The sequence below is a fragment of the Eulemur rufifrons genome, chromosome 10, assembly GCF_041146395.1.
Source record: "Eulemur rufifrons isolate Redbay chromosome 10, OSU_ERuf_1, whole genome shotgun sequence".
In the NCBI taxonomy this organism is placed as follows: domain Eukaryota; kingdom Metazoa; phylum Chordata; class Mammalia; order Primates; family Lemuridae; genus Eulemur; species Eulemur rufifrons.
In genome coordinates this window covers 13,289,722-13,432,989 of record NC_090992.1, presented here as the reverse complement: position 1 = coordinate 13,432,989, position 143,268 = coordinate 13,289,722, and the positions used below count along the sequence as shown (strand labels likewise).

Genomic DNA, 143,268 nt, shown 5'->3' with positions numbered 1-143,268 from the left:
TTTAAAATACTCCATGAATCAGTTTAAAAAGTGGGGTGGGAGTGGAAAATGAAAGAAGATGGGGAAATGTTGATACCTTTTTAAGCTTTGTGACGGATGGCGATGGTCAGGTATCGTACTATGCTCTCTGCCTCTTCTGTGTACTTGAAACCTTTACGTATGTTTATTTCTCCCTCATACGAAGTCCAGTGCTTGTGTTCCCAGCCTGTGGCTCTCCCGGGTGGCTTTCCTCCAATGGTGGCCCTGAGACACAGGCCCTTTCCTTCCCAAACTCTGCATGACGTACGCGTGAAATGGTCTTGGCTCATGGAGAGCGGGAAGGCCATGGGAGGAGGGACCCCGTCGCCAGAGCTCTCTGGGCATCTGGCCTTCAACACACTGGCGCCCCCACCATGATATCCATCCTCCGAATCAAAATGGTAAAGGAATCAGTTTGCAAAACGTTACCATTGGGGAGAAATGAGCACACCATACAAGGGATCTCTCTGAATCATTTCTTATAATTTCATGTGAATCTACAATTATCTCAATAAAATTTTAATTAAAAAGGGGGGAATGGCAAAGAAGAGACCCTGGAGGACCCCAAAGCACTGGAGGATGCCCCAGGATGAACCCAGGGTCTCTGTCTCCTGTCCCTGCCCTGCCTTCCACGGCCTGCAGAGGGTTGTGACAAAGTCCAGGTCTGCCTGACTGTTCCACTGCCCCACAGGGTGGTGACCAGTCTCTGTCACCATGCATGGTGGTCTGGCCTCTTCCCAAACCATCTCTCCATCCCTGTCCTCCTCCCTCCCACCTACACCCCAGACACAGCTCAATCATGCTGAGCCCTGAGCTGATATCCAAACCCACTCACTTTCCTCCCCTTTGGTTCTCACCGTGTGCTGTCCCTTTCAGCCACATATACATGGAAGATTCCTATACATAACCCAAGATACGCCCAGCCTGCAACGTCACCTCCTCTGGGATCTGGGCTCTGACGACTCTATGTTCACCCTCCATCTCAGTATTCAATTGCCTATATCAGTTTGTGGGGCTTTTCTCTTGCCGGGCTGTGAACTAATTGAATGCAGACACCATGACCCATTCATTTGGATGTCCCTAGTTCCCAGCATAAGGCCTGGGAAGGACTAGTTCTCACTAAAATGTTAATGATTGGCTAAATGGAGACACGAGTGAATGAATGAAAAAGCGAGGGGATGCAGGAATACAACACTACATCTTCTACATGCCTAGTAGGGTTGTTGGCAAGTTTGAAAGGGGTCACTCACATGCTGCCACTGCTTCTACTCTCCCATCCCACCACCTACTCCCTGTGTCACTTAGTTAACCCAACAGATCCTTCCAAACCCCGGCCAGGCGTCATACTGTAGGGGGAAGACAAGGGGCTTTGCAACTGGGGAGACGGGGTCAGAGGCTGCCTCTGCCAATTTCCAGCTGTGTGTTCTTGCACAGATTAGCTCAACGCTGGGAGCCTCAGTCTCCTCCTATGCGAAATGGACACAATCACCATTCCTCCCAGGGTTGATAAGAGGATTGCAGGAGGGGTCTGTGTAAGAAGGCCTGAGACAGCTCAACAAAAGTTTGTTCCCATCCCCTGAAGCCCCCTGCCCTTACCCGGCAGCCACCCTTTGCTCCCTTTGAATCCTTAGGGAACAAACGGTGAGCACGACCCTGTCCGTGGATGCGGTGGATTACTAAATCCTTGACAGCAGGGGCCAACGGAGATACGTCCTCTGTCACCCAAAGGGCCCAGGTCAGCAGGAAGCGCATAGTGGGCGCTCATGTGGGCAGCGGAGGTAGTATTACCATCATCTCTCCCTTTCCAGGGACTCCTTGAAGGTTCACAATGACAAGATGCCCAGCTGCCATTTTTGAGTACCTACTGTGTGCTTAGCATTTTATGTCTATTTTCTACAACTTTTTGTAGAAGACACTCTCATCATCTGCCTTTAAAAACATTAATATTTATTTTTTACTAGGTAGTTCATTCACACGCTTCAAACGTAAGAGGCACACAGTGAGAATTCTCCTCCCATCCCTTTCCTACTCTCCTCCTTCAAGCAGTCACGTTCCCTGGTTTCTGGCGGGCCCTCCAGAGTCTATGTGAACAGCAGCATGTGTTCTTAAAGCCCCCTTTCCTATACAGAAGGGATGTGCACCACACTGTCCCACACTTTGCTCTTTTCACTCTACATTCTACCTTAAAGCTTTCTACGTCAACACACAGGGAATCTTCTGACTTTGTCCCACTGTCTGAGGGAATGGTGACGTATCTAAACCACTCCGCTATTGACAGGATTTTAGGTGGTAAGAACCAAAGCCCAGAGAGGGGAAGACACTTGCTAAAGATCACACAGCCAGGAAGTGGAAGGAAGGGCTTGGTCCCAGGTCCTCTCTTCTCTTTTCTTTTCATGCCCAGAGAAGCTTCCCCAGGTCTCTCTGGAAAACACAGTGTAAAGAAGAGTTGTCAAGTGTCCTGGCTCTTTGGGAAGGGTCTGCTCCACCGATCAGCTCCCCTGGCTAAGGATGCTGGCTCCAGGCCCCTGGAAATACCTGAAGGAGGTGATAAGGCCTGGGTCCCAGCATTGGCTGCGTGGTCAGGGATGCTGGTCTTGGGGAGGTGGCCCTGTCACTGAGTGGTGTATGACCCTGGCCATGAGACTTAACTTCTCTGAGCCTCAGCTTCCCCATCTGTAAAATGGGGATGAAAGTTGTATTAGTCAAGGTTATCCAGAGAAACAGAACCAACAGGAGGCAATAGATGGGGATATATGTTTGTTACGACAAATCAGCTCACGTGATTGTGGGGGCTGGTAATCCAAAATCTGTAGGGTGGCCCAGCAGGCACAAAGCCGCAGGGGTGTGAGCGAGGCAGGGAGCCTGTGTGAGGTGGGGGCCACCAAGGGAGGGGACAGAAGAGGGAGCTCTGTCACACAGGCATGGTGGGCCACGCTGAGGAGTTGGCCTTCCTCTCCACAGCAGCGATGGCCGACACAAGCATGCACGATTGCCAGGCATGTTGCAGGCATTACGGATTTGTCCCCTCACCGCTGTCACAGGAGGTGGGTGCTAGCAGCATCCCTGGTTGGGTAATCGCAAAGTCACACAAAGCTGGAAGTGGTGGGTAGAGATTCAAGTCCAGACCACTGGCTCCAGAGCCTATGGGGGTGACAGGGAGTTGGGGGTGAATACAGGGGTGCCAGGATGGCTGGGCGGAGTGCGGGTTGGTGTGTTGAACTTGAAGCCATGGGACAACCGAGTGGGGGCAGGAGCCATGGGAGATGGGCATGCTACAGACAGAGATCTAGACCCACCCTCGGGGGCAGACAGAGTTCTCAGCAGTATTCACCTAGCACATGAGGGCTCACTCCTCCCCAAGCCCTGCAAAGAGGCTGGGCTCATTTTCCTTTCAGCCAGGCCACCCCTTGCTGTGAGGAAGGCCTGAACTGACCTTGTCACCATCTGAGCAGAATCAGGCTTCTGTTAGCAAGGATGACTTGGGAAATAGACATCAGGTTGAAAATTGACAGTGTCTGCCACATAGATGCTCAGAGAGGTCAAGATATTAGCTCAAAGTGACACAGCCAATAAATGATAACTGGGATTTGAGCGCTATGCAATGTTGCATGCACACCCCTACCCCGGACTCACTGGCCCCCCAGGAATCAATCTCGCTCCTTGGCACTGCGCTCAAACCCCCCGTTCACTCGTGCCTCCCAGCGCATTCACTCCTCCAGCCCCCAGCATCTGCCCTCAGCAGCGGTCCGGGTCTGCCTTGGGTTCCGAGGAGCACTTCCTGCCGTGGGCTGTCCTGCGGTCAAAGCTCCCTTGGCCCCCGTCCATGCATGCCCCAGACTCCGACTTCTGTTTTATCTGTCATCCTTTCCAGATTTCTACTTTCTAGCCCTTCCTCCCCAACTCCTCTCTCCCCAGAGGCTCCCTAAGCCCCAAAGGCCACAGCAAATGAATGACATCATCTGAACTCCAGACCTTGCTGGGCCCAGTCACCAGGCTGTAAGCAGAAACGCCCTACATTTTCCCACAGGAAAGTGCCCCCCCCCCCGCCCCCTGACCTCTTTGCTTCTGGAGATCTTGGCAGAGTCCACAGGCTCCTGCCTAAAGAAAACTGAGTCCTCTCCCCACGGACACACCATGCGGCTCTTTTCTGTCCTCTGGGCCTTCAAAACATTCTCTGCTTCCAACCCAGGCACGAGGCGGCTTTCTGTAGGAGGGAGGTGGCAACATGGGATCATGAGAAAGTTGGGAGCCTGCGGGACCTACCTACATGGGCATCTGCCTCCTCTTTCCACCTGTGTGACCCTAGGCAAGTGGCTTCATGGCTCTAGGATTCTATTGTCTCACTTTTAAGTTGGGGACGATAGCGGACACCATCTCAATAAATCCTTTTAATAGTCCTCCGAGATACAAATATAGTACCCGTTCTAAGATGAGTAACCAGGCACAAAGTTAGACAATTGCCCAAAGCCACAGGTGGGTGCACAGGGCGCCAGGCCCCGGATGTGAATCCCTGGCATCAGGAACGTTCTGACCTGCCCAGGAGCAGACACTGCTGACCTGGGGCGGGGGCGGTGGGGGAGACACCCGGGTTCCACATTTGGCTTGGGGCGGACGGAAAGTTACTTTCTTGATGACTCAGCTTTCGCAGCTGTCAAATGGGGGTGACAGGCCCTGCTCCAGAGCTGCCGTGAGGACCACAAGAGAGACAGCTTCCCGAACCCCCACCAGTGCTGCACTGCAGGCCAGGTTTTAGCACCCCCTCCGCTCCCCTGCACTATTCACTAATGATATTTCACCTTCAAATGGACTGAGATTTACCCTTCAAATATATTTATTGAAAATTTATTCAAAGTTCCTATCACTACCATGAATAGAAGGTAAGCGTGAAAACAAATGCGGTGAAGCCCAAAATGGGGCTCTGTGGCTGCAAATGAGTGCTAAAAAGGTGTTAAAGATCCTCGCTCACTGACCTGCCTCGGGTGCACTTCCCACCCCTTCCTGACCCCTGGTTGGTTCTCGGAAACAGAAATGTGAGCCCCTCTCCCGTCCCACTGCCCCAGGGAATGGGCACCTCACAGGGGGAAACCGGCTTTCCTTCTCCACGGGCAGAGCAGCCACCGCAGCAACCTCCAATTAAACTCAAATGCCATCCCCACCATCCCTTACTGCCTTGAAACAGGGCTAAGGTTTACTGCTGACCGTAACTAAATGTGGCGTGTGGCATGGCAGGCCATGGCATGTTGTCCCCAGAAACTATCCTGAGCCTTCTGACACAGAAGCTGAATTGCTGCCACAAGTACCAGAAACCTGCTACACTCTAAGACCTCTATGGCTCCCTATTGCCCAAAGGAGCACATCCACCTCAGCGCTCCAACTGCATTCTCATCGTTCTCAAGGTGTACTCGCAGCCACCTTACCCTGAATCTGAACCCTCCCTTGACTACGCTACAGGCGGAATGTGCTTGGGCAAGGCACTCACGCTCTCTGAGTCCCAGAGCCCCAGGAGGACAAGTACCCCTGTTTCATTGGTTTGTCCTGGGGCCCTAACAAGAAAAAGACCAGAGGCAGCAGTGTCCCTGCTTCTGAGTGGGCCGCACTCCCTCCAGCAGTCTTCGCATGCACTTTTCCATTCTGTACTAGTTTCCCCAGCTCGCCCCTCTCCCTCCTCCCAAAGGGTTTCTGCAGTGCTGTCCCTGCTGCTCAGTATGCTTGTCCTCCACCTGCTGGCCCAGTGACCTCCCTCATGCTCAGCTCTCAGTTCAGGGTCACCTCGTCCAGGAAGCCCTCCCTGACTTCAGACTGGCTCAGGTCCCTGTTACCACTCCAGAAACAAGTGCCTCTTCAGGCACTGCTTTGATTATTTGCATTCCAGTCTCTGTCCCTAGGCTCCTGTGGCCTGGAGCTGTGTCCCTTTGGTTGCTCCTGTGGCCCCAGCACCTCCTACAGAGCCTGGCACAAGATCAGAGACCAAGAAATGGGTACTGTTATCAGAGTGCCGGTGCCCACCAGCCTGGGGGGAGTAGCTGGTGCGGCCACTCCCCCGTCTTGCTCCGGCCAGGGCCCGACAGTGCACATCCTTCTCCTTCCTCTCCGCGAAAATACCCACCCCATCTTGTCCATTTGCGAGTCTGTCTTCTCGGTGGGGCCTCACCGCCCCCCTGTGAGGCGGGCAGGGTGGACTTTCATTGCATTCTAGACACGGAAACCGAGGCCAAAGGAGGGAACGTGACTTGCCGGAGCCCCCGAAGCTGGGAAGCGGCGAGGCATTGAGGCAGTGGTGGTCCTCGGACCCCTGGTTTGAAAGCGAGCCCCGGTTTAAGGGTTCTCCCACAGAGCTCTAGGACCCAAAAGCACGACTGCTCTTCCCGCTCAACTCATTGCACAGACTGCTGAACTGTCCTGCATTTAATCCTCACCCCAGCCGCATCCCCCAAAACTGGTGTCATGATTCCCATTTTACAGAAAGGAAAAAGGAAGGTCCACAGGGCTGAACAACGTGTCCCGTGCCAGGCAGCTACTGAGTGGCAGAGCCTGGTTCTGACCCAGGCGCAAAGAGCCATGGCTCTGCCTCTGAACGCGGTCCGGCGCCACACACACACACACACACACACACACACAAACACAGGTCCCCCACGCGCGATCCAGCGTCCCACACACACAAACTGGGCCCCTGCACGCGGTCTGGTGCCACACACACAGGGCCACTCCCCAGCACTCGGTCTGGCGACACACACACACACACACACACACACACACACAAACACAGGTCCCCCACGCGCGATCCGGCGTCCCACACACACAAACTGGGCCCCTGCACGCGGTCTGGCGCCACACACACAGGGCCACTCCCCAGCACTCGGTCTGGCGACACACACACACACACACACACACACACGGCCCTCGCACGCGGTCCGGTGCCCCCCCCACAGGACCCCTCCCAAGCATGTGGTCTGGTGCCTCACACAAGGCCTCTCCCAAGCACGCGGTCCGGCGCCACACACACACACACACACACACACGGACACACACACACACACACGGACACACACACACAGGGCCCCTGCACGCAGTCCAGTGCCACACAGGCCCCTGCATGCGGCCCAGGGGATTGTAGATGAAGGTGCCTTCCCTCCCTAACCCAGGCTGGCCACTCACCGTTGACTCTAACAGGGACACTGCACTATGACACTTGTTGATTTGTCCCTTGGGAGAGTGGCCATTTACCCCTGCTGCCTGGATCCCCAGAGCTCCCTGCCCTCTTTTTCTCTTTCTTTTCTTTTTAATCATTATGGGTACAGAACAGTAGTGTATCTTCACAGGGTACATGTGATGTTTTGATACAGGCATGCAGTGCGAATTAATCAAATCAGGGTAATCGCGGTATCCATCACCTCAAGCATTTATCATTTCTTTGTGTTAGGAACATTCCAATTCCACTCTTTTAGTTATTTTAAAGTATATCCTAACTTATTGTTGATTATACTCACTTTGTTGTGCTATTAAATATTGTTCATTCTATCTATCTGGCTATACTTTTGCCCCCTTTTATCCCCACTTTATCCTCCCCTCCGCACCCCCTTCCCAGCCTCCGGTAACCATCATTCTGCTCTCTTGTCTGCATGAGATCAACTGTTTTTAATACTTAGCTCCCACATAAGAGTGAAAACATGTGAGATTTGTCTTTCTGCACTTGGCTTATTTCACTTAACATGCTGGTCTCCCTCCATCCATGTTGCTGCAAATGACAGGATTTCATTTTTTTTTGGAGCTACACAATACTACTGTGTAGAATACGCAATTTCTTTATCCATTCATCCACTGATGGACACTTAGGTTGATTCTAAATCTTGGCTATTGTGAGCAGTGCTGCAGTAAACATGGGGGTGCAGATATCTTTTCGATACACCAAATTCTCCTCTCTTGGGTACATACCCAGCCGTGGGATTGCAGGGTCACATGGTAGTTCTATTGTCAGTTTTCTCGAGGAACCTCCATACTGTTCTCCATAGTGGTGGCACTAATTTACATTCCCACCGACAGTGCAAGGCTTCCCTTTTCTCCACATCCTCACCAGCATTCACTCTTGCTTTTTTGATATAAATCATTTTAACTGGGGTGAGATGATATCTCACTGTAGTTTTGATTTGCATTTCTCTGATGATTAATGATGTTGAGCATTTTTTCATATACCTGTTGGCCATTTGTATGTCTTCTTTTTTTTTTTTTTTTAACTTTGCATTCATGATCAAGATTCACACTACGTACTCCAGGTCTGCCACAGTGGGACGGAAGGGAAGGGGAGAGGAAATGAAGGTGGAGAAGAGAGTGACATTCGTTTACTCCACTGAGCACACACGCACTGATGGAGAATATGGCTGCTTGTACATCCACCAATAGCAGCAAGGGCAGCAATGCGTCTCCCAGAACATGCCTCTCTGGTGGCTAAACCAGTCTCTGAGACGAAGCTGAAGCTCCCCAGGCTTCTGTAACTCAGGACATTAAAGTAGTCCTGCGGCTCAGCATCGTCATCTCCCCTCTGCTCCCTACAGAGGCCAGCAGGGCCGGCTTCTGCCTGGACACGGCTCCCAGGGGACGCGGGGGCACAGGGGTGCCACTGCTCCTGCTCAGCTGGCATTCTCCTGAGGTCACTTTCCACAGAACAGATTCTGAGAGGTTTTTTTCTAGCCAACTGTATGTCTTCTTTTGACAAATGTCTGTTCAGATACTTTGCCCATTTCTTAATTGGCTTATTTGATTTTTTCTCATTGAGTTGTTGGAGCTCCTGGTATATTCCAGTTATTAATCCTTTGTCAGATGGGCAGCTTGCAAATAGTTTCTCCCATTCTGTGGGTTGTCTCTTCATTTTATTGACTGTTTCCTTTGCAGTGCAGATATTTTTAGCTTGATGTGATCCCATTTGTCCAACTTTGCTTTGATTGTCTGTGCTTTGCGGGCAGCGCCCTGCCCTTTCTGAAGTCTGGCTTCTCTGTGGCATCTGGGAGCCACACCACAGTCTTCCAGCACATTCCTTTGTGCTGAAGCTTAGTCCACGCTGATGACAGATCCTCGAGGCACAGACCTTATCTCACACTCTCTTAAAAGTTTCCTTGTGCCTGGCATAGGGTGAGACACCCAGCACACATTTGGAAATTGAGCAACACTGGAGTCTCTGGGTGATGCCAACCTCAGCCATTCTTAGTGTCTTCTTGACCTTTTTTGTTAGTTTCCACGTTTTCTACAATAAACTTGTTTTGCTTGATTTTTCTTTCTAAATAAGCTAGAGAATCCTCAAAAAGCATCATGATGTGGCCAGTGGTTCCCCAACCCTCTGTTTTGAAGGAAACATTCAGGAGGTGTGGGATTTTTCAGGCAATGTTCCCACTTTGGGTCACTAACTACCCATTCCCCAGAGAACCCCAGAAACAAATAGAGGTCTCTGGTCTAGAAACCTGAGAGAATCCCCCTCTTTCCTCTCCTCTAAAATGCAGTTTAACCACTGGAAAATGTAAAGCTAATTTTCCAGCCTTGGGTTTTAAGAACGTTTTTTCCTAAGTACGGAAGTAATATAATTTTTTATTTATCTATATTTTGTATTACTTTAACTTCCTTTTAACTGTATATTTGTATCACCTTCACAGTTAAAGTTTTTAATGCAAACTGAAAAGAATGTAATTTATAGTCATAGCAGAAGACTCCCTGGTCAGCAGAGCTCATGGGTCCCTATCGGAAGCTGATGGCGCTAATGGCATCCAGGAATCAAGTGCACCTCTGCCTCCTCGTGGTCTGGGTGGGGTCCCAGCAGCAGATGTGTCACGGTCCTCAAAGACCTGCCTTGGGTTAAGAGCATTGTCCCAATGCCTGGGCTCAAACTGGCTCCACTTCCAGCTGTGTGATCTTGAGTAAGTCTGTCCTGGCTGCGCCCCAGTTTCCTTGTCCACGTCACAAGTGAAATATTACATAAGCCCCACAAAGGCAGAGACGTTGCTTTGCTCGCTGCTGTACCCCGGCGCCCAGAGCAGAGCCCGGCTCATCGCAGATGCTCGGCAAATATCGAGTCCCCTCTGGGTAACCAATTCCCTTTTGCTCATTCCCAGTTTGGCCAGGTCATAGCAGTGTGACCTTGCACAAGTCACTTCTCCTCTCTGTCCCTCAGTTTTCTTGTCCATACAATGGGGCGAACCACCCTTCACGCCCCGAGCAGTGCCACTGCCACAACACAGCTGGGCAAACGATGTGCTGACGGGTCTGCTACTGCTTGTCCTTCCTTCAGTGCAAATCCTCTAGGAAGGGGTGACACGTGTCGCCTCAGAATGCTGTCACCCAGCTTATCCCAGGCTCAGGGAGGGAACGTGCAGCTGCCCTGGGGCGAGGCGTCTCCCACTTCTCACCCCATCACCCCGCCCTGCTCCCCAGCTGGGCTCTCTGCACGGGTTCCTTCAGGCCCCATGAATAACTGATGATGCGTGGGTCCCTTTCGGATCTTCTCATGATCGCTGGGATGAAAAGAAGTCTTTCTCTGCATTGTTTTGGGCCCTAGACTTGGCCTCCCTCTCTGCCGATGAGTCACCCGGTCTTAATCCTGCACCTGATCTCGGGAGGCACCCTGGAGGCCTCCCCAATGAGCCCCCGAGGCAGGGCTGGGGCAGCAGCCTCCCGGGAGTGTGGGTGGCCACTGGGCAGATCTGGCCCAGGGACAGCGTGCCCAGGCTGGCTTGGATCGTTCTAGAAGCAATTCCAGCTCACCTGGAGACACCAGACAGAATCCTTGTTCCTTCCCAGGACTCCTCAGACCTGAGACTAAAGCCTGGAACTACCCCGAGGGCAAACATATGCCCGGGGGTGGACCGTCTGTCTCCCGGGAGCCAGGCATAGCTGTCCCTAACCAGGGACAGGCACCAGGCTGGACACATCACACATTCCTGTCTCGTCACATTCCTTCCTCCCACCCCTCTGGAGAGCAGGGTGGCTGGTCTCATTACACAGCTGAGGAGGCAACGGAGAGGTGAAGTAACTTGCCCCAGGTCATACAGCTATTAAGGTCTGCATCCACGTTCTTTTTATGACAACACTACAAATTTAGGGGACTTTGGGATTGCCCACACAGCAGCCTCCCAGCGGCCGGGACCAAGCCGCCAACATGGGCCTCTCTGCCAAGGGCCCTCGAGGGCCTGCACCCCCAAGTCAAAACTTGCCATTTCCTCCCAAGAGCACTTTGAAGAGTCCCAGCCTCCCCTCTCCCCTGCGCCTCCCTCTTAGCTTCTGTCCAGAGGCCACCAGCCACCTGGCAAGGCTCCGCCCTCCTGGGCTGCCCTTCCCTAACCGCTGGAGTGGCTCTCGTGGGTCCCCGCCCTGGTTACACGGAGCCTCCCTTCCGTGGCCCCGTTAGGAACAGGGGCAGCACTCGGGCATCTCATGTGGCATCCAAGTGCCCGGTCACAGGCGGTGCCTGGAGATGGCAGCCGGCAGGCCGAGGGAGGCCCTCGCCACACCTACTGTGCGCCAGGTCGGGGAGCCACGAGGAGCAGCACCGCCCCCGGGGCTCACAGCGCAGCAACTTCAAACTACGAATGTTATATAACATAATCGCCCAGTAGGCGCAGCCAGCTCCGGTCATATTTAACCATCCTCCACACACACAACAACAGCAATGCAATATAGAGTTTTGTGAGTACGAATAACTAGATACAAATGCATAGGGAAAGGTCTGGAAGGATCTACTTCAAACTGTTAACAGCGGTTACCTCTGGAGATGGGGGTGGTTCAAAGGGACTTCAGCCTCATCCATAGTGATTCCTTTTCCTCCTCATCTCCCCCCCAACCTCCCTGCAAGGAGAGTGTATTCTGTGTGTGCGTGCTCCTAAAAATTAATTTTGAAAAAATAGCAAACATGTGAACATGGTCAAATAATGATAGCTGTGCATCTTTCTGGGAAGGGAGGCCCAGGGTGCCGAGGCCTGTCTCAAGGCAAAGGGTAGGCGAGACGGAGGGAGAGACAGACCCGTCTGGAAAAGGATGCGGGGGCTCCCCCTGCACCTCCGACCACCTCTCTGGGAGGTGGTCCCCCCACAGGCCTTGCCCCCAGGGCCCGGGAGTTTCCAGGAAGCCTGAGCCATCATGAGAAAAAGCATCTTCCCACGGCCTTCCTTCGGGCAAAAGGAGTTGAGTGGATGTCTTTTAATTAGCATTTTCATCATTTTTCTGTATTTTATAAAATCCATCACATGGTGGGGGAGTGGGGGGGGCGAGGCCTCCGAGAGGAGAGGTCAGGGCTTCACTGGGTTTGATACCCAGGAGAGAAATGTTTTCCGGACAAATCCAACCCCAGGGCCAAACACGCCTTTTGACAACAATTATTCTTTTAAATTTTTATGTATCCTGAGTTTTAATTACACAAGGAATACATGACAAAATTCTCTTAACAATTCAAACAACCCCTTTGAAGTCGAGCTCCCCTCTGCCCCACACTCCTTGTCCAACCCCTGGAAGGTGACCACCCTAATCCATTGGCAAACATCCTTCTAGAACTTTCTCGAAGACTTGATATACATACATGGACCACTAAAATATGAAATCTTGGTTTGCCTTTGTTTTTTAATAAGTACATACTGTACACATTCTTCTGCAACTTTCTTTTCTCTTAACAAGTCTTAGAAAGCTAAGTGGGTTCACACAGGACTATTTTGTTCTTTTTAAATACTAAAATACTACAAAGCGCCATAGTATTAATGTGTCATCTGTTATTTAACTATTTAATATGGTAGTTATTTAAAACAAAACAGAACAAAACACTTCTACCACTTTACAAAGAAAGGAACCCCTGCGCCTCCACCGCACATGCGTCTCTCCACCTCAGTTTGCTCACCTGTAAAATGGAGCCATTAGCCTAAATAATCTCTATGGGTATTTGCCCAGCTTGAGACTATAACCATTTTCTGTGCCCCACACAGTCGCCCCTGTTGAGGGGCCCTGCTGCGTCTGGTTTCCTCTTGGACCAGGCTTTCCCAGGTCCACCTGTGAGTCAGCCAAAGGCCCCTGCCCTCCCCGTGTGGCCCCTGCCCCCGGCTGCCAGGCTCCCAACCGACTCCTGCTCCTGACAAGCCCGTGACGAGAGAACACAAGCAGCACCCTCGGAGCTCCCGCTGCCGCCTGAAAATAGCAGCTTTGTCTCACTCCCAAGCTCCTCTGACACAGCCACGCTTGGCGTTGTCTGGAACTGTCTGGAAATGGAGACAATGGGCCCGGCACACCGTCACTGTCACCGTCACCAGCCCTCAGAGCCCAGGGGCCTTGTGCAAAGGACAAATCCTTTGCGCCAAGGTCCTTTCCGATCAATGCGGAGGGGTGGGGCACTTGGCAGAGGGAGGCTGGAACAGGCCTGGCTGCGCGCTGCCACCTCCAGGAGGGCATGGCCAGCGCTCCCCTTGTCCTTCTGCCCCCCAGGAGGGCTGCCTCCCCCAGGCACCCAGTTTGGGTTTGACTCTGCTCAGCTCTGTTTCCCACAAGATAACAACACCTGACATATTCTAAGTACTTTACATCTGTGAGCCCATTTAATGACACAAAAACCCCACAGGATAGGTTCTGCTCTTATCCCCACTTGGCAGATGAGAAGACTGGGGCAAGTACCCCAGATACCCCATGGCAACCACACTGTGGAGAACTCAGAGCAGCCTGGGCCCTGCTGAGGACCTGGGAGGTCTTGCAGTAATTTTATTGTGAAATGGCTGGGAGAGGTGGCTATTTAGTGGCACAGCCACGCCCAGGCCCAAACAGCCTGCACTCCAATCCACTATACTATACATGCTCCATAACCCCATCCCTTTGGAGGGGATGAGAGAGAAGTACTTTCATATCTAGGGTGGTAGTAATAAGTGGATTTACCCCAGAGCACCGGGGGTCATCCTTGTGAAAGAGCCATTTATGGAGCCAGGGAGGCATGGGTTCCAGTTGCAAGCTTTTTCTCACCCCAGGACCTTTGCATATGCTGTTTCTGTGCCTGGAACATTCTTCCCACCCTACCCACCCTTCTGCCTATCCTCCCTTTGCTTAGCTCTCCCCATGGCTGATCTCCTTTTATCTTTTATGTGAGGAGTCAGCGAGAGTCACTCACTCATTCATTCATTCATTCATGTACTCACTCACGAAATGTGTATTATGCACCTTTTGAGTACCCTTGTGAGGCTTATTGACCAGAGCTGGGCAGATGTGCTCAGCCAAGAGACTGGCACGCAGTAGATCTTGAGCGAACGAAAGGCAGACTGGGAGGGGTTATGGTGAGGTGCAGCTGAGGACAGGGGAGGGGCGCTCAGTTCCTGGGAGAGCCCACCTCCCCCTACCCTGCCCCCTGCTTCTGGGTGCATCTGGGTCCGTCTTTGCAGGATGGTGAGAACGGAAACTGCCTTCCACCTCCCCCAGCCATTTCACAATAAAATTGCCGCAAGACCTCCCAGGTCCTCAGCAGGGCCCAGGCTGCTCCGAGTTCTCCACGCTGTGGTTGCCATGGCAGTCAGGATGCTCCTCCACCCCAGCATCCTGTTCATTTCATTGATTTTCTCCAAATTCTCTGAGGCCATTCCGTGCCAAGCCATGTGCCAGGCTCCGAGGATACAGAGGAAATGAGGCTCTGTCCCAAGTCCAGGGAGAGCCCAGTAGGAAGGAGCCTTGAAAGAGATCAGTGGACTTGCCTCCACCACACACAGAGGCGTACACATGCATGCATGCATACACATGCACAAACGCACACGTGCACGCACACACATTCTGTAGACCCTGTGCATGAGCAAGTGAAAAACCAAGGCACGCACAAGCTGTGGAGGGAACAGACAGACACGGATTGTGAAACGATGCCCGGATGGCAATGCAGGCGCTGGTGGGGGCGCACCATGCCAGCCACTGTCGTTTGCCAGCTGTATTCATTGTTTGCTCCACATAACAGATTACCCCCAAAACTTAGCAGCCTAAAACCACAGACATGTGTTATCTTGCGTGGTTTCTGAGGGTCAGGAAGCCAGGAGCGGCTCCATGGGGTGATTCTGGCTCACAGTCTCTCGGGGGTGGCAGTCGAGCCATCAGCCAGGGCTACGGTTGCGGAAGGGGCTGGAGGATCTGCTTCCAGTATGCTCACGTGGCTGCTGGCCGGCGGCTTCGGCTCCTGGGCACGTGGGCCTCCCCACAGGGCAGCTCACAACACGGCTTTCCCCAGGGTGAGGGATCCAAGAGGAAGAGTGAGCACACAAATGAGCAAGAGAACAGCCAAGATGGAAACCAGTTTTTATAACATAATCCCAGAAGTGACACACCAGCACTTCTGTCTTGTGCTGCTGGTTACACAAACCAACCCAGATGAGAGGGGCCAGCACAAGGGCGTGAATACCAGCAGGCAGGATCGCTGGGGGCCATTTTGGGGGCTGACTGCCACAAACTAACAACCTTTCCCCTTCTCCCTTGTTAATAAAACCCTGATTTCCATCTGAGGATCCCTCCCTAGCTCCAGACAGAGAATCTGATTGACTTGAGTGAATCATATTGATTTGAGGAATCCCGTATTCCTTATCTGGAATTAGTTTAGAATGTGCAGATGACCCAATCCTGGCCATAGAAACCTGAAGGGAAGTCTGCAGTGGGGCCCCCGAGAAACCTTTTCCTCCCTACTAAGGGAAGGAAATGACCACTTCCTCTCTGGATGTCACATGCAGATTTGTCTGGAGCTGTGGCAGCCATTTTGGAACCATGAGAGGCGTCATCAGCAGCAGGGAGATGGCAAAGAGGAAAGACCTAAACCAGGTGAATCAACCAGTGCTGGAACTGTCCTACCTTCAGAATCCTTGCTAAATGACAGTGATAGTTCCTCATTGCTTCAGCTTCTTTTAGCTGAGTGCTCTGTTACATACCAGACACCAATAGAAACAGGCACCTCCCAAGCATTGGGAAATCAGGGCAGGATCTGCCTTTGAGTTGGGCCTCAGTGAATAATTAGGAGTTCACCAGGTCAGCCAGACAGTGGGAAAGACATGACAAAGGCCCTGAGGTCTGAAAGAGCAGGGCCTTTGGTTCCAGAGCATGTGACACGTGAGAGTGAGCAGCAGAGGTAAGACGCGATGCTGGAGGTGGGGCAGAGCCCGGCTCACGGGGGCCCCGTCGGTCAGGCTAAAGCCACCGGACTTTACTCAGAAAGTGATAGGAGCCACAGGGAGGGACCTGGTCTAGCTTTCTGGAAGGACTCCTGTGGAGGCAGTGTGGAATGCAGAGGAGGCTGGGGGCAGAACAGAAGCAGGAGAGCCAGCCTTGCATCGTGTTTGGACCTGTCCCAGGCCAGGAGGGTGGCTCGCCGTGGGGGGGTGCGTGCCCTGGCGGCACCAAGGTCCGCCCTCACCACCCACGAGGCTCGAGGAGGGATTCTGCTTGCCGGGTGGCAAGGTTGGATCACAGCACGCTTTCAAATCGTCCACTGGTTTCCCATCACACTGAGAGTAAATCCAAATTCCTCCCCTGGCCTCAAAGGCCCCACATCGTCTTTCCTATGATATTCCCCAGTACCGTTCGTGGCACAAATTGGGTACAGAGGAATATCTCTTTAGCTTGTACCCACATCTTTGTCCCGGCCAGGAAGAGGAGAAATCAGCCTCACTGGCAGTAAGATACCCATCTGCTTTCCCATCTTCCTGCTGCTATGCCTGAGTTGCTCTCTGACAGGCTGTGTAAGCAACTTTGAGGGCAGCGAGGATGTCTTTTACATCCCACAGGGTCTGAGTACAGTCCTGTATACAGATAGTTAGCACGCACCTGTTGGTTGTGCAGACCCACAATGATGATGATAACAAGCTCTGTACCTGCACGCCAGCTTGCAGAGATTCTTTCCGTCTGATAATCATCCGACAGCTGAAGACTGCGGAAATACAGAAGGCTAAGGTGGAGCCCTTGCCTTGAAGAATTTATAATCTAAACAGAGAAGCCACAGAGATCTCTGATGACAACAGCACAGGACAGCGGAAAGGGCATGGGCCCTGCAATCACAGGGCCTTTCATTTCAAACTCCCACTCCACTGCTGGCCACTGTGTGATCTGGGGAAGCCCCCAACCTCTCCGTGCGCCCTTTTCTTGCCTACAAGTGAAGACAGTTATTCTTACCTCAAAGGGTTGTAAAAACACAGTTCAGCACACAGTAGGTCTCCCACTAATGGTCATCAGGGTTATAACTGTAACCAGCATGCAACGCAGCAGTCTCATGGTCCAGCCCTGCCTGCAGCTGCACTCAAATAATCCAGCAACAAGCAATCAGTAAAAGCATATGGAATGTTTGTTACAATTATTCTTGAAAGCTCTGATGGCAGGACACAGGAGCTCTCAACACATCCAGAAGTTTTATTAAAAATCCTGGCCACAGAAAAATAGGCCCTATAAAACCTCTCCAAAGTTATGCTGTAAAAGAGAGAGATACATATCTTTTAGAGATACATATTGTAATATTTACAAATCAAATGGCATGATGACAGTGATTTGCTTCAAAATAATCCACTGTGAAGAGGATAATGTGGGTGAGAGAACTGATGAAACAGGTGGCCAGGGGTTGAAGACTTGTGGCTGCAAGATGAGCACATGGGACTTCAAACTTATCAGTCTCTACGGTTTTATTTGTGTTTGAAATTTTTCATAACAAAAAGCATATTTTAAAAGCTCTCTAAGGAACCATGTGAGAAAGACACTCTCATTTCCATTTCACAGAGGAAGAAGATGAAACTCAGAGAGGTTAAGTCACCTGTCCAAGGTCACACAGCTCGTCTGGCAACAGACTCAGAATTCATGCCCAGGTCAACATGACTCCGGAACCCAGACTCTGTCCACAACACCCGTCATTAGGGAAAAGATTACAAGGCAGCCAAAAATCTGTGCAAATGTTCACAGAAAGATATATTTAGTCAAACTACTGAAAAAGAACAGTTTTAAGAGGCCTGAACTGAAATGTAGATTGAAGGAAAACGTATTTGCTTTCAATCATCCATTTGGGAAGAAAAAAAGAAGCTCTGCTCCTTTCCCCATCCTCCTTCCCTTGGCCTCTTTTTCTCTCAGGGTCAGGGCTTCAGAGGGTGGAAAGAACTAAAGCAGTAACAGCAATAAATGTGCCCTACCTTGCCAGCAAGGCCGGCTGCTCTGCTGTCTCCCACGGGCCCCGCACAGGCCTGGGCACAGCACGGACACGCCACGAAGGCTGCCAGCCTGGGGCTGGGCGGGGGGAGTGAGGGAGTACCCTGCGGTTCCTTGGAACCCGACAGTCTGGATTCGAATCCAGCTTGCCCCTTCCAGCTGTGTGCCCTTGAGCAGGTCGCCTTCCTGCCCTGACCCCTGCAGGGCTCTCAGCACTGCTGGACAGGCAGGACTCGTGGGGGAAATGTCCCCGCACCCACCCAGCCCTGCCTCCGCCCTCTGGCAGAAGCAGGCCTCGCGGAGCCTCGGCCCCCTGCGTGAAACCATCGTAAGTTGTGAATGAGTAAAAACTGACTTACTAAGGCTGGAGCTGAATCATTCCCTGCATCTTCTGCCTTCGTGGGGCTCCCGGAGCAGAAGGCAGATGAATGGGCCGGTGAGCCTCGGGATTTCGGCAGCGCCAGCATCTTCAAGCACGGCACTGCCACCAGACGGCTTCCCTTTTACATGGAGTATACAACAGGGGCTCACTTGTGCACCTAGAACATGTTCTTTGGAATACTGGGTCCCCAGCAGGATGCATGGAATGGGGGTGGCGGACCAGCCATAGGGAGCTTAGAAAGTCCAGCGTCTGCCCCTCATGTCACGTGAGGAAGCAACTGATGGAGAAACAACTTAGAATCTGATGGGTCTGCCATGCATCCAGGACTCCCTCTCTGTCTGCTTGAGGGCACTTTTAAGAGAGGTGACAAAGCCCTCTGGTGGCGAGTCAGCCTGCTTTTCAGGGCTGTCCCCCCGGAGCCTATGAGGAATAAGAAAGCAGTGAGTGCCCCCATCTGGCAGGAGTCAGGAATACAGGACTCCCAATTAAAGAGCCCAGGGGAGTGACGACAGCCCCAAGCTGACATAATAGTAGGTTTAATGAGCACCTACTATGTGCCAGGTCTTTTCATATGCTGTTGCCATCTCATTTAATCCTCACAATCACTCCATGAGGCCCCATTCTACAGAAGAGAAAACTAAGGCTCCAAGAGGTTTACTGTTCCAGCCAAGGTCACTCAGTTACTCTGCAGCAGAACTAGGATCAAACCCAGGGTCCCAAAGCCCCAGCCGTATGTGCTGGATGGGAAGGATGAAGGAAAAGAATGAAAATAATAACATTTATAGAGCATCATCTGTATCCCACTGCTACGGACTGAATGGTGGCCCCCCCAAATTCAAATGTTGAAGCCCTACCCCCCAATGTAATGGTATTTGGAGATGGGCCTTTGGGAGGTATTTAGGGTTAGATAAGGTCATGAGGGTGGGGCCCTCTTGATGGGATTAGTGCCCTTATAAGAAGCCACACCAGAGAGCTCCCCCTCTCACTCTCTGCCATGTGAGGACACAGCGAGAAGGTGGCCATCTGCAAGCCAGGAAGAGAGTCCTCACCAGGATCCGAATTGGCCGGCACCTCAATCTTGAACTTCTAGTCTCCAGAACTTTGAGAAATAAATGTCTGTTCTTTAAGCCACTCGGTCCGTGGTATTGTGCTATGGCAGCCCAAGCTGATAAGACACCAGGTAGCCCGGCTCCCTTATGATAAGAGCAGCCAACACTCACCACGTGCTCACTACATGACCCACAAGCAGCGTGCTAAGGATATTACCCAAACCACCTCTTGTAGTTAAGCCGCACAATAACCCCGAGAAGTACTGTCTCTGTTCCCAATTTATAAATGAGGCACAGGGAAATAAGTGCCCCACCCAGAACCAGAGCCTGCATATGTGAGGGACAGACAGATCTGGCAGGCAGAAATCACTGGCAACGCTAAGTGTGGTCCCTTGGTGTGCCAGTTCAGGTCCCCCAAGGAGCAGATGCTGAGATGGGCTTCGATGTGCACGAGACTCATTGGTGGGAGCGCCTGTAAAGGACAGAGAGGGAGGAGCAGGAGAAGCCGGCAGCGCCTTCGGAGTGCCACGCAGATCTAGCGCCTGGGGAAGGGCGGGTGGGTGGAGGAAGAGCCCCAGAGAGCAGCCTGGTCTGGGCAAAGTCGTGCCCAGGCTGACGGGGAGTCCCAAGCCAAGTGCCCCTGGATGAATCCCCACACAGACAGGAATGGCCTGGTTTAGTGCCCCCAGCATGCTCAGTCCTGGCTGGGTTACGTGTGACATCAGAGAGGACCTGCAATGGACCAAAAGGTCTGGCTGCTGAGCTGTCAGTCAAACGGACTCCCCACAGTGGGTCCTCAGAAGGGAGAGCTGAACAGGGCACTCTGATGGCCGTCACACTTGGCGAAGGTGGCGTCCACCAGAGCACTCCAACTCCTGCTGTAACTGACAAGTAAGGTGTGAGGCAGTTCTTTGAGACCACGTGAACATTCCATACTCCAACAACCTTTTGTCTATTGGTTTTAGCATTCACTGATGATCTTTGTCTCTGGCAATTATGGGTTGCAAATTGGTGATTTTCTAATTCTTTCATCACTTCTAAATTTATCAGTTGGCATTGGACCCTGAGAGAGAGCTCCCTTCTCCTGTCTTTAGTGTCGTTAGAAACTCTTGGGGCTTTTCGTTCAACACCTGACGACCCAGTCCCATCACTCTGCTGATATTTCTGGTCCCCGAGTTGACCCGCGGAGCCCCTTCCAGCGGGCCCTGTGTCCTTTCTGTCCTTTCGGCTCATGCCCATCAGTCTCTGAGCCTCCCGTGGACACACCTTGTACGCTCCCTGCCCGTTTCTTCAAGGCGCTGGTGAGGAAAGGCTTCCGAGCTCTGTGGATGGGAGTCCTCACTGCTATTTTAGTTCAGTTTTAGTGATTAGTTTACAATGATTGTTCCAATTCCAGTTCCACACCACAGGTGTCTCCCAAGCTCCCCCCATTCCGTATTTGTGCCTGTCTTCTTCCACGGTGACAGCGCTGCCTGGCACGTCAACTCCACGCCACGGTGCACACGGCGGGCCACACCAGGGCCGACACCAACAGCAAAAACTCTACTCAGCTCCTGAGTTAGTTGTGGTTCTTTCCATCTTTCAAACACATCGTACTAAGAGTGTGTAGTCACAGCCCTGGAATCACTTCCCCTGTCTGTGTGGTTGGTACCAATCTAACAGACGGTTCATTTATTTCCCTTTGTTTTCAAGTTTAGGGGTGCTTTTCCCATCATTTTTTATTTAATTTATTTTTTTTTTAAATTCAGTACACCATTTTCATGGCTCTAAACTCAAAACCTATACAAAGATAGCGACTCTTCTGCACCTATGTTTTCTCCCCATGCATTACTCCCGTAGATGGTCATGTTCATTATTTCCGGTTTACTCTTCCCATGTTCCATTTTTATTTAAAAAAAATACTGGAATTTTTTTGCACTTAACGATACATTTTAGAAACTACTCTGTGTCAGCTCATAGACATCCTCTTCAACCTGCTTTTAAAATTAAGTTTTAATTACATAAGTAAGCACAACTCTCATCTTTGGGGTTTTCTTGTTTCTTTTTTTTTTTTTTTTAATTTTAGAATATTATGGGGGTACAAACATTTTGGTTATACATATTGCCTTTGCATTGTCCAAGCCTCATCTTTGTTTTTCAAAAGTTGAACACCGCAAACAAGGCTGAAGGCCTCCCTCACCACCGTCCAGCCTCCTGCCGCCTCCTGCAGCCTCCCAGAGACGGGTCTTCCTGCTCTAGACCTTTCCCTGTGCAAGTACAGACCTCTCTGTGCACACTTGGAGAAGATTTCTGTACATAGATGGCAACACATGGTAAAATCATCCTGCACACAAGCTTTCTGTATGTAACAACGGGTGGGGATTCAGCCACGTTGCTAGGTAGCATCTCCCCTGTTCCTGCCTGAGAAATCCTTCACATCCTTTAAGGTCTGGCTCAAACGTCACCCCCTCTTAAAGCCTGTCACAGTGTTGCAAGATTGAAGTCATCCTTCTACCTCTGGGCTCCCAATGCCATGGCTTATCTTTCACTATAGCCTATATAAATAGATAAATAAATAGCTAGCTAGCTATCATGGCATGGGATAATATGAGACGTGTAGAGTCTGTGAGACACAACAAACCCTTATCATAATCCTAGGGTGGGTGCCTGCTGGTTGAGTGTGAACACTCTTGAGGACAGGGCCTATGTCTTCATTCAACATTCTTTCAACAAACATCAACGACAGGCCTACTATATGCCAGGCCCTCGGCTGGGCGCTCAGCATAGAGTGGAGACAGACAGATGCAGCCTGCTGGCCAGTTTTGAATGACGTCTGGGGCTACTGGTTAACAGCATGGGCTCTGCAGGCAGGCTGTCTGGGTTTGGATCCTGGCTCTGTCACTTACGAGCTGTGCAACCTTGTTGATCTTCTTTTTACTTAAAATTCTGATAACTTGCTCATCGTAGATTTTTTGTATTAATTTTGATTTTTAAAACATATTGCATTATTATTTATCTTTATTAGAGTTTGGGGTCACCCCCTTTAAATTTTGCATCTGAGATAAGTGGCTCACTAGGCTAAACTTGGTCCCAGCTCAGTCTTGTACAATTATGTAACTCCTTTGTGCCTCAGTTTCTCCCTCTGTAAAATAGGAGGAGCAAGAGCACCTCCCTCACAGTGTGGTGTGGACTGAATAGGCTAATACACGTACAGAGCTTCGATCAGATCTCAGCAGGCGCTCATTAAGTACTACCTGTCATTATGGTGACCATCGTACCAGGCATGCAGTTAGCGTTGGCCAGTAAATGAATGCTACAGCAGCTACTGCACGCTCAAGATTTAACTGGACCTCTTACAATCTTCACACCAAGAAGGATTTTCCCATAATTCTCTGGGACATATTATGTCCCTATATTGGTGGTTCTCTTTGCCCCACTATGATTTATTTCAAACGTAATCTCACAGGTCTTTCCTGAAGGGTAAAAAGGTCTTCACTCCCATCATTCAGCGTTCCTGCAAAACTCCATTCGTCGTGGTCCATGATCACATCTCACCTCTTCCTCCTGCTGCTCCAGAGTCCCGACCTGGACCCGAGTTACAAACGCTTCTCAATTGCCCGTGACCGTGGCCTTCAGTGCCTGCAATCCCCTCTCATTCAGTCTCCTCATTCACAAAGGACACTGACACAAACCTTCCACAGATGTCTCCTGCCAGCGCAAAAACCTACAGAGAGCCAGGCAGTTCCGCCTTCCTCATTACTCATGACCTTTTAACTCACAGTCATCCATCTCTCAACTCTTCATTCGATTTATTCCAGCCCCTTCCTGTGCTAGCTTGCTTTTAAACATGCATAATCATCAATCTTTCTCTAATTAAATCATTCCTTTTCTTTTCTTACTCTATACCATTTTCATTTTTCTTTCACTGTCTTGTTATTTCTACTTGCTTTCCATTCTATATCTGGATGTTCTACGTCCAATTCTAGTCTCTGGCCTCCTGGCCTGTTCAATTCAAAGCAAAAAATATCGATCTCCATTTCCGTTTAAGACTTCCCAATTATCCCAAGTTCCACTTAATGCATCCATTTGTAAAGCTTCTATCTCCCTGAATCCATTTTCCTTATGATTAATGTCACAATGAGGGCCCATTGCCACAGTCAAAGTCATCGTGGTCCTGGCTTCATGCCTGGGCAGCTCTTCTACCCTGGCCTTGTCCCCAGACCCTCCTGCACATCTCAGTGCCTGCAGAAACCTCCAAGTCTGTCCTTAATGCTGCTGAGAAATGAAGGTGGCCCAGGGTAGCTAGACACCAGAAAACTAAGGAACCCCTGGCCCTGGGACACACGGCAGAAAGCCCAACAGTGGCTTAATCACAATTGCTGATTGTGATTTACTGATTCCCTCTTGGGTCCAAGATCTCTTTAGGAGAAGGGCTTTTGTTTTTGTTTTTCTTTTCCATTTCTAAGTAGATTGGGAATTTTTTTTAACTTAAACTTGTGTTATTCATGTCTTGATTGTACTGCATTGTGGTCAGCAGGCATGGACAATATGCTTTCTGTCTTTTGTGTTTAACTGTTCTCAGTGGTTTCAGATAGGATTCATTCTTGTACTTGGTCCATGGACACCGTAAAGAAGATGTATTTGTCATTTGCAAAGTACGAAATTGTGCGTCCTTTAACTCTGCCTGACAGTCCTAATGGCAGTGACGGTGACAGCACCATCCACTGATGGCTCACTGTGTGCTTGGGTCCGTGCTGAGCCCCTCCCGTGGATTTTCTCATTCAGTCCCCCAGGGTCCTGCGAGAAATGTCTCTCGTGATGCTCATTTCACCAACAAGGAAACTAAGCCTTGGAAGGGTTCCGTAACTTGCCTAACGTCACACAACCAGAGGCATGGAGCTGGGATTTCAGTTAAAGTCTGATTCCTGAGCTCAGGCTAGTTTATGATTAAAGTCCTCCATATCAGGGGCTCTGCACTTAGGATGCACGAAGCTTGTGGAGGCTGTAATGAGCGCCCAGGTACGTGCAAAAGACTGATGCACCTGCAGAGGTACATTTCTGGGGCAAGGGTTCACTGAGCTCATTAGGTTCTCTAAAATGCTCTAGAATCATTGCTCCGTGCTTGTATTTACTCGTTGTCGGTTTGATCTATCAAAGAATGAGATGGGCGTTTAGCGTGCCCTTCCCCTCTTGGGTTTATTTCTATTTCTTCTTCTGCTTTATCTATTTTGCTGCACTGTTTTTCAGCACATAATGGCCTATGGGCCAGGCACCGTGGCCTATGCCTGTAATCCCAGCACTTTGGGAGGTGGAGACGGGAGGATCGCTTGAGGCCAGGAATTTGAGAACAGCTTGCGCAACATAGTGAGACCCCATCTCTACAAAAAAAAAAAATTTTTTTTAATTAGCCAGGCATGGTGGCACATTCCTGTAATCCCAGCTATTCGGGAGGCTGAGGTGGGAGGATTGCTTGAGCCCAGCAGTTTGCGGTTGCAGTGAGCTATGATTGCACCACTGCTCTCCAGCCTGAGCAAGACCTTGTCACAAAAAAATTAAAAAAAAAAAAAGACTCATAGCATCAATGCAAATTATACCTCTTTCTCAACATAAGTTGACTCTCTCAAACTAAACCTTGGGTCATACATTTCCCTTCTCTGAAACTTGGTTCTCTAAAGTGGGGGCTCCCATTCCTGACATTAGGACCCTGGTTAGACACAGCAGAAACCCTCTCGAGCCCATGGGAGCAGAAACAGGTGTCACCATCTGAGTCCCTGTTTGCTCCTGGCAGACATCCTTTCTCTCCCCATATTCAAGCAGGTAGCAGGCTCTGGGCTTCCCTGCACCTGAGAGGTTTGAAGCAGGACTTTTCCTTCTCACACCTGAGCCCCCTGAGAGAGCAGGGCTTGAAGCAGCGGGTGGGAAGGAGGGAGGCAGGCCTGAGGCCGAAGCTGGTAGCCGGGCTCCTGCTCCCCGCCAGGCCCTGCCGTTCCATCCCGCACGTACACAACTTCACCAAACAGCAGCACCAGAGGAGGGCGCTCTGCGGCGGTGAGGGAACAGAACAAAGAAAGACCAGTCCTACGTCAGGCCCCAGCAAAGACTCTGGGAAACCCCACAAATGAGCAAACACCCGCCTCCCACCCGAGCTGAGGGCCTCGTGCTCCTTTGCTCCTGCCTCTCAGATGAAGAGCATCACTGCAGTGCCAGATGACCCTCCTCCCTGACAGCACCCAACCCGGAGCACCCCCTGCCTCCCGGCCTCCGCCCCTAAATCCCCCAACACAGCCAGCCCTAACACTGCCCGCAATGAGCACCTATCCTGAGCGCACCTCTGGGGTCTGTAGCTCAGCAAGCACAGGTGGGTTGGCGGCCAATGAAGGAAATGCCAGTCTCCCCTCTGGATGGCCCCGGCTCTCCAAAGCAGTTGTCTTTAAGGCTAACCGCTTTGCTGGTCTGAGGAGTGGTGGGGAGAAAACTAAGAGAAGAGAAAAGGAAATCTAACTCCCCAAACTACTCTCTTCAGAGAAATCCTCATCCTCAGTGATCCTAAGCTTTCTCTGGTGTGACCTGGGGCGGGTGAACTAAGGACCACAAACCCCCCCATCTCCAGGCATTTAATGAATCCCTAAGCCCCAGGCATACATAACTGTCGAACCAAGCCACTCACCTCCTTAAAAATCCCCTAAAGTCTTCTCGGGTACCTTTGGATAAAATCCAAAATGCCTGATACGGCCCACTGCACACCTCCCCACCTTACCTCGTGCCACGCTCCTCTGTGATGGCCTTCTCGCCATTCCTTGACGGTACCACCTCAGGACCTTTGTACATGCTGTTTCCCTGGTCTGCCACCCAGTCCCACGATTAGGTCAGTCCCATGTATCCACCTGTTCTCCACTCAAGCAAGACCATCTCAGGGCAGCCAGCAGATGGGACTGGCCCCCAGACTCTGGCACAGGCCGTGAACATGCTCTGCAGGCAGCCATCAACGTAAGGGCATGACTGCCCTCGTTCACACCCTGGTTCTGCTACTTCCCAGCTTTGAGTGAGTCACCGCAGCTGTCTGTACTTCAGTTTCCTTGTCTGCAAAATAAGAACAAGAACAGTACCTACCTGGCAGCCCCGTGTGAGGACTGAGCTGTTATACGCAGAGTGCTAAGAGGTGTCTGGCCCAGGGTAAGTGAAAATCATGTCTGTTTAAATAACCAAAGAAATAAAAATACATATGTAACATTAATGGTAGTATATATATTAATAGTAAGACAAGCAAAAAGGCTGGAAAATATTTTTAAATCTCCCCAAATCACCAAAGATCTAACAATATTTGTGTCCCAAGGCCAGAAGCCCTAATTGGTGACCAAAAAACTTAGGGCCAGTTTTACACTGGAGGGATCTGTCAATCTGACCAGTTGGGAGGCTGAATTGCCCTTTAGTCAGCCTCAAAGTACAAGGTGGACACAGTTTAGAATCGGGACCTACCAAGGACTAGGATCTTAGGAAACCAGCCCACACTTTGGACTGGAACTCTGACAGGCTACCTTCTAGAAATAAAGGTAAATCAGAAGGAAGCCAGCCACGGAATACACTGCAGTTTGGCTTTGTAGCATCAAGCCTGGAACTTAGGCTAAGAGGTCCCAAAATACTTTCTGAAGGAGAATAATGTCATGTTAGGGCTCAAACTATTTCTACAAATCCTTTTTAAAATAAAATGTCCAGAAAAAAAATCAAAGATACAAGAAGATAAGACAAAATGAATTAGAAATAACAGACCATAGAAATAGACCCATAGAATTCCAGATGCTGAAATTCTCAGAAAGACTGTAAAATAGTGTATTTTATCAACTTCAAAATGCTATTAATTGTAAGAGACAGAATTATTTTATGTTATACTCAAAAAGAAAAACAGGCTTCCAATCAGTCACACTAGCCTCTCATTGCTTTGAAATTTATTTTACCCATGTCAAGAGATTTGGTCATTTCGCCTGCCTTCCGTTGCCTTGCTTGGTGAATGACAGGGCGTCTTTTGCATGGTTTCAGTATCAAACTGTAATACAAGGCTTCCAGCCAAGATGGAGTAACACAGACTGGATTTACCCTCCCTCCTGAAATAACTAAAAAATGGGACAAAATATATAAAATAACGGTAGTCAAGATATTAGACTTCAGACAAGAAATGACAATGACTCTCAGGCACAAGAAACAAATGATGGGATCCCTTATGATTGCGCAACCACAGTGCAGAGCAGGAGACGCTGGCAGCCTACCTGAGTGACAGGGAAGAGACTGGGAATATGGGGAATCCAGGGCAGCTAGAGGTCAGGGCACGGGATTGGAAAAGAGAAAGATTCCCAGAGAGAAATCAGAGTTCTGCAGTGTGTGCCCTTTGAGTTTTCAGTGTAGTGCTTATGAGCACATGCATGTGAGGAAAAGACCCAAGGCCAGGGAAAGAACCACCTTTCAAGATTGCAGGCTAGTGCTCAAAAAGCTCACCCAGGGCCAGGAATAGTGTTTAATTTCCAATGGCAAGAGTGGAAAACCTCTAATGCATAGGGTTTCAGTTGGATTTCTAAAAATGATCTTGCCTCAGTAGCGGGGAAAAATTAACCCTGGAGTAAATGCATCTCTGATATTGCCTAATAAAATACAAAGGCAAAACTGGAAAGGATCAAACCATTTTCAAATACTTGCATCCCAGAACAAAGCTCAAGAATATTCATATGACTATAAAAACATGCAGCATCCAAAAAGGTAAAATTCACCACGTCCAGAAGCCAGCCACACTTCCACATCTCCATCCTCTCTCATCTGGACTATAGCAGTAGCCTCCTCCCCTTCCCCTCATACCCTTATCTCTAGCAGTCAGGAGAGGCTAGGCTAGGCTGCAGTAACAAATAACACCAACAAGCCCAGGCACTTAAGCAACAAAGGTCTTGCTCACACTCACATTCCACATGGGTCCACAGAGGACCCTTCATAGTCCCTCCAGGACCACACTGACAAGGCAGTCCCTGTCTAGGGGACCGCCAGGCAGAGAATAGATGCAACGTTGCCCACGGCCCTCTGGCCTGGAGGTGGAACACTTGCTTCTGTTCACATTTCCATGGCCGAGCAAGTCACAGGACCAACTGAGTTCTAGGGGGTGCAATCCAAGCTCGCGCCCAGCAGAGCTAGGATCTGGCATTGTCCTAGCGGACAGAGTGAGCTCTCCAACACAGAAGCAGATCGTGCTGTTCCTCTCAGTCCCTCAGAGTCAAAGCCAGGGTTCTCAGGGTCCCTGCAAGGCTCCATGTCACCTGGTATCCTGGTGCCTCTCTGCCCCCATGTCCCCTGTGTCCTGCTTCTCTTCCCTTTTCTCACTCCACCCCAGCCCCACTGACCTCCTTCCTCTTCCTCAGTCCTGCCAGCCACGTCCCCACCTTCGGGTCTTCCAGAGAGCTCTTCCCCAGGCACCTGCACAACTCACCCCCTCATCTTCCAGTCTTTACTCAGATGTCACTTTCCCAATGAGGCCTTCCTGTTCCACTCTATTTAAAATCGCCTCCCCCTCTCCCCACCCCCACCTCCCGGTGCGCATTATCCTGCACTACTTTTATTTTGTTCATATTTTCGCCTTCTAATGGGCTCTACAATTTCCTTATTTATTATATTAATACTTATTGCTTATTGCCCGTCTTCCCTGCTAGACGTGAGAGCCACAGGAAAACAGATCCTCACCTGTTTGGTTCACTAATGTAGCCCAAGCACCTGGTGCAGCGTCTGGCCCACAGGAAGCGCTTGGGAAAGACTTGCAGAGCCCGTGAAGGCATCAGCTGGGCTCCCGCACTTTATCCGAGTAGGCAGGGCCGAACCTCACTCCACTCCTCACTCCACTGTTGAATCTTCATATTCAAAAGAATAACCCCATGTGGTCATCAAGAAGTTAGATTCCCGGGGGCTGGGGGGCACGGAAAGCCCTGGGGAACAATTGCTAAACAGCAATTGTTGCTCCTTGCGGGAGGCGGTGCATTGGAGGCCATGGCAGGCTGCCACCGTGTGGCTAAATGAGGAAATGCACCCAACCTGACGAGGGAAGCCCTCAGCAGCAGCAACTCCACCCTTCAAACGCACTTGTCTTTCTGCAAGTGTCTCCAGGCTCTTGCGAACAAGGTAGGAGTCACCAGGCTTGGACCTCTCAGGGGCCATTGGAGTATGTGCCCATTGACATGAAATATAACCTGAAGCTTTTTTTTTTTTTTTTTTTTTTGAGACAGAGTCTGGCTCCGTCACCCAGCCTGGAGTGCATGGCCTCATCATACCTCACTGTAACTTTGAACTCCTGGGCTCAAGCCATCTTCTGCCTCAGCCTCCCAAGTATCCAGGACTACAGGCGTGTACCACCAAGCCTGGCTAATTTTTTTATTTTTTGTAGAAATAGGGTCTCACTATGTTGCCCAGGCTGGTCTCGAACTCGTGGCCTCAAGTGATCCTCCCATTTTGGCCTCCCGAAGTGCTAGGATTACAGGCATGAGCCACTACGCCTGGCCCTAACCCAAAATTTTGTTGTGATCAGCATGATCTTTCATGTGCACACACACACACATTCACTCAGTCGTCAGTCCATTCGTTCAGCAAACATTTGCTGAGCAGTTACCAGGGGCCAGACCCTGTGGCGTAGAAGTGTCCCCACCCTTTTGCGGAAAAGACAGCCATCCATGTATTCAACAGCTATTTACCGAAGCCTGCTGGCACTGCGCTGGCACTGGGCCACAATAAGTAATGAGACAGGCTGGACTGCCCTCCAGGAGCCCACGTTCTAGTTGAGAGACAAACAAGGAAAGGACGACAAGAATGTGAGGAGAGCTGTGAAGGAAACACACAGGGAGCCGGGGAGCTGCTTTGGGGAAGGCCCCCGGGAAGTTGACATTTAAACGAAAGCCAAGCCGGAAGGATGGAGAGTTGCAGGAAAAGCATTCCAGGAGGGAACAGCAAAGTGGTGAGCATTTTAAGAATGGAAAGAAGGTCAGACAGAGCAGCTAGAGGACAGCGTGCGGGGGAGGAAGATAATATGAGGTCCACAGGTCGTGAGAGGTCAGAGCCTGCTGGCCCTACGAGCTGTGGAGAGGACTTTGTCCTTATTCCAAGTGCACTTCATGGGAAATCACTGGGGCATTCTAAGCAAAAGTGGGGTGCGGGAGGGAAGATATGCTCTAACTTTTCTAAAGACCCAGCTGGCTGGGAAAAGAGAACAGCTTAGAGGCGTACCTACTTAATGGAGGGCGGTGGATACAGAATTGAGAAGACAGCAGTCCTGTCCTCAAGGAGATCTGGCTTCAGTGGAGACAAGGGCCATTAGGCAGCCAGATGGATCTGAGTTCGAATCCCAGTTTCACAGCTTTCCTGTGCTGTGACCCTGAGCAACTTCTCTGAGCTTCAGTTTTGTCACTGGAATGATAAAAATAATATTACACTGCAGATCTGTTGGGCATAGTAGATACAGAAATGGGTATGAAATATGTGGTGCTATAGACAGTGCTGGACAGTGCTCAAGAAAAGTTACATTACGATACACACACATCCGTCGCCAAAATGGAGGAAAGACATATGCACAGTTTATAAATACAAAGTAGGGACTAAAGGAATCAGGTCATGGAGGCCTTGAATGCCAACCTAAAGCTCATGAACATCTGGGAGCAGTGGGAGCCAGTGAGGGTTTTTAAGCAGAAGAGGATCAACAGAGCTTCCCTTTAGAAAGATAAATTTGCCAGCCAGGAAAGAGGGAAAAGACGGAAGGAAGGAAGCTGAGGTCTCTTTCCCCCTTTCCCTGAGATGTAATATCACTCAACCTCCTCCCCACCCGCTAAGGCCCTGCCCTGCAGCCGGCACACCTGGAATTTTGCTGTGTGACCTGCTTCCTTACAGCCTGTGGTCTATTTCACAGGACCACACGTGCCGGGCCACTACGCATTCGCAGGCTGGGCCAAGTTAGTTATGACCACCCTGCAAAACCAGCCAATCAGACAACAGTCTCAGAGGTAAATAATCCCTTTCCAAGTCCCCTGCCTTAGTCCTAGATACAGTCTGACTTCTTCCCAGAGGCAGCTGACGGAGAGAGGCAGAAAAGGAGCAGGCTCAGTCCCTGGGCCTGGCCATCTGTCCTGGGGACTTGGGATTTGGGAGGAGTGCGGCCTGTCAGCCAGGCAGACGCCAGTATCACGAAAAGACCAGAACCTAATTCAGGTCGATGGGGTCTATGCCCCTCGAAGGGGTAGCCCTCCTCGCAAACAAGCCTTCCACACGGAATTCTGCGGTCTGTTGGCTTCAGCATTGATTTTCTGTGGTCTGCAATTCCCGAGCCTGCAAAAGACACTTCTAGAACAGGAATTTAGAAGAATAGAGTCAACTAAGGTAGAAGATTTACCTTTTTCTCTACCCTGTCCTCTCCGCGCCTCCGCCAGGGCAAATGCCAGCGCTCCCAGAAGCAGCGTGGAAACAGTGAAACTTGGTGTGCCTACGGGAAGAGCCCAGCCCTGGAGATTCGATTAATGCCTGTGAGGACTTGGTTGAGAGCTAAGGAGATGGAGATGGGTTCATTCATCCCACAGCATCTCCCTGGGGCCTCTCCATGCCAGTGTGGATGTGGGGGGATTCGAGACAAATAAGGTCACCCCACATCCTTGGAGGCTTGTAGTCTGGTGAGACAGTCAGATGTTAAGAAAACAATTACAGCCCAATGTGAACTGCAATAAAATCTTAAGGCACCCCCACTTCCGTCTGACTGAATGGACCCCCTCTTGGCCAAGGGGATACCCTCACCATGTGCCCCTCCCTTCTTGTAGATATCCTCGGTAACTCATTAATAGGCTAAGGCTGTGCAAGACGAACCTGCAGGTCCTCAATTTACACAACAAATCACTGAATCTGGGTGTGTGTCTGGTGCCTGGTCTCTGATTAACAGACTTCCTTATCTTAACTTAAAACATTCCAAGCATTTAAACAAAGCTGCATTTCTTCAACCAATTACAAATCAAAATGTCTTTAAACCCACCTATAACCTGTAAGCCCCCCGACCCTTTGAAACGTTCCACCTTTTTGGGCCAAACCAATGTTCACCCTCCCTGTATTGATTTATGACTTTACGTGTAACCCCTGTCTCCCTGAAATGTATACAACCAAACTGTTACCCAACCACTGACAGTCCACTTGCTCAAGGCTTCTTGGGCGTGGCTCTAGGCCAAGGTCCTCAAATTTGGCCCAGAATAAACCTGTTTAAATTATTTTACAGAGTTTGGCTTCTTTTCTGCTGACACTAGAATGATGGCTGGGACGAGGCACAGTGGCAGCCAGGGGAGAAGGCAATTATGTATCTGGGAGGCAGGGCTTCCTGGAGGAAGTAACATCCAAGCTGGGCTTTAAAGGCTGAATAAGAGTTCACCAACAGACAAGGTGGGGAAATGAATAGCTTATGCCAAGGCACACAGGTAGAAAAAACAGAATATATTTTCTTATGGACATAACAAGTCATTTTTGCTTTTGGGACATGGGGAAAGGGAGGTGACAGGTGAGATATGAGCCTGGTCACGTAACCAGGGACTAAAAACAGTGTAAGATGAGGAAAGAATAAATGTAGTTCAGGGTAGCATTAGGATTAAAATTAAGTTTGGGAATTGGATGCAGGTTAAAACATGTGGGCTTTACATGTATTATACCATTTAAACCTCAGAACAAGCCTACACGTCGGTGGCTATTTTTATGCCCATCTTAAAGACCAGGAGACTGAGGCACAGAGAGGTCAGGTGACTTGCCCAAAGTCACACACTTGGTAAGTGGCTGAGTGAGTGTTGGACATAGATTGATAGTTGGGCACAAAGTTGGGAATCAGACTGGCTTTACGTGCCCACTCCAGCCCCGCTTTGTGGTCTTAGTCAGGCCCTTTCACTTCACTTAGATTCAATTTCTCCACCAGCAAATGAAAGGATAGTGTCTAACTCAGTGGGCTATCATAATGATTACGTAAAATAATATATATAAAGCACCATAATCCAGTGCCAGGTCCACTAGCAAACCTCAGTAAATATTATTAGGGTGACAACTAGTTCTGGAGCCAGCTTAAATTTAAGATTTGAGTTTCAAATGGGTTTTCTCTTCCATTACAGTTTTTCCCTTAGGCTTGGGTTCCCTGATGAACTTGAATTTGCAGAAGTGTTTTGTGCTTGTGACAAATAACTAGTCTAGTCCCAATGACTTATAGTGACCATCTGGATTGAGATTTTTCTTAGCAGATAATCCTCAGTTCTCCCAAGCAGAGCCTAAATGGATCTTTCCAGTCTGAACAGCCAACCCAAACTACATCACTAGCCCACGATTCAGTTCTCCTCCAAAAAATCTGCTGGCCTCAGAAAAGCCCATGGTGCTTGGCAGATATAGAAAGGCAAAAGGAAAAAACAAGCAGCGCAATTTAAAAATGGGCTAAGGATTTGAATAGATACCAGTGGCCAACAGGCACGTGAAAGATGCTCAACATCACTGACCATCAGGGAGATGCAAACCGAAACCACAATGAGGTACACTTCACACCCTTTGGAATGGCTATTGTCTAAACCAAATGAACAAATAAACAAAATAGTAAGTGTTGGCAAGGATGTAGAGAAATTGGAAGCTTTGTGCCTTGCTGACGGAAATGTAAAATAGCACAGTCACGGTGGAAGTCAGTACAGGGATTCCTCAAACAATTAAACAAAGAATTATCATATGATCCATCCATTCTACTTCTTGGTGTATACTACAAAGAATTGAGAGCAAGGACTTGAACAGGTTTTGTTGTTGTTGTTTTTTTTTTTTTTTTTTGAGACAGAGTCTCACTCTGTTGCCCAGGGTAGAGTGCAGCGGTGTTAGCCTAGCTCACAGCAACCTCAAACTCCTACGCTCAAGGGATCCTCCTCCCTCAGCCTCCCAAGTAGCTGGGACTACAGGTGCAAGCCACCACGCCTGGCTAATTTTTTCTATGTTTTGTAGCGACGGGGTCTCACTTTTGCTCAGGCTGGTCTCGAACTCCTGAGCTCAAGCGATCCTCCCACCCTGGGCTCCTAGAGTGCTAGGAGTACAGGCATGAGCCACCTCGCCCAGTCTCTGAGCAGATATTTGCACACCAATGTTCACAGCAGTGTTATTCACAACATCCAAAAGATGGAAACGACCCAAGTGACCGTTGACAGATGCATGGCTAAAGAAAATGTGCTATAAACATACCTTTGTGGCGTACTATTCAGCCAAAAAAGAGAAGGAAATTCTGACACATGATACAACATGGATGGACCTTGAGGACATTATGCTAATAAGTAAGCCAGACACTAAAGGATAAATACTGTATGATTCCACTGACGTGAGGCACCTCGAGGAGCTGAACTCATGGAGGCAGAAGGTAGAACAGTGGTTGCCAGGGGCTGGGTGGAGGGAGGAAGGGGGAGGTGTTGTTTCATGGGGACAGAGGTCCAATTTAGGAAGATAAAAAAGTTCTGGAGACAATGGTGGTGATGGTTGCACAACAATGTGAATGTACTTAATGGCACTGGACTGTACGCTTAAAAATGGTTGAAATGGTAAATTTTATGTTACGTATATTTTACAGCAATTTAAAAAAAGAAAGACAAAGGAAGAGCGTGGGAAGATGCAGAGATAGCTCTTCTGCTGCGGGTGGGTGGGGAGGCAACTTTGTCTTCCCCAGGCCGGGCCTGCCACCACAGAAGAGGTAGACACACCCTGGAGGGCTGGAGCCCTGGCTCTGCCACTCAGGGTGTGCCTAGTGGCAGGTCTTTTTGCCTCCCTGGGAGAATTGAGGAAGGGCTGATTCACAGATTTCCTCCAGCTTCTGCGTTCTGTGGCGCTGCCTTATTAGGAAGGCTTGGCTTGTGGACGAGGATGAGGTAAGAGGGACAGAAAAGTCAGATCTCCACCATTCTGGACATTTCCAAGGAGGCCCGAGGACCCTTTGAGTTGGCAACTGTACTTCAGAAGAACGTGCCTTACAGGAATTATAGGAGAGTCCTGACACCAAACAGATGCCACCCTCAAAGTGGGTCAGTGAAGACGGTTTAGTGAAGGGTCAGTTTACAAAGGTGTGCGCAGGGCTAGGATGGTGCAGTACCCAGGACTTGCAACAGCAAGACTGTTTCCACCCCAAGCAGAAAAGCGGTTAGGAGAACGCTGAGAGACCATATGGGGAAGGTCTCTTTGCTAAGGACTACCCCTCGGGAAGGGGCTCAGGGATTAAATATCCAGACCTCTCTCTCTTCTGCCCTCAATCTCCTACCCGGGCCTCCCATCTGAGGCCAGTGGGAGGCTGGAGGACAGGCAGCCTGTTAGTGAAACCACACAGGCCAGCTTGGGGCCAGAGCAGGATGGTAAAGTCTGACCAGTAAGTCTGAGGAGCAAATGGAGGGGTGGATCCAAAGTGAATCAGCACCAAACCATCCCTGTGGCCTGGCCAGGGTGGCTGAGAACCCATCTTCCCCTGGGTCACCCCACCCTCTTTCAAAGGCTGATGATGGACCCAGGGTGGGAAGGAGCCCGGGCCTTTTCAGGCCTGGAGGGGAGCCTATGGTTTGTTGGAAACAGCCCGTCTTTACTGGCTGTGAGAACACGGGCCAGGGGCCTTTCCATGCATTGTGTGTTCATTCATTCATTCAGCCACTGAGCCTCAAGATGGGAAATGTGCCCAGAGCCAGGCAGCATGGGTTCCACCACCAGCTCCGTGAGGCTGGAGGCTGCTCTCAGTCTCCTCCTCTGCAAAATGGGCTCGACCACCTTTTCCTCCTACAGTTGTCCCGGGGATTCAAAGACAAAATTCCTGAAAAGCAAGGGGCACGGCGCCTAGCGTGGAGTCAGTGTTCCACAATTGGGAGTCAAAGGCTTGTTAAATGCCCATAGTGTTTTGTTGCTGTCGCTGCAATTATTTCACACACGCATTTGTTGCAGTTTTCCCCTCCCTCTCTCTCCATCTCCCAGACTTGTGAGCCCGAGGGACCTGGGCGCTGGCCGCTTGCTCTGCCCTGAACCCCCAGGTCTAGGGTGGCCCGACTCTACCAACGGCTTCGCACGCACTTAACCCTGAGGACAGCCCGGCTGGTAGGCAGCAATACCGGGCCCAGGTTACAGACGAAGAAACCAAGCCCAGAGAGGCTGAGCAACTTGCGGAAGGTCGCGGAAGTGGAAAAGCGGCAAAGCCGGGATTCGAACCGCCAGTCCGGCTCTCCAATCTGGAGCTGGACGGCGGCTCCCAGAGCGAGCGAGAGCGGGAAAGAACCGACATGTCAATCAATGCACCGACGGCGGATGCACGCCCGTCCCCTCCCCCGGCGCGGTGGCTGGGCGCCCGGACAAAGGCCGGGCAGGGACCGAACGTGGCCGGCGGGTGTGCGCGCGGGGGGCGGGAGCCGGCCGGGCCCTTTAAGGGGGGCGGGCCGGCGGCGCGGGGGCCGGGCCGGGGCGGGCGGCGGCGCGGGGGGCGGGCCGGGGGCGGGCGGCGGCGGCGGGCCGGGCCGGAGAGCGCGCGGAGCGAAGGGCGGCGGCGGCTCGTGCTCTGCCCGGCTGCGATCGCGCTCGGCCCCTGCCCCGGCTCCCGGCCCGCGGCGCGCGCCCCCCGCACCCCGCGCCCCCCGCACCCGCGCTCGGCCCCGCGGCGGGCGGAGGAGCTGCCATGCCGCCGCGGCGCAGCATCGTGGAGGTGAAGGTGCTGGACGTGCAGAAGCGGCGGGTGCCCAACAAGCATTATGTGAGTGCGGCGCGGCCCCCACGCCCCCTCGAGCCTGCGCCCCGCCGGGGGCAAGCGAGAGCCCCCGGCTCTGCAAACTTCTGCCTCCTGGGCTTCCCTTCCCCTCCTCCCCTGCTCTCCCCCGGCCCTGCTGCTGCGTCGCCTGGGTATCCCTGCTCCTCCCCCTTCCCCTCCCCCTCCTCTCTTTTGCCCCTTCGCCTCCTCCGTCCCTTCCTCCCGCCTCGTCCCCACTGGCCTCTCTGCTTGCTCCCCTTTCCCTTTCCGTCTCCCTGTTGTTCCCCCCCCTCGCGTCCTGCCCATCCGTGGAAAAGTCTGGCCCCAGCCGGTGTAGGGGACAGAGACGGAGGGAGGGAGAGAGAAGCGCCTGTTCTCAGGCCGCCCGCCCTGCCCCTCCTTGTGGTCTAGCGGCACGCAGACCCGCGGTGCCCAGCCACAGGTAGCCCCTCCAGGGATCGCCAAGTTTGGCTGCGTCCCTTTGCAGGAGCCGGCCGGAGCGGTGGCAGGAGATCTCTGGGAATGGATCATTTGAGTGGCTGCACCTTTAAAGGGTTAAAAAACAGCCCATGCCCCCTCTTTCCAATAGCTTCTGTTTTCTTTTATTTGTTTTATTTTATTTTTTTACTGGTACCAATTTTATTTATTAACTTCTGTTTTAAAATGTATGAAAGTTTTCTCCTGCTGTCTCCCTCTGTAAAATGGGAATTTTGGTTGGAGCTGGCGAGGACTTGAGAAAATGGGGACGGTAGCGTCATTTTGCAGATGGGAAGGCTGAGGCTCAAAGAGGCTGCAGGTTCTAGAACAGAGAGCTGCGTTCGGGCTTTGCCCGCCCTGGAAGGCGTGCCAGGGCAGACGGTGACCTGCAGGTGGAAGGTGGCAACCAGTGCTGACTAGGGGCAATGTCTGCAGATTCCGGTGGCCCTGAGACCACCTCTCAGGTTCTGGGAGGAGGAGTAGAGGATGTGGCAGGAGGGGCCTAGAGGAGGCCTTGGGGAGGGAAAGGGGCTCTAGTGTCTCTGGCGGTGGGAAGTGCTAGGCAGTGGCCGAGCCCAGCTACGGAGAAGTTAACCAGGAAGGGAAAAAGAGTGAGAGGGAGGGAAAAATCCTAACAAAGAAGTGCAGAACAATGAATAGAAAAGGGCGTTGGCTGGCTAAATTAAGCTCCTTGGCCTCCCTGGAAGTCGTTTTTGGATCTATTTTTTTTAAGAAACTCATTCTGACAAGGTAGATCTACGTGCCTTTCACCAAGAGCCTGTGAAATTCTGGAAGGAGATAGCCAGGAATCCACTCTGCACCCTGCAAGAAAGGGTGTGCTGTGCGAGCCTGTATTGTTATTGGCTGGGCAGCCGGTTATTCAGCCCTCAGCCAGGCGGTGGGAAGCTATTTCCTGGACCTGTGGCATCTTTAAATAGAGTAAAGTTTCCCTTGATTCTAGAGCTGAGCTAAATTGTCTTTTTTTCCCCCTCTTCCTTTTTTTTTTTTTATTTTTCTTTAACTGTTTCAAATGCTGCCAAGTCTTAGTTTCTTGTTTGAGCCTGTTGAGTGTGTAAATGAGTTGCCTCTTTGGTATGAAGACAGTTTTCACCAACAAGGCAACAGAAGGAAGTCTGAGATTCTCCATGCCGCCTCCCACCAGGTCTGTGAGCTGGCAAGACCAGAATAGACACAGCCACCAGGGCTTGGGCATCGCTGTCCACTGGCTCTCTCCTGCCCTCTCTTGTCACACCCATGTCAGGCGGGGGTTCTCGAGCCCATTTGACAGATGAGGTACTATGGCCAGGAAGATGAGGTCCCACACCTAAGGTCACAGTCAGGAGAAGGGCAGGATGTAAATCCACATCTGATGGACCTCAGAAAGTAATGCTCCACCAGGCCACACCACTTCCCAGAACCCCTGCCCCCATAGTTGCTCAGAGCAAAGTCCTCCCCAAAACTGGGAAATCCGCCATACCATTTGTGATAACCTGGAAGCTTTTTATTCTCTGCTCAGTCAAATCCTTCCTTGGCAGTTTGTTGAAGGTTTTGCACCTTTCAGGGTCATCTTTCTGCTCAACCACTTTTCAGGGCCCCCGAGACAAGTCTCTTATGTTAAAACATAGATCGGGGTTCAGATCTTGTAGCTGTGTAGCCTCTCTGAGCCTCAGTTTCCTCATCTATATAATGGGTGTGATGGTGTCCACTTCCTTGGAGGAGTGACCAGGGGACTGGCAGGGTTGGAGTTCCATAACTGTTAGCTCCCTACCTGTCTGCCCCGAGGTATCATGTCTTGATTGAGAACATGCCGTACTCACATGGCGGGGAGGCCACTTCACCAAGAAGTTGTTTTTCTGTGTGTGGTTTAGTCACTCACATGAGAGTGACTCTCCCTTCTTTTGGGTTCATCAGATGAGGAGGGGCGATGGGTTGAACTGAAGCCTGAGTCATCCACGGGAACAGAGAAGATTTGCTGCTGTGACGGCAGGGGTCTGTGCCCAACAGAGGCAGACTGCAGCAACCTCCACTCCTGTTCCCAAGCCCCACCCGACCCCACACACACTCTGGATAGAAGAGGCATAGAGACAGCTACTGGGGGGCCTGGGCTTTGACTCTTCATTTGGTGTCCCCCTTTCCGAAGCCACCCTGGAGAGATTGCATCAGCAGGGGAGTTGGACAGTCTAGGGGCTCCGCCACTTCAAGCTATGTGAAGTGGGCTGGTTGGTTTACCTCTCTGAGCTCCAGCTTCCATGATCTGCAAATTGTAAATCCTGCTACATCCTTCCAGGGCAGAGTTTTTCAGCCTCAGCACTTGACATTTTGGGCTGATTATTCTTTAATACAGGAGGCCTGCCCTGTGCACTGTATGTAGGAAGTTTAGCAGCATCCTTAGCTTCTACCTACTAGATCCAGTAGCATCCCCCTTCCTAATTGGGACAACCAAAAGTGTCCCCGGGCATTGATTGCTACATGCCCCCCTGGGAGGAGCAACATCACACACCCCCTACCCCAGCCACTACACTATAGAACATATAAATCAGTTTTTGAGAATCCTGGTCACCACACCCTTTAATTCCTCACCGTCCTTCCTCCCATTTGCAGCCACTTGCCCACCACCCACTCATCACTTGCCTGCGAGGGAACAGGTCATAATTGCTGCAGATGTCACTGGAGAACTGCACTCGAGCTCAGGGCTGCCCCTCAAGGCTGGGCCACCTGCCCCACCTGAAATGGCACCTTCTCCATGACCAGGATAGCATCCTCCCAGCCCCAGCCTCACTCGCCTGTGGATAGAGATGACATCAGTAGGCCCAGGGGCAGAGCCTCAGGCCAGGTGTGGAGAAAGCAGGGCAGAGCTGCCAGGGCCTCTGACGTCCCAATAGTTAGGTTGATGATGTGGTTATCATTGTTTGGAGAGGGCTTCCCTGGAGCCACTGCCATCTGTCGGGGGCAGGCAGATGCAGACTTTTGGGGCCGCTGTGGTTCTCTGCCAGCACCTCCCTGCCTTAGAACCCAGGGGTTTGGGAATGAATGGAGAGGGGGCTTCCGAGGATAGCATCCTGGGGAGACCCTCCCTGGCCAGGTTGTATTCTGGCTTGCGGGGAGGAAGACGAGCTCTCTGTAGGATTTGAGGGTTTTATTTGCATCACCCCATTTCCCGCACTGGAGAGGGATGTACAGAAGCGTTTGGTTTTGAAGAGTCACGAGCAGCGGCCTGGAGATGCCTGCTCCGTCTTGAGGTCTGTAAGCGTCAAGGGGAGCGAGATGGCAGTAGAACCCACAGCGGCAAGAATGACAGTGGCTGCAGTTTCAGCAGGTGCCCTGGCCAGGCGCTGGAGTAAGCTCTCTAGGTGTGTTTGGGCATCACAACTGCCCTTTCAAATAGGTATTTTTTAATTATATTAATATAATATTTCAAATATACAGATACATAGAATAAATACCTACGTATATATCTTCGAAGTCTGTCAGATCTGTTTTGCCGTATTCATTTTCGATCTTTTTAATTTTTATTTGTAAGAAATAAAATTTGCATTATAGATGCAAAGCCTCCTGTGTACCCTCCCCAACACCACGTTTGCCCACAAAAAGCAGTGTGCTGCATTTGATGTTTATCATTCCCGTGTGCCTTTTAAAAATAGACTAATAGATGCAATATTTTCATTAACAGCTTTATTGAGATATAACTTAATATTAAAAATTCACCCATTGTGAGTGTATAGTTCACTGATTTTTTTAGTAAGTGTATAGCCTGTGCAGCCATCACCACAACCCAGTTTTATAACATTTCCATCATCCCCAGAACGATCTCTCACATCCATTTGCAGTCAATCCCTTCCCACCCCAGCCCTTGAGCCTTTTCATGATTTTCCCTTTTTGACACTCCCCCCAAATCTTGTATTGTGGTAAATGTTTTAAAACTTTATAAAAACATTACGCTTTTGAGATCTACGTTGATTCATGTAGCTCTAGTTCATCTGAACTGCCGTTTAGTGTCGCATTTATGAAAAAACCCCTAGTTAGTCAGGCTCCTATTGTTAGTCTGGACCCAGCAGTCAACTTTTTCATAGCTGCTTCCTCGCACAGATACCCAAGGTGGAACTGTTGGGCCTTGGGGTTTGTGCATTTCATCCCAGGGTTCCCTTTGCTCTGTCCATGTTGTCACACTTCTCAGTTTTTGCCCATCTGGTAGATGTAAAATAGTATGTCGTGGTGTTGCTTGTTCATGTTTCCCTACTTGCTAGTGATGTTGAGCAGCTTCTTAACCCTTTACCAGCTATTTGAGTTTCCTGTTCTATGAATCCATTGCCTCTTTTTAAAATATATTGGTTTATTTGTCTTTTATTGATTTGTAGGATTTATTTATACATTCAGGATCCTAATCCTTCAGGTCATTGCATTAGAGGTCCTGTTTTCCCCTTGAAGAGACTGGAGGCTCAGAGAGGTAGAGGCACATACCTAAGATCACACAGCAAGGAGTGGCTATGTGGGAATTGGGCCAGATGCCTTTGTGTCTGGGAGAGACATAGAGCAACGCTGTGATTGTGCTACCAAGCCAAGTGACCTTGGATGGGTCACTTATATTTCTGGGCCCCAGTTTCCCCTTCTAAGATTTGAGGGCCATCCTGGGTCCTTCCCTGATCTTACCACTCGTTCAGCTTGGATTGAGGAACTACAGGCCACCACTGGCCCTTAGTCATTCTTGCATGGGAAGCTCTGGGTAGGTTGTGCCCTGGAGTGATGGGTTAGCAGCCCCTGTGCTGCAAGTCTTGAAACCTCCCTCCTCGACGTGCCAGGCTCTGGGAGCCCGGGGGGTCATGGTGCTGAGCAGCTGAGTTTCGAAGGATAGATCATTACTGGCATTCTCATCTCAGTCCTATGGGGGGTCTCCAGCTGCTATGCCCAGTGATCTGGAACAGAGCATGGATCTGCCGCCCAAATTAGCTGCATTCGGTTTTCCAGCCACCAGTCATCTCCCTGTCACCCCTTTTGTGGGGCCATGCAGGGCAGGGCAGCAGACTTGAGTGGAAGGACCTTGGGTGTTAGAGACAAGCATATCTGTGTTTAAGTTCTGCATGGCCTTGGGCAACTCACGCAACCCCAGCTTAGCTTTCACATTTGTAAAGTGGGTGCCGTGACTTCCTTCTAAGCCGATCATGTGGGCTTTGGACACTGTGTGCACGCAATCTGGACTCCATCCCTGCTGCTAGGGAGAAGTCTCAGCTACTAGCACTTTGTCTCCAACCCGCCATTACCTTCATGATGGAGAGCCCTGGCTTGGAACCCTCTTCAAGGGCCCCTGAGCTTCGTGACCTTGCGGACACACTGCGTGGGGGTCTGTAAATGGGAGTGGTCGTGGAACCTACCGCACATACTGAGCCGCCGCCGCATGTACAAGACACGCCATGAATGGTAGTCATGAGACTCCTACTAACAATAATACTAGCCATGATCCAAATCTCCATGCTGCCTCCCTGCCTGCTCCCCAGCGGCACAGAGGCATTTGCAGGGGGCCTGCCCCAGGCTGGGCCACGCTGCCGCTGGGATAGGCCCGTGAGCAAGGCAGTGCTGTTCCTACCTGCTCCACAGGTGGCTTCTTGTCCTGTGCTGTGTCTGGCACACAGAGGTAGGGCCCTCTTAAGGTCCCTTGGCCAGGTTTTTTTGTTTTGTTTTGTTTTTAATGGCTATTGCTTTCTTTTGATTGAAAAAAAGCAGGTGCGTCTCACAGGGGCAAGCTCGGCCAAGCAAGTGGCAAGCCAAGGACATTTTTGTGCTGATGTCCTTCTAGGATGCTCTGCCAGGGGTGTGGTCCCCGACGCTCCTCCATCCTGGTCCCCCTGCCCCTGCGTGCAGGGAGCCAGCTCCTCACGTCCCCTGGTGGGCATCCCCAATGGGAGGGGTCCCTACTGCTTCTCTTACACTCTGGGCTGCTGCAGGCATCTCAAGGTCAAAGGAAGTGGAGCTGTCATATCTTCAAATTATTTAAATGTCACTTTAGTTCAAACTCTGAATCTGTGCCATTCTGTGCCTCTGGTGAGCAAAGTGCATCAGACAGCTTGGGTTCAAATCCCTGCTCTGCCACCTACCAAAACTGTGTGACCTCCGACAGAGTCCCTCTCAGTGCCTCAGTTTCCTCATCTATAAAATGGGGATAATGATAGTTCCAACTTCACAGGGCTAATGTGGGGATTTAATGGGCCTGGCGTCTAATCAGGGCTTGATGACAGTGAGCTGCATTAGGAGTGTACCAATATAGTATCATTTATGATAGTAAAAAGTTAGTAACCACTTAAACATCCATCATTGTAGAACAAGATAAATAAGACATACCACATCCACATGCTAGAGTGCTATCCAGGCCGTAAAACCGTATTTCATCTTCTGCCGTGGGACCCTGAAATAGTTAAAGCTGCTTTGCAAAATAACATGCTTGGGCTGATTCCCACCTGATTGCAAAGGAAGGATGAAAATATGTGTCTACGTAAGCCCAGAAATATCGCTGATAAAATATGTCACTTTTTTTTTTTTTTTTGGCTTGTCTGTGCTTTTCTGTTTTCCAAATGTTCTGCAGTGAACACATATTCTTGTTTTTAGTAAAAATAAAAAACAGTGAATGCTCATTTTAAAAAAGAAGCCGTGCCAAGCTGGGTGGCTGCAGCCAGATTCCCACATCCTGCCACCCTGTCCTGTCCCAAAGGATTCTCTGGACTCCTCAGAGAGCCTGTCCTTGTGAGGCAGGCGCCGGGCTCGGAGGCACTTCCCGCACTCCTGCCGCACAGAGAGGTCTCTCTGGATGTGGCGTTCCAGGCCGTGAGCTGGAGAAGTGGAAAGAGATGAGTTTAAAATACGACGAGGGAAGGCCTGGGCAGATGCTTTCCTAGTTAAAATGCCCCTTGCTGAGCACGTCCAGGCCCTTCACCAAAGTGCTTGCAGCTGAGTAGGGTTGGAAGGACCTGCAGCCTCTAGTTCTGCAGACCTAGCATGGTCTGTACCCTGAGTTCACGGGAGCACCAGGAAGGCCATCTGGGTTAGAGGTGCACACTGCATCCCACGCCCCTGGGCATTTCATGCATCCTCCTGACACCCACCCAGACACGCACACGAGTCAGCAAGCAGCACAGTTATCACACCGCCAAACAAGGAAGGTAGAGGGACCATGCCATTCCGTTCCACTGTAATTCTCCTCTGTGACGCATCCCGCTTGCAAATTGTGCGTCCTTTTTTCCTTGGAGAAAGAGATGTGGCGGAGGGAACGTGGGGGGAGCAGTCTTGCTTTGCGTGACTCAGTTTTCCCCTCCCCCTCCCCCTTGGCGGTCAAGCCAGCTGTGGGTCCCTGCAGCTGCAGGAAAGGGAGCCGCCACCCCAAGCAGCCTGTTAGTCCAGTGGGCCCAACCACTGATTTGTGAGTGCCCGCCCTTGGCCAGAGGAGAAGACAGAGGTTATTTAGAAGGCCACGTGGCTTCTGCAGTCAGAGCCTGGGTTCCAGTCTGGTTCTGTCATTCCTTGTGTTGGCCTTGAGCCTTCTCTGAGAAGTGGGTGGCTTTGTTGGGGAGATTCAGTGAGCTTTTGTGCAGATTGCCTGAGGAGGGTCACTGCTGGGACAGTTGTCCCTGGAGTTTCCTGGCCTGGGGTAATGCCCAGAGGCTAAGACTCTTGGTCTCTTTCCTGGAGCCCTTGTCAGTGGGGTCGGGTGGATCCTGGGTAGAGCTGTCATCCTTCGCCCCCTGACGTGACATGGGAACCAGCTGACGTGATAGGCTCAGGAGGCTCAGTGTCTCCAGCACTGGGCCAGTGGGCAGGGCTGGTGTGGCCGCTCCCTGGGACGCTACCTCTGCAGGGGCCCGAGCTTTGTTTGCCACAAGCCATCTGGCTTCCACCCCCTTCTCCAGACTGCAGGGCCTTCTCCCCCTTCCTTGCTGGCCAAGCGGGCCGTGATTCCAAGCCCGAATCAAACCCGGGGCCTCAGCTAGGTGGGAAAGGAGACCGGGCGGGTGGGGCGGAGGTGAGGCAGAGCTCTACTGCCTGCTCCGCAGCCCTGTCTCGGGCCATCCCAGGGTTAACGGTGGTCAGATTTAATGAATGAAAATACAGGACGCCAAGTTCAATTTGAATTTCAGATAAACATGCAATATTTGGGACATATTTATGCAAAACAATTATTCATTGTTTATCTGAAATTCAAATTTTACTGGGCATCCTGTACTCTATCTGGCAAGGCTGCTGCAACTAGCACTTTAAAACAACCACCACCACCAAGAAACCTTCCTACATTGTAATATCAACAATGTTTCTCAAGAATTCACTGAACAAACATAGATCCCCACGGGGCCAGGCACTTTGAAGCACAGGGATGGTGTATGGATAAGCGAACTAGTGATTGAGACCTCACGGAGGTCAGTGTCCCGAGAGAGACAGGCAGGCAGGCAGGTCATTTGGGGCCAGTCTGGAACCTGGGGAATGAGCAGAGGCCTGTGCCCTTGGCTTCTGGGGGACTTGGACATGGGGAAGGCAATACAGCAAGGTGACCTGGGGCTGATCACAGAGCATGGGAGGGATGTTGCCAAGTGGAAAGGGTACAGGGATTTCAGGCGGAGAGGACAGGAGGGCAAAGGGGCTGGAAGCCTGGCACTTAGTGTGCTTGAAAAAGCAGAAGAGACTTGAGTGATGGGGAAGAAGCTCCATGGGTAGGCAGGAGCCAGACGGACCTGGGGGCTCCTCGCTGGCCGAGTACCACAGGCTGGAAGACCTGGGCCCCACCCTCAGGAAGGCCGTGGCCCCCGCCTGGCACACCCGGCAGGGCCGGGGCTCAGGACCAGAAGCAGGTCAAGGTGGAAGTCACGGGACTAGGTGGGGGTTCTGGTACTCAGAAAGACTGCCCCGGCTTGATGAGTGGGTAGGACAGCCCCTGACAGGAGATGGAGGGGCCAGAGCACGACACACCGGGGGCACCTGTCCATGTGGAGGGCCGTGTGTGGACAGTGGAGATGAAGGTGGAGAGGGAGGGAGGGGGCTGTGCAAGCCAGTAGGAATTCTGAAATTTGAGGGGATTAAATAGCTCCAGACTTGTTTTTATTCTCAAGATTTAATAGTATTTTTTTATTCGTACTATTATAGAAAAGCTATCGTTTATCTGCCCGTTGTTTGCTCAAAGCTCTTCATGATGTAGGTTACTGAATGAGCACTGCAAGGTAAGGAGTGTTAGTCAGGATTCTGGGATTGCAAGTGACAGAAACAATCCTGGCTAACTTACGCCAGAGGGGATGTATTGCAGAGTCAGGGCTGGCAGAATCAAGGGGGAAGCTCTCACCCGGTGTTGGAAAGCACATGGGCAGCTGGAGCCATGCAGGAAGTGGAAACTACCAGTAAGCATCAGGGCATCACCAGAGGCAGGCAGCTGTTACAGCTGTTTTCAGACCTTTTAGCCACTCTAGGGTCCAGTTCTAGGAAGAGAGAATCTGATTGGCCCCAGCCAGATCACCTGACCACCCCCCAGGTGGGGGCGGGATAGTATGGTTGACAGTCCCGCTGCAGTTTTCAAGTAGTGGAAGAAATAGTTTTCAAAGGATATTCCGGGCACTGTTGCTGGGAGAAGGGGACATGGAGCCTGGGCAGGTGGAAACAATAGATGTCTGCAACGTGAATGCTCTCTTTAGCCCATTTCACAAATGTGGAAACTGAGGCTTGGAAGGGTGAAGCAATTTGCCCAGGATCACACTCGGCTTTCCTGCCTATTGTTGACTGTTAATAAGGGCACCACTCCCCGCCCCAGACCTGGAGGGAAAAGTTGCCTTCAAGCACAGAAGGATAGTATCTTCTGTTTTGCTTAATTAGGCAGAATTACATGGACGCCCCTGCCCCGTGCTGGCAAAGAGAGCGAGAACCCACACGATGGCGTCATCATTTCCTCCTCCCCAGCCAAGGTGTGAATCAGCAGCCTATGGCTTCGGGCCACCCTTGGCTTCCAGTCAGTTCCACAGATGTGGGTTTATTGTCTGCCCTGGGCCAGGTGTGGCGCAGATCCAGAGAGAGGCTGAGATGACCAGGCATAGTCTTGTCCTCACAGAGGTCACTGTCTGTTTAGAATGCGTCACCATAGGGTAAGGGATGTGACGCGGCCTGGGCCGCCCATCTCTGCCAGGACAGAGAGGTGTACTGTCAGCTGGGGTCAAAGGTGAGGGGTGTTCTGGGACTGGGAAGGCCCACTAGCAGTAGGGTCTCTAATGTAGGTGGAATTCAGAGGGGCCTTGAACTTGAAAGGGGGAAATTTACATCTTAATTTTTACTAACCTCCAAGTGAAATTTAGCATTGCCTTCCATTATGAATGAAGGCTCGAACCCTTGGTGATGTTAGTACCACATGCGACTTGTCACCTGTGGAAATTCACTAATATTTCCATCTTACTTGACAGCTGTTGCATGAGTCCTCATAGACCATTTATACTTATCACTACTTCGGAACTGTGGTGTCATTAGACCCACCACTAGATTTTATTGTTGGGTGTTTTAATAAAAGTGTACGTGTATGCACAATCTTGTCTTTTGAAACATTTTGATAACTGTAATTCAGTTTAACTAGTTCCACTTGGAATCTCATGTGTTTTGTTCATTTTAAATCATTCCGAGAAGGAGGTGTCCATAGGTTTTTCTTAGACTGCCAAAGGGGTCCTCATCTCTAAAAAAATATAAAAGATTCTTGGGTAGAAGTTTCAGAGGCTGGACCTGGAAGCCAGATGGCATGGGTTTAACCTGGCTCTGCCATTTACTGGCTCTATGACCTAACCTCTCTATGCTTCACTTTCCTCTTCTATACAATGAGGGTAACAATAGTATCTACTGTGAATTATTCATATAAAAGGTTTAGAGCAGTTCCTGGCATGAAAAAGTGCTGAATAAACGGTTACCCATTATCATTAGCTTTACTGTCATCATCACTTATCAGACTAATGATGTTCATTTTTAACAAGTGACCCCAGATGTTCTGACACAGGCAGTCTAGAATGACCATACATTGAGAAACATGCTCTAAATCAGTGGTCCCCAACCTTTTTGGCACCAGGGACCCATGTCATGGAAGACAATTTTTCCATGGACCGGGGTGGGGGGGAGGGGTATGGTTTCAGGATAATTCAAGCACATTACATTTATTGTGCAGTCAGACCTCTCTGCTAATGATAATCTGTATTTGCAGCTGCTCCCCAGCGCTAGCATCACCGCCTCAGCTCCGCCTCAGATCGTCAGGCATTAGTTTCTCATAAGGAACCGAAACCTAGATCCCTCGCATGCACAGTTTACAGTAGGGCTCAGGCTCCTATGAGAATCTAATGCCCCTGCTGATCTGACAGGAGGCGGAGCTTATGCGGTGATGTGAGCGATGGGGAGCGGCTGTAAGTACAGATGAAGCTTCGCTCACTGGCCCCCACTCACCTCCTGCTGTGCGACCTGGTTCCTAACAGGCCACGGACCGGTATCCCGTCCTCCGCCCAGACTTCGACCTGGGCTGCAGTTGGGGACTGCAGCTCTAAATGACCTCATCCAGGATATACCCCTTAAATTTCATAGCAGTTTTTCCCAAAGATTTATATATTTGGATATTCAGCATTGTGGTATTATAATTATATATTTAATTATAATAATTTAAAACTATGTTCAAAATAGCCTAAATGTTTGTCATTGGAGGCTTGATTGAATAAATGATACAGCCTTAACTCTGGACTGTGAAGGCACCTTTAAAAGTGGTTTGTTCAAAGAACTTTTAATGAGGAAATGCTCACCATCTAATGCAAGTGAAAAAAACGAATCATATATGTAGTGTGATCTTAATTTTGCAAAATATTTCCATGCATAGAAAAAGGATCCGAGAAGTATGCTCAAACCATCATCTTTGGTGGAAATGTGGACGAATTTTAAGACCTCAGACCCTGTAGTCAGCCTGCTCATTTCTGGCTGAGTTGAGCGAGTTCCTTAACCTTCCTGGGCCTTAACTTTGTTCCACTGCAGAATGGAACGAGTAGAACAGCGCAGCCTCATAGGATTGCTAAAATAGGGTGCAGTGAGCACATTCTACACTCTAGAATGTTGTCAATGGTTACATTAAATTGTCTAGGTTCCCTTTGTTACCAAAGTTTTCTCTAGAAAGGAGAGAACAATGTAGGTTAGCATGAAAGCCCACACAGGGCTCAAATTGGGACTGAGGGAGTATTCTCTGCCAGATTGGGAGCCCAGCAAGGCGGGGCTGTCCCAGGGTGGCCAAGGGTACCCACAGAATCTGGCCTTCAGGGACCACATACGATTTCATGCAGGAAAAGGGGCTCCTTGGATTTACAAAGTTTGAAACCCACTCTTGCAACCCTCTCTTTTATCCACTAAGTGAGAGGAAGGACAGGTGTTGATTCTTCTGCTGAACTTTGTTCTTCCTGAGCTCTCTGCCCACTCGTTGCACCCAGGCCTTGGCGTCCAGACTCTGGATCCAGGCACAATGTCCCTGGGTCAAACCCTTGCCCACAGTCCCATGGAGGCAGGAGGCCAGACAGGGAGCCGCTGCAGAAAGCCAGGCTGGCGATTGTGAGGGCCTGAACTGAACAAGGTGTCGCCTCTCTAGACATTACCCCGTCTGTAAAATGGGGCGATGACAGAACCTGTCCCACAGGGGTGGAAGGATTGACTGGCCAGTAGTAAGGAAATGTTCATTAAATGTGAATCCATGGTGTTTTGCTGTTTTTCACTAAATGGGAGCCACTAAGATACTCTAAGGAGGAGGGGAATCAGGCCAGATGCTGTATGAGCAGAGGGGCGAGAGGATGGGGAGGAGGCTGCTGCCGGCATCCAGGAATAAGGTGCCCGGACAGAGGTTGCGTGCGTTGCGGGGCGGGGGGCGGGGGGAGCCGGGCAAAGACAGGAGCGGGCAAGGGAGGGGGAGGGCCAGGATGAGAGCCGCTGCCAGGCTCCTTGCTCTGTCCTCACTGCTGCACCTTTCCAGCCATCCTGGGCCCCCTCAGCTTGGAGAGCCCCCCTTCCTTTTACCTCCTTGTTTTAGAGTATGCCAGGCTTTGGGGATCTTCTGACCCTTGGCTGGTAGGATCAAGGTCTCTGCACACATGTCATGATCTTTGAACCTACTGACTTGGGGGCCGAGGGGGAAGAGAGCAGAAGAAACAATGACCATCCTTTATTGAGTACCGACTGTATGCCTGGCACTGTGCTTAGGGCTTTACACTGAGTCAGCTAATCCTTGCCATCACCCCGAGAGGCAGGCGCTACATCACCCCCATTTTACAGAGGATGAAACAGCGCTGAGATAGGACTTGCCCAGGACCACACAGCTAGGAAGTCATAGGGCCAGTCTGACAATGTGAAGGGCTGGCTGGGGCCCAACTCTGATTTTTTTTAATAAGCATCCCTGTGTGTACTGAGCAGGCAAGTTTGAAAACCACTGCTGGGAGCAGTAAGTGTGGTTGGGGTTATGGTTGGGGCCATGTACTGGCTCATTAGCTCATTTAATCTACACGTCATAGAGCACCTGCTGCTCTGGAATCATTTGCTTCTCATGACAGGAGTTGCCCCAGGTCTCCTGGCTGGTAAGTGGTGGAGGCAGGTTTAGAACTTGGCTCTGCTGTTCTTGGGAACCGGAGGCAGTGGATGCAGGGGCCTAGGGTCCACATGACCATCTGATGCCTGGTCCTCTTGGTTTAGGAATGGGTAGTCTGGAGTCAGGCAACCTGAGTTCCAATTCTGGTACCCTCCCTAACCAGCTATGTGACTTTGGACAAGTGACCTAACCTCTCTGAATATCAGTTTTCTCCACTGTAAAATAAGCTCCACTCCACAGGGTTTCTTGAGAGCAGAATGCTGGGGATTTAGCAAGTGCTCATTAGGTATTGGTCCCCGGCTAGAGAACTCCTGTGCATCCCTCAAAATCCAAAAAGTTATTTCTTCATCTGGAAAGCCTCCCCAAGCGCTACCAGTGTAATTAGTTCCCATCTCCTCTGTAAATGATTAGGTGGCCTGCAGCCTATGAGAGAATTCTACTAATGCCTTCTCTGTTAAGCATTTATTACATGCCAGGCACTGTGCTGGACTCTTTAGATGTGAACCAAGACCCGTCTGACCACATATCCTGGGCTTTTCCTCCCACATCACACGGTCTGAGTTCAGTTCCTGGCCCTATCTCATGCTGCTGTGTGACCTTAGATAAGCCAGTTACCTTCTCTGAGTCTCCAGATTCAGTGACATACCATAAAGGAAGTACTTAGTGTAGTGTGTAATCAGCTTAATACATGTGGCTGATTTTGATTCATTGCTTGGAGGATGTGTAGGATTGCTGCTTTGCCATCTTTATCCTGTGCTCCTTTAGGATAGCTTTGACCCAGCTGCCTGGATGCCTTGCACATGGTGGGTGCTCTTGTTGGCTGCTCAGTTCACTGTGGGCAGCCCTGTCAACACAGGAGAGGCCCCGGCTTGCAATCTTTCCCCCAGCTCTGTTTCCTGCATTGCCCGGGCTCTTCTGAGGCCTGGCAGGCTTGAAGATCTCAACAAGCCCTAAGTGCCTGCCCTGGAGACTTTCCTAGAAAGCCAGCCTTCAGGTTGGAGCCGGGGCTCCAGCTGCCAGCACCTCTGCTTGCCATTGGAAAGTTCCCCATGCTGCCTCGGGCCAGATGTGTGGGAATAGCAGGACGTGAGCTGGCAGCCAGAGGCCGGGGCTGGAGCTGCATGCCTGGAACAGCGAGCGTTTCCACCACTTAGGTGTCCCAGTCTGGAAGCTGGAGGTGCTTTGCCTGGCCAGCCCTGGAAGCAGTTCTTGCTCCCACCACTCTAGATAAGACTGTCAGTTAGGGGAAAGTGGCCCAGAGGGTGGGCAGCATACCTACATTCATTGATCTGGTTTCAAGGGTGACATTCCTGACTTCTCCCTTTAACATAACTTACATTGCAAGATTTGAGTTGGCCCAAGGGAAATGGTTACTCAGTTCGGGCCTCTGGTGTCTCATCTCCGTAACAAGGTTGTTAGTGATGGCCCTGGAAGCTGTGTGTGGCTGGGCAGTGTGCCAAGCACCTGTCATGCGTTAGCACCTTTAATCCCCAGCCACCACTATAAAGTAGGTGCTATTCCTTCCATTTTACAGGTGAGGAAACGGAGGCTCAGAACCATGAAGTGACTTGCAGAGTCACAGCGGCCTCAAGCTTGAGAGCCGACATTCATACCTGGGTACTCTCACGCCAGCACCTGTGTCTCTGTTTTTTTTATATTTTTGTTTTTTGATGTTAAGGAGTGATTGTTATTTTTAATTTTTACTTTAAGTGCATGCAGTAAAATTCTCTTTTTTGGTACACTGTTCTGTGATGTGTAGGTTCTTGTAACCACCACCACAGGCGGGTACAGAACAACTCCAGCACCCGCAAAGAATTCCCTTGGGCTGTCCTGTGTTTTAAATGCAGGGGGATGAGGGAGCGGACATTGCCCCTGGGGTGTTCTCTTTTTCTCCGTTATCCCTTCAGAGGAGCCTCGGGGCGGAATGTGGGCTTCTCTGACTTCTCCTGGGTTGGGGCCCACGCCTGCATTCTCCTCTGTGACAAAGGCAGCACTGTTTCTGGTACCCTTGGCAGTGGGGCTGTTCATTCAGCCATTTCACGAGCATTGTTGCTTGCTGGACACAGAGAGCCTGGAGTGAGGTCACCTTGGCTGTTGACTGTGTGGCCCTGTTTCGGCTTTTTGTCTGTCTCTCTGCCTGTTTGTCTTCCACCAGACATTTCCTGAGAGCCCCCTGTCGCCAGGCACTGAGGGGATGGTGGTGAACAGACATACTCGCCCCCGCCCCAGGATTCCCAGGGAAGTGGGGGTGACAGTCATATGAACGGACCAGCACCCCCAGAGGAACATGTGCTGAGAGAGGGTGGCCCTAGGGCTGTGGGACCCCAGAGAACGGGAGCTAGACCCAGACTTGGGGTGTCCATTAAGGCTTCCAAGGGGAAGTGACTCTTACGCTGCCACCAGAGAAATGAAGAGCTAAGCAGGGGAAGGGAGAGGGGACGTTCCCATGGGAGGCAGCGGCATGTGCTGGCGCCCAGAGGCAAGGGGGAACCAGCCAGGCTGGAGTGGAAGGAGGGGGGCCGATTGCAGAGGCTCCCTAAAAACACAATGTGCCCTGTATTTCTCAATCCAGGAACAGAGCCTGGTACACAGGTCTCTATGTATATGCTGAATGAATGAACTAAGGAGTTTGAGGCAGAACAGAGAGATCAGATTTGCACTTTGGAGACCGCGCCTCTCCCCATCCCCTGTTCCCAAGGCGGGCTTGGCACACCTCTGCACACAAGTATCGTCAGAGCCCTCAGCCCCACCCTCCACGCGAGCCTTCGCTGCGAGCCCCATGGACAAAGAACAGTAGGAACGCAGCCCTGAGTCAGGAGCGTCTTCTCTGATGCTAAACTCCACAAGCACTTGTATTTGGGCCCTATTCCCAGCATTCACTTAATTGAAAAAATTGAAAAAAAAAAGAAAAATTGGCAGCCTGCCACCCCTAGTGTGTCACTTGCAGCGGCGCCTGAGCTTGGTGATTCCTGGCGCTGACTTGGGGACAGGAAAGCTCTGGCCTGGGGCCAGGAGAGCCAAGGCTTGGCCTTGGGGAGCTGGGGAGAAGGGGCTGCAGGGGCTGACATGGCGGGGGTTGACTGTCATGCCATCCCACTTCCCAACAGCTCAACCTTAGGAGTGGCACCGCTCCGTGCCTTGGCTTCCTCCTTTCCCACTTCGGCACCTCTGGTGGCAGTGCTGCCCCAGGGTATTGGGAAATGAAACAAACTGCAGGGTGTTGCAGTTCCAAAAAGAGTTTGGGGGTGCTGACCTACATGGGCCAGATGTTGGGCAGACAGCTGGGGAGAACCGACAGATCGGAACCGAAGGGAGCTCATGGTCTCCGCGAGGGCTGGCAGAATCGTGTTTCCTGTTAGTTAAGCCTGCGGAGCTCCATCCAAGTGCCTCTGCGCTCTCCTTGCTCTCTCCCTCTCTTCTCCACCTTTCTTTCTTCCTTTCTCTCCCTCCCCACCTCCCAGTCCCCTGAGGACTGTGCTCATCCACCGTGGGGCTGCGTGGCCAGGGCAGCTGGAATCCAGCAGTCACTAATTGCCAAGCTCTTCCCAGGATCCGCCAACTTGGAAACCCAGCCAGTGTGGGAGCTTAATGGAGGGAATCACACCCATCGTTTAGAGTTCCTTTCTGAAATGGGGATCTGTAGACTCCTGGGGACACTCGGACATATTCCCAAAACACTTCTCTGCAGGAAAGGGGTTTGTTCACCTGGATCTTGAAACCAGCACTGCTAGCGGACTTCAGGGCTGCATGCGCTTTTGTGTTTAAACTTGCTTTGGCTACAGAGGAGGACAGCTTCAGTTATAGCGGGTTAATGACTTGCTGCAGAAGCTGCGTGGCCTCTAAGCAGAAGCCATAGCCCCTTGATGCACTGCCTGAGAGACAACATTTTTCCTTCCTTCACCTAAAAAGGGCTGTGCCATTTCTCAGGTATGAGAAAGGCATTCTGGAGCCAGCATCTTTCACACATCCCGAGGGGAGGCCGGGCTTGTGGTCCCAGCTCTCCTCCCTGCAAACTGCATGGCCCCGGGCAAGTCCCTTCTCTCCCTGGCCTCTATCCCTAACTATAAGGTAAGGGATGGTCTAGAAGAGGATTTTCGAATATTTCAAGGGCTTGGAACCCTCTGCTGTCTACCTCAGGCAGGCAAAGCAGGGCTGTGGACAGTGAAGGAGGCCAGGCCTTGTCTAAAAGCCCCACTGACAGTTGCCTTGTGGCAATGTGGACGCACAGCGTCAGTGATTTGACTGCAGGCTGCTGGGTTACACCCTGTACCATATATAGAAGAGCTAAAAGTGGCACAGTGCTATGGAAACCGGGGTGGACAGCCCAGATGCCCACCCACTGGGCCTCTCCAGGATCCTGGAGCTTCTTGGAGGCCAATTTCACTGCTGGTCTACGTCACTTCTAAGAGTTCTCCAGATTCAAGTGCTCTGGGCAAATCATTGTGCAAGAGGCCTGAGGGGCACAAACAACTTGCTAGGGAATCCAGACACTGTCAGTGGAAGTGGAAAGAGTCCACAGCTAAGAGTGTAACCCTACCCAAGTCACCGTGCCTCCCCGCTCCTCCATATCCCTATTTGTAAATTGGAGGGGTTGATCTAGACCAGGGATGCCAAGTATGTAGCATGCGTCTCACTAGCCCTTGGCCCCTGCCCACCCCTGCAGACATTGCTAATGGAACACAGAGCTCTGTCTTGCAGACGCTTCTTTCTCACAGCCCAGCTACACTCCTGCCTGCTCTTGAGATGTTTTCTTTGGTCACCCAGCTCATTCCGGGCCACCCATCAGCACTGTAGAGCTGGAAGAAATCTTCTGGCTTGAGAAAGATTTTAGCCCATTGGTTTATAAACAATAAAACTCCAGATACAGTGAGACTGGCAAGGAATTCTACTAAAACAGGACTGTCATTATCATCCTACTGGGACCATTACAATTTGAATATCCACAAACTCCCTGTACTATATATTCTTAATACAGTATTATTCTTCAGATTGACTCACTTTTTTCACTTAAGTTAAAGGGAAACTTTAGCTGTCTACGATAAATGGAAAACCAGCAGCGCTTGCTAGAAATAGAAGGAAATGAAATTCAAAGGAAAAAGAAAATCAACGTGTTAAATTCTTCCTGGCTAGTGTTGCCTGTTCTGAGGTCTTCTACTCCTTCTTTAAGAAAGGAGACCAACAAATGTTGGAGGTGTCCAAAAAAAAAAGTAAAACCTCTGGCCACTGCATCCCAGGACCAAAATGCATTAACTTTCTCATGTGACCAATGTGGCAGCCCCACCCCCTTTAATTAATTTCTGCTGGGTTCTTTGCCAACCCCAGAAACCCCACCAAATATATCTGCAAAGCAAAGTGGACTTGCAGGACATTCCCTTGTGCCTCAGAGGCTTTCTTAGTAGGGCGGGGGTCACCTTATGTTTTTGGGTTCACGTGATGGAAACCTATGAATGAGATCACAGCACGCTCAGGCAGGGCGGCAGCTGTTTAACATCATCCTGCCCAAGGGATGGTGTATCGGTGGAGTTCTGGGGCCCTTCCAAGGGCAGCAGCCGAGGCAGGGATAAGGCATGTCAGCTGAGGCAGGGGTTCCGGGGGGCTTGCAAGAGGCGTCTTAACCCATTTCTGGCCCACAATTTAGCTTTGCCCAGGCCCAGCCCTGTTGTTTTTCAAGGGCCTCTGAGCTTCATTCTGGCTTAAATTTTTTAATTGATACATTATATTTGTACATATTTGTGGGGTACATGTGATCCTTGGTTATATGCATAGAATGTGTAATGGTCATGTCAGGGTATTTAGGGTGTTATTTCCATGTGTTGGGAACATTTTAGGTCCTCTCTTCTTGCTACTTTGAAATATACATTATGTTGTTATCTATAGCCACCCTACTCCGCTATCGAACATTAAAACTATTAGAACTATTCATGGAAGAACTGACCCCTGGCTGTTGACACTTGGAAATGGACCCCAAATTCCTGTATGCTTAATAGGGGCCCTGAGGGCACTGGGAGTCTCCACCCCATTGGACTGGGATTGAACCTGGCAAGGGAGGTAAGAGTGAAGGGTTGGGCAGCATTCAGTGACTTTTTCCCTCAAGTCCACGAGTGGAGATTCCAACCAACCTGTGTTCTTATTCCATCTTTACAACAGCGTATGAGGTAGGAAGCACCAGCACCCTTACTCTCATTTTTCAGAGAACACAGAGGCTCCAAAAGGCAAAGGACTTTCCCTGACTCACTTAGTAAGATCAGGGCTGAGGCCCCATCTGCTGGCCCCCAGCTGTATCCCCAGTCCATGCGGGCAAGTGTCCTCCCACCCCCACACGGGGTCCCTGTGCCATCAGCTGTATCTGTGCTCAGCAGGTACTCCACGGTGGCCCTAGGACTGAGCCAAGGTAACAGAGAAGATGCTGGCCTGGGGTTCAAGAAAAGAAAGTGCCCCATGGACAGGTTTCTTCCAGTCCTAGAGAGTGACATTGTTTTTTCTGATTATACAAGAAAATGAAGTATCAAAAATCTGGAAAACACAACAAATCATCAGGAACAGAATTTTAAAAGTCCCCCATATTCCTTCCACCCCTAAGCAAACCACTGATGTAAGTGTATGCAGTCATTGTGTCACTTAACAACGGATAGGTCTGGGAAATGTGTCCTTGGGAGAATTCGTCCTTGTCCAAACATTATAGAGTGCACGTGCACAAACCTAGGTGGTGTAACCTACTATACACCTATGCCAAACCGTATGGCCTGTTGCCCTGGGCTACAATCCTGTGTAAGCATGTTAAGGTGCTGAATACTGTGGGCAATCGTAACACAGTGATAAGTGCTTGTGTATCTAAACGTAACTGAACAAAGAAAAGATACATTTAAAATATGGTGTTATAATCTTAGGGGACCACTGTCATATTTTCAATCCACCATTGCCAGAAACATTGTTATGCTGCACATGACTGTGTGTGTGTGTGTGTGTGTATATATATATATATATATATATATATAAACAAATACACACATATGCTTTGTATACAGTACAATCATTCTTCATGGATTCCATATTTACAAATTTGCCTGTTTGTTACAACTTATTTGTAACCCAAAATCAATATCGTAGCACTTTTGCAGGTATTTTCAGACATGCGCTGTGCAGAGTGGTGAAAAATTTGAGTCACCCAACGTGCACGTTCCCAGCTGAGGCTAAACAGTCAGCGTACTCTGCCCTTGTTTCAGCTTTCATATTCTAAACCAGTGTCCTCTTCCTAGTCTATTTAGTGCCACATTTTTGTGCTTTTTATTGATTTTGCTGTTTAATGTGGCCCCCAAACACAGTGCTGGCGTGCTGACTTGCTGTCTAGTTAGTGTCCCTAAGCACAAGAAGACTGCGATGTGCCTTATGGAGAAAATCTGTGTGTTAAATAAGCTTCGTTTAGGCATAAGTTGTTGTGCTGCTGGCAGTGAGTTCACTGTTGATGAATTAACAATATGTATTAAATAACGTGTCTTTAAACAGAAACACACATATAACAAAGTTACATATTGATCACTTGACGAAAATGGGAACCTAGGCTCGCAGGACCTTAAGCCTGTATTTCTCCTGGGAGCAAAATTAAGTATTTGCTAATAAATCGGTGTCTTGGCAACTTTATAGAACATTACTGCAAATAATGGGAATCAGCTGTGTGTATGTGTGTGCACACACCCACACATTTAGGTACAATATATATAATTACATAATTTTTTGAGATTGAGATTACATTGTTTTACTTCGTTCTTTCTACCAAAGATAACGCCTGAACTTTTCCCCTCCATTTCACAGAATTGTTTAAGTTGCACAACGCCCCCCGCCCGTCATGCCAAAGGGGAATTAACTAGAAGGCCCAGGCCTGGTTGTGCGTCACGAAAGCCTCAGGCGGGCGGGCCTGGGAAGCAGGAACTGGAGCACCGGCCTGCGCCAAGCAGGGCTCTTCCTCTCCTCCCCCTGCACCTCTCCCTCATTTGCCCCTCTCTGCAGACCCAGCGTCTCCCCACCTGCCGAGACGCCTCTGGCTGCAGCTCCTCTCCGCTCGGATCTGATTCCAGGGCCCTGAGAAAGAACGAACCTGATTGGCCTGGCTTAGGTCAGGTGACCATCTCCATGGGCCAATCAGCTGTAGCCATGGCGCTAGGCAGGACAGGTGGTACTTGGACAGGTGTACCCTCACCCATCTGCCAAGGGGCTTTTTTTTTTTTTTTTTCTTTTTGTGTTTCCTGCCTTTGAAAAGGGGTCCAAGTTTAAGAAAAGTGGCTTCTGGAGGCCCTGGCACAGGTTGGTCCTCAGAGGAGGGGCCCCTGTGACGTTGGCCACGAAACACCTACCATCGTCCATGAACGGTGTTCCTTGTCCTCTCAGTAGCAGCTCCCGGCAAGGTGGGGCTGACTTGGGACTCCCTGGGACAGTCCTCAACCCTAAGTAGAGAAGGAGAAGCCAGAGCAGATGAAGGCCTGGCCCCAAGCAGGCTCACAGGTGTGTAGCAATTGGCATTTGGGCCAGATACGTGGCTCCCTTCTGCTCAGAGGCCTGGGGTTGGGATGGGGGCTGTCAGGGCCTTCCTCACAGGCCCCCACGGTGGGGGACAGAGCCCGGATCATCCAGCAGCTGGGAAACCTATGCTCCGGGCTCAGCGAGCTGGGCCTGTGCTCCTAGGACCATGGAGGGGCAGTCCCTCGGCACCTCATGGGACCCGGAGAACAGAGAGGCAGTTGGAGAAGGCGGAGCCCTGGGGAGATGGGCGTGGGGTGGAGAGGAGGGGTGGGCTGTGGGAAGTTCATTTGTAGGGACAATGAGCAGGGACATGGGCGCCCTCACCTTTGTGTCCCTGCGCTCATAGTGATGGTGATGATAGCTTCTCATTATGGAACATTTACCACATCCAGGCACCAAGCTAAGCACTCTACATGCATGTTTTGTTTGGTCCTTACCCTAACTTTGAGGTTGGTAGTCTTGCAATGCCCATTTTTCACAGATGAGGAAACTGAGTCACAAAAAATCACTTTTTGAAGTCCACGAAGCTAGTTGAGAAGGAAGCAGGATGTGACTCCAGGCCATCATAACCACTGAATTCCTCAATCTCCTGGAACAGTAGGGACAGTAGGCGGATGTACTGCCCACTCGGGACAGAAACAAGAGCTGGCATCTCCCCGCTGGCCCATGGTACAGCTGTGGCACAATTTTCTGGTGCAGCAGGGCCAGCAGGGTTAGAGACAATCTGGGTTAAAGACCTCACGCTGCGTGACATCAGGCACTGTACCTCTAAGCCTCTGTTCCTCGCCAGGAAGCCTGTTGGCTGTGGGGATCTGGGAGAGACCCAGTTCCAGCTGTCTGTACACCTCTGCCCCCGCACCCTTGCTGTGGCTCAGCCCACGCCACTGCCTCCCACCCTCCCCCCACCACCGGTCTGTCTCCTTGCTTACTTAGAGGAAGTGAAGAAATTCAGGACTCCTGGCCCTAGTGACACTGGGTTTGTGATCAGGTTGGAGAGTCTGGACTTGGTTTAATTGCGCAAGCCCTACTGCTGAGGTTGTATAAAAAGAGATTTAGATGATGGGTAATTCCGGCTCAAGGCCTCCTGGGTGGGAGCAGGGGGAGCCCCCCTGACCCTTCAGCCCCAGTTGTGGTCTCTGTGCTTCCTTGTTCTTTGATCAGAGGGAGAGAGTCCCAGATGTTTCCAAAACTTGCTGCTCTGAGGGGGTGGTGTTTGCAGATTGGAGTGAAGCAGAGCAGGGGGCAGAGAGGACAAGCCAAGGGGTGGGATGACCTCAGAGGCATGGCCAGGGTCCCTTCCCACAGACCGCAGGCCTGTCCGGGAGAGACAGTCCTATTTGTGAGGGCTAGGCCTCCTGGTTCTCATTTTCCTTCCCATTTATTCATGAAGCTTAGATTTTCCACTGTGCTCAGGGCTGAGCACGCAGCAGTCAGTGAACAAGACAGGCCAGGTCCTTGCTCTCAAGAAATTTAGAGCCTAGTGGGGAAACAGACACTTACGCAATTATAGTGAAGTGTAATTGGCTTTGTGATGGAGAAACGGGTGCTAAGGAGACATATAGCAGGGTGACCCAATTGAATATTGGTGGGGAGGGAACAGTTAGGGAGGGCTTCCTGGAGGAAGTAGTATTTGAGCTATGGTCTGTTGACTTGTAGAACATCCCACCTTCTGAATTTGTCTGATTGCTTTCTTATGATATCATTTATCTTATTTCTCTACCTCCTATATTTCTTGTAAATTGCTACTTAGGTCAAGAGCTTGAGGTCAAGTTAAACATTTTTGGCAACAATACCAATATAGATTTTCTATATTTCATTTGCATCACCTTGAGGGCCAAACAATGTCTGGTTGTCCCTCTATTGGTGATGCTAGCTTTGGTCACTTGGTCACAGTTATACCAGTTTACACATTTTCCCTTTTGCTGGAAAAGTAATTGTGGGGTCATACCTTCACACTGTGTGACTGTCCTGTTCTCCAGCAACCTTTCACCCAGTGGTTCAGCATCCATCAAGGACCTTTCCGGAGTGACTGTGCCATTCCCACCAGCAATATATGAGTTCCAGTTGCCCGTTTTCATCAGCACTTGTTATGGTCAATATTTTTTATTTTAGCCATTCTAACAGATGACTAGTGGTATCTCATCACGGTTTCAGTTTGCCTTTCTCTAATGGCTCGTGGTGTTGACCGTCTTTGCACGTGCGTCCTTGCCATCCACATATCCTCTTTGATGAAGTATCTGTTCAGGTTTCTTGTCCATCTTATAATCATGGTTGTTTCCCTACTGTTGAGTTTTGAGACTTTTTAAAATACATTCTGGATATAAATCCTTCGTCAGATGTGCAGCACATGTTCTGAGGGCTGTACCATGGAGAAAGTTTTAGTGTCATTTCCAGAGAACATGACATGGAGTATGTAAATCTTCAGGAAATCTGCTTTTTTTTTAAAAAAAATTATTTCATTTTTTACATTGTGTTAACATATACATAACATAAAATTTACCACTTCAACCATTTTCGAGTGTACAGTTCGCTGGCATTGAGTACATTCACAGTTATGTGACCATCACCACCATCCATCTCCAGAACTTTTTCCGTCTCCCTACATGCCAGCTGTGTACCCATCAAACAACAGCCCCCATCCACCCTCCCTGGCAACCGCCATTCTACTTTCTGTCTCTGTGAATTTGACTACTCACTAGGTACCTCTTATAATCATATAGTATTTGTCGTTTTGTGACTGGCTTCTTTCATGAAGCATAATGTCCTCAGGTTTCATCCACCTTGTAACATATGTCAGAATTTCCTTCCTTTTTAAAGGCTGAATAATTTTCCATTATGTGAATAAGCCACATTTTCTTTATCCATGCATCCGTCAATGGACACTTGGCTATCGTGAATAGAGCTGCCATGAGGAAGTCTGTTTTCAGTTCCTAACACCAAGCCACAGAGCATTATCTAGGTTTGCAATGTAATCTAAAAGCCAAGGTCTAGTGTGTTAGGATTGTTTTGGTTCTAAGTAACAGAAACCAGCTCAAACTGGTTTAAACAAGCAAGGGACTATTCTGGGTCAGTGAAATGCCCAGGATTCGGGCTGGACCATTCACAGGGGTTCAAATGCTGCCACAGGGTCTCAACCCTCCTGTCTCGCTCTGGGTCTGCTTTCGTCTGTGTGGCAGGCACTTTATCCTGGTGTCGAGTTCCCCCTTCCAGCTAACCATTGCCATACACAAAAGGGTCTCTGCCCCAATAGTGCCATCAAAGTCCTAGAATTAGGTCTCATCACCCTGGCTTGGGTCATGTGCCTGTTCCTGCAGTGTCATGTGACCAGGGCTAGGCCTGGGAAACACACCCACCCCCATGAGAAAGACTAGGGCAGGGAGGGGGGCAATTCTCAAGGGAAATCAGGGTGCTGGTACCAAAGGGGCGGATGGGTACCAGATAAGCAGGAGCACAGGACGACCACTGTGAGGGAAAACTAACGTTGCACTCCTAGTGTGTGCCAGGCATTGAACAAGGCCCCATCTCCATTAGTCATTGTGGCTAATCCTCGGGGGAGATTATTGTCCCCATTTTAGAGAGATGAGTACTCTGGCCAGAGAGATCATTGCCTCGTGAGTCTCACCAGCAGCAGAGCTGGCTCTGGGACCCAGGGCATGTGCTCTCTCACCAGCCCCCAAACCAGGATGGGGACAAAGCCCTGTAGTAGGACATTTCTCATTAGAAGTTAGGTCTGTGCCTAAAACTGCAGATATCAAATTGTGCTCAGAGGTTGATTCCAATAAACCAATTAGGCTTGCTGCAGAGTCCTTGTACCGTACGTACAGAACTTGAAAAATTGTAAACATGAGATCAGAGATGAATTGCATAAGCAGATTTTTTTTTTCCATTTATGGGAGTATGCTTTTTGTCAGCTGTAAGAAAAAACTCTTTGATGATTTTTCTTTGTATTTTTTTCCTTGTTTTTTAATCTCCTTTGGCAATGTCCTTGACAGAGAGTCATCCAAACATGGCTTGAACATCCCCAGTGACAGGGACCTTTGGTAAGGTATTTGCCCTTTCTGGCCTCAGTTTACCCATCTGGAAGGTGAGGCCATTAGATTAGCTGCATTCTGTGGTCCCTTTCCGCTCCAGCTTCCTGTCAGTGGTGCAGAAGGCTCCTTACTGGTGTCCCTGCCCCTCTTCACACCATTTCCACTCAGCAGCTGGGGGGATATAGATGGATATTTTTAAATACATACACCGGGTCATGTCACATGCCTCCCCCTACCCTTTAAAACTCTTGAGGAGAATAAAAACTGGACTTCATATCCTGCAGCCCCTGGTCATCAGCTGCTGCCTCCTCCCCAGCCCCTGCCTCCCACAGCTCTGCCTGCCATGATGGTCTCCTGTTCCTCACACAGGCCAGGAACTTTCCAGCCTCCACACCCTTTTCCTACTTTTCTTTCTGCCTAGAACACCCTTTTCTCAGCTCTCGCATGACCAGCTCCTCATCCCTTGGGTCTCGGTTCAGAGCTTGCCTCCTCAGAAGGCCTTCTCTTCCAAGACCATCCGACCTAAGTCATCAGCCCCTTCGTACTCTGGCACAGCAGGCTTTGGGGTCCTTCCCAGCACTTGTTGTCATTTATAATTACAGACAGCTTTGCTGGTTTATTGCCTTTCTTCCCACTTTCCAAGGGCAGGGTCTGGATCTTTCTTGCTGCCCCCTGTATCCCAGCGCCTAGCAGAGGGCCTGGCATGCAGTAGGTACTTAATCAATGTTGCAGAGTGAATGAATGGGAACCATCCAAAATCTCCATTCTGAAGTCTTAAAGCAGGGTTGAAAGCAACAGAAGCAGACTTGAAGTCCTCTTCTTAAATAACACTTACCATGACTGTTTAGGTAGTTTTAGAAACATAGGTTTCTTTTCGTTGGAAGGTCACCTTTCTGAGAGATGGCTAACCTGACCTCCTACAGGGTGCCTTGGTCTGTCCTCTGGCTTCGTGAGTTACCAAGGGACAGCAAGCACAAACAAGGCGGGGTCGGGGGGCAAGATGCCCAAGTCCTCAGTGTCGAAATAGTCTGTTTTTATGAGCAGGGGTGGGGTAGGTATTGGGGAATCAGAGCACAGGGTGCTAAGAATTCTTGAATGTTTTCTCTCTGCCTGGCAAGGAGCTCAGAGCTTTGCCTCTTATAACCATCACAGCTCTGCATGAGATGGGCTTGGCTTGATGACCCCATTTTACAGATAAGAAAGCTGACACTCCAAGAGTTAGGAAATTGTGTGACCGATCTAGAGCTTCCTGACTCTAGAGGCCAAGTTCCTTCCTCTCTGCCATGCTTCTCTGTAATCAAATCCTTGTTGGATTTGGAGAGGCCATGCCTGATGAGCTCCTTAGCTTGGCATTCAAGGCCACCTCCCATCTTGTCCTGATCTATCTTTCCATTTTTCATCTCTTCTCACCTGGAGAACCTTCTCCTATAAGTCCACAGTGCTCACTCTGGGCTCTGGCCCCAGCCCCTGAAGCTGCTCTGTCTTTCTCCATTTTGAATGTGTGGGCATCGTTGTAAGAAGTCATTTGAAAAGAGACTTTGGCTAAAACCACTTTGGAAACCCCTGCTGGGCACAGTACCCCCTCACCCTGAGCTGGTTTTATTCCACCCTCATCCCCCTGCACCCATAGTCTCTCCCTTGCTCTCCTGTTGTCTAAATCCTACATGTCTGTCAAGATACACCACAGTAACTCCAACCTTCGGAGATCTGTCTCCTGTCCTGCTTCCCGTATCAATCAGGACTAGATTACAGTGTCAGAAACCCAATTCAAACTGGCTGCAAAAGTAATTCAAGAGAGCGGGTGTGGCCCAAGACATAATTATTGGCCCAGGGAACTGGACAGTCCAGGAATAGACTTAGCTTCAAGCAGAGCTGGACGTAAGAGCTGGGCTGTGTCATCAGGAACCTACAGAGGGTGGCTTCTTTCTCAGGCAGGCACCCCGCAGGCCATGATAAGATGGCCCCCAGGGGCTCCACATCCTCATGGCCTCACAAACTCAGTAGGGAACTTGCCTTTCTCAAGAGTTGGAGCAAAAGTCCCAGGGCTGACTCTTCCTGGCTCTGATTGGTCCGCTCAGGTCACATGCTCTCCCTTCACCAATCACAGTGGATGGCAAATGTACCCACCTCCTTATCTACAGGGATGAGCTGAAGGTAGGGAAAGAGGTTCCCAGCAGAAAAGTCAAGGTGCTGTGGTTGGAAATATTAGTAACAGATGTCCACTGCCCACGTGTTGGTTATCTCCATTTATGCATGTGTTGTGTCACCAGCTAACCCTCAGCTCACGGAGGACAGGGCCCTGCCTGTGATCCCCATGGCCTCTAACAATACTGAGCCCCTCGTGTTTGTACAGCATTTCTCTGTTTCCAAAGAGCTTTCACATATGTATACATTTTAATTGTCACAACTACCCTATAGCAAGACATAGTTTGTATAAGCCCAGAGTGGGTTCCAGGTGTGCTGACCCCTCAGCCCTTAGGTGTCCAGGGCCACCAAAGGCCCCAGCCAGGAGCTCTGACTTCCATCCAACAGCCACCTCAGTCTGCCCGAATTTGTCGTCGATACATTGTTTTCTGTATGTGCCGTGACTTGTGACAAAGGTTGAAAACACAGCTCAGTGGTTTATAAAATGGTTCCTCAACCTTAATTTCGTCAGATCCTCATCTGTCCTGGAAAGTCTAGGGAGCAGGTGCTGTTAGCTAAATTCACAGATGGAAAGACTGAGACTCAAAGGGAAAAAGTAACTTGGCCCGGGTCCTCATTGGTGGGAAGGGCATGATGGGCCAGCCTGTGCAAATATAAGATGGCCAAGAGGTGCAGCTCTCTGGGACTCCTCCTGACAAAAGTGAAGGCTTTAAGAATGGCTCTGGCAAGGTAGCCGGCCCTGTGGCTCTCTTGAGTTGAGCAGGGAGCAAGAAACCCTTACAGTTCTGAGAATCATAGCTTCTCCTAAGCTGACACTGTGCCAACGCTTCCCATACTTGATGCCATTTCATGCTTCGCACAGCTCTGGTGGTGGGGATTGTGATACCCACTTTATTGAGGAGGAGGCTGAGGCTTGGAGAGAGCAAATCACCCGTCCAGCTGGTCGTTGGCAGAGCTGAGATTCAAACCCAGGTCTTTCTGACTCTGAACCTTGTGCTCTCCCCGGGTCCCAGAGATGGGAAGGCCCCAGCTGGTGTTAACACCCATTTCTTCTGTCCCTCCCTACAGGTCTACATCATCCGGGTCACGTGGTCCAGCGGCTCCACCGAGGCCATTTACCGGCGCTACAGCAAGTTCTTTGACCTCCAGGTAAGGATTCAGGGTCTCTGGTGAGCTGCAGGGTGGACTTACCTTCCACTGTGACTTTAGAGTGCAGACTTTTTGTTTCCTAGACTTAAAAATGATTTCCATTTCTTTGAGACATAAGTAATGTGCTTTCTTCCCTTATGCCTTAATGTTTAATATCTTCCCAGAAAGAGAAAGGATACTTGTTGAGTGCTCCGGCACGGAGGGTAAGCTGGAAATTATTTCCGTGTGGCTCTGAAGTGCAGAGCTTGAACTTGAGTTTTGAATGATGATCATGTGTGCTGGCGAGCTCAGTTTGTTGAGTGTGTCTGGACCTCTTGGGGCCATGCAGCTTTGAAGACAGACCCGCATCTCTTGCTGCAACTCAGCCTCTCCGCTGGGCTCCACGCTCGGCTCCCGAAATGCTTGCTGTGCTCTGAGGGCTCTCTCGAGGCCTTTGCACTCTCTGTTCCTCACCCAGAACACATTCCTACACCTTCCTATCACACTCATGGGCTCGGGTAACCCTTCGGCCCTTCAGGACTCTCACCTTCTGGGGCGCTTTGTCTGACTTTGTTCCCTGGCCAGCACGGGCCACCTATTCTACACCCCCAGGGCTCTGTGCATCCCTGTACGTTGAAGTTGTCTGCTTGTCTGTCTCCCCCTCGAGACTGTGACTGTTATGGGCAGGAACCACGTCATCTCCTTCCCTCTCTCCGTAATGTTTTGTTCATAGCCCAGCACACCATGTGTGTCCAGTGAGTGTCTGGCGCATGCATGAATGAAGGAGTACATGAACACGTGAACACCACGTGCTCCTCCAGGGTCACAGGGAGCCAGGCAGAATGCAGACAGCTCAGTATAAGCTCGTGCCCACTAGGGTAAAGCAACCCTAACCCGTGGGTCCGTAGTTTCATCTTGATGTCACCAAAGTCAGGTAACTCACAGCGGGTCTGAGAAGCCATGGCTCCTCCAGATATGACACAATGGCGTTCTGAATGCCTGCCCCGGGAGACGACGCGAACTGGTGCCTTTTCCACTGCCGCGTGAGGGGCTGCGTCACCTTTCAAGCGGACAGGAGTCTGCATTCTGAGACGACTGTCTTCCTTTTCTCTCTGCAGCAGTCAGGACACTTCAGTTACAAGTGACAGAAACCCAACTCAAACTGGTTGAAATAAGCAAGGGGGTTTTTTGGCCCTTGTAACTGAAGAAATTCTTTTTTTTTTTTTTTTTTGTTGAGACAGAGTCTCACTTTGTTGCCCAGGCTAGAGTGAGTGCCGTGGCGTCAGCTTAGCTCACAGCAACCTCAAACTCCTGGGCTTAAGCGATCCTACTGCCTCAGCCTCCCGAGTAGCTGGGACTACAGGCATGCGCCACTATGCCCGGCTAATTTTTTCTATATAGATTTTTAGGTGTCCATATAATGTCTTTCTATTTTTAGTAGAGACGGGGTCTCGCTCAGGCTGGTCTCGAACTCCTGATCTTGAGCAATCCACCCGCCTCGGCCTCCCAGAGTGCTAGGATTACAGGCGTGAGCCACCGCGCCCGGCCAATAACTGAAGAAATTCTTCGGGCTTCAGGCACAGCTTAATCCAGGGTTTTTTCAGTGTCACCTGACCTGGCTTGTTCCTCTTTCACATTCCTGTTTCCATGGTATTGGCTTTATCCTCGGATCCCACATGATTGCAAAATGGCTACAGCAGTTCTGGGCTCACACCCAGCAGGAAAGAGTAAAAGTCACCCGTCAGAAGTCCCATGGTGTGTCATAGGCTCATCTCTACGCCAGTCAATATGAGTGAGCAATGTGCCAGCCAATGGGCTTGCCTGGTCCCTGCCCCACCCCTGAAGTAAAGAAGGGTAGAGACTGAGACCTGGAGAGAAGTAGATTCCCAAACAGCCGTGGTCAGAGATGAAGTAGACATTTCTGGGCCGTCAGAAGACAGCCCCTGTCCTTTGCACATTATCCTGTCTCTTCACCTCACGTGTTCTTTCAGAAGGTTGGGTAATATTAACCACAGGCATCTTTCATTGTTCCGGAGAATGTTGAACAGAGAATTTTCAGAGCCTGGATTCCATCATTTCAAAGGGGAAGGGGAGATAATGTGCTCCTTCCTAACCAGTTTTCCCAAACGCCCACATAGCAATCTGCCAAGAGTCATTGCACAATGTAAAGCAATTGGCACACCAGTTACCTAATTATTTAAAATGCAATGAACTTGTTAGTGATGTTTTGTGTTCAGTATGCAATGATATCAAACAGTATCATATACAAATTATATTTTTCTTCTGCCCTGCAGCAAACATGGACTGCATGTAAATAAACAAAAAAGCCATATGTTAAAGATGCTAAGATACCATCTAAAATGGACTTGGCAGGAGCAAACACTGAGGCTGGCGAAGAAAGATCTAAACCCTGGGGGAAAGGAAGGGAGGGTGATATTTCAATGCCGTGAGCAGGAGGCACAATCCTGTTGAGAATGACTGAGATACAAACAGAGGGCCCTCCACAGCCTTACCCAGATCCATGGGTGATTTATGCAGATTCATTACAGCAGGTCTTCAGTTCAGAGAGTGAATGTTGGGTTAACATTTTTGCAAGTTGCTAGGCTGACTTTTCATGCAGTGAGGTCTGGATAGAGAGGGCCACCCGTATTTTGCTTTCAGAGGCTTCTTGCCTGCCTGACACCTCCAAGAAGGAGCAGAGGGGGTAGGGAACAATGACAGACGTGACTGTTATCCCAGGGGTTACTTACATCCACAGAGCACAGCCCACTCTGCTAGCTTAGGCACAAAGAGAGGGGTGGGGTTGGATTTATGGGAGGAGGCAGGCGTGTTCCATGGAACCCAGAGCAGAAAATGCAGCCAGCCTCACAAGGGCACGGAATCGGCTGACAGCTCCCAGGCCATCTGTCATTGCAACCTCAGGATCTCCCGTCAAGCCTGCTTTGTTTCCCACCAGCCTCTCTGGTCCAGCTTTTTCCACTTGCCCTTTGGCCCACATTCCCTAAAGCGACCCCAGTGAGCACCTTCGGTCCCCGAGTTGAAGTGTTATTCCCTGTCATCAGCACATCGGCATGTCTGGGTACTGATTCCCGTCTCCAGAAGAGAGAATCTGGTTATCCTGAGGGTCCTGGGTCAGAGTCCACCACCCGGCCGGTCAGCTATGGCTGGGGAGGTGAGGGTCATTGTACAGAGTCATCTGGAGGAGATTTGATGAGAAGGGGCGAGGGGAGGAGGCCCCGGAAGTGCCTGTGCAAATGTTAATTGCTAACGTTTTGATGCACATGTAGGTAGTCTGTGTCATCTGAGTTCCCTATTCCAGCACAGCCTAAGGCTCAAGACCTTGGCTTCACTGTCTGACAGACCTGAGTTCAGTCTCAGCTCGAAGTCACCTCTGTCTGCTTCTGAGCCTCAGTTTCCTCATCTGCATAGTAGGAATGAAGGCACTTTCTTCATGCATTTGTTTCAACAGGTAATTGAGATATGCCTGGCTCAGTAAGCATGTTAGCTGTCCCCCCCCACACCCCCACCCCAGCACAGATGTGACTTGCCGGAGGAGACGTCCTTTGGGAATGCTTGAGCCAGGGTTTGATCATGAGTCTGCCGGGCCCAAAGCCAATGCTCCCTCCACTCTCCTGTTCTGACTTAACTTTTTTATTTCTACCAGAACTTAAAAGTAAGACTTTCTTCTCTGCTCAGCATAATTGGTAATAATTGGGGATTTGCTGTAACATAAACAGCCACCTCAGGCTTCCCTCCCATAACAAAGTTGTCTTTTAAAGACAGGGCTTCAGCCAGCTTCAGAGAGTCCCAGATGGGCAGCTGGAGTTGGAAAGTCACAGAATTCCAGAGGGTCCTGCTCATTCTGGAAGCATCCTGGACCCTCCCCCCAACACACACCAACAGGGGAAGCTGGAAGAGGTTAGGCCAGGACCATACCAGCCCAAGTCAGCTGTTCCTGAGGACACTGAGGGGCCAGCCCGTGCGAGACCGCAACACCCCGAAGTTAGATGATTTCATGATTCCACCCTCCCTCCCTCCTGTCTGGCGAGCAGCCTTGGTTTTTTTCAGAAGTAACTTGGCTCGAAGAGCATGGGGAGGGCTGAATTTCATGGAAGAGAAGCGAGGCCAGTGTGGCGTAATAGGAAAAGCAGAGGACTCGGTCAGGAGACCTGGGGCCCAGCCATCCTCCCGCTGTGTGGCCTCGGGCATACCCCTTCCTTAACCCCTCTGTGCCTGAGTGTCCTCATCGGTGCCATGGGGTGATGACAATAGAAGCAGCTGGCATTTCTGGAGCACTGAATGTGGGCCCACATCCTGCTAATCATCTAGGTGCAATGACTCCTTTAATCCTAGAGGCTGGCTCATCAAATTACACAGATGAAGAAGCCCAAGCTCAGAGAGGTTAAGTTGGTTGCCCAAGGTCACACAGGTAGTGAGTATCAGAACTCAAGATTTCTCGGATTTGAAGCTGGGCAGGTGACCCCAGGGTCCACGCTCTTAGCTGCTCTGCTGTCTCTTGTGGCTCCTATTCCCTGCGGCTACTTCACAAGGTTCTTGTGAGTTAAAATTGATGATCTGTGTCCAGAAGAGGCAAATTTATAGAGACAGAAAGCAGATGAGTGGTTGCCAGAGGCTAGGGGAAGGGGGATATGGGGAAAGACTGCTGAAGGGTACTGGGTATCTTTTGGGGGTGATGAAAATGTTCTGGAAATAGTGATGATGGTTGCATAACCTTATGAGTATACTAAAAACCACTGAATTGTATACTTTTAAAGGGTGACTTTTGTGGTGTGTGAAGTATATCTCAGCTTTTTTTAAAAAGGGAGTGTGTGCAAGAGAAGTTTCTGGGCTGTCGAGCACTGAGTGAATGTCAGCTGTTAGGATTATCGATGGGCGTGGGTTGCTGCTAGGGATTGGCATAAAGATTAGAGGAGGAGATGAGGCCAGTTAATAGAGTGGTTAAGATTCTAGGGGTTAAGATTCTGGGCTTTGGAATCAGACAGGGCTGGGCTTTGATCCAAATTCTGCCACTTGCTGGCCATGAGATCTTGTTTGCATCAGAACTGTTTCGGGTGCAGATGACAGAAACCCAATCAAGATGGATTATTCAAAGAGAACACTGATTAGCTGAACGTAACAGAGAAGTCTAAGAGTATTTGGGCTTCAGGTGTGGCTGGATGTAGGGGCCACAGTGTCAATGAGAACTTGGTCTTTTTCCAGTTCTTGCCTGCCTTTGTGCCCCGGCCATGTGGGTCCAGTATGGAGGTAGCCACAGCTCCAGGCTGTATCCAGCAGATCAGCACAGTGACTCTGGGGGAAAACAGCCCCAGCAGTTGAAGCAAAAGTCTCACTGCTCAACTTGGTCACACGACCGGGCCATCTGGGGCAGCTCAGGAACTGAAAGTAGAATCAGCGTCCTGCCAACGGAGTAGAGTAACTGGGGGCGGGGGGGAAGCCCACTCTGGTGGGGGCAGGACATTCAGGCAGAGGAAACAGCCTGCAGAGAGGCCACTCAGGTAGTCGCAGCATAACCCAGGCTCCTTTGGGGGGAAAAGAGACTCATAGTCACCAATGAGAGGGTCCCCTTAATGAGGATTCGCCTCCTTACTTGCTTTCCTGACTTGCTTATCTTAGAAAAGCCAGACACTGATGGTCACACCTGCCACTACTAGTTGACATCTGGTCATGTGTCTTATTCACTTGAGGGTAGAGGCGATGAGATAGAGCCCTGGGCTTGGAATAGGAGCACCTGGTGTTGGGTGCTTCCCTTTCTCTTACCAGCTGTGTGGCCTTGGGCAGGTCACTCAGCCTCTCTGAGCCTCCCCTTCTGTCCTAGCCTGGACCTGCACCAGAGAGTCCATCAGACTGCAGCAGAGGGAGCTGGTGTCCAAGCAGAATGCCCACAGAGCTGAGGGCAGTGCTTAGCAAAAATGTGACTTGGTTGAGCCACACAGTAATAATATCAGCAGTTGATTACTAGAATGTGCCAGGTGTCCGTCTTGTATGCCATCTCATTTAATCCTCATAAGCATGAGGTCAGTATTGTGTCCATTTCACAGATGGGAAAACTGAAGCTCAGAGAGGCAAAGTCATGTGCCCAGAAAGCAGCATGGCTGGGGTTCCAGCCCAGATGTGGCTGGGTCTGAATCTGTGCTCCTGGCACTGCACCTGCCTCCCTCAGGGCCAGTGTTGCCTTTGACTCTGTCTAGTCAAAGGTGGATTTGCCCGCGTGGAGTCCTGCCCATGGCTGCCCCTTTTGAAGGCCTGTTTGTCTCCTCCCTGTAAGATGGAGGCAGAGTCTATTTGCAGAGGACGGTTCTGAGCATAGCATGAGTTCTTTGCAAACAGGTCTCAGATGGGTAAAGAAAGGGTCTACTTTACACTGTGCCATCGACCTTTGCCCTCAGAGTTTTCCCACTGGTTCATTGTGTCCCCCAGGCCAGGGCCATGGTTGTCATTGGAGCTAGGGCTCATACAGACACAGTTAAACATTTGCTGAACCAGACCCTGGGCTGGCACAGGGGACCTAAATGAATCTGTGCTTTCTACAAGCCCTCAGTGTAGTGGGGAAAAGCGCATGTTACTCCAGATAAAGGTGAATCCAGGTGTTCAGAGAGGGACCTCTCTTTCGCTCCTAGCCAAGGAGCTCAGGCAGGGCTTGCTTCCCAGCGGAGGCAACATCTAAGCAGGGTCTTGGCAGTGAATAAGGAGTTGCCCCTCCAACACGGTGGAGGAGGGCATTCCACGCAGAGCACACCACATGTGCAGAAGTGCAGGGTTGTGAGGGAGCAGAGTCTTAGCTGGGCATCTTGCAGAATTCTGACAGTGGCAGCGGGTGTGGAGCCAGCTGAGTCACTCTGCCCACCAGGGAGCTCTCGGGAGAAGCGCCAGCCACATCTGTAAGAAGACACACTCCCTAGCTGGGAAGTCCGTGCTGTGGGGATCCAGAGAGGCCTTTCCAGCCCCTCCCCTTCTCCTCATGCCGTGCAGCAGGGCTGCCGCTGGGCACTGAAGGTTTGCAGGTCCAGCTGTTCTTAGATGCATCAAATCATGGAGCAGAGGCTGCACCTTGACCTTGCCTTCGTCCATCCAGAGACTGTCTCAAGTCATGCGACAAAAATCATTTATCTCCAATTTTGGTTGAGACAGGACTGCCCTGTCCTCTTCTGAGAGCCTGGTCCTACCACCTCTGCCCTCTTGGGGGTCTGACCGCTCCAAGTGCAGGTTTTAGGACTGTCTGCTCAGAATCCCCCACACATGAACACACAGGCCAAAGGGAAGCGAGTGTTTTCTTCCATCTTTTCTGGGGGCAGGTATAGGGGTTGGCAGAACCAAAGAGTTCTCACTCTGTAGGCAGGCTTTGCCCAACTGGGAAACCTTCCCAGCGAAATCCTAGCCAGCGGCTGGCCCGAGACTCCACTAACTATATTTATCCAAATACTGCCTTTGCTCCATCCTCAGACACACATTTTTCCCCCAGACATTATCTTCTGCAGTTGGGGTATGCATGCCTCCAATGTGTTGTGCACACTCGAATGGAATTTTTTTCCCTTCCCCTGAAAAGCCATTACCATACGGATGGTGTGTAGCTGAGAAAATACAGTAGCTGCCCTTTTCCACATAGTTAACAATTCCTTATTTCTAAAATTGAAAGAGGCATGATTATCTTGGGCAATTGCATCTAAACTCAAGTCGAGGCCCTGTCGCTGCCACCTGGAATGTAATTTCTCCTCTCCTAGACAAAGCTGACCAAACCAGTTAGCCACTTTTTCTCATTCATTTGTTCTTTCATTCGTTCATTCTTTGCACAGACATCTACCAGGTGCCTGCCAAGTACCAGCAAGGAGGTGGTGGGCAGAAGAGAGGACAATGAGACCAATAAGGAGGTTGGGCTGAGAAAATGCAGACCTAGACTTGGGAGGAGCAGTAAGTATGGAGAGCAGTGGACAGAGAGGAGGTGGCAGCTGCCTCTGCGTGGCATGTCCTGGACACCAAGGCATGCTGACAGTTAGACCAGCTCATTGAGGGGACAAAATCCCCAAAGACAACAAACCACACATATGGTACAGTAGGCCCAGGTGCGTGGTTGTGTCCAGGGCCCTAAAACCTCTGCCCCAGGGGCCACGTGGCGTCTTGCCAGCCTGCAGCTGTACATGATGGTCCCAGCCTTTCTCCACTTCCTGAGCTGGCTCCTCTGGGGCTTGGGGCATTTGTGATATTGAGGGAGTACACCCCTCCCACGTCCAGTCTCGATGGCTGCTGCTAACGCAAACCACGTGTGGCTCTCCCCGCCAGCCTCCACGGTGTTTGTCTTGGACAGCATGTCTCGTGTTCCCTCTACCACAGCTGATGTCTTGAAAACTGCTGATGGAGTATTCTCTCCTTCTCCTTAGAAGCCTGTGATGTGGCAACTCGATGCGATTCCTGCCCCCCAAATGACTCATCTTCCTCCTCGGTTTCCAGTCCTCCTCGCCCTGAGAGCCACTTCTTTAGTTATCTGCAGGGAGAGGAGGGGCGATGGGTTTTCTCATTACCAAGGCTGACATCTGTGATTGGATGTGGCCAGGCATGCCCCTGGTCCCGCTGCTGCAGACAGCCTGGGTCTGGAGTCCCTTGAAGCACCTACCTCAAGGCCTTTAGGTGCCAAGTGTGACAATTCTCTGCATAGTAGCAGCTTGTGGCCTGTGACACCCCAAGACCAGCTCTGCAATTAGAGCTCACAGGGCCCTGATCTCCCAGCTTCTTTTTTTTTTTTTTTGAGACAGAGTCTCGCTTTTTTGCCTAGGGTAGAGTGAGTGCCGTGGTGTCAGCCTAGTGCACAGCAACCTCAAACTCCTGGGCTCAAGCGATCCTCCTGCCTCAGCCTCCCGAGTAGCTGGGACTACAGGTGCGAGCCACCACGCCTGGCTAATTTTTTGTTTCTATTTTTAGTAGAGACGGGATCTCGCTCTTGCTCAGGCTGGTCTTGAACTCCTGACCTCAAGTGATCCTCCCGCCTCGGCCTCCCAGAGTGCTAGGATTACAGGCTTGAGTCACTGTTCCCAACTTCTTATATTCAGGCTTCGTCCTTGCAAATAGCAGTCTCTTAGATGACAGCTAACATTGATATGGTGATAAAGAAAACAAAATAAAACCAGATCTAGCCCTACACTATCTGGTATAGTAGCTACTGGTCACAGGAGGCTATTTAGATATAAACTTAAATCAATGAAATAAAATTTTAAAATCCAGTTCCTCAGTTGCAAGAGCAGCATTTCAAGTACTCAGTAGTCACCTAGGGCTATTGGCTACTATTTTGGACAGCATAGATATAGAACATTTCCATCATTGCCAAAAGTTCTAGTGCTGCGGTCCCCAACCCCTGGGCTGCTGACTAGTACCGGTCTGCGGCCTGTTAGGAACTGGGCCGCCAGCAGGAGGTGAGCAAAGCTTCATCCGTATTTACAGCCTATCCCCATAGTTCACCGTTCCCCCCAAACCCCTCCGTCCGTGGAAAAATTGTCTTCCGTGAAAGCAGTCCCTGGTGCCAAAAAGTTTAGGGACTGCTATTCTAGTGGACAATCCACCTCCAGGCCACAGGGGGTATGTGGGTACTCTGAGGGACTTTTTCCAACCTTAAAACACAGCCTCACAGTGGAATATTACCCACCCTAAAAAAGGAAGGAAATTCTGATACATGGTACAATATGAATGAACCTTGACATAATGCTCAGTGAAATATACCAGGCACTAAAGGACAGATACTGTATGATTCCACTTGCGGAGGTAGCTACAGCAGTCAAAGTCGTAGAAACAAAGGAGGGCGGTGGTTACCAAGGGGAGAGAGGCGGGGAGTTAGTGTTTCATGGGTACAGAGTTTCAGTTTTGCCTGATGAAGAGGTTCTGGGGATGGACGGTGGTGATGGCTGCACAGCAGCATGACTGTGCTTAATGCCACTGAACTGGACACTTCAATGTGGTTGAAATGGTAAATTTTATGTTGTGTATATTTAACACAATGTTTTAAAAAACCACTCAGACTTCTAAAAGTTATCCCCAAGTAACTTTCAAAATAGTATATTCAATAGGGGCAGGGTGCAAGGAAGGGGGGATTTCTTCCTGAGCATCTGGTATGTCCCCCAAAGAGTTTACATGCAGCGTTCATTTACACAGCCCCCCTGCAGAGCAGGCCGCGACCCTCGTTCTGCAGATGGCCAGACAGGCTCGGTGGACGAGCTGTCTGGCCAGGGACCCACAGCAGTGTGAGGAAGCATCAGGGTATAACCCCAGGGCTGTCAGGGTCCCAGGGATAATATCTGTGGTTAAACTTTGCAGCATTTAAACCCAGATCTGCTGCCTCAAATACATATTAATAAATTCAAATAAATATTAATAAATAACACTAAGGGAGACACTTCAGTTCTTTGAGCCATGTCTGTCTGGGTGAAAGCAAGTCTGGACAATGGGTGAGAGAGCAGCTTCCCAAGACCAGGCAGTGGAGACCCACGGAGGACCACGTACAGCACTGGGTGGGGACTCGAAAGGAACCCGAGAGAACAGGGATAGTCACGTTAGGGTGGATGGATCACTGGTGCATTCTTTTTTAAAAAACAGTTTCCCTCTCATGGTGTTTCAACATCATCTTAACAAATAAAATTGAGAAGGGAAACAGAAGACAGTGTTAGGCAAAACCTATAAATCTCTAAAACTCTCTACAGCTGGGACTGATTAGTCACTCTGCTTTTGAAAAGAAAGCATGCTGTTCACATGTGCACAGAATATTAAACTTCCCTCATCGCAGGCTGATGTTCATGTTCACGTGACACTCTGAAGCTGCCTGAAAGAGGGATCTTAGGAAAGAGAATGTGATTTAGACAAAGATGCTGGGACTGGCTGGACCACCACTTAGCTGTGTGACCTCAGGCAAGTTCACTGGGCTCTCTGCTCCCCAGTTTCCTCCTCCTGTGACCTGGGGATCGAAGCATTTATGTCACAGGGTGACTATGAAGGTCAGATGAAATCATGTGTTGGAGAAGACTTGTTGGCTGTCAACTGCTATACAAACACTGGTTGTGATTACCAATTATTATTTAATATTAGTAATATGAGAATTATTCATCAGAGTTACTTAGCAAACATCTCCTAAAGCTGCCTCCCAATAAGTTCACTCAGTTGCATTCATTGAGTGCATTCATTGGCTGAAAAAAATTCAGCCAATATTTTTAAATTAATAAACATAACTTTTTAGAGAAGTTTTAGGTTCACAGCAAAATTGACTGGAAAGTACAGAGCATTCCCATATACCTCCTGGTGTCCCCCAACACACACAGCCTCCCCCCACCATCAACATCTGGTTTAGTCAGTTTTTATTGAGTGCCTACTATGTGCCAGTATTGGCAAGCTCTTAGATTCCAAAAAAGAAAGCCTTCCTTTTCCAGTGAGGCCTCACTGTGGGCTCACCAGTCTCCGAATGACAGTGGACCAAGCATTTCCCCATCACCACGCAGCACAGAGTAGGAGGCAGCAATGGGAAACCACAAATAAGCTATGGGTTTTAAATGCCAGCGAGGATGTGGAGAAAGGGGAACTCTCATACACTATTGGTAAGAATGTAAACTAGTACAGCCACTATGGAGAACACTGTGGAGGTTCTCCAAAAAACTACAAATAGAACTACCATATGATCCAGCACTTCCACCACTGGGCATTTATTCAAAGGAAAGGAAATCAGTATATCCAAGAGACATCTGCACCCCCGTGTTTATTGCAGCACTATACACGATAGCCAAGATTTGGAATCAACCTAGGTGTCCAACAACAGACAAGTGGATAAAGCAAATGTGATATATGTACACAGACAATGAAATACTATTCAGCCATAAAAAAGAACGTAATCCTGTCATTCGAGGCAACAGGATGGAACCGGAGGACATTATGTTAAGTGAAATAAACCAGGAACAGAAAGTTCAACACCACATCTTCTCACTTATATGGGGAAGCTAAAAAAAAAGTTGATCTCATAAAAGTAAAACAGAGGATACTAGAGGCTGGGCAGGGTAGAGGACAGCAGGGGTGGGGGATGGATAGGGAGAGATTTGTTAAACCAGCAGTCGCCAACATTTTTGGCACCAGGGACCAGTTTCATGGAAGACAATTTTTCCCCAGACCAGGGTGAGGTGGGGGGATGGTTTCGGGATGATTCAAGCACATCTCGTTGTGCAGTCAAACCTTTCTGCTAATGATAATCTGTATTTGCAGCTGCTTCCTAGCACTAGCATCACCGCCTCGGCTCCACCTCAGATCATTAGGCATTAGATTCTCATAAGGAGCCACAACCTAGATCGCTTGCACACACAGTTTACAGTAGGGTTCGTGCTAAAAATGAAATTAAATTTTAGAAATTTAAAAAATAAAAAGAAACTAGAAAGTGAAGGCCCAAAGCAAGCAAAAGGAAAGACATAATTAAGATAAGAAATCAAGATTAGGCTGGGCGCGGTGGCTCACGCCTGTAATCCTAGCACTCCGGAAGGCGGAGGCAGGCAGATCATTTGAGCTCAGGAGTTCGAGACCAGCCTGAGCAAGAGCAAGACCCTGTCTCTACTAAAAAAAAATAGAAACAAATTAACTGGACAACTAAAAATACATATAGAAAAAATTAGCCAGGTGTGGTGGTGCATGTCTGTAGGCCCAGCTACTCGGAAGGCTGAGGCAGGAGGATCGCTTGAGCCCAGGAGTTTGAGGTTGCTGTGAGCTAGGCTGGTGCCACGGCACTCTAGCCCAGGTGACAGAGCAAGACTCTGTCTCAAAAGAAAAAAAAAAGCAATCAAGATCTGAAAAGCAGTAAAGAAAATCAATGAAACTAAAAGCAAGTTCTGTGGAAGGATAAAGATTAATAAACTTCTTTCTGGAGACCAAGAAAAAAGAGAGAGAGAGAGAGAGAGGAGGGAAAACAAGAACCCAAGGGTCTGAAAGTTCAGAAACTCCTGGCCAAGTCCGCATATGCCAGATGCCCAGGCGGGCAGAACTGGCCCACCCAGGGGCGTCGCGTAGAACAGCCCTGAAGAGGCCGGGAGCTCCAGCCTGGAAAAACTCCCCTGTCCTTTTGAATTGTCTTCATAGCTTCTCAGGCGTGGGGTGACGTGGTGACAAAGAGGCACACGGGCTTCCATCGCCAACCCCACCACCTTGTTGGCTGCAGCCCACGGGCAGATTTCCTCACTTCTCTGGCCTTCGGTTTCCTGGATGGTAACATCCGCCTTAAAGAAGTGTTCTGAGGACTTAATGAAGGAATGTTTCTAAGGAATCTAGTCCACGCCTGGCATTTAGTAGGTTCCCAGTATACATATCTCTCTTCTCTCCTACCTCTCTCCTCTCCTCCCTCCCCAAATGCCTACGCAGTAGCTGCGTGTGTTTCTCCCAGACTGTGCAGAGCTTCCTTCGTTCTATGAGAGGGACAGACCTTGAGTGCTGGGGTGACTTTCTCCTGGAGGTGAAATGGTGCTCAGCTTTTCACGGTCCAGCCATTGCTTTGGGAGGCTCAGCACTGCCTCCCCATCGGCTCTGACTCCTTGGCCCGGGTGCCAGTCAGGGCAGGCTAGGATGTGCGGTTCTGACACATAACTCATCGTACAACAAGTGCGTCTTGTCGTATCTCACTCGGGCAGCATGTCCATCAGAGGTCGCTGGGGGCTCTGGACCCTCACCCCAGGACCCTGGCAGGCAGAGAAGCCAGTACCTGGAGTGTGGCCAGTCCCCGTGGCAAAGGGAAATAGTGGTAAAGCATCGCCATCCGCCAGTCATGCAAAACACATGTGTCTTCAGCTCACGGTGAATTGGCCGCATCCCACTTCGAGGGGGCGGAGAGAGCACAAATCTACCGTACGCTCAGAGGAAGAGCCAGAACTATCTGCCGACAGCATTAATGACTCCCACAGCCCAGCTTCGGTCCATAAAGTAGCGCTGCAAGTTGGTATCCTAATGTCAGACTTAAAGATGAGGCCCTAAAAGGTTATGTCACTTCTCTAAAACCATACAGGGCGTAAGTAGCAGATCCTTGTGACTTTGTATGCCAAGTCGGATATTTCACGTTGAGTCCTTAACATGTCAGAGGTACACTTAGAGCACTGTGAAAGGCTTTCGTCTGGGGGACTCTGCTCTGTTCCTCCTCTACCTGCACACGGCCCCCACCACCCCCTCTCATGGTCTCATGGTGCGTCCCAGACCACCTTGTAATTGTCAGTTTTTCAGTCCCCTCTCTCGACCACGAGTCTTTTCTTCACTGTACTCCATGCGTGTAGCACGGAGCCAGGCACGGAACTGTCTGGGGAGCCAACCTTGGGAATTCTTCATGGTTCAGGGGAATATAAACCAGATTGCTCAGGTCTTAGTGGTTTATTCCTTAACACAACCTGGGGGTTCTTCAGAAACACGATGACCTGCTTCCATAAAATTCTGGTGGCCTTGAGAGGGTTCTGATTTCAGGTCCTCTGGCTGGAGACCCCCGGGAAAACCAAGAATGGTCTCTCCCAACTCTGGGGCTTCCCAAATCTGGCAGCTGTGAACAGAAGCAATCGTTTCCATGGGGTTCCTAGATCCCATTGGAATTGCCTTCCCCATTAGTTTGGGTTTCTGAAAAGCTGAACAAAGTGAACTTTTTTTTAAATCTCAAATCACATATTTCACATAATTCCTTTAAAATGTCAAAGATGCATTTATTGCATTATGAAAGGCTTTCTTGGTGTTGGTGTTCTCCCCCCATTTAGATGCAGATGTTGGACAAATTTCCTATGGAAGGAGGACAGAAAGACCCCAAGCAGCGGATCATTCCCTTTCTGCCAGGTAGGTGAGATGTGCACTCTCAGACCTGGGACTCGGGGGGCGCCAGGACAGCTCCCAGATCTCTCACGACTGTTTATACGCTTGTCCGCCTTTAACAGGGACATTGTCCCACTGACCAGAACATCAGCCATTTGTAGAAATTACTGACTAAGAATTTGGGCTTTGGAGGTAGATGCTACACCATTTACTATCTCAGTGGCTTTGGGAAGACCCTCACTGCTGAGATCCTCAATTTCTCCTATCTCTAAAATGGGAACCACTAGAGCTCAGAAGGGTTTTATAGTTAGTGCTTTCCGTTATTGTAGCTACTGTGTTAGTTTCTATCCTTGCATAACAAGTTGTCACCAATTTAACAGCTTAGAGCACCCATTTATCATCTCACAGTTCGGTGGGTCAGAAGTCCAGGCAGGCTCAGCTGGGTTCGCCCTTTAGGGCGTCATAAGGCCAAAGTCAAGATGGCAGCTGAGCTGGGCTCTTGCCCGGATCTAGGGAAGAACTCACTTCCAGTCTTGCTCAGATGGATGGCAGAACTCAGTTCCTTGAAGCTGTGGGACCAAGATCCCTGTTTCCCTGCTGGCTGTCAGCCAGAGACCCTGCTCAGCTTCTAGAAGCTGCCCGCATTCCTCATTACACAGACCCCTCTGCCTTCAAGCCAGCGACTGGGCAGTGAGTCTTTCACGTGCTTCACATCCCTCTGAATTCCCTCTGCCACCAGCCGGAGAAAGTGGTCTGCGTTTAAGGGCTCATGCGAGTCTTACCTGCCTGATCCAGGATAATCTCCCTCTTTTAAGATGACTGTCAGGCATATGATAGCTCGTCATGTACACGGGCTCAGGGTAGGACATCTTTGGGGGCTGTTTTAGAATTCTACCTACCTCCCTACCACACTACCCAGCACTTTGGGTACCGGGCGCCACCCCAGGGGCCATGGAGGATTTGATGCAGTTATGCCCAGTGCTTGTTCTCAAGGCATTCAGTGTTCTCCGCCCCAAATTCCTTACCAAAGAATAGTATCAAGGCTTCAGCTCAAAAAAGGGAGTTACCCAAGCCAATGTTACTGCTTCCAGTAATAATAGCTACCATTTATTGGCTGTCTACTGTGGGCCAGGCACTAGCTTAAGTGCTTTACATTCATTACTTTATTTAGTCCTCAGAAAAGCCCATTTCACAGATGAGGAAATTGAGGCTCAGAGAAACTATAAGCACTTGCACAGGTGGCAGAACTGGGATTCAAACACAGGTGTGGCTGTCTCCAAAACTCATGCCCAGTGTCAGACGAATCCCAGGACCACTCGCCAACTCTTGGATAAATCTCCTCATTTGCAAATCAGAGATAATAATGGTACTTAAATGATGGAATTGTTATGAGGATGAGGTAAACAGCTGGCAGGTAGGGCCATCAGGACTTACCATTATTATTTCTATGTACAGATAGTTAACAAACTGACAGTCACCCTAAGGAGCAGATATTTAGATCTGAAAGGGCCCTTTAGATCTTTTTCCTTTTCCAGGACAGGCCCAGAGATGTGGGGGAGACTCCCTGGGTCCTACAAGTGCCAATCTCCCATCCCCGAGTCCAGGACATCAGTGGGTTCTTCAGGTATCATCATCACTGAATAGGTTTAGAGACAGGTACATGTGTTTGCCAAGCCCCTTCCACTGGGAGAATCCTTTGCCTAAAAAAACTAACATTTGTACTTCCTCCACTGGGAAAGTATACATGCATGCTAGAATTTTTTTCCTTCTGGAGAAAACCCAGTGTGCCAGCTGCAACAGCCAAATATCAGGGCTCCAGAGCATGTGCTCTAGAGTCAAACAGACCCAGCCCTTTGACCTCAAGCCACAACACCTCCCCCTCTGAGCCTCAGTTTCCCCATCTGTTAAATGGGACAGTGACTCCTGCTTCACAAGGTTCAGTCCCTGGTGCACAGTAGGTTCTCAGTAAGGGCAGAAACAGGGTCCCAGGACATTCCTTTGGAATTTCTTGGTTCCACATACTGGAGTCATCCTTAAATGACCAATCTGGATATTCAAATTAACCTGGGCTCTAAATGTAGGTTTTTCTTCCAGAAAGGAAAGGAAAGCAATGAGTTATAACTCTTTACTGGATGAAAAGCGAAACCAGCTCTGGAAAAACTTCCCAAGACAGAGAAGAACTTGAGCCGACCCTCTCCTAAGCCCTTAAAAGCTTTCGTGGTTACGTAATCCTTCTCCACCCAAGAATTAATGAAGATGCTGTTCTCAGGCACTTGGCCCCTTTGTCCCCGCTCAAGGCACCCACTTGTAGCTTGGAGAGGCCCCGCTGGGCCCCAGGACCCCCAGAGCATCCCTTCTTAGCCCACCTCTTAGCTTTCCCTCGGGTCAAGGCCAAGGGCAAAGAAGCATGAGAGAAACATCCCCTCTCCTGGGGGTCAGTTTTCTGCCAGGACTGCCATGTCAGCAGAACAAAAGCAAGTCTCATGTAGCACAAAGACAGGGGGAGGGGAGAGCAGCCTGTGCAGTTTTCCATCCCAGCAGGAGCTGGGGAGGCCAACTTGGCAGAGGATGCAGCTTGAAAAATAGGAATTACAGTTTGGCCTTCCTCCACTGTGGAAAACAAAAGCCGACCCGTTCCCACCAAAGGCCGTTGCCTCCTCTGAGCACCCTTTCCGCTCCAGGACGGTGGCCGGCTCGCCTGCCTTGACCAAGACGCACAAAGAAGCATTTCACGTCAGGCACAGGCACTGCCCCACCGGCACCTCACAGGGTGGCACAGGCCACGGCGGTGCTGGCTCACGTGCCTAAACCACTGGCCACATGGTTCTGCTCCATGACCAGAGCCTGGGCAGCAACTCGAGCTCTGTGGCGGGTAGATGACAAATTAGCCTGCCAGAGGCAGGTCTCAAGAAAGCTGGGGGTTGAGGAAAGAACGTACGCACTTACTTGCAGACTGTAACGCAGTATCCTCTAAACTGCTCAAAATACTATATAATAGTAATCCCTGCTTTGTGAGCACCTACGAATGGCCAGCCCTGTGCTGGGTGTGTCATAGAGATTACATCTAAGAGATAGGGGCTGCTCTCCCATTTTGCAGATGAGGAGACTGAGGCTCTGAGAGGCAAATTCTTTCCTCAAGGCGGCACAGCCCTCAGGAGGCAGCCCTGGGATTGGCACAGGGCCACGCTGACTGCCGAGCCTGGGGCCTCCCCAGCAGACCCTGCTGCTTCCTTGGGGCTTCCTGCCCTCTTGCTGGCAGGGCACCAGACATGCACCCAAGAGATGCACTGAGGCCACACAGGGATAGGCATGATACTTTTGTCCTTTTGTCACCCCCCAGGAAACACTGAAGGTGCCTAAGTTTTCTGTCCTGCTCTCTCAGTTCCTGCAGACTGCGCCTTGGATAGATCTTCACCACTGGGCTCTTTAGTCAGGTGGTGGCCTGGGGACAGGCTGTGCCTATTGCCACAGGCCAGCGCTAGCACCATGCCAGTTGGAAATCTTTTGAGCCTGCTCACAACCTTTTCAGTAAGGAGCCTATACACCCACCCTCCACCCTTCCCCTGATTTACAGAAGGGGAAATTGTACCAAAATGGGACCAAAATATTTTTGATTAGGAACTCCTCTCCCACTTTGAGAAATAAATTAGAAGCAGACGCATTTGCTGTGCAGGATTTCTCTTTATAGGTATGGAGTCGTTATAGGTATGGAGCTTTTTCCTAAAAGCTCTGGACACTCCTAGGGCTTCTAAATTGTACGTAGTCCTACCCATAAGTGCCAGTGACAATGGGAAGGAGGAGTATTTGACTGTGACAATGACTAAGGGTGGGATGGGTTTGGAAGGCTTTGCCTGCATTTGGCCCAAGGATGCTAACATCCCGCAGGGCGGGGACCAGGTCGGGGAAGGACGTCAGCAGGGTCCCCACTGCTGTTGGGAAACACCAGCTGTTGGCGACAGGGGGGCAGGCCCGCAGGGGCCTGGGTTCCCCCTCGCCGCAGTGCTGGAGAGAGCGGCTCACACGGAGGCTGCGCCTGTGGAGCGAAGGAAGGAGGAAGATCGTCAGTTCCAGAGACATCCGGTTCCCGCTTCGCTGCATAACTCACTTTTTTGTTGTAAATGACAGGAAAATGTCCTGATTCTAGAAGAAATAAGTGTTTATGGCAGAAACTTTGGGGAAAGTATAAAGAAGAAAACAAAAATTCTGTCTTCTACCCCTCAGAAACAATAAGCACTTTGAATTCTGTGATGCATTTTCTTCTAGATTTCTCTTTTCTGACAAGCATGAGTATATCAGAAATTTGGCTGACTTTTACACAGAATTAAAACCACTACCATTATAAAGAAAGGATCTTCCTTATTATTAAGGAATATATATTTTATCTCACTGTGGTTGTTTTTTTCTTAATTGGTGGAAATGAGCAAAAAAAGGCTCACTCTAATTTCCAAATAGCGCCCTTTTGCAGAAGAGCAAGGTGTCCAGTTATTTTAAATGTCGGAGTACCCATATGGTCTTTCTGGGTGCAAATCTTTAAAAGTCAATAGGTTGTTTCTCAGCATCCCTTCCAGTGCTGTCACTCTGTGAAAACTCTTCCTGACCTCTTCTACACTGTCCTCCCACCCCACCCCCCCAAGCTGGCTGTGGGCACTGCAGTCTCACCAGAAGTCGTCTTAGATCAATGGTAACCCCCCCTTGCCTTGCCAGTCTCTTGACCCAAACTCCTCTCCTCAGCCTACGTCCTAGGACCAGAAGCAGGGGAAGCTCTTGGTAGGTGTCCACACTGTACTCTCTGGAGCAGCTTTGGGCCTCCTGCGCCATCCCCTCTGAGACCTCCTGGTTGCTCTGCATAAGCTTGGTGGCGGGGCTTGTCTTCGCCTACCGTCTCTCTGGCCTTTGTGATGTCTTATTCCTGATTTCCCCGCCCCCTGCCCATCAGAGATCAGGAACGGTGAGCCCAGGGTGTCTTCATCTTTAATGCAAGTGCTCCGCCTCCAGCTCCCTGTCACACAGCCTCTCCTGTCTAGACTCTGGGGGACCCACTGGTATGCTTTAAACAAACCTCGCCCATAACATTTCAGCATCTTGGATATTGCCAGAGATCTTCAGGGACACCATATGTATGCCTGTCTTTTCCTGTGACCCACATTCTCTGCCCATGTGTCATCCTGGAGGTTTGTAGCACGGTGTCCCAGTGTTTAGGATGTCACGGAGCACGTGGTACACGTTCAGGGAGTATTTGGCGAAACAGGAAGACTCAGAACCCTTCTGTTACAAATACTGATGGGGGAAGGACTCGGGGGGATCTGTCATCTTTGCAGGTGGAGGCCACATTCATGCATTTATCAAACGTTAGTGCCACAGAATGGACTGAGGCCCTGTCAATCCCTGTTTGTGCAGAGCACATGACTGGTAGGAAAGAAGAAGTCCTGTAAAAATAAATAGCATGATGTGTGCGATCAGAAAGAGACAGAAGCTCCTAACCCATGAGAGATGGTGGGTGCAGTTGGAGGGGGCGGCGTGCAGGCAGGGGGAAGGCACAGAATCATGAAAGAGCAGGGCGCTTTGGGGCAGACGGGACCTCACGTCCCCAGGTCTGACCTCCTTCCTTCATCAGGTAGGAGGTTGTTCCTTCCATAGGTTGTTTCCACCCTCTCTTAGTTTACCAAAACTTACTCTCTGGGTCCCACTTCCCCAAGCCCTGGCACTAAAGCTGTGAACGGGGCTTTGGGGAACCACACATAGGACTGTCTAAGCCCTGTGGAAGTCCAGCAGGGGGATTTGGTGGCAGCCAGGAATTCTGGTAGCACTTAGACCTTCCCCAGAGACAGCGGCATCCACACCCTCCCAAGTTGCTGAGGACTCATCACTGCTCCCTTATGACACTGTGTGTGCTCTCATCTCTGCAGGCAAAATTCTCTTCCGCCGAAGCCACATCCGGGACGTGGCCGTCAAACGCCTGATACCAATTGATGAATACTGTAAGGTAAGGCTAAGAAATGTTGACGTGGTCTTCCCTCTGGGTGTTTGTTTTGTTGTGTTTTCCTTTTCTGGCTACAAGATGCTCACTGTGAAAAATTTATACAATTGAAAGAAATGTAAAGTAATTAGAAAAAAATCACTTAGCGTTCCTCAACCCAGAGGTGACAATTATTAAGGGTTTTACATATTTCCTTTCCATCCTTTCTCTACATGCATTTTTTTTATTGTGCTGAGACCATTCTATTTGTATTTTTTTTTGTTCTTTCTTTTTTGCCCTAATATTACAACATAAAAATTTCCCCATGCTATTAAAATATCCTCTTGAGCCTACTTTTAATGGCTGCGTAGTATTCCGTTGTACTTGAATGTTCCAAGAGTTATTTAACCAACCCAACCCCTCTTATTAGATGTCATACCCTGTGTCCTGTCCCCTGAACGTTCTCAACAAGAGGCCTGCCTTTTGGTTATATTTCGTTTGATTTGAGGCTGTGGTCAGGAAAGAAGCATATTTTTATCTTTGTTTAGCTTCCCTTACTGAAGATAAGTACTTTAGTATTTATTTCTCCAACTTGAAATCACTAGCAATTCTGATGGGAAAGGGGTGGGGATGGCAAGAAATGCCTTAAAAATGGAGCAGTGAATGATTTCCGCCTTAGATCAGAAACAAAGCTAGTGTGTTTGCCCTTACCACCTCTGTTCTATATGTCACTGGGGTGCCAATAAAATACTTTACACTTTGTGCCAGTGTAAGCACACAAAAAAGAAAGAAAAGACATGCAGATTGGAAAGGAGAAGGAGTACAACTGCCTCACTCACAGATGACATGATTCTCTATGTAGAAAATCATAAGACATCCACCAAAAAATACTAGAACTAATAAATAAGTTTAGTAAGATCACAGGATACAAGTTCAATATACAGAAATCAACTGCATTTCTATATCCTAGGAACAAATAATCCAGAAATGAAATTAAGAACACAATTCCACTCTCAACAGCATCAAAAAGAATAAAATACTAACAGACAAATTTAACAAATGAAGTGCAGAAATAAACTCTGACAAAATTTATGATCAGCTGATACTCAACAAAGATGCCAAGACAATTCAATAGGAAAAGCATAGTCTTTTTAACAAACAGTTGGGTTAATTGGCTATTGCATTAGTTTCCTAGGGCTGTGTAACAAGATCCCACAAACTGGGTGGCTTAAACAACAGAACTTATTTTCTCACAGTTCTGGAAGCTGGAAGTCCAAGCAGCAGGGCCTCCCAAGGCCTCTGTCCTCAGCTTGCAGATGGCTCTTTCCCTGTGTCATCACCTGGCCTTGTCTCTGTGTGTGTCTGTGTCCTAATCTCCTCTTCTTACAAGGACACTAGTTACATGGATTAAGGCCCATCCCTAAGGATTTCATTTAACCTCAAATTACCTCTTTAAAGACCCTGTCTCCAAATATATTCACATTCTGAGGTACTGGGGGTTAAGACCTTAATATATGAATCAGGGGAGAGACACAATTTAGCCCATAACAACTCTACGCATGCAAAAAAGTGAAGTTGGACCCCAGTCTCATGCCATGCACAAAATCAACTCAAAATGGATCACAGACCTATGAAACTTCTAAGAGAGATCATAGGAGAAAATCATTGTGACCTTGAGTTAGGCAAAGAGTTTTTAAATATGACACCAAAAGTATGAGCCATAAAAGAAAAACTGATAAAAATTAGACTTCATTAAATAAACTTACAAACTTCTATACCTCAAAAGGGTACCATTAAGAAAATGAAAAGACATGCCACAGACTCGGAGAAAATACTTGCTAATCGTATATCTGATCTTATATTTAGAATATATAAAGAACTCTTATAATTCAATAATAAGACAACCCAATTTTAAAATGGGGAAAAACTTCAATAGAAATTTCACCTAAGAAGACATAAGAAGTCATTAGGAATGACCAATATGCACAAAAAAGATGCTCAACATCATTAGTCATTAGGGTAATGCAAAATGAAACCATAATGAGATACCTACACAGCCACTGGAATGGCCTTAGTCAGCAAAACAGACAATACCAGGCGTTGGGGAGAACGTGGAGAAACTCACTCCGACATATGGAGCCCTCATTCTGGTGGGAAATCAGTGGGAGGCCACTTTGGAAAACAGTTTGGCAGTTTCTCCAGAAGTTAAACCTATCTGTCCATACTCTTAGGTATGTACTCAAGAGAATCGAAAAGTTGGGTCCGCACAGAGACTTGGATGCAAATGTTCTTAGCAAGATTAATTCATAATAGTCTAAAACCGGAAGCAACCCTCATGTGCATCAGCGGGTGCGTGGATAAGGGAAATGCGGAATACCCATACGGTAGAATGTTATTTGGCAATGGAAAGCAGAAAGACGGGTAAATGCTGCAGGCGGGATGCGTGAGAGAAGCCAGATGCAGAAGTCTACATATTATATGGTCCCGTTTACAGGAAATGTGCAGAAAAGGCAAATTTACGGAGACGGAATGCAGATCCATGGTTTCCTGGGCCTGGGGGCGGTGGACATGGAGAGGGACTGCAAATTAGGTTGGGGGAATTTTTGAGGTGATGGAAAAGTTCTAAAACTAGATTGTGGTGATGGTTGCACAACTCTGTAATTTACTAATTGTCATTGAATTGTACACATACAATGAGTAAATTTTATGATATGAAAATTATACATCAATAAATTTGTTAAAGAGTCTTAAGCACAAAGGGGCAGGGTGGGGACAATGACCCCTCTCCTGGCAGGAGACATCAAGGGCAGAAAACCACTCTCACTTGGGTGTCGGCTCTTTGCTAGACACGACCTCGTTCTATTCTTCCAGCAACGTGAATAAGTGGGTTTTTATTATTCCCACTGTTTAGACGAGGAAATGGAGGACCCACAGTTACTTATAATACCAATATTGAAGGGTTTGAGAGTCAAACCTGGCCTTTTACGCATCAACAATCATACCACTTATGGCCTCTCTTAAGTAAAAATGGAGCCCAAGAGTTGGAGGTGGCGGTGGGCTGTGATTGTGCCACAGCACTCCAGCCTGGGTGACACAGCAAGACCGTCTCAAAAAACAGGGGGAAAAAAAAACCCAAAAAGAAAATTCAAGCAAGTATCTCACAGAGGCAGATAAACTCAGGCTCTTCTCCTAAGTGTATCCCTACAGGGGATGGGGCGAGCACCAGGGCCAGCCCTTCAAGCACAAGGACAATACTGCTGCCCCAGCTCTCAGAGGAAACTTCACATCTCCTCTTTGTCCCTTTCCAAACGTCTAGAGCCTGAAATCCCAATGCTAAAGATGACCTTCCTTTGTGCAGGCCCTGCTGGCAAGGACTGTGGACCCTTGGGCTCACCTTGCCCTGCTGGGAAGTTCCTGCTGGTACCTTCCCCAGAAGCTGTTGTACCTCAGCTTCTTCCCAAATTAGCCAATTCTGCTTCCTCCCCAGCCCACCTGACTTCTCTCCAGGGTCAGATTTTTCCAGAGCTTCTCCAACCCCTGGACTTCGGATTTTGAAAAGGAAATTTAAAATCCAAGAGTAATGGGGACAGTAGCAGCTGCCTGCATCTGCTTGGTGCTGGGAATGGTGCAGAGATAATGAATCCACCTGGGTGAACCGCAGGGAGGAAACAGTGTGTACGTGGAAGTCACCACCCCCTGCTATTAATGAATCATAAGAAGGAGAGAGGACATTTGGGGTTTGGGTTGGCCAGATTCCCTGGGCTCAGCTCTGTGGGAACAGCCCTCCTGGAGGGAGATGAAATGGTCTTTTCATTTTACAGACTACGTAGGCTGCTACATAACATCTGGGTATCTGTATTGACGACATTGTTGTGAGCTGATGTAAGCCAATTTGATCCATCACAGTTAGCTTTATTTCAGTAGAAATTAGTAGTGTCCAATAGGTGGAGCCAGATGGGGGCTACAGTAGCCCCAGAGCTAGCTAACAGGTACCTGTTACAGTGGAAGAGACGTTCTGCTCTACCAGACCTCTTATAAAGTTACAGTAATCAATCTAGTATGGTTTTGGCACAAGGATAGACAAACCCTTGGAACAAAATTGAGAACCCAGAAACAGACCCATGTATAAATGGACACTTTTGATACTGGCAAAGGCAGCGTTGCACATCATTCCTCAGTAAATAGGTATCATCTGTATGGGAAAAAAAAACAAAAAAATTAACTAGCCCCTACCTCACACCGCACATGAAATCATTTTTAGGGAAATTAAAGACGTAAATGTAAGAGGCAGTGTTATAAAAGGTTTTGGAAGATAAAATAAGAAAATATCTTTATAATCCCTAGGTATGAAAGGGTTTCTAAAGATGCAAAAAGTACCAACCACAAAAAGATGATTTATTTGGCTGCATTACATTTAAGAATGTCTGCTCATCAAAATACAAATGAAGACATGACTCAGCTGAATCCTGCCACACATACAAGCATATATTATCAAGCAGCCTCATAAATAGCCACTCAAGTTTTTCTGGAAGCTCATTGAAATGCCAGCTGTCTGTCTGACACCACTGTACATGAATGATCCCCAAAGGCAGATGCAACCACATTCTAGTGGCAGGATCAGCTAATCCTAACCGTGGTCTGACATAAAGTCCTCAAGTGGCTGAACCCAGGACAGATTCAGAATCCTAGACCCAGGGCACCATTCTGAAGGTTGTGCAGTATGGGGCTCATGCAAGGACCACAGTGTCTAAGAATATTTCTAGAACATCCCTCATTTCATCAGAAAAAAAAATTGTTTCTAATAACTTATGCTAATGAAGAAGGCTGTGCTGTTGATCCAAGATGAGAATAGCTAAATCCTTGAAGTGGCCTTTTCTGAAGCTGGACGTCTTTACTTGCTAAAGTGTTTGTTCCCAGTGAGGAGACTTCAGGGATTAACTGATTGTCGTTAAGATGTAGCTTACATCTAACACACACATGAGCGTGTGTGCCCATGCCATGGTATTTCACAGTAAACTATGACAGCGTAACAGCAGCATTCACCAGACTTCAGTCACTTGAGACCACCCTTCCAGATTTTTGTCATATACTACCACCTGTATTATCATTAATATTTTTTCTTTAAGTTAACTCACTTCTTCAACTTCTTGATATATATTAGAGGAAACTTTACATCAGAACCATAATATAAAATGGGTGTCATGTGCCATAAAAGTAAAAATAAAAACAATGAAACAACAACAACAAAAAGTGTCTTTAAATCCAGCCAGCTGCTTTGGCCTGCCTGCCTGAGGCTCTGCAGAGCCTGGTCCTGCTTTCAGGATGCAAGTTAGAAAAATGTTACCTCTGTGGGGCATTCTTTTTGAAGTTACAGAGGATTGAAAGAGAACTGAGAAAACATGAGCTTTCTCCCTAGCCAAGGCATTGTCATTTAACACAATCATCTTGCTGCCTCTAAATTCACCTTGGGGAACCACCATATTATTGTACTTGGTGCAGTACAGAGAACCAGAGGGGTTAACTAATATTTAACAAGCAGCTAAGTATATGATGGAAATCTTCGGCCACTTCTGTAGCACAGTCCTTCAAGATGGTTAAGCCCATTTTAAAAATGAGCAGACTGAGGCTCAAAGAGGTAATGGGACTTGGCCAGAACCACACAGGTAGAAAGTGACAGAGCCAGAATCGGGAGCTGGTTTTGTCTGACCTTCGTCGTTACCCTATGCAAGCAGGACTTGCTGTCCTGTGTCGTGCCTACATTGACCAGCCACATCTGTCCAAAGGGCCAGGATTCGTTCCAGAACAGAACTGAGTTTTGCTTCTTTGTCACTACTGACCAAACGCAGGACAATCCTGGAGTGTTTCAGGAGAATTGTTTCTTTGCCATGGGTCATTTTTACTGTTAGCCAGTCCCTCCAAAATGAAAGGGGCCAACGTCAAAGCATTTACCACTGCCTTCTGTTAGTAACTTGGCTTATTTTATGGTTTGGAGGTTTGGTTTGGCTTTTACTTCTTAGGAATAGCTCAAAACCAGAAGAGAACCTGGCATTGTTGGGAGGTTTCTGTGGGCCTCGTTGTCTCTTCCCCTCCTGGTCTATTTGGAGGCTCTGCCCATTTCAGCAAGGAGCACCCAGGGAGGGCCCCTCCAGGCAGAGATGATGACCACGCCAGGGGCTTGTGCCCCACACCCACCCAGCTCTTTTCTAGCAGGGCCATGTGGCCTGGGCCAGCCCTTTCCCTCATGTTATTAATTCAGCAAATACTTTTCAACTAGGCATCATAGGTCTCCCCAGCACTGTGTAGGCATGTGAGGAAGGTGGAGAAGGAACAGCCACCATTCCCTTGCCCTCTGTGGATTTGGAGTAGAGGAATGAAATCAGCCAGCCCTGGTCTCTCATGTCCAAGTCACCACACCAGGGCCTCCGTTTCCTCATCTCTAGAACAGGCCAGCCCTCCCAGGATTACATAAAGGGATACAGAGAAATGCATTTTGGAAGCCACCAAGTGCTGAGCCATCGTCAGGGAGTGCAGTCTTGGGGAGCCGCAAGATATTTGCACACAAAGCAGCCAGGACACAGCACGGTCCAGCATATAATCAGCTCCTTCATTATGTGGTTCCAACTGCAAGAGCTGCAGGATTTTTAGAGGAAAGAGAGACCCACCAGGGGGGTGGGGGTGGGCAGACAGCAGTTTGTCCTGGCCAGGAGAATGACTGCTCACTGCTCTGACCCAGAAAAAGAAGGGGGACCAGAAAACAGGGGCGGGGGCTGATCTTCCCTCTGGGACTCTGCCTCAGGCCTGGAAATGGTCAGTCCTTGGGGATTTGCAGCAGAGCAGGAGTTATTTAAAGGTTAATTTTAAAAATCAGTGCACCCTTTAGGTCAGCAACCTCTACCCTCCAAAAGATGGAAGAGTGGACAGTGACCAGGGAAGGTACCCTATGGAACCATCCACCCTCTTGGAGTTGTGTTTTTCCACTTTAGGTCTGGGGCACGTTGCATGTTGTGGGGGTTGGCTTAAAGTTACAGCCTGACTCAAAAGTCATGTAAGGTCAGCAACCCAAGTGTCCATTGACAGCCAAATGATAAGCAAAATGTGATATGTATGTACAATGGAATATTACTCAGCCTTTAAAAGGAAGGAAATTAAACAACATGGATAGACCTTGAGTGGATGAACATGATAAATGAAAGCAGGCCAGACACAAAAGGACAACTACTGTATGATTCCACTTATATGAACTACCTAGGATAGTTAGTTCATAGAGACAGAAGATGGAATGGTGGTTGTCGGGACTGGGGTGGGAGGAGAGAGTTATTGTTTAATGGGTACAGAGTTTCCTTTTTGCAAGATTAAAGAGTTTTATGGATGGATGGTGGTGATAGTTGCATAACAATGTGAATGTACTTAATGCTACTGAACTGTACACTTGAAAATGGTTAAGATGGTAAATTTTATATTGTGTGTATTTAATCACAATGAAAATGTTTTTAAGGGGGGGGGGAATAATCATATAGGGTCAAAAGACCCCTGAAACCCTATAGAAGGTACCAGATTAGAAACCTCCATTTGTCCCTCCGTTGGTCCATCTGAGCTCAGATTGGCATATCACTTTAGGAGTAGGTGGTGAGCTTTTAAGGGCTGGTTATATGGAAAATGCAAGACATGTCTCTTCCACACCAGACCCCCCACTTGGTGAGAAGACACATGAGAGGCCCCAGGGAACTGAGGCCTTCTAGGAGAGAACAGAGCCCTGGCTCACTGCAGAGCATGCACTGGTGGGCTGATATGGCTGGCAGAATCACCTATGCAATTTATACATATGCCTGTGCACACTCCTTATGCAGGTGTTTGTAATAAAATGTATGCGTGAACCAACTCTAGAACCCTGGGATCTGCATCCCCATCACCCCAGCCCAGGACCTGAGCCAGAGGGGGCTTAAGTAAATATTTGTTAAACTGAGCTGTTAATTCATTATGGAAACATGTCTGAGTTTCAGACCCTTTAATGAGCAGGATATATCCTGTACTTGTCTTGTACTTGGCACAGAAACTGTTGCAGTGCTGGGCCCAAACAAAATGCCTGCTGAATCACTGAATGAATACTTGTTGATAAACTGGCATAACAAGTGCCTAGTCCCACTTCGTGCCCTCTGCCGACCTCCTCATCGAGCCCATCAGCACAGTTGAAGGTCCTTCACACCCCCTCCAATGAGCCATTGAGGCAAGTTAAAATGGAATTGGCCTGTGGGAAAGCCCAGATACTTCAACCCCTCATTAATCTTAAGACCTGTAACCTCTATCCAAATCATAAAACAGTCCTTTCACTTTAACTCCTCAGATTCGTGAGTTAAGACACATATGTAAGCATGTTGGAAACAACCTTAATGTTTACCAGTAGGCAACTAGTTGAATAAAGTATGATACATCTGTACAATAGACACCCCGTATCCAGTATAGATGATTTTGTAGAGCAATAATGAAGTGCCATGAAGTTGGCAATTTACTGATAAATAAAAGCATCAGTTTACAAATAGCATGTACGATATGGTCTGATTTTGTCTAAATATGTGTATATTATTTGTCCAAATATGCCTATTGTATATATGCATGTATATACATACATAGTAGGTGGGGGAACTTTTCAGAAATGCACATTCTCAGGCCCCTCTGCAGACCTACTGAATCAGAAACTCTGGGCTGGGGCCCGGCCATCTGTGTTTTAGCAAACCCTGCAGGTGATTCTGGTGCTGCCCGAGTTTGAGCACCACTGGCGTGCAGCATTCCGGACACCCTTTCCTTCCTTTGGGCTCACCCGTGTCTCTTCCCCAGGCTCTGATCCAGCTGCCCCCCTACATCTCTCAGTGCGATGAGGTGCTGCAGTTCTTTGAGACAAGACCTGAGGACCTGAATCCCCCAAAAGAGTAAGTAGGTTTGTGGGCTTCCCCAGATGGTGCCCCACAGCCCTCCCTCCTGCCAGTCCAGCCTCCTGGAAGCAAAGCAAAGTGGAACTCAGACGAGGTTTCAGTGCTTGAGCCTCTGCGAGACCAAACTTCGCTTAGCCTTCACATCTCTGCAGGTGGATAATGATCGTCCCATTTGACAGGTGAAGGGAGCTGGCTGAGTGCCACTCCTGTAATCCCATAATACGCTGCCTTTGCCGCAGCACTTTCCAAAGTGTGTTGAAACAGGGCGGCCTGTGAGCCTGGGAGTAGAGTCATCTTGGTTTCTCTTCCGCAGAGGTAGGTGTGCTCAGGAACTGTTAGGGATGTGAATTAATGAGTGACAGAGACCAGCACAAGGTCCCATTGCTGGTGAGTGACAGGGTAAGGATTTGATCCTGATCAGCCAGGCTCCACAGCTGTCCAGGATGTGCCCTGACTCCCTGTCGCTCCTCTCCCAGTGGACAGGCAGCACCCCCAGCTGCCTGTCACTGCACAGCTGGCAGGCCCGGCCACTCAGCACACACACGGCACAGAACCCAAACGCTGCCTGCCTGCCCGCACCAACAGCCCTGCCAGCCTGAAACACTGGCATGCACATGGCACCTTGGGGAAAGAAAGAAGGGGTCTGGCTGGTGGAGAAATAGCAGCGGAGAAAAGAAGAGCCCAGGCCCAAGTGCTAGGGCCGCCCTGGGGTCACAGGAGCGGGAGCTGGCAGAGTTTGGGGTCCATTTGGGCTCTCTCAGGAAGGGCTGGGAAGTGCCAGGCAGGCTCTGTGGCAGACGTGGAAACTGCTGCTCTGAGCTCTGAGCTTGCTGGTTGCCGCAGTCAACAGTGACAAGCAAGGCCAGGCTTTGCTGAACGGTCACAGCGCAGTGGGTGTGGCGGGTAGTGTGCTGAAAGAGAAAGACACACGCTGCTTTTTGGAAATGAATCTGTTAAAGTCACAAAACTTATAAGGAGAAAACATCAAAGAATTTTAGCAGGAATGGGCAGGCCTATATATATACACACACATATCGACATCCAGAATCAAGTTCAGAGGTCACAGACCTCTGAGTTGATCACTCCAGACTAATGACTTGAGTAGCACACAGATGAGTAAACTTCCTGCAATAAATATCTTCCAATAAATGCCATCCCTGTGACAGTTTCTCATGGCAGGCACACACACAGGAGTGCAGCCCCAGGCTCCTGGGTTTGGCTCAGCTCCCTGCCTCTCCCGAGCTTGCTCTGAAGCCTTATTACATGGTGGTTAAAAGCCCAGACATTGAATAGACATTTCTCCAAAGAAAATAACAAGCATATGAGAAGATGCTCAGCATCATTAGCCACCAGGAAATGCAAATCCAAACTACAGTGAAATATCACTTCATGCCCACTGGAACAGCTATAATCAAAAAGATAGATAGATAACATGCATTGTCCAGGATGTGAGGACATCAGAACCTTCATATGTTGCTCGTGGGAATGTAAAATGGTGCAGCTGCCGTGAACGTCAGTCCTGCCATCCTCGAAAAGTTAAACCTAGAGTCACCATATGCCCTAGCAGTGTAACCACGAGGAATAAAAATAGACATCCATACAAAAACTTGCACACAAATGGTCACAGAAGTGTTATTCGTAATAGCCAAAAAGTGGAAACAACCCAATGTCCAGTAACGTGATAACAGGCAAACAAGTTGTGGTCTGTCCTTACAGTGGAATATCATTTAGCAACAAAAAGGGATGAAGTACTGATAAGTGCTACAACAGCCATGAACCTCGAAGACATGATGCCAGTGAAAGAAACCAGTTACAACAAGCCACACATTGTATGATTTGTTGATATGAAATGTCCCTAACAGACAGATCGTTAGAGACAGCAAGCAGATGAGTGGTGGCCAAGGGCCAGGAGGAGAGAGAATGGGACGTGACCCCTAATCAGAACAGAGTTTCATTTTCGGGTGATGAAAATGTCCTAGAATTAGATAGAGGTGATGGTTGCACAACCTGGTGAATATACTACAAAACCAGTGAATTTTATACTTTTAAAGAATGAGTTTTATGGTATGTCAATTATATCTCATGTTTTAAAAAATTAGTTCAGGTAGAGGCTGTACTACTTGCTAGCTGTGTGACCTATAGTAATTTGTGGGCAAATTACTATTCTAAACCCCTCGTTATCCTTATCTGTAAAATGGAGATAAAACTAGTACTTATTTCCCAGGGTTATTGTGAATATTAAATAAGTAAACTAAACGTAAGTGCACTAAATGTGTGTAGCACTAGCAGGGTACTGGCACAGGGCAGTACCGTTCAGTGGTTATTAGCTAATGCTACTCTTATCACATCTGTCCGAACCCAACCACTGGAAATTTCTTTACTAATGAGATAATTTACTTAAAAGTACTTTGTAGCCCCTGATTTGTGATATTATATTTGTAATACAATCGTATTTATAAACTCTGGAATGGTCTGACCAATGCAAGGGAGGCATCATTCATTAGTTCCTGTGAATTCTAGCCCACAGTAGTGTCTGTCCTGTCACCACTAGGGAGATTGCTGTGTTCACTGCTATCCAGACTTCTACCCAGTTTTAGTGTGTTCCCCTCACCAGTTACTGCCAAACACTTTCTGCTCCTTGTCTACAGCTAGGGGACCCTGAGAAGTGGGGCAGGGACCTCTGCCCTGCCTGAGAAGGTAGGTGTCAGGCTTGGTGCAATATGGCGGCCTAAGTCTTGTTTTCAGACTGCGCAGCCCCCTTCAACTCCTCCCCAGGGCCCTCCACTCTACAGATAAGTGGAGACACCAGTCCCCAGGGCGCAGAGCACTTTTCAGGCAAAGGGAGAAAATGAAGAGGAATTCTTTCTTTTTTAGGAAGTCTGGGTCCTTGGGGTTGGCTTGGGTTTTATTCAATCACTGACGGTGTTGTGGGGGATGGGGAACCGCAGTTCCCTAATGGAGTAACTCATGTCAATCCACATGAAGTACTGACTCACTACTCTTCCCTTCTTGCTTTCTTTCCGGTACAGGGAGCACATTGGGAAAAAGAAATCTGGTAAGAATATTTTCCGTTTCTTCTCTTCATTCAGTATTCAGCATACTCCTACTGAGCACCTACTGTGCGCCAGGCCCTGAGTTCCACACTGGGGATACTGTGGGTGATGGATGGATGGAAAGGTGATGGATGGATAGATGGATGGGTTGATACCCTGCCTGTTTCCCAAAAAATAGGATTTGAGGTTTTTATGCCCAAAAAATTACAAAGTGGACAGACTTCGTGTCTTTCCGGGAGAATGTCTTTGTGAAGCAGGAGCAGCAGACCTCTTCCTAACCACACTGCACGAAGTCAGATGCCTTTGATGCTCTTTATACACAGTGATGCGGTAGCTCTGAGCTAACAGCATTCTTCCCAGGTGTGGGGAGGGGTCAGAAAGGAGGGACTCTGGGTCTTGAAGAATGAGCAGGAGCTTTGCATACAGTGAAGGACATTCTGGGCTGAGGGGACAGCTGAGGCCCGAGCTGGGAGGCAGGAATGTCTGGTGGATTTGGGCCTGATCATTTGACATGCTCGTCGCCAGGCCCAGCCTCTGTGCGTCCTGCCATCAGCCACTGTTCTGGGCAATAACAGATGCAACGTCAAGCAATTTCTATGCTCACTTTTATTGTCCCTAAAGTAAATTATCTTCCTTCCTAAAAATCTTTCCATTCCCTGGATGACACAACTCTTCTATCAAAAGCAGTCGTGGAAAAAGAGAGGTGGGAATTTGGGTATGCAGAGGAATGATTGAGTTCTTGCCTGCGGTTTATAAATGTCGATTAACAACAGCCCAACTTTCTCTTCCTGCTACCCAGAATCATCCTCATCTGCAAGGGCCTGGCCCATACCATGTCTGGAGCCAATGTGGTCTTCAGAACTTCCAGAATTCTAAGATCTTTAATTTCCTACTATGCCAGGAGGTTTGAAGGGGTTGATGAGGATAAGGGGGGTGGGGGGACATGCAAGCAGACATCTCAGAAGTGAAAAAGGATACCTCCTCTCATGGGCCTCAGTTTCCTTGTCTGTAAAATGGGGATAATCATAGCAGTCTGCCTCATAGAATTATTAAAGGATTTATAATAATATGTGTAAAGCACTTAAAACAGTGCCCAGCACATTGTAAGTGATAAATACTTGGTGCTATTTTTATTTCAACTGCTACTAATATTTGAAGCACATGGGTGTCCCTGACCAGCATCAGTAGGAATTCCACATTCAAAGGCTTGGATACCTTTACTGCCCTTTGGTACAGGGCCTGTGGTCAGCTTTATGGGCCCTGAGGCCATTCTTAGAGGGAAGAGGAGAGAGGAACTGGACCTCTTTGCCTCAAGGTTGGCGTCTGGAGTTAACTCTGACCTTTTCCCAGCCCATCTGTTTACAGCTCTACTTTCTAGTTTAATAGGTACTAGCCAAAGCCATGGCATCCTGCTAAAGCTGCAAATAGTTCTGGAGCCGCAGGGATAATTATATGTTTCTTAGAAAAGAGCGGAGAGAAGAGGAGCTGCCACTCCAGGGCTGGCAGAGTTTCTGGTTTTGAGTGTGCAGAGACTTTCGCTGGAAGGAACGGGTGTGGGAGGGGAGGGAAGAGAGGAAAGAGACAGCTCTGGTTTGTGAAAAACAAAAGTGTCCAGTTGGAACAGGCTTGATGAGAGGACTTGTCTGGAAAAGAGAGAAGAAGCCCTAATTTGTGGTGACCACTGTTACATCATTCACCTGCAATGATGGGGGACGGATTTATTTATAGTTCAACTGAGTGGAAAATAGCATCTTTTTTCATTCAAGCTAAGCCCCATGCTGGGATTAGCCTTATTTTTTATCTGACCTTTGAACACCTCCTGTATTTTAGAATCAGGCTTCTTGATTGAATTTTAAAGGGATTTAAGGTTGACAGACTAACTCCTGAGATTTCTGTGCCAGAACTCTGAGGTGGAGAAGGCTTATCTGTCTCTGGCATTTCCCAGTCTTGACTGGCTGTCTGGCTCCTGCAGACTTTGGCTAATGTGGTCTCAAATTCTGCTCATCATGCAGAAAAAAAAAAGGTCTTCTCACCAAAATTCAACACATCATCTGATTAGTTGAGGAATATCTTTCTTCTTGATTTTTCCACCCTTTACTTATTTAAGGGTTCTCTTGTTTAGTGACTCTTTCAGCAAGATTAGCAGTATAGTGAATTTCTGGAAGGAAAATTTCACTCTACTCATCATTTTAAAAATCCAAGACATGTCATCATGAAGAAAAAATGCCCAAATAGAAAACTGTTGTGGTAGATTAGGCACTATAGCCCTTGAGAATATTTGATAGCACTTAATAATAAAATCACCCTTCCACTGTCAAATTTCCTCCTTTCTCCTGACCTGTTTCTTCTCTTATATTTTCTCCTGGACCAAAAAAATTATATTCCTTGCCTAAGCATCCTTTGATTTCATACTTGGCAACTCTTACAATTTAGCTGCCTGCCTCAATTTTTAGGTATTGCAACTATTATGCCTTATAGAGCTTGGCTGCAATATCACCCTCCACCAGTAGGAGTCTTCATTGCGCTGAACGGTCTGAAGCCTGGTTTGAGACTGCTGGTAGATCAAATGAATGAACTTTCTGCATCCCTTTCAGTAAGTTCAGTGCTCTGAGTAAGATGAAAGGAACTTGCTCTGAAAGAACTGGTGCTGAAAAAGCAACTTCATGTGCTCTGAACCACTTCATGACAGAGAACTACAGTCTAGAAGCTACTGCCATGGAAAAACAACGAGCAGGCGGTAGGGTCGGACCTGGCCCTAGAGCGGGTCTGGGGGAAAGTTCCAGCCCTGAGCCCTGTCCCAGTCCCTGCTGTGCTCCTGCCAGCCCAGAGTCCCAGCCCACACTCTCTGTCTTGCTCATTTCCTGGCTTCATGTCTTGCTCACAGCAAGGCTTAGGATTCCCTGATTCTGTCACTGCTCAGAGTTTTGCCAGGTCCCACTGGCAGACTAGTTAGGAGAGTTAGTGCAGGAATAAATAGACCAGTGTGTTCGTGAGAGTCCTGAAAATTATCTGTGGTACAACTGTGCCACCACCAGGTGTTAAAACTAGGCGGCAAGAGTTGAACTTTTTGGACAGAGCAATTTGGACAAGCGATTCATGGAAACCATAGGAAAGAATGTTTTGAATCAGGACTTTCAGGGAAAAACAGGGCCCGAGGGCCACAAAAGTCCAGACAGCTTCCCACCATCTTCCGCCAGCTGCTCTAAAGGTCACTCGGCTGTCTCTTCTCTGTGGAGCTTCTGAACTCAGGTGTCCCTTTAGTTTAAATCGCCTGTATTCTGTGGTATCTTTTCATTTATGTATGGGATATGTCTTAGTGCTCAACCAGGGCTGCACAACTCCCGGGGAGCCGTCCACGCTGAATCCTGTGGAAACGGCCTCCCTGGAGCCACTGTCCCCTCCATTCTCCCCTGCCCTGGTCCAGAGCCACTGTCACCTCTTGCCTGACAACTTCATGACCTCTGTCTGGTCTCCTGCTTTCTTTCTGGCCAGCCTCTGGTCCGTTCTCCACCTGACAGCCAGAATTATCTTTCTGAAGATGCAAATCTAATCTTGTCATTCCCTCTTAAAACCCTTAATTGACTTTCTACTTTGAGGTTAAAACAATCCAAGCTTCTTAGCTTGCCCTGAAGGCCCTGCCTGATCCGACCCGTGCCTAGCTCTGGGACCTCACTCCAGACCACACTTGTCATGGGCTTCAGCCCCCCGGCCTGCTTCCAATTCCGAAGGCCCCAGGCCCTTTCCCATCTCAGATCTGCCTGCACCACTCTTCCCCCATCCCCTCCCATCTCAGGACCCTGTTCTATGTCACCTCCTTAGGGGGATCTTGTTCACTGCCCCATTTAATACACATTCTCTTTCCCATTCTTTTTCTGTCCTGGCCTCCTGGTTGTCTCCAGCAGTTCATTTATCACAAACTAATGCTTATGTAAGTCTTTGTACTTCGATCACATATACTTGTATATGTATCTGTCTCCCTGACTAGATTGAGTTACTTGAGGATGGGTGTCACAGCTGTTTAATTCACATTTGTACCTCTGGCGCCTAATACAGTATTTGAAACATCACTGTTGACTTCACAGATTAATAGATGAGTGATTTTGGATGGATGATTAGATGGTTGCTGGATGATGAATGGGTGTTGGGTAGATGATGGATGGATAGATGGTCAAATGGTTGGTGGGTAGTTGAATGGATGGATGGATGGAAGAATAGTTACGAATGAATGAACTTTCCCACTAGGCTGTCAGCTTCCTCAGGGTAGGTACCATATCTTAATCAACTCTGAGCCCCCAGTGCCAGCACAGAACAAGCACTTGGTAAATTTTGGTGGTTGAGTGAGCAAAATGAATAGAGAACAAATGGATGAGGTCACCCTTGAGACGAGTCCTATGACTGCTTCTTCCTGTTTGGAATGTCTTCCTGACCCACCCCACTCCCCTGGCTCCTGCTCATTCGTGCATGGTTGGTGGCCAGATGTGATGTCTGATTGCATTTCCTGTCCACAGGGGGTGACCTGACCTCGGTGGACCCCATGGTCCTGGAGCAGTATGTGGTGGTGGCCAACTACCAGAAACAGGAGAGCTCGGAGATCAGCCTCAGCGTGGGGCAGGTGGTGGACATCATCGAGAAGAACGAGTCAGGTGGGGACTAGGCTGCCTTTCTCACACACACTGTCACCGAGCCCTGGGACAGGAAACACTGGGAAACTCAAGCACCGATATCACCAATCCAGGCTGGCCAGTTTCCGCAGATCCAGCCGAGGGCCCCCGAGAAAGTGCCCCTGCTTGCTCACAGCGCTCGAATGCCGCACATGGTCACAACTCTCCAGCGGCCTGTGGGTCAGGTGTTGCCGCTTTGTTCTGAGGTTCACATTTCATAAACATTCCTTCTGGTTTTAAAGCACCTGGAGACAGAGTCGAGCATCCCACCGGAAGTGTGCTCCGTTGGTTTGCCTGTGACCACTCCTGGGAGTCTCTAAGAAGGCTCCGAGAGCTCTGGGCTCTGACAGGCAGGTGTGCTCCCTGTCTGCTTGCCCTGCCCGCACGGGGCACAGACACCAGCTGGGTCTGGGAGAGCGTAAGGTATGATTAAGGCTCTGAGCCTGGATTTCCATCTGAACTCCACGTTTCACAGCATTCCAGCTTGCGTCATCCTCTGACCCTCAGTTTTCTCATCTGGAAAATAAAAACTTCTGCTCTAAAAAGCTATTATAAGGACTAAATGAGATAATATAGAGTGAGTGCCTAAATCTGTGCTTGGCACACAGTAGGTGCTAAAAATGTGGGTTTCCTCCCCTTGTGGCTTCCTCGGCCCAGAGCACCCCCTGCACACCACTGAAGGCCAAGAGCAGGGAGCATGGCATGCGCAGATACTGTCCGGGAAAAAGCAGCGTGAAGCACTGGCTTCGCTGTGGCTAAAATGTGATGTTGGCCAATATCATTAACAGGCCAATCTCTGTGACACCCCAGTGACTAGTTAAGGTCCAAAGAGTAGGGGAAAGACGTTGTTTCCAGCATCATCTGAATCATGTTACCATTAGTCATGAGACCAACGTTAGTTGACCAAACCTCCTTAATTACCCAACATAGGAATTGTCATCCCTGCTTCACAACTGAGAAAAACAAGACTCCAAGTGACTCAGTCACTCACCCAGGATCTCACAACAAGTTGCAAAGCTGGAATTCCAAACCAATTCCAGCCGACCCTATGGCCTTGTGACTTTCTAATTCCGAGAATGAGTGCAGATTGTGCAGTGTGGCTGGGAAACACCATGGGGACGTAAAGACAGGAGTGCCCACTGCTCTGGGGCCCCCGGCTTGAGGGCAGTCAGGTAGGATGGTTGCTGGAAGAAGAGTGGAGGCCAGGGTAGGGTGTCGGCACGTCCAGAGGGGGGCGGGGCGATGGTCAAATCTTCAGGTAGCTAACAAAATGGCAACATTTTTTTAAGTTATATTTTACCTGTCCAAATAATACATGGATACATTTTTCTTAAAAGATTAATGATAAATCTATTTTTTCCACCAGCTTTAACCCTGACCCCTTTCTAAACCTCAGGATAGCTCTTCTTGATAATGATATATATATATATATATATATATATATATACACCCACACATACACACACACATATATGTATACACACACATACATACCCATACATACATATCTATACACATACTTACACGTATATACAGCATATTTTGTGTGTGCATATATTTTTGTTATATTTGTTATATAATTTTGTTATATAATTTTGTTACCACTGGGTTTTTTAAGCCCAGTGGTATCATTCTATACATTTTGATTTACAATTAGCTTCTTTTTTAGTCAACATCTAGCTCCTCTATACACTTTTTAACATCAGCGTAGTACTCGATGCCTGAATAAGCCATATTTGCCTCTGGTGTGAACAGGGCTTTGTCTCTGTGTGCACGTCACTTGTTTCTTCAGGTTAGATACTGAGAAGTGGGACGGCTGGGCCATGAGACACCCACATTTGAAATGTTAAGGCACTGCCAAAGTACCTGCTTCCCCAACAGCGGCTGCTTCAGTCCGCTCTCCTCCGGCAGTGCACCGGGCGTTAGTGAGATGGTTCAGAGCTCAGAGACAGCCTGGGTTCAAGTCCTGTCTCCGCCACTTTCTATCTTTGTGACCCTGGGCAAGTCACTGAGCCTGGGCTTCCCCATTTGCACAGTGGGGGCAATGACAGCGTGCCTCGCGCAGCTGCTGCAAGGATCCAGCATCTTAGCAGGGGTGACGCACTCAGGACAGTGTCTGGCACGTCATTGCTATCGTCGTCGTTGTGACAGGTTCCTTATCCCCATGCAGATATTTACAAACACGACTCTTCAGGAAAGCACAGAACGTCTTTTCTGATTTCTGGTCTCCCGCAGGTATAGCAGCCCCCGAGTTCGGTTCATTCTCACTGGGCACACACAGAGGTGCCAGTCACCATGACGTGCATTTTGGAACACGCCATCAAGTCATGCAGAAAGTAACTTCCCTTTCAGGAAGGTGGGGCGCAAAGGCCTCCCTGAAAGACCGGGAGGCTTGCTCGAGAATCTGCTCCTTACTTCCTTCTCTGCCCCTTGGGGTCTCCGGGGCTTGGAAGAGTGTGATCTGGGGAGCAGATCCCATTTCTCCATTTATATCATATGGAGCCCGCTGGGCCCTGTGTGTGTTTCCTCTTGCTGCTACGACAAATGACCGCAAACTTAGTAGCTTAACACAACACATATTCCTTACCTTACAGTTGCGTAGGTCAGAAGTCCAGCATGGGTCCCACTGGCCTAAAATCAAGGTCTTGGCAGGGCTGTGGCCCTGGACGGGTCTGTTCCCTTGCCCTTTCCAGCTCCTGCAAGTTGCCTGTGTTCCTTGGCTCGTGGCCCCGTCTTCCACCATCAGAGCCAGCGATGTCGTACCTCTCTGTGTCCTTCCTCAGCAGCCACATCTCCCGCTGACTTCTCCTCCCTACCTCCTTCATATTTAAGGACCCTTGGGGTTACACCAGGCCCCCCCCCCCCAGATAATCAGTGTCTCGGAGAAGTTATTAGGGCAGAGCGCTCAGTATCAGACAGCCCTGGCACAAACCAGAGCTCTGCCGCAGGCTGTGTGAGCTTGGACACGTTCACACACCTCTTGAAGCCTCGGTTTCCTCATCTGTGCAGTGGGGATGGTAATGTGAAGATTGTAGAATATAATGCAAGTAAAATGGTTGGTGCATTGTGCATCTCAGTAAAGACAGACATTTTTTATTCTCATCATTTGGGACAACCTTTCTCTCCCCTGTCTCAGGCTTAGGAGAAAGTTCCTTGTTAGCCTGTTTTTAGCAGTTAGCAACCAACATTGGTAATTGTGTGCTACCCGTAAAATGGTAACTTTTCAGCCTTATCCTGAGCATTAACTGATTGATATAGTGACCCTCCCAGGCCCCACACTCGACCTAACTAACATCAGTCCACACTTCACTTCCCTAGGTTGGTGGTTCGTCAGCACCGCCGAAGAGCAAGGCTGGGTCCCGGCCACGTGCCTCGAAGGCCAGGATGGGGTGCAGGATGAGTTTTCCCTACAACCTGAAGAAGGTAGGAAGGAGCTCAAGCCTCCACTTGCCGGGGAGAACCTGTATATCACCCATACTGGGCTACTTCCTCCCTCATGTCTTCCTTTGGCCAGGGCATGGGGTCAGGATTAAGGGCAAGCCCACCCTTTCTAGGGTCCTTTGGGACCCAGCCTAGCTGAGCCTGGCCACAGCTGGGGCCCTAATGCCTTCATGGGACCACACGAGGCTCCAGCCTGATCCCTGTGAACACCTCACTATTCCTCTGCAGGATTATTCTGGTGGCCACGATGCCGGAGTTGCTTCTGGCTCATTTGCAGGACATTTGGCCCCATCTGTTTAAAGACCTCTGCTTCCTCTGCTGGTCTAAATGGCCCTGGCTGGAAGTCCCTCTCCACTGAAACCCTCCACTCACCCACACCCATGCTCCTGGTGTTTTCTAGGGAACCTTCCCTACAAGTGTCCTCAATGGTGGTTCCTGCTGTACCGGAAATACTAAGGGCCAACCAACCCCCTCCCCTTGAAGCAGTCCCCAAACCAGAGCATGAATTCACCTTTGCTGATAAACAGGGGTTTTGGAGTCACACAGACCTGAATTTTAATCTCAGCCGTACCACTTGCTGGCTGGGTGATCCTGGGCCAGTGGCTTGACCTTGCCACGCCTCAGCCTCCTCATCTAAAAATGGAAATGATGATATCTATATCACGGGATTTTCTAAAACATTAAATGAGATCCCACATGCAAAAAATCTAGAACAATAAATAACCAGGAACAATTATTACCATGTCAGCTATACCTTACCTAAGGTTTGAGGTTTTTTGGCTTTTAGTTGATTGTTTTGAGAAAGCACAAAGCTGCTTGAAGCATATATTTATGAGAAAAGAGTGTGGGAAGGGGGATGTTTCTGTGCTCAGAGGCTAGCAGAGAAGCTGTATATGGTTTTGCATTTAGTTGGATTACAGCCGACACCCCTCAGAGTAAAGCGTCTGCATTTGCTCTGTGTTCGTGAGGGATTGGGCTGACACGGGGGATTACGGGGGAGTGGGGGGCTAATGGAAGTCAGAGCCCCCTCAGACAGGTAGTGGTGACCGCCGTGAGCACGCCTCTGCCAGGGACCGGTTATTAGCCCCATTTTACAGATGAGGAAGCAGGGTCCAAAAGGTGGGGAGACTTGCTTAGGGTCCCACAGCTAGAAGATGGAAGAGGAACCACATTTTGCTAAGAGTCTGCACAGTTTCCTTCCCTCTCCCACGAGTAGTGCCTCTTTATAATCATGCTGGGAATCGAATTATGTCTGGCCGATGCCTCTTCACTCAAGTTCAGGGTTAATACTCAGGAACTTGGTCTTTCTAAGACAGCTGGGGCTTGGAATAGACTCTGAAGCAACGCTCTCCTGGGTGGGAACCTGCCTCTGGACGTTGCAGTGCTTTCTTCTCACCTTTGCCCTCTGCCCTTCCCCCACATGCTGGCCATCCAGTCTCCTGGAGGTACTGGTCTTTGCCCCGGCCCGTGGGCCGCCGCCGGACTCTGGGGGACTTGTATGCCATCAGCTGGCGTCAAGGTGCCTACCTCAGAGTTTTCTTCCCCGTTTGGTGTTTGGAGCCAGGTCCCTGCATCTGCATGAGCCTCCCTGCTCTGGGACTGCCATGCCCGCTGCATGTGAGAAACAGTGATCTTGTCTGTCTTGTGTGTGTGTGTGTGTGTTGGCATGCGGGTTTGGGAGGAGCAAGCCTGGGGTCTTTCTTGACCTTGGGGCTCTAAAGTTTCCCAGGTTAAAAAATGATGCCTAGGAGTTTCTTTAATGTTAAACCTGTGACTTGTTACTTTCTTCAGGCTTGTCTGAGTTGCAAGGAAAAGAAACTCATGTAAGCTAGGTTAAACAAAAGGGGAAATATATTGACTCATATCACTAAAAAGCCCAGGGTAAGGCTGGCTTCAACATGGCTGGATCCAGGTGCTTGAAAATGTCATCGGGACCTGGGACTCTCTCACCGCCTCTCATGATGGCAGCAATTCCAGGCACATTTCAGGGACATCTACCAAAGAAAGAGCTTCTCCTTCAACGAGTCCTGGGATTGGTTCCAGTTAACCCACTTGGGTCACCTCCATCCCTAAAACCAAGCGCAGTGGCCAGGGGTTGCAGCACTTTGGCCCTGCCCTGGTGTGAGCGCGGACTCACCCGAACCGTGTGGGTGGCCAGAGGCTGGGGTACCCCTGGGGAGGGCACAGGCGTGCTAAGGAGGAAGCATGAGCAGGTGCCCACGGTACGGTCAATGGATGGTCCACCTCCACTTTGTCTGGAATCACTGAGCATCCCGTGGATCCCAGAGAGGGCCTCCTGGGTGACAGAAAATCCTTCTGTGCGATTCAGCTGAAGGGTGCAGGGCCCCCCAGGAGTTCAGAGCTCCCAGAACTGACTGCATTTAGCCTGGGGCCCAAGCAGTGCCATTGTCCACCCAGACCAGGCAGAACTTCTGTGCAACTGTGGGGTTGGACCCCTCCACCCCTCGCAGCCCGGCCGCCCAGCCTGCAGCTGCCGAGAACGAGGGGAACAGCTGACTCTGCTGAGCACAGGATATGTGCAACTTGAGTCAGCGCAGCCCCCACGGAGCAGGTCAGCAGGCTAAATCAATAAATAAATAAACTCCCTGTGTGTTTTCTGCCTCCCTCTACACCAGCTGGGCAGGCCACAGACAGCCTGTCTGCACCAACATACTAACCATGGACACCAGGCCACAGCTGGCTTGGTCACTAACCTAGAAGCGGAAATGTAACCAAAACAGGAAAGCCCTCTCCTCTCCTTGCTGGGCTCCCCTGGGACACCCATCCATTTTTCTCCATTTCAGCAGCCAGAGCTGACGACACTGGGGGTGGAAGCTGTTCCCTCCTCCTTTGGAGCACCCCGCCTGAGTGGGACAGGGCAACCCTCCCAGCTGAGCCCAGGCCCCTGGGTGCGCCGTGGGAGGGACACAGCTGGAGACGGCTCTCGGGGAGGAGGGTGGGTCTGCAGGGATGGTCCCATAGCTTCAGGGGTCGGTGAGACCACAGAGAGTGGGGTGGAAGGAGCCCAGTCACATTAATGAAAACTGAAGCTTCAAGCATGGTTGGATTCAGGGCCTTGAACATAATTAATGAAAAACGAAGATCAGTTACCAGCTGGGTAATGAGAATTGCTAGCCGTGACCTCCTTCGTAGTGATTTCAGCCTGAAACCATCAACCTGAACCATCAAGTTCAGCTTATCCTGAACTCTCCACCAGCGAGAACTGGTGAAGAGCCACCGAGGGTTCTAACCCCTCTGTGTGAGCACGGTGGCTCCCGCCAGCCCTTTGGAGTTCATTCACTTATTCATTTACTAACAGTTACTAAATATTCCAGGCACCAGGCACCATGGTAGAGATATAGGAATGAACGAGACAGACAAACCCCTGCCTTCATGGAGTTCACATTCTAGCAGGGAAACAAACACGAAACACAGTAAATAAGTGAAGTGTATGTTATGTTACAAGGTAATTCCTGGTATGGGGGGATAAAGAATGCACCAGGGTCAGGATGCATGCTGTGGGTCGGAATGTGGTGCAAGGTAGTCAGGAAGGTGACCTCTTGAAGCACAGATCTGAGACAGGTGAGGATGAATGTGTGACACCGAGGGGTTTCAGAGGCAGTGGGACCTGCCCTTTGTCCTGTGTCCTGTTGCTGCTTGCACAGGGTCATCCAGGGCTAAGTGGGAGTCTGTTGGGGGGGGGGGTACACAGAAATCTCTGGAACAAATCTTCCCTCAATAGGCAAGGGCATCGCATGGCATCCCAGGAGAGTCGGCATCCCAGGATTCACAGTGTCCTGTTCTGACCCCCGCACCCTTCTGTGCCCACAGAGGAGAAGTACACAGTCATCTACCCATACACAGCTCGGGACCAGGACGAGATGAACCTGGAGAGAGGGGCCGTGGTGGAGGTCATCCAGAAAAACCTGGAAGGCTGGTGGAAGATCAGGTACCTGCCACTGCAGCTGGGTGGGTTTGGGGTCATGTGGGCTCCGGCTTCACAGAGGTCTGTAGTTGACCGCGTATGGCTGAGGTTTCTGCTGAACCATGGAAGGACACTTCTCTGTGCTGTTTGGCCTCCCTCCCCACCCACATCCTTCCCTAAAAGTCCATAATAAGCAAACCTTCTGTAAACGCACCGAACCACCGATAGCAGCAGCCTGGCTGAGCGGCTCCACCTCCAGATGTTTCTCAGAATGATTAACTGGAGGTCAGAGCTGCCCCGTGTGAGTGATGGCCCACACTCCAGCCCGCTCTCAGACCAAGATGGTGCGTGAACACCGCGGGGACTGTGACCCATCCTGGGGCAGGTACTCTGCCTTCATCTCTCAGAGTCCAGCAGGAGAAGCAGGAGGCCTGCATTTCAAACACTGTTTCACAGCTCTTTCAGCTCTTGATGCAATCAGAACGTCACAGGCAGGTGGCGTGGCCAGCTCGTCCTGCCTTGCCTGTGACATTCCCAGTTTTAGCAGTGAAAGTCCTGGGAACCCCTCCGTGGTCACTCCGGTGGGCAGGCTGTGACTGCAGGAAATGAGGGCAAGAGAGGAAGACAAGGTCCCTGCAACCTGGTGTCTGCACTGTGATGTGTGGCAGGACATTAGGTCCGCACAGGAAGCGAGCGAGTACCACTGCGTTCATCATTCATTCAGTAGACACCAAGAGTCTGTGTTGGGCCAGCCCTGTTCCAGGAGCTGAGTCGACAGTGAGACACAGTGGTTCACACCACCCAGCGCAGAAGGCAGACTCATGAACAGTGACAGAGCAAGGCTCAGTGGTGTGTTAGAGGGACATGCGGGGACTTTGGAGCACAGAGGAGAGGCTGCTCAGCCTGGAGGTCAGGAAGCCTTTCTGAGCGAAGGGGTCTCAGAACTGAAATTTGAAGGAGTAGTGATAACGCTAGCTAACATATACTGAGTAGTATGTCATCTTGCTGAATGACAAATTATCCCAAAACTCAGTGGCTCTGGAATTGGGGAGTGGCTGAATTGGACTCAGGGTCTTGCATGAGGTTGTGGTCAGGCTGTAGTGGGGGCTGCAGTCATTCGAAGGTTTGACTGAAGCCAGACAGTAACAGAGCAGGACCTGAGCCATCCCTTTCTCACCCAAAGCCCACTCCCCACTGCACCTCTCTGTTTATGGCTTTGTGTCCCTAAAGGATGAACTGTTTCATACTGAGTGGATTGTATGGTATGTAGCCTGACATTTGTAACTGGGACATTCCTTCTCAGAGGGTGTTTTAAGATTGATAGACACTGAACTGTGCAGATTCCTACCTCCTTATTAATTCGCTTCCAGTTATAAAGGACCTTTTTTTGTTGGAACCCAGTGCTATTTATTAATAGCTCTTAAAGTGATCCTGGACATGAGGTTTGGCCCTGCCATATACCATTTTCAGTCCATTGGGTCTGTTCAACTTTCCCCAAAGGTGCAGCCACCTGTTTTGTGGGTGCTGGTAAATGTTTAACAACCAGCTTTCCAAGGGAAAATATTCCGAGTTTCGGAGTTTCCCAGTTGCCACAGGGTAAACACTCCCACCTTGTGTGATCTCAGACTCCTGTGTGATACTGCTGAGCCTGGAGCTCGGGAGAGATGTGCACAGCTGGCTGTCACCTCTGGTCCAGGTGACCCCTCTGGTCATTGCTGTTAAACTGAATTCTGTCGTGCAGAGAATTAAGTGATTGTTACACTCCTCGAATTCCTTTGGGGGACCAGTGAGCTGGCCTGTCATGGTCATCATCACTCCATGCTTCAGTGACAAGCAGTTAATGCTTGGCAACCCTGGATCCAGCGTGTCTGTGCCCGGCTTTGCAGCAGGAGCTGGGCCGCTGGGCAGAGGCAGCTAAGCACAGAGGTGAAGAGCCCAGACTGGAACTCACCTGGATGGGGGGGTCGTGGTGGTTGCCATGAGAGAGGCAAACGCGGCCAGGTTGGAAAGGCCTTGAAGGCCAAGCCGAGGGCCTTGGCTGCACCAGGAGCAGGGAGCAGCGTGCTGGCCTCCGGCCCGGGGCAGTGATGATCCATCACTCCTGCCATCTGGGACCCGACGTGGGTTTGCATAGGAGCATGGCCTCTTCCCAGGGGGCTGGCAGACAACTTCACCAGCATCCTTCCTCCTCCTCGCAGGTACCAGGGCAAAGAAGGCTGGGCCCCCGCCTCCTACCTAAAGAAGAATAGTGGGGAGCCCTTACCCCCAAAGCTGGGCCCTGGCTCACCTGCACACCCGGGTGCCCTCGACATGGACGGTGTTGCCCGGCAGCAGAACACAGCGGGCAGGGAGCGGGACCTGCTCAACAACCAGAGGGACGGCCGGTGTGAAGGCCGCCCGGTGCCCGATGGCGACGTCAGGCAGAGTGAGTGATGCCCACCCCGGCTTCCAGCGCCTGCGGGCCCACTGTGCACAGAACCACGAGGCTGTGTGCTCGGGGCTTCTCTCGTATTATCCCTCATGCTTGCAGCAGCCCTGCTGCCACCGCCCTGGTGATAAGGAAACAGGTGCTCAGAAACCCTGGGTAGCTTGTTCAAGATCATTCAGCCAGTGAGTTGCAGAATCTGAGTCGAGAGGCGTTGCTTTCCTACCTCAGGTTGTGTTTTTTCCCAATATCTCACACAAGCTACTGTTTTTGAAGCACTTACTATGTGCCAGGAATCTTTTAATTAGTCTCACTGACTCCTCATAACTACCTTTGAGGCACTTATTACTTTCGTCTTACAGATTAGGAGTCAGAGAGATGAGATGGTGTGTCCCAGGCCACGCAGCTAGTGAGTGGTGGGGCTGGGATTGAGCCCAGGCATGCTGTGCCCTCTCCACTCCCGTGCGGGGCCTCGCTTCTGAGCCAGAGGAGGAAAAGGGTGACCCTGTGTTGGGCTCACTCCAACAACGCCTCTCCCATCTTGCTTTTCAAAGCTTCCCCGTACTATTCATAGTTTACCTTTTAATGTTCCCAGCACACCTGAGAGTAGAGCTCATTGTGGTCTGCATTGTACCCAGGACTCTGGCTGCGAGTACAGTGTCCCACGGTCCCATCCTGGTCATGCAGGGCAGGGGGAATCTGTCTGTTGAAAAAGGACTTCCTGCTACCCATGGAGATGAGGCCACTCCTCCTGGCTGAGCTTCTCTCAGCTGTTTCTGCCAAGTGGCAATGAACTCCTTGAGTCACTCAACCAAGCTTCATTCTCTCTGCTCAGCTGAGAAAACACTGATCACGCTGTCACGTGCCATGCAGGGCTTCTGGCCAGCTCCGAGTTTCTGTGATTCTGATCTATCGTGGCCAAGAGCATAAGTGGATTCCCATTCGCACCAGAGGAGCAAATGAAAGTCCGCAACCTCATGTCTTTGTTAAAATATAGGTTAAGTTGTTAAAACCAAGACCCTCCCCACATAAATGCATACACCCAATGAGAGTGGGTCAAATAGTCTAGATATTTCTCACTAAACAGTCCATGTATATACGTCCAGGGCTGATACGGCAGCTCCATGCAGTCAAGAGTCTCGTCACGCTGCATCTGGCCTGTGTTGCCCTTACCCACCTGCTCCAGTATGGCGAGCCCCTAGTCTAGCCAGTGGAAAGCAGGCAGAGGGAAGCTGCACACTTCCCACCATCTCTCACATCTCACTGGCCAGAAGTTATCACATGGCAATACCTAGCTGTAAGGGAGTCTGGGAAATGGAGTCTTTACATAGGCAGCCAAGTATCTTGGCTAAAACTGTGTTGGTATTTATTCTAACAGAAGACAGGGGGAAAGGGAGCTTGAGGGATTAGCAGTCTCCTCCACACCCCAACTGCCGAACTGCCCCTCTGTGCGCACTCATTCTGAACCAGCTCTGGAAACACATGAGGTTACCCCCTCAGTGTTCTGCCTTTAGCAGGGGCTTCGGACTGCTGCAGAGTCATTCTCCTCCTGATCCTGAGGCCCAGAGGTAGGGCAGCCGAACTCCAGAGTCAAAACCCCTGAAGTCAGTAGCCTAAGCGTGTTGGTTCAGTTTGTTGATGTATCGTTCAGTTTGGGTTTGTTCTTGAGCACAAAACCAGGCACGGAAACATGTATTGCATGCCTGCCACGTGCCAAGAGCTTCACAGATGTTTCCTTTTATTGCACTGCTGTCCCCAGGAGGCACACATAGTTATGCCCATTTTACAGATGAGGGCCTTGTGCTCAGAGAGTCCGTTAATCTGTCCAAGGCCAGCAGCCAGTGAGCTTTGGAGCTGGGTTGGGACCCATCTCTGTGTTATCCTGAAGCCTACGTTTTCTGGCATTCCTGGAAAGTTTTCCATTGCTTGAGAACTCAGCACCATCCTCTTCCATTCCTGTGTGGAAAAGGTATGGAAAAAGCCGTGTTGAGAGGGTGCTGCGCCATGTTGAGTTAACTCCTGTGCTCAGGCTTCTGCAGGAGAGAATAAACCTTTCCAGGCATCCAGTTCGGGAATTTTATCTGCAGAACTCTGCACGTGGGTGAAGTAAGCTCTCATTTCTTCATAGGATCACCAAAGATGAGGCAGAGACCCCCTCCTCGCCGGGATATGACCATCGTAAGTGGACCCTTGCTGCTGGGGGCCCGGCCCCCGGCCTGGGGGCTGTGAGGGACGGCCACTGGCCCCTCACGTGGCCCTCGCCTCTCCAGCGATGCTCTTTCCTGTCCACACGGCGGCCTTGTGACACAGGCTGTGTGAGTGCTAGGCCCACTAACGGGGCCGGCCTGCGGCCCAGGCAGATGAAGCAGTTTGCCGGGGCGCAGAGCGTGCCTGTAGGGGTCAGGCCTCCGGACCTGCTCTCTGCTTCCTGAGCCACTTCCCTTTGTCTCAGATCAGTCCTCTCAAGTAAGGCCACTCGAGGCCCAGGCTTGGATGAGCCACACATATCCTTTGTGGTGCCATTCTGATGTTCTTCCAGATTCCATTTTTAATTTTCTAGGGACCTTTTTAGCCAATACTTTGAAAAGTGAGCTTTCTTTTTAATGTCTGCCATTTGTTGAGCACCCGTGGGGCGCTGTGCTGTGAGCTGGGTGCTTCACTACATTAACTTATTTAATACTTGCAGCAACCCCACCAGGTAGATTCTGTTATTATACCCACTGTATGGAGATAAAACTGAGGCTCCGAAAGGGGAGCTGATTTGCCCAAGGTTGCAGTCATCGTCATCATTGCCTACCCAGATGGGTCTGACTTGGAAAGCTGTGTTCTTCACACAACCCTTGCTGCCTCCTATGTCAGGGAATGCTGCCTTGCCCCAGATCTTCATTGCAGCCAAATGTCCCGTGTGTCTTGTTGTCACTCTAAAGTTGAAGGGCCAGTGCGATCTCATCTAGGAGATGACGATCTGCATGGTCCTCCTTGTTTTGTCCCTTAGAATCCAAATAGGTCTGCAGCACCCCCTTGGTCTGACTGTGTGCCCCAGTCCCCTAGTCCACCTGCTTCAGCTTCACACTAATCCACTTACCACTGGAGTCAGCCTGTGTTTAATCCTACCAGCCTCGAGGTCTCAACCTGCCTAAACCTCCCATCCCACCCCAAGTGGAGGAAGAGTATTACACCATTGCCGAATTCCAGACAACCATCCCCGACGGCATCAGCTTCCAGGCTGGCCTGAAGGTCGAGGTGAGTGGCCCACGCATTCCTTTGCCTGCTTGTGATTCTTGACTCCACGCATCGCCTCCTAATTCTCTCCTTTCACCTCCTACTTCTTTTTCAGGGAGGGAGGGGAGTTAACGTCTTTATTGAGATATAATTCACGTGCCATACAATTTAGCAATTTGAAGTATAAAATTCAGTGGTTTATTGTATTCACAGAATTGTGCAGCCATCACCACTACCAAAATCCAGAGCAAAACAAACCCCTTGTCCATTAGCAGTTGCTCCCATTTCCCCTCAGCCCCTCCCCGCCGGCCCTGGCAACCAGCAGTCTACTTTCTGTGTCGATAGATTTCCCTGTTCTGGACTTTTCACGTACGTAGAATCGCATAAGCCCACTGTGTGTTCCCGTTTGTATCACCTCCCACTTCCCTTGTTACTTCTCCTCTCTCCTTTCCTGCCCCTCCTTCTGCCTGCCTGCTCAGATCCCTGGACAAAGGCCAACAGAAATCCTTTCTCTTCTTGCAGTTCTCTTTCCTTTCCTTGCTTCCTCCTGTGATTTCCTAGAGCTCCAACTCCTGTTTCGAGGCCTTTATGTATTGGTTGGGTGGGTGGGTGGGTGAGTGGTCTGTAGTGCGTTCTCCCCAACTGGAACATAAACGAGACCAGAGACCTTGTTAGGTCAGAGCTTAAGGGTGTTTCTTTCCCATTCTTCCAAGAAAGCTGGAAAGTATTAGGATAGCAACAAGGACCAGGGGTTAGAAAGCTCTGGCAAAGATGGTTCTTTAGACAGTTTTCAAAAGCAGGTGAGCCAGTCACAGGTATCCCCACCTGCATTCTGTCTTGAGTAAGAGTTGGCCAGACCCTGCCCACCTCATCTGGGGAGACAGAGGTTTACTTTATTCAAGTCTGCAACACACTCATTACTCCTGGAGCACCTGCTGTGGCTGTATGTGCCAGGGGCTTTGCTGGACTCTGAAGAATTGCCCTCACCCTCCTCTTTCATCCGTGGAACACAGCTCCAATGCCTGGCACAGAGCACTGTCTGATAGCCCAGGACGTGGGCACCGTCGGCCCATCTCCTCGAGTCTTCCTCTTTCAGGCCCCCTCCCTCCTTCCTCCAGCTTGCCAGTGGCTCCACCAGGCACTGTATCTGGCCCTGGTTTTCCTAGACACTGTGGTCAAGAGGTTAGTTGTGCATTCTCTAACCACTGGGTCCTAAGAGCCCATAGACTCTCTTGGCCTCTGCTTCCGGGGGCATTGAAGCATCTTGATATTTCACTAGAAAGAAATCCCTTTGTGCTTTTACTTTGCTGTTATTAGGGTCAAGGGCTAGAGGGATGGGATTTGGGAAAATTCTGAATCGTGTTATAACCTATTATAGAAAAATCTGCCCGTTTATACTCATTCATGTGCACACACGTACTGAGTGCCTCACATAGAACAATGTAGGGGAAATTTAAGACATCATCTCAACCGGCCTGGATAGGAATTGGGTTTCTGTTGGGCTTTAGGCACGAGGAAGCAGAGCTGACGGGGCAACGCCCAGGTGGAGCAGTTGACAGGTGTCTGGATGTGTGTGTCTGAATTCAAGGGTGCCTTGGAGTCAGCAGCCTCCTGGTGGTGAATCGAAGCTGTACGTGAACTAGTGAGGAAGAGTGGGAGCATGGGGGAGCTGAGGAGGAAGCTGTGGGAACACTGGCATTGATGGGTGGTCAGGCAGGTGAAGAATAGTCTGGAAAGGAGTCGGAGAGGTGGTGGGAAAACTAGTAGCCGGTGGAGCAGTCGCAGAAGGCAGAAGCGATCCGCAGGCTGTGAAGGGTGTCCATGAGCACAGGAAGGAGGCTGCTGGGAACTGCAGGAGCACGTCGGTGGAGAGTTGGGGCCATCGCCCAGATCACAGGAGATGGAAGAGGCAAGGGGAGGAAGTGGGGACACTGTGGAAAAGTCAAGGAGCTTGGCGATGAAAGAGAGGAAGGAAGGAAGAAGGTGGCAGCTGGAGGGAGACATGGCAGGCAGGACTTGAGCAGGTTAGCACTTAGCTTCTCAAAGCACGTTTTAAGTGTATCCGTGGGACTCTTTGGCTTTCAAGTGCTAGTGTACGCAGACTGCCCGAGAATCATCATCATCGTCATCATGCAGGTGTTGTATGTAGGTGTTCTTGCTTCAGACATGGCTGGTTGCAGCACTTCACAAGCTGTCAACGGGGCTTCCTCTTGCTGTTTCTTGTCTCCATTCTTCTCTAAATTGGCTTCATTCAGACTTTTTCCCGGAGCAAGGGAGACAGCCCCAGCAGCTCTAGGCTTGTAGCCTGTTTTCTCAATGATCCCAGTCGCTCCAGCATAGGTCCCAGAGCTGGGTCTCGTGGGCTCTGGCCAACAAACCTCGCATTCCTACATCTCAGGTGGGCCGAGGGGAAGCCCAGGGAAAACCGAAGGACAGACAAAAACAGAAGTCCCTGGAACGTCTACCCTCCCTTCAGCTTTGTTGAGTAGCATTAAGTGTATTGTCCCATTTTATGGATGAGGAAACTGAGACAAGTTGAGGTATACTGGCGGCATTCCCAGAGCCCATCATTCACAAAGCTGGTGGTAGAGCCCAGGTTCTAGCTTCAGGTTCCCATTCACTCTCTTGGCCACACTGCGGGGGCAGGTTCTCTATCAGGGGATGGGTCTAGCTGTTTGCGAGCCCCCCTGCCCCTGCTTCAGGGCGCCTTCCCCATCACCTTCGTGACAAGTGCTTTCTTCCTCCTCTGAGTTCCCAGAGCTCCAACTGCTGCTTTGAGGCCTTTATATATCGGTTGGTTGGGTAGGAGGGTGGGTCGGGGGCTAGTTCAGTGGGTGGATGGGTGGTTTGTGGTACATTCTCCCCAACTGGAACATAAACTTTCTGAGACCAGGGTCCTTGTCTGTGTTGTTCATGACAATATCCCAGCACAGAGCCTGGCTTGTAGCATATTCTTGATAAACAGTTGAATTAATGAACTCATCCTATTGTGTTGCAAGTCCCTGGGGACAGGAGCTTATTTGAGTAAAGCCTAGCAGAGAAAGATCCCAGGTTGCCTGCCTGCCTGTGTCTAACTCCTGCCCAACCTTCAAGTCTCAGGGCAAACTCTGTCATCTTCATGTGGCCTTCCCTGGTGTAGGAGTTTCTTCTGTGGTTTGTATGTTTACCAACAAGACAAGAATAAAAATAACAACAGCTAACATTTATTGAGCACTGATTAGGTACTGGGCCCTGTACTAAGCACTTTCCTTGCAGTCTCTTGCTTAATCCTTTAACCATTTACTCTTGTGAGATGGGAATGTTATCCCCACTTTTCAGATGAGGGAGCTATGGCTCTCCGACGACACACAGCTAAAAGGTGACAGAGCCAGGATTTGAACCCATGTCTGTCTCCAGATTTGTACCAGGGAGTTTAAAGCCTGTCGTTATTTATCTGCCTGATATTTGGGAACTTTGGGAGGGTGGGGACCATAGCAGTTTTTCACTCCTGTATCCCCACTGGCTAGCACAGTTCCTGGCATGTGGTAAGTTTGCAATAAATGTTGAATAAATGAAAAATCTTTCTCCCCATTAACCTCCAGCTCGACACTTGGAAGGCCAAAGATTGTTTTCCTCATTCATGCTCATAGCCCTGGCATTGGGGCCAGTCCTAACAGACTAAGTAGATGCTTAGTAAACGATTGCTGTATGGATGACTGTTCGGATATATGAAGGAAATGAGTGAGTGAAAGATTGAGTCAGTGCGCGAGTGCGGCATGTTCCCTGGGGGTCCGCTGTTCCCTCCAGCTCTGAATACCACAGGACAGGACTTGCTTCGTCTCTCCTTCCCCTCAAGTGCCAGAGAAGCTTCCCAGTGAGCTTGGGAGAAGGTGTTTTCCTGGAGGTGCATCCTGGTCCCTCACCACCACTGGTTCTGCCCAGACCCCTCCAGAAACTTCTCCTCAAACCAGGTATCCTTCAGCCTGTTGAAGAAAGGCTGTCTGCAGGGGTTTTTAAAGAACCTGGGCTGAAGTCTCCCAAACTAATTTTTATAAAATTCAAATCCCCTTTCACACAGAGAAACTGAGGAGCAGGAATATCTCAGGGCTCTACAAGGCTTTTCAGCTGCTCTTTTTCTCTAGTTCCTTTTTTTTTTAACCATTTTAGTCTTTCCAACTTCGCATCCACAGAAAGAACTCACGAGGCATCTTGCTTGTGCTGCAAGATAGTTCTATACCCAGGTCCCCATTTGGCTGCTGTAAAAGACAATGCCTGCTAATGTGACGTGAAACATATGCCTGGTTCTTAACATCTTTCCACGATCAAGAGTTGTTCCACCCACCATCGCTGCTCAGCCATGTTTCCACTGCTTTCCGCTGATCCCTACTGGTCAAGCTGGGATCCCCACCTCCCTTACTCTCTCCGTCATGAATGACCTTCCTTTATCCACTTCCTAGCCCTCTACCTCCCTTCTCATGGAAGGCACCCAAGCCAATTTTTTTAACTGAACTTGGCATATCAAAATCCATCTCACTCTTCAAATCCCTGCCTCCTCCAGGAAGGCTTCCCTGATTTGCATTAGTTTCCCTTCCCTACCCTGTGTTAGCTTCTGCAGCACCACACACAACTATGTGTCCTTAACTGAGGGCAGTGCCCCACTTTTCTACATAATGCTTTCTTGACAATATAAGAATTAGTGTTATTTTCCCTTCGTCAGTGATTATTTGAGTTTTGAATTCCAGATTGGAAGTAGTCTTCCATGAGCCCTTGGAATATATTGTTTCATTCTCTTCTCGCATCCAGTGTTGCTAGTAAGCAGCTGCTGCCAACCGATTCTTGTTCACAATCAGTCCTTTCTCTGATCCTCTCAGGAGTCCCTCATTATCTTTATCTTTCAGCATCAGTGAAGTGCTGAAATTGCGCTGATGTGTAACTAGGTATGAATTTGTTCATTTTTATCCTGCTCAGCACGTGCTGGGCCTTTTCCATCTAAGGACTCAGGAGGTCTTCCTAGAACATTTTCCACTTCTGCTTCTTTAAATATCGACTCTTTTCAATCTTTTTAGTCTTTCCTTCTGGAACTGTTATAAAACAGATATGGTAACTTCTGGCTCTATTTTCTATGTCTCTTAACTTGACTTTCATATTTTCCATTTTCATCTCTTTGTGCTGTGTTTTTGGAACATTCTGCTTGATCTTTTAGCTCATTCATTTGCTCTTCAGCAGTTCAATCTGTTGCTTATTTTATTTCAACAATTATAATTTTCATTTCCAAGAGCTCTTACTGATTCTTTTTCATAGTCACCTGTTCTTGTTTCACCTATTCTTTCATCTCATGAATTTGATGCCCTTCTACATCTCTCTAAGGATATTAAGTATGTTTAATTTAAGCTCCTGCTATTGTTCATCTTTTTTACCAATTATAAATTCTTTGTAGTGGTGTTGGTATTTATTTTACTTCTTTTCATGGTATTAGTACGTGGCTTGGGCTGTGAAGAAGAGACAGCAGGTAGTGAAACACCCATTTGGGAGTACACACAAGGAGCTGGTCGGCTGCCACTGGTTTCGGTACCAGAGCGGGCCGTCTGAGCCAGCCACCAGGCAGTGCCGTGGCTGTCTGACCCAGGCTTTCACATTCACTGTTTCCACCTGTAATCAGTCTCCTTTATATCGCCTATTTTACAAGAATGGGATAAAGGCCATAGGGAAGGGTCAGCCAGCCTGGCCACTGCTGCCGTGTTACCCCAGTTAGTCCTGTCAGTTGCTCCTGGGCCTCCCCATCCCCACGTTCTACCATCCTGAGCTCTCCCAGCCTGTGCAGCAGAACTCCCCGCAGCACTTGTGGGCCACAGCCTCCCTCGCAGATAGCTGCTGCAGCTCCTTCCCATCAGCGGTGCCTCGCATCTGCTGATCTGCTAACTTCTCCCCTTCCTCCTTCTGAGCTTGGCTTTGGGGTTCATTTATTTCTTCTTCTGGATTTGTTTCATAGAGGGGAAACTGCTGTTTGTTCCATCTCCTATCTTGAAACCGGAAGTGCAACTTGCATGTTACACAGGGGTTCTTTCCCAGAGAGCTGGAAAACATTATTAAACCTTCTTTAAGATACAGCCTTTAATAAGTTTCCAGCATTTTCAACAAACAAATGCCATTGCCTGAGGATGCTGGTAAACTGAACATTCACGCATAAGCACCACCTCTCCCTGGCTCGGAATGTTCACGGGTCTGCCAGGGGCCGCTCCCGGTGCCCGGACAGCGCTGAGCGCTGATGCTGTGTGTGGACGTAGCAGATCCCTGTTTCCTGCAGGTATTGGAGAGTCTCCTCTGGGCCCCCACTCCACTTCAACCAGAACCATTCCCCTTTTTTGGTTTCTGGCCTTTATTCTCTATGTTATGCTAAAGCTGATCCAATAAAAAGCTCAGACACCCAACATCCTTTTCCAGGAAGCAGATATAACCCATTCTTGAAATTGCTCTGGTTTATTGTTCCATGATGTCAGCAGAGGTTCTGCCAGTGGTAACATGAGGGACGTAAGTGGGAAATAGTTATCACTGAAGTTTTGGGCTTAATCAGGTGTTCTCTTATTAGGATAAATCCACATGTTCTGTTTTCTTCTTCTCCAGTTTTGCTTCCTGGTTCATTTCAGCATCATCAGAATTCATCAGTGGGCCCGCAGCTCTCTAGCGGTAGGGGCAGCTCTGTTCCTCGTCTAGGCTGTGTGTCTTCAAGACATGTTTTGCTGGTGATGATGATGTAGGTACCTGTCTGAGCCAGGTGCCTTACCTATTTGTTAGCTAATCTTCACAGAAGCCCCAAGAGGTCAATTTCACCAACCCATTTTGCAGATGAAGCTCCTGAGACTCAGAGGGGTTAGGAGAAGGTGGGATTTGAACCCAGGTCTCTCTGGTTTTAAAGCCCAGGCTCTTTTTGTTCCCCTCATTCTTGTGATCCTGCATTGGCTTCTATTCATGGTAGCCCCTGGCTTCTCTCTAGTAAATGAAGACTCCTACTAACCATGGTGAGGAACTCAAGCGTTCAGAGCCTCTGCCACCGTCCTTTGCATAGAGCGTAAGCTTAACAAATCTCATCGATACATCTGATACTGCTTATTGTCCTTAGTATTAGCATTGCTGGAGTCATGGATGTGCTGACGATGACTTATATGCCCAGCGTGGCCTTTAATTGTTGCCAGAGCTACCAAGTGTTGATGAGATGCCGGTCACCCCGGGCACAGAGCGTACGTTCCCAATGCCCTTTCCTCCAGGAAAGATGCCAGAGGGGCTTGGTGGCTGCTGCCTGGCAAGCGCACCCCACTCTGTCAGCGACCTCCGTTCCAGTTCCATCACAGGGACCGCTGACCTTTCAGCCTTTATCAAGTGCCATTGTCTGCGTCAGCTCACGTGGTCATCATGAAAATCCTGCAAGTGGGGATTAAATTGTTCTCGTCATCTTCCTCCTTGTGTGGTGTGGAAATCCGAGGAGTGGCTTGGCCAGGGCCACTCAAGCAGTAGGTGGTGGAGCTGGGATTAGAACCCAGGTCTGCAGGCCCCAGAGCCCAGCCTCGGCATGCTGGTGGGGGGCCTGTGGCTGCTATCCCTCTTCAAGCAGGACCAGAGAGTGCCCACAGCCTGCTTTGCTCCTGCAGGAATTTCTCACCCCAGACACAACCTCTCTCCAGGCAGGGTCCCCCTTTCTGAGCGGCAGAAAGGACGGGTGATGGTAAAAGCTCCAGCTCTGAAGCCCACCCTTGCCGTTGACTCTCCACCACTGACTTTCTGCAAGACCCCCTTGAGTTGCTCAGCTCTCCTGAGGCCCCATGCTGCGTGTATAAAATGAGGGGACAATCCCCATCTCACAGGGCATCGTGAGCACTCATCAGATCTAAGAGCCTGCGGGCGAATTACGTGCATGGGTCTGCTCGGGCTGCCGTAATAAAATACCGCAGACCAGGTGGCTCACACAACACTGGTCTGCTGTCTCACCATTCTAGAGGCTAGAAGTCCAAGATCAAGGTGTTGGCAGGTTTGGTTTCTGTGTCCTCTCTCCTTAGTTCCCAGATGGACACCTTCCTGCTATGTTCTCGCATGGTTGTCCCTTGGTCTGTGTGTTTTCTAATCTTCTCTTCTTTGAAGAACATCAGTTGTACTGGATCAGGGCCCACCTAATGACCCGTTTTAACCCAGCTACCTCTTTAAAGGCCCTGTCTCCAAGTACAGTCACATTCAGAGGTACCGGGGGTCAAGGCTCCAATGCACGAAGAGAGGGAGACACAGTTCAGCCCATAATATGTAGCATGTGCACCTTCCACCTGTGTGAATTCACTCATCCAATACTGGACAAAAAAGAAACGGAAACATAAGCTCTTACGTGGGTGATTCTACCCACCCTTCCATTCAGCAGGTGCGCATCCCAGAGGGAGCTGGAGACAAGATGAAAATCTGCCGCACTTCACCAGCCTCGGTTCCCTGTATGCAATCATGAGCGTCCCCTCCAGCTGAGTGCAACTCCGGTGTTTAAAGATAGGCGTTTTTCATATGGGGTGTCTCTGTAAACCAGCCAGCCACTTTGCCTAGTGCTCAACAAAAGCCAGGATCTAGGGTAATTCTGGTGTTTGCCTTCTACTTCGTCAGCATTGTAGCAGAGCCTGCCCGTGCTCCATCCGCCTGACCTGCGGCTGCACACAGGTCTCTGCAAGCTGCCAGCTTCCCACCTCCCAGAAGGGGAGGGGAGTCAATAGATAAATCCCCCACCCCCAGAGGGAACATTCTGAGGCGCTGTGTGATCTCCCAGAGGGTCCCTGGCAGGTTAAGCCCCCAGTGGCCCAGCACAATAACTTGTTCATGACTGGCCTCTCCCCTTCCCGTCTCACACTCTCCACTTCCTTACATGTACTTCCTGGGACCTCCTCTCCGATTAGGTACCTGTACGCAAGTCCATGTCTCAGATACTGCTTTTGGGGGAATCTGAAACTGGGCAAGAACCTACCCCCATGTAAGGTGTTCCTGGTACCCAATACTCTCCATAGATGGTCCCCCGCAGACCTGTAGGGGAATCGGAGGCGTACACAGCGCCGGCTTCTAGAGCCCCAGTTGCACACGAGTTTTCCCAGACCGCTCGACCCGCCAGTCCTGGCATCAGACCTCCTCAGTGCTTCTCTCTGTCCTCCCTTCCAGGTGATCGAGAAGAACTTGAGTGGCTGGTGGTACATTCAGATTGAAGACAAGGAAGGGTGGGCCCCGGCAACCTTCATCGACAAGTACAAGAAGACCAGCAGTGCCTCGAGGCCCAACTTCCTGGCTCCCCTGCCCAGCGAAGTGACCCAGCTCCGGCCGGGGGATGCAGCAGCGATGGAGAACAACACAGGCGGCGAAGCCACAGGCCCCTCCCGGCCCCTGCCCGACGCGCCGCATGGTGCTGTGGACTCCGGGATGCCGTGGTCCAAAGACTGGAAGGGCGGGAAGGATGTCCCGAGGAAGGCGTCTGCAGACACGTCTGCGTCCGCGGGCTATGAGGAGATCTCAGACCCCGACCTGGAGGAGAAGCCCAGCCTCCCCCCGAGGAAAGAGTCCATCATTAAGTCCGAAGGGGAGCTGCTGGAACGGGAACGGCAGAGGCTGGAGCAGCTCCGCGGCTCCCCCAAGCCCCCAGGCATGATCCTGCCCATGATTCCAGCCAAGCACACCCCGCCAGCCTGGGACAGCAGGAGGCCAGAGCCCAAAGCTGACAAAAGCAAATTGTTCCAGCTGAAAAACGACATGGGGCTGGAGTGTGGCCACAAGGTACTGGCCAAGGAGGTGAAGAAGCCCAACCTCCGGCCCATCTCCAAGTCCAAAGCCGACCTGCCAGAGGAGAAGCCAGAAGCCATTCCCCAGAATCCCTTCTTGAAGACCAAACCTCAGGTTAGGCCCAAGCCGGCGCCTTCCCCCAGGACAGAGCCACCTCAGGGTGAAGACCAGGTGGACATCTGCAACCTTAGGAGTAAGCTCAGGCCTGCCAAGGCTCAGGAGAAATCCTTGTTGGATGGGGAGAGCCCCCAGGCTGGTGGGGGCCAAGACATGGCCTTCAGCCGAAGCTCTGTCCCAGGGGAGGGGCCTGGCCGCGCCCAGGACAGGACGGGCAAACAGGATGGGCTCAGCCCAAAGGAGATGTCCTGCAGAGCCCCTCTGAGGCCAGCCAAGACCACAGATCCTGTGCCTAAGAACGTGCCTGTCCCTCTCCAAGAGGCTCCCCAGCAGAGACCTGTGGTCCCGCCCCGGAGACCACCACCCCCTAAGAAAACCTCCTCATCATCCAGGCCCCTCCCAGAGGTCAGAAGTCCCCAGCGTGAAGCCAGTGACAGCAAGGCAGCTCTCGCCCCAGGCCGTGCCCTACTCGTCCCGCCAAAAGCCAAACCTTTTCTGTCCAACTCCTTAGGAGGCCAAGATGACATGCGTGTCAAAGGCGGGCTGGGGCCACGGGGGCCCGGCAAGTCCGGAGAAGGCAGGGAGAAAGCAGCTGCAGCCTCCTTCCCCGGCACCGATAGCCCGAAGGACTCTTTGTATGTGGCCGTGGCCAACTTCGAAGGAGACGAAGATACCAGCAGCTTCCAGGAGGGCACGGTGTTTGAAGTCCGGGAAAAGAACAGCAGCGGCTGGTGGTTCTGCCAGGTCCTGAGTGGAGCCCCCTCCTGGGAAGGGTGGATTCCTTCCAACTATCTCAGAAAGAAGCCATAGCCGCCTCCTGTTCTGCCTAGAGGGCCACCTGGCTTTACCCCCGTATTTAATATGCCTCTTAATTTATCATTGTCCACACAGTTTCCAAGGCAGACAGACTCTGGAGTACTGTGGTTTCCTGCCCCCGGGGTAGGGAGTGAGTTGCTGAGACCGCAGGAGTCCCTGGTCTGATCCCTCTGTCATAGCATCCCTGGAGGCTCGGAAGCCGCAGCCCTCGCTTTCTGTCCACGTCAGCGTCCCTGCCTTAAGAGAACGCCTCCTCCTGGCCAATGGCATTGCTGCCCGGCGGTGGGACGCTGACTCCAAGGCCTTCAGGACTAGAGGAGAAACTCCAGAAAGAGTCTCTTGTTGCCTGGATGAGGCATAGTAAGGGGCAGCCCACCCCGTCCTTAAAAACTTGCTCTCACTTTATGTTTCTAAAAGCCCAGTGGCTTTATTCACTGTTTCCAAAACGCCTGGTACCAGGAAGAACTTCATCCTGTAGAAGTCGGTGCCGTTGCCAGTCCCAGGGACAGTGTCCTCTTTCCCCCGGCCTCAGGCCCATGGGCCTCTGAGGTTCAACTGGATGCAGCTACCCTGGGCGTGGCCTGGATGTCCACCCAGCCACCCTGCCTCCCATCTGCTAACCTGGGACCGTGATCAGCCCTAATGGGTGGTTCCAGCCCCGAGCATGCTCCACTTTCCTGCTGCAGGCTCCAGTCCATCCAGGGCTTTTAAATGAGAGTTCCGCTCCCTACTTGGGGCATTTCACTTTTGTCTACCTAGAGCAAGAGTCTCAGTTTGTTTGAATAAGGAGTCCATTCACAAGCCAAGCCTCTTGTGAGTACCCTTTCCTGAGTAGCTAGTAGGTGCCAAACACTATAATTGGCACTTGGCATTCATGTTGGATCCTCGTAACAACCCTCCCTTGTATTATACCCATTTTATAGATGAGGAAGCTTGGGCTGCATGTGTCCAAGGACACACTAGCTAGGAAAAGGAGAGAGGATTTGAATCCAGGCCTGCCTGACTTCAATGCCTTTGCTCTCTCCCTGGTAAGAAGCAAACCAGCCAAGAAAGATAGAAGCTGGCTGGATGCCGGGAGCAGGTGGCCAAGTGGCTCCTTGTGGTGGGTGTGAGGGGACATTTGTGGCTGTCCTGGACTCAGCAACTGCTTCTCCATGGCAGGGGGATGCCAAAGTCCTGGTGGTTGTCACAGAGCCCTTCTCCCTCTTCCAAAGCTGGTGCCCCCCTGCCCCCCGACCAGGGAAAAGAGTTTATGGAGCAAAGGAAGCTGAGGTGGTCTCATGTGCCACCCTCAAGGGGCTGTGGTGGCTCGAGGACCAGCAGGTGGGTCTCCACCAAACTAAGCGTAGCATACATAGCCCCACAAGGAGACAGGGCCCTGAGAGCCAGGCAGGCACCTCCTGCCTCTCACTGTCACTGCTTCCTGCCCCTCTCTGGCGGTTGTAGAGTGGTTTTCTTCTTTCCTGCGTTCTCCCAGTGTGTTTTCTCCCTCGGAGGAGCCCAGGGCAGCCCTTCCACCCATTGTGACAGACGCAGTTCACTGAGGCATGGAGAGGCACAGCTAAGTCACTGCAGAACCAGATTCAGGGCCCGAGGTTTCTAGCTCTCAGCCTGGAGCTCTTGCCTGGGAACCAAGGGGAGGGAGAGCAGAACCCCTTCCCATCCCACCCGAGCCTGCAGGAGGAAAGGGGGCCGCCCTGCCCTGTCCTGCCCTGGTGATTCCCAGTGGTCATCTGCCGTGATGCTTTTGGAACCACAAAGTCAACTTTCCTGGGGATATTCGCCATCTACCCGCAGTGCCAAAGATTTCATGCAAACAGAGCCACGTGGGCTCTGGCTGCTTCTGCAGGAAAAAGATTCCTCTGATCCCCTGTAGCATCTTTAGTCCCTTCGTCCAGTCAGCATGCAGGGCCACTTGCCCCTAGGCCCTGTGCACGGAACCCCAGGGGGCAGATGGCAGCCAGGGGGAGAAGGCAGACTGTGGAGGGCCGCCACCTCTTGAAGGTCCCCTCGCTTGGGAGGAGGCCCCATGGCATAGTTTTCCCGAGTTTTGATCCACTTTGGTTTTGTGAAGCTGTTATGCAGGATTTGACTACATTTCAGAAGACAAAACTCTGATTTCTTTTTGTGATTTGCTCTTGGCTCTCAGTGACCTTTTCAAGTCTTTTGTGAGCACCTACTCTGCTAGGTGCTGAGTGCACTGGGCTGTGCGTGGCTCCGCCCCTAGCTGCGAAGAGCTTTGAGTTTTGTCTGCTGACTCCACTGAAGGAGTTTTTCTTTTGCCTCCTTCCTTCCTGCCAGGGGTCCACTGGTAGGGATGGACTGGCTCCACCTTCCTCTGGACAGAAAATTTTCCTACAAATGAAAGAATTTGCCTTTTTTTGCTATTATTATGCTGACATGAACTGTAGGTACGGAAGCCACGTTCCCCTCTGTTCACTGTCCTTTCCTTCGGTCATAGCTATGGCCTGAGGACTCCTATAGCCAGCTCCTTTCGCTACAGCGGTGGCCACTTCCCCAGGCTACTGGGGTGGATCTTGGTGCCAGTGACTCTCCTAGCTGTCCTTGCCTGGGGACTTAGGTCTGCACCACCCAGGACTGTCGTTGCTATTCTGTGAGCAGTCGATGTGTGGCTGTGGAAGGGGTCCAGGGCCATCGTCATGACTCCCGTGCCGAGCACCGGGCAGGTCACTGGCACCTGAAGACGCTCCCTCCCTTAATCCTACAACAACTCTGCAAGGTGGACGGAATCAGAAAATTAAGGTTCAGAGGGTAAAATCACGTGCCCCAGCGTCGTCCAGTGTACAAGCTGGGACTCAAATCTAGGGGATTTTTTCCTCCCTTGTGCCCATGACTTTTCCTCTGCACTCAGCAGGGAAATGTGTGCAGGGCTTCCAGGGAATCAGGTGACCCTCCCTCTGAATTTGAATGTCTCCTCCACCCCTTGGTCTCACATTTCAGTAGGTCGCAGGCCAAATGCCCGCCCAAAAGGTGGCCAAAGATTTTTTTTTTCCCTCTCCTTACCACTGCTTGCTACCTTGTGATGACTATTTTATCTTACATCCTAGGACAAATGCCCAGCTTGTGGTGCCACCAAATCTTTGGTCTGAGTTTCAAGACCACCGCTTGATAAAATAAGCCTTTGCTCACAGTTTTTGCTCAGAATCTCTTTGCTATTTGGTGGATGTATGTCATTGTCCCAGCCAAGACCGGGGGAAAGCTGAGCTCCAGCGCGAACCACTTTTAATGCCCTTATCCTCCTGGGGGATCCCTGGAGCCCATACCTGGCTCTCAGTAGTCATTTTAAGCCTCTGCCACAAGACCACTCCAAACAATCAATTTCTAAGGCAAAGTCCTTGGGCCTAAAACTTTTCCAAGCCCACTGGGGATTTCATTACCAGGTGGAAAGTGGGAGAACAGGAGCCACGTTACAAGACGGGTCCTGGATCTCCCTACGACTTAGGAAGGACATCAGGCTGAGGAGTGGACGATCTAGTATTCATCTAGCCCTTACCAAGCACCCAGCACTGAGCGGGATGAAGGAGAAACTGCTTCTGCCCTCAAATCGCTGGCAACTTGGCGTCCAGAGCAAGAACATTCGAGGCTGGGCTCTCACCCTCTCACCGTGCCCGCGTCTGTTAAGTGTTGGGTTCGGCTGCCCACTGGCAGGGCTTGCCCTTCCCTTTGGACTGTGGCAGTGGACACCTAACAGCCTGAGCCATGCATGGCAGTCTTGTCCCCCCTCCGCGGGTTGTCCAGACCCATCCTTCAGGGCTTTGTTCGACTGCAGACAGCCACATTGCACCGCAGACCAAAGATGACCTGGTGTCAGACTGGCCTGAGTGAAGGGCCGGTCCGGCTTGCGTTCCTCCCTCGGCCTGGAGGCATTGGCCCAACTTGGGTAAGGTTCCGGCATCTAGATCGTCCACAGCCCGTGGGGGTCGCAGGCAGAGCTGCCGAGCTAAGACTGGAGGCTCCCGTTCCTCGCCTGCTCCTGGGCCGCCCTCCGAGCACCCTTTCCACAGACTGGATGGTCCCTCTCCATGGGGGCAACATCTGGCTTCTGGTGCTGTCCTGCTGAGGTCCCGAGCCCCTCCTCGTGTTCCAGCGTCCACTCTTCCTTCCTGTTTCTATTTTCTATCCAAAGTAAGCCAATCAGGGATGAGGGGCTCAACCTCTGTTGTCCTTGAAGAGACCAGACACATCTGTCCTTGGAGAGGCCAGACACAGCAGTGTGGTGGCGGCCTTCGCTGTCAGGTCTCCTGTGCATGCGAAAGAGAAGGCGCCTCCACCTGGCTCGTGTCAGCAGTAGGGATTCTAACACACCCGAGCAGTCCACGTTTTACCCTGGGTGTGCCTCTGTGCTGTGTAATTATTGGTAGCACCCCTTTCACTCACAGGGTGATGATAAACTATGGTCACCTTAGTTACAACCCACATTTCCTGCTTCAGGGAGCCCCCAGGTCCCAGGCCATTTCTTACGTCCCTCTAGGAACAGTGGGCTCTCCGCAGCACCGCCCGCCACTTTGTGTCTGCTCGAAGGCTGTCTCAGCACTCACCCGCTCTCGGCAAACTGACAGATTCTCGTGGTGGGTTTTGTTTCCTGTTAACACAGGAGAACACGAGTGCATATAATGCGATGGAGGAGTGATGACAAACTAGCTGTAGCATGTATAGACTATATACTTCACCATTAGACTTTTTCTTTCTTTTTTTTTTTTTAAATAAAAAAAACAGTGCTTGACTGGTTTCAAGCTTCATTGTGAAGATGCAGTGTCTCTGGGTTTTATTTGGCAGAAGAAAGGGTGCATAGCTTTGTGCCCTGGCACCTTCGGGATCAGAAAGCAGAAAGCTTTGCAAGCATTGCCCAGAAATAGGGGTAACTCTTCTCTGGGCCCTTGTGTACCTTCATCCTTTTTACTACGATGTTGCAGAACCACAGGAAGGCTTCCTTGTGTTTGCTGGGGATCTCCCGCACACTCGCAGCTTCTAGGCCTAAAGATGGAAAAGGCCGGTGTCCGAGGAGTTCTGAATCTCTCGCTGGCGTTGCCTCCTGGTGGTCCGGAGTGGGGTGGGGGAGGGCATGCAGCCAGCGTTGGGCCACATGGACCCCCTGAGCCATCTACTCCTGGGAGGCAGAGGGCATAGCCTGATGTTTTATTACTTTCCCAAAGGTAGAGCCGAGGCAAAATCAACCCCCAATGTGGAGGCCCCTTGGGCCCAGGTGAATCTTTAAACAAAATGACATCCCCACCACCCCTTCCTGGGCAGAGAAGAGGAAAGCCAGCAGAGTCCCTGAACAGAAGAACTTCAAAGAGGGCAATTTACATAGAGTATTCATCCTTCCTTGGAGGAAACATCTTAAAGAATACAATGACCTGGTGGACCTTGCTTAGGAATAATGGTCATTAAGATATAAATCTCTGTTCCCAGAAGAAGGAAAAAATCTTAGGTTCTGGGCCCCCATAGGAGCATATTCACCCCAGTTCTTCCAAACCAAGAGTGCTTAATCATAAGCATAGGGCTGGAAATGGGGTGGGCTTCTGGGGTGGGTTTGGAGGGGCACGGGAGCCTCGTGGGATGGGATGGCTCCTTTCGACTTGCTCTTGTGCCACCTTTCTCCCCCATGGCCTTCCCACAGGCCTTGCCTGGAACGGGCAGAGTCACCATTCCCCTTCATACTGTTCCAGCCACGCCAAACATGACCTAGCTGCCTCACCCTCACACACGCCTACCAACGCTCCCTCCGCTAAGGGGTCATGCTAAGTTTCTGGGCCCAAGATTCTCGTCATGTGGCCACTCCTCTCTGAGCCTGCAGTCTTCAATGTCCATTCCTTCTCCAGCTCAGTGTCACTTGGTCCAAGTGTGATTCCTCAACATCTTGCCACCCACGCTTCCCAATGAATGGCTCTCACATTTCAGTGACCTTAATGATTTAGCCAGGGAGTGTGTCCAAATGCAGACTTCTCAGCTTCGCCCCTTGAAAGTCAAAATCAGTAGGAATTAGCATCCTTAAAAAGTACATTCTTTGTCTAGTGCTGGCCATTTTGAGAAACGACCACACTTGGCACTTCGAGTGGGCAAGATTGCTATGTTTATCTGAAAAATGAGAGTTTTTAGGCAATCTAGGTGCTGTACTTAATCCACCCTTAGGTGGTTTCTCCTTCCTTTTTTTTTTTTCTTTTGGAGACAGAGTCACTCTGTTGCCCGGGCTAGAGTGCCGTGGCATCAGCCTAGCTCACAGCAACCTCAAACTCCTGGCTCAAGGGATCCTTCTGCCTCAGCCTGCCGAGTAGCTGGGACTACAGGCATGCGCCACCATGCCTGGCTAATTTTTTCTATATATTTTTAGTTGTCCAGCTAATTTCTTTCTATTTTCAGTAGAGATGGGGTCTCGCTCTTGCTCAGGCTGATCAATTTTAATGCATACACATGTGTGTATGTATATATATGTGTGTGTACATATATACACATACACTGATTTTTTTCAGCTTTGCTGAAATTACATCTCCACTCATACTGGCAGCATGGAGCCAACCACATTGGAGCAGGATTTTGGAGTCAATCTGCCTATACATTGTGTGTATTGTGACAACTCATTCTTCTCTGGGAAATACAGGGAAATCTTTGTTAAAGCAGCACATCATAGTGTATTAACTGTCATCCTGCACAAGTACATCACTGACATACTAAGTCAAACTGGGCTCTTATTTCTCCTTAGCCCGTGAAGTATGAAGCACCAGCCCAGGACCCCAATTTGCTTGCTAACACAACTCAGTTGCCGGGACCAACATTTGGATTCTCTAAAATATGCCTATTCATATTTTTAAAAATATCATCAAAATGGAAACTCAGAATTTCAACGTTCTCAGAAGTTGTACACCCAAGTTAAGAAACACTGTCATCCTATTTAATCCTCAGCTTCCCTTTAACTGAAACCCTGGGGATGAACAGTCTCTGATTGGAGAGTCTTTTTGCCACCAGCCTCGCCTCTTCCCATAACAACCTCTCCACGCACGGACGAGGGTACACAGACGCTCTGCACAGAGTGTATTCTGGAAGGCGTCCAGAAACTGCTGGGATCACCCAGGGACTCACTTCCACACCGGGGCTGGCTCCCAGGAGCACACAGCAGCTGTGGGTTAGGAGATACCCAAAGCTGCTCCTGGAACTTCATGTTTACCCAAAATTGACGATGTGGAAAAAAAAAGTCGGGAATAGAGATTTAAGCAATTTAGCCAGTAAGTTATTTTGCATATTTTCATAGTAAAACAAACAGGAACATGTTATTCAGGAGAATATAAGCCCTGCCTGAATGTTTAAGATAAAACTGCAGACTTGAAAGAAATGCTGGCGGCAGTGGGCTGCTCCACGCCTGGCCCAGGCCAGGGAGGGAACTTCCTAAGTCGAGTTTGAGAAACTCAGTGATTAAATCCTGCCCCTGGCAAGTGGGGCAAAGGCGATTAGGAGTCTTCCTGGCAGGTGCACTCTGCTCCTCGGGTTTGTTATCAAACCAGATGCCCCCTAGGGGGTGAGCCGCCAAGATTCTCAGGGAGAGAAAAGCAGTCCAGGCACTGTGCAGGGTGGCATTTGGGGGAAGAGAAGCCCTATCCCTGATGTCCCATAGAGGGAGCACACAACTGAGTTCCGGCCCCGTCCTCCTGTTGTCTGCGGGTGTGCCGTTTCAGCTGGGTGGGGCCATGAGGTAAAGGTTTCCCGTGTGCCCCCGCTTGCTTTCGAGAGCAGCAGAGACACCGAGGGCGGCCCACCCACAGCTCTGCTACACAGAATGCCTCCTGTGGCTTTGCTGCTCAAAGCCCTTCAGTTCCTCCTCCTCTGCCCGGATCGAGTCTAAGCCTTTTAATTTAGCTGGGTCTGGGCGGCTGGGCAAGCGCCAGGTGTCGCGGGTGCGGGTCGGGCAGGCCGGCGTCCTTGTGCCTCAATGCGCCCGCGATCGGGGTCCGCTCCTGCAGGAACCGGCCGCCTTGCGGGGCTCGGCCGCGCTGGCCATGGCCCTGCAGCCACAGGGCGCGCCTCAGGTGAGCGTGGCGGCGCGGCCAGGGCTGCGGGGAGGACAGGCGGTTCCGCGCGGGGCTCGGCGGCGGGGGCCCGGGGGGCGGGGCACCGGGGGCGGGGGGGGGGCGCATCCCCCTCTCGGCTCCCGCCTCCGCCCGCGCCTCCACATCTCGGGGCGACGGGGTGAGGAGCGGCGGCCACCGGGCAGGCGGGGAGTCTGCAAAGTGGAGGCGGGAGCGAGGGCGCCGGCCGCCGCGACCGTTGCTCCTTCCCCAACTGCCCAGCCGGGTTCTTCTGCGTGGGCTGGGGCCTGGCTCGCCCCGGGCTCCCGAATCAGCCACGCTAGGGGTGATCCTGGGCAAATCCCACTCTGGGCCTTGCTGGGGAAACAAAAATAAAGAAAACACCAGCCTCTGAGGTTCCGGGAGGTCACCTGAGGTCCGCGTGGACCGAGCGTCGCAGCCGCAGGGATGGGGCCATTCAGCATGATTCGGTGCCGCCCTCCTTGACCCTCGCTAGGCGCCAGGCAAGGTGCTAGGGAGTTTCCACGCACCGCCGCCCGCAGTCCTCAGGACAGCAGGGATAGGTAGGTTTTACAGAGAGGTAAGGAACTTGCCTGTGAACACACAGCATGTAGGCTGGGATCTTTTTTTTTTTTTTTTTTTGAGACAGAGTGTCGCTTTGTTGCCCAGGCTAGAGTGAGTGCCGTGGCGTCAGCGTAGCTCACAGCAACCTCAAACGCCTGGGCTTAAGCAATCCTACTGCCTCAGCCTCCCGAGTAGCTGGGACTACAGGCATGCGCCACCATGCCCGGCTAATTTTTTTTTTTTCTATATATATTTTAGTTGGCCAGATAATTTCTTTCTATTTTTAGTAGAGACGAGGTCTCGCTCATTGCTCAGGCTGTAGGCTGGGATCTTGAGCAGAGCTCCAGGCCTGTTCTTGGGTTGGGGAGCAGAGGAGGAGTGGGGGCGGCTTGCTGCTTGCGCTGCACCCTGTCCCTGGTGTGGGTGGGCTCCCCCTCCTCCTCTACTCCACGGACATCGCCTTTCCCCTGGGCCTCCTCCCCAGGGCTCCCTGTCTCCTCCTGGTGCTCGATGTCTCTCCATGGCAACTGCGTCTGACGGACCCTACCGTTTGACCTTTGGGTTTTGTTTCTGGTCCATTTTCTGTCTGCCCACCTCGCCTTAGGCTCCCGAGGGCTGGGTTTTCGGTCTGGTTCCTTCTGCATCCCCAGCGTCTGGCACAGAACTCAGCGACCTTTGTGGAGTGAAATGTCCCAAAGGCTGCTTTGGGGTTGGTGAGGTCAACTCAGTGGAGAACAGAGCTCGGGAATACAGGAGAACGTGGCTCTTCGGAACGCCCCCTGCCCAGGTGCAAACCTTGTCTGGTGGCCGTAGGCAAATTGCTGGGCTCCCCTCTGCTTTGCCCATCTGTCAAATGGGGGCAATGATGGGACCAATGTCATGGGTTAGAATGGTAGGTGCCACATGGTGAACACCTGACTTTATGAAATCATTATAATTAGGTAACTATACATACACAATATATAATTATATGTGATGTAATTATATACTGTATGTCATAGATTTTTTATTGTGGTAAAAAATACATAACATAAAATTGGCCGTTTTAGCCACTGTAAGCGCACGCTCAGTGCAGTGGCTCCACAGCTGCTGTGTGGGACAGTAACACACAGCGTGCAGCGTCATGTTCGTCACGCTCACAGTGTCCTGCAGCCGCCACCACCGTCCATTTCCAGAACTTTTTCCTCTTCCCAAACAGAAACTCTGCACCCATTAAACAAACATTTTATTGTATTGAATTATTTATTAAATGGTCCCCTATTTTTTTTTCCCGAGGCCACTTCAGCTAAGGGTCCCCCTGTTTAAGAGTTTCTCGTTCTCAGCACCATTGACATTTTGGACCAGATACTTCTTTGTTGTGGGGGCTGCCCTGTGCACTGCAGGCTGTCTAGCAGCATCTAAATGCCATGACATGCCAGTAGCATGTCCCCTTTGCAGTTATGACAATAAAAAATGTCTCCAGACGTTGCCTATTGCCCCCAGGTTTGCTTGGAAATTGCCTCTGATTGGGAACCTCTGGCTTAAGTGTCTGAAGTTGGTTGGAAAACCAGGCACCCCTATCCATCACTAAAACAAATGATAGCAAATCTATCACTAAAACACTGTAAAGCCTTTTTAGTCACCAAGAGGGAGCCCTTTCTTACTGCTTAGGTCCTCGTGCTGTCTGCCTCTTTGTACAGGACTTCCTCCTATGTTAGTTGAAGCTTTTGGCCTTGAGCAAACCGCAAACTTTAACTGGGTTGATGCAGCTGTTTGAGTTTAGGCCCAAATTCTACCTTCCACGTCCAGGCGTAGGCCCCAGGTGTGGGCGGCCCAGCCCCATCCACAGCTACACGCCGGTGCCCCAGGTCGGAGAGGCCCCTCTGGACAGCCTCAGGATCGGGGACGTGTTCCCATCTCGCAAGGCAGAGCCGTCCACAGGGACCCCAGGCTGCAGCACCTAAGCCCAGTGTCCTCTGGGGGAGAGAAGCCGTGGCCTCCCCCTGCCCCAGCCTGGAGGTGCGGGGATGACAGACACCTGTGAGCTCTCTGGGGCAGCGCGGCTAGTTCGGGAAGAGCAGAACCTGCTCCTGGTTCCTTCTCCATATGAGTCCTTATTTATTTCTTTTTTTTAAGTAAGTGAATCTTTAAGTAAGATGCCGGCAGCTTCTAGAGCTGCCTGGCGTGGAGGCTCTGCATGTTTTGCATCCTCGAGAAGGAAGCAGATGAGCGCCATGTGGACGTGACTTGTTTGAGGTGGAACTTCAGCAGGATGTTGTGGTGACGTGAAGGCCCTGTGGAACTGCGGACGGGACTCGTGATTCGGACCCGTGCTGGCCTGCGCCTAGGCCCGGCGCACAGCTGGCTGACTTGCAGCCTAGGAGAGCCGGACAGGCCTGGGCCTCAGTATCCTCGTCTCTGGTGTGGGGCGATCACCCAGGATTGCAGCCAGAGGGGTCGAGACCACTCCAGTGTATGGCTCTGCCGCCCGTGCACAGGATAATATGAATTAGTGTCACAGAACCTTGACCTGAGTCGCTGCGCGAGGGAGGAAGGACAATGAGTAGGCGCCGTCAGGGAGCTGTGTCATTTGCAGGCTTTGCCATCAGTTTGCGCGTTACTCAGACGCTAAAGCCTCTCCCCGTGCTGGGGCTTGGGCTGCCTTTTCCTCCCAGCCGGTGTTGGCTATGGTGAAAGCTTAGGCTTTTGCAGCTGATCCCTCACCAACACCTTTCTGCAGAGGGATCGGGACCCGGTCTGCAGCCGGAGGCCAGTGGAGCAGGAGGAGGAGTGGATGGGGCAGGGGCACCGAGCCCAGCCTGAGCACCTCCCAGCCGGCGGGCTCAGGACCCTGGTGCCTCCGGAGGTGGCAGCCCAAGCCCTGGCAGCAGGCTCGCGCTCCTGTTTGCTGAGTGCCCAACCAAACCACGGCCATGGTGCATGCAGGTATGGGTAGAGCGCCTCACCTAGGTCAGGAAACAAAAGGGCAAAGCAAGAGCCAGACCAAAGAGCAGTGCCAGGAAGCCAGGCTGGAGCCCAGGTCAGCAGGCACAGTGGACAGCTGTCAGATGGACAAGGGAGACGGGGCCTGTGACATATAGGGGCTGCTGGCCAAGCGTCACATTACGTGTCTGCGGAGGATGTGGGCCCCAGACGGCATGCATGGCTATTTCCAGCGGTGGGAAGGCAGCTTCCGTCTGATGGCCCCTGTTCTTGCCCTGCCCTAATGGGGTTCCCTTTCTAGGGGGGCCCCGGGTATTGAAGCCATTTGACATGACTACCATGGCACTTGGAAAAGCAGGGGTGTTGGGTTACCTTTTAGTGAAATAAACTCCAGCCTTTTATTCCCTTTAATTTAGCTTTTGTCATGCAGCTGAGCTCCGGGCATCTGAGTTTTTCCCAGGCACGGTAATCTCCCCAGAAAACGAGGTGATTGATACTTCAAACATAGAGTTGCTTAAGAGTGTCATTACGTTTATCGCCCTTGTGCACTTACATTCTGTGCTTTAGAAATCAAATGCTGACTGTTCCTTATCTAATACTGTGATGGATGGGATTTTTATGAAAATAGATGTGAATGTACGTTTCTCTGTGGCAGTGTGGAAATGTGTTCATAGCACAGTGTCGCTGAAGCTTCACGTAACCTTGGTGTGAGCTCTCCGGCCCCCCGCCCGGTGTCACTGCACCACTCAGTGGCCATCCTCCAAGCCCAGCTGGGGTGGGGCCGCATGTTAATGTAGCGTCAGAGTGAGGAGATTTCGTCCAAGGAGGAATTGGCTGACCAGTGGGTGTCATGCCCCTTCTCTGGACACCCTTGCCCTCCCTGTGGAGTCTGCCACTCTGGGTTTGAATCCTGGTTCTGCCACTCATGGAATTAGCTTCTGTACCCTTTGGCAAGTTACTAAACCTCTCTGTGCCTCAGTGTGTACATCTGTAAAATGGGGATAATAATGGTATCTATTCCATAGGGTTATTTGGGGCTTAAATGAGTTAATACATACAAACCACTTGAAAGAGCATCTTTTCCTGCTCAACATCATTAGGAAATGCCAGGCAAAACTACGATGAGATACTACCTCACAGCCACTAGGACGGCTACTGTCAAAAACACAGGTAACAAGACTGTTGGCAAAGACGTAGAGAAATTGGAACCCTAGTGCACTGCTGGTGAGAATGTGAGATGGTGCAGCCACTGTGGAAAACAGGATGGTGGTTCCTCAAAAAATTTCACATAGACTTACCATTCGATCCAGCAATCCCACTTCTGGGCACATACCTAAAGGTATTGAGAGCAGGGTCTCGAGAGATCCTCGTACACCCGTGTTCCTAGCAGCATTATTCACAACAGCGAGCAGACGGAAGCAACCCAGGAGTCCATCAGTGCATCACGGGGAAACCAGCGGTGGTCCAGCCACACATGGAATATTATTCGGCCTTAAAAAGGAAGGAAATTCTGACACGTGCGACGACACGGGTGAACCTTGAGGACAGTGTGTTAGGTGACTAACCCAGTCACGAAAGGACAAGTACTGCATCATTCCACTTGCATGAGATACCCAGAGTAGTTAATTTCATACAGAGAGAAAGTGGAGCGGTGGGGGCCGGGGCCGGGGGAGGGGAAATGGGGAGTTAGTGTTTAAAGGGACAGAGTTGCAGTTTGGGAAGATGAAAAAGTGCCGGAGACGGATGGTGGTGATGGTTGTGCAACAATGTGAATATGTGAATGTGCTTAATAGACTGCACTGTGTGCTTAAAAATGGTTAAGATGGTAAATTTTGTTATGTATATTTTACCACAATAAAAAATTGTATGTGCTCCACAGTGGGCACTGGGGTTTGTGTTTGGTGCTGCTGTGCTGATTAAACTGAGCTGCGTGAGGTCGGAAACCGTTCTTTGGGCGTGTGGTCTCAGCACTCAGCACCGAGGAGGTGCTTTATTAAGCCTCCTGTCTGGCCTCTAATTCTGGCCTGGGGTGTGGAGGTTGTCACTTACCCTGCTGAGTGGGCTAAGCCACTTTGGCTTGGCTGCTCATTTCAGGAATCTTCTTTTGCACATTGACCGTCTTATCAGAATATTATTGAATTGATGAGAGTCTCAGGCCCCAGGCAGCTGGGAGTGACCTTTGCACAGTGCAGTCCTTATCAGGAGCTTTGGTCTCCTTGGCCAAGCTCCCACCCTGAGCTAGCTTATTTCACTCTTTCAGATGCTTGTGTATAAACACTGTTTTCCTTCCTCTGGGTCCTGTCTGTGACAGCTGTTTTCTCAAGGTTTTCCTCTGCATCTTGCTGGCCAGGAATTGCAGCAACACTTAAGACATTCCTGAGTGGGAAGGTCTTTTCAGTAAACACTATTCATTCATTCATTCCAGAAATATTTATTGAGCTTCTACTGCATGTGCCAGACACGATTCCAGTTGCTGAGCAGTTACTACAACACACAAAACAAGAAAATCCCTGCCTTCGTGGGCTTACATTTCAATGAGGAAAAACAGACAATAATGAAGATAAATATAGATAATACTTAGTGTGTTAGATTGGAAATGTGCTTAGGAGAAAAACAGAATGGTGGTGTTGGAATTTTATAGAGAGTGAAAGCAAAGAGCTAAAGGAATTGAGGGTGCAAGTTGTGCACGTATCTACGGTGAGCATGCTTGGCGCCAGGGGCACAGCCAGTGCAAAGGCCCTGAGGCAGGCAAGTGCCCGGCACGTTGAGGGAATGGTGAAATGGTGAGGAGGCTGGCGTAGCTGGGCTGAGCGAGGGGCAGGGGAGTGGAAGGTGAGGACCAGAGGTCAAGGGAGGGGAGTTCACATAGGGCCCTGGAGGACTCTGAGCAGAGGAGGAATGTGATCGGGATCTGGAGAGCTGGATGCTGCATGGGGAAGAGACTAAGGGGAACCAAAGTGGAGGGAGGGAGACCAGAGAGGTCATTGCAGTGATCCAGGCAGGTGATGACGGTGGCCAGACCAGAGGGTGGCAGCAGAGTGGGAGCACGGCTCCCCTGTTACTGTCATTCACACCAGATCCCCATGTTTATTCCAGCCTTTCTGCCAACAGGTGCTTCTTGTGTTTGGCAGCCTCAGACATCTTGCTGCACCGGCCCCTCGGTTCCCTCCACACCTGTAGGCTCCCCTCCACTGTTGGGCCAGATCTGGCTTGTTTTCTTTGACAAGGTCCGGTGCCAAGGCCCTGGGGTGGTACCTGGGGTGCAGGAGCACGTGCCAGGGAAGGTGGCAGGGCCGTGAGGACTGTTGAGGGTTGCGTGCAGGGGTGGTGGGATCCTACGTGTGCCTTGGTGGGACCAGGAGAGGAGAGTTGGTCGAGGGCAGTGCCCACCCTGGCTGTCCTGTGAGCACCCTGTTTTCCAGATGAGCACGTGGAGGTGCAGAAAGGTCTGGCTGGTTG

General features: G+C 50.1%; 1 protein-coding gene across 1 annotated transcript; it reads left to right on the top strand.

The window, feature by feature from the left end:
• Positions 1-37,228: 37,228 nt before the first annotated feature.
• On the top strand, positions 37,229-131,586 carry SH3PXD2B (SH3 and PX domains 2B). The gene is made up of 13 exons (XM_069483850.1): positions 37,229-37,312; positions 67,127-67,207; positions 81,928-82,003; positions 87,886-87,962; positions 96,768-96,859; positions 99,892-99,917; positions 104,424-104,558; positions 107,895-107,999; positions 111,849-111,966; positions 114,141-114,367; positions 116,496-116,545; positions 117,485-117,610; positions 126,740-131,586. Exons 1-13 carry the CDS (start codon positions 37,238-37,240, stop codon positions 128,276-128,278), a joined length of 2,727 nt encoding a protein of 908 aa, XP_069339951.1. The 5' UTR covers positions 37,229-37,237; the 3' UTR covers positions 128,279-131,586.
• Positions 131,587-143,268: the final 11,682 nt, after the last annotated feature.

Bases quoted from the DNA above. Each gene is read 5' to 3' on its own strand.
- SH3PXD2B (XM_069483850.1), top strand. From the start codon at position 37,238: ATGCCGCCGCGGCGCAGCATCGTGGAGGTGAAGGTGCTGGACGTGCAG. The intron at 108,000-111,848 runs GTAGGAAGGAGC...CTGTGCCCACAG, and splicing joins TTCCCTACAACCTGAAGAAG to AGGAGAAGTACACAGTCATC. The intron at 111,967-114,140 runs GTACCTGCCACT...TCCTCCTCGCAG, and splicing joins GAAGGCTGGTGGAAGATCAG to GTACCAGGGCAAAGAAGGCT.